This window comes from Microcaecilia unicolor, chromosome 8 (assembly GCF_901765095.1).
Source record: "Microcaecilia unicolor chromosome 8, aMicUni1.1, whole genome shotgun sequence".
NCBI lineage: Eukaryota > Metazoa > Chordata > Amphibia > Gymnophiona > Siphonopidae > Microcaecilia > Microcaecilia unicolor.
In genome coordinates, this window is record NC_044038.1 from 146155259 (window position 1) to 146299437 (window position 144179).

At 42.3% G+C, this 144179-nt stretch overlaps 1 protein-coding gene across 1 annotated transcript; it reads right to left on the reverse strand.

The window, feature by feature from the left end:
* Window positions 1-2118: 2118 nt before the first annotated feature.
* LOC115476345 (START domain-containing protein 10-like) lies at window positions 2119-76769 on the reverse strand. Its single transcript, XM_030212671.1, has 6 exons — window positions 76623-76769; window positions 20010-20157; window positions 19236-19339; window positions 16604-16721; window positions 8709-8761; window positions 2119-2349 (listed from the first exon to the last, which is right to left on the reverse strand). The coding sequence occupies exons 1-6, from the start codon at window positions 76767-76769 to the stop codon at window positions 2119-2121; spliced, it is 801 nt and encodes a 266-aa protein (XP_030068531.1).
* Between the last annotated feature and the right edge of the window lie 67410 nt (window positions 76770-144179).

Consider the following 144179-nt stretch of genomic DNA (forward strand, 5'->3'; position numbering starts at 1 on the left):
AACCGCGCTAGCGATTCCAGCCTGCAAATGCAACGAAGCCCATTCATTTCATATGGGCTTTGTCGCATTTGCTTTGCCAGAATCGCTAGCATGGTTTTGTAAAAGGAGCCCTTCATGTGTTAAAAAATGCCAAGAAACTGACAGGCAAGCAAAAACATCAAATGCCTGTGTTTTTGCAGTATTTAACATGAGGAACCCCATTTTGCAAAATGTTTCACTAAAGGAGCAGCATTGTAGCTTCATAGGAAAGATTTCTCATTAATGAGCTGTTTGTTGTGATGCAAATTAATGCAAAGCAGCTCATTAACGAAACTTTTTGTTGTGAAAAAAAAGGAAAGAAAATTACAGCCCAAGTGCTGTAGTTATACTTGTTGGACACCCCTACCCCCCCCCCCCCCTCAAAAGTCCTATTTGTATAACAGTGGCTTAAAATGAGAGGGCATGCTAACTCAAATCAAAGGTATCTTGGCCCTTCTAACCCCTGCCCTATCATCACTTAGGATAAAAGTGTACCAACCCAAGCCCCACCCCTTTCAAAAACAAAATCTGGGATCTCCCCACCTTCAACTTTTCCTGAAGCCCTGACTTATCAGAATCAGTGGCAGGGATCTCAGAGCAGCCCCACAACAATGCCAGAAGACATCATTGCTCAAGATGGCCATAAGGCAACACTTCTAACATCAGTTTGTTGAGTCGGCAGAGATGCCAAGTTACCCACATCCAGGCTAGAGATTTTTGGACAGTCCTGGATTTCTGACCATCACATCCTGGTGCATTATGGAATCTACGGCACTGATTTCAACGGGCAAGATCAGGCACTACAAATCCCACACTGCTTTGGGGTGTAAGTTCCAAACCAGGACTGGCCAAAAAGTCTCCAGCCTGGAACTGGGTAACTTGGCATCTATAGTCAGTGCCTCAGAGGAGGTCAGGGGAAGTGAGGATTCCAGAGATGCCAAGTGGCCCAGTTCCAAGACATTGAGACAGTCTTGGTTTTGAACTTACATCCCAAAGCAGTGTGGGATTTGTAGTGTTTAATTCTGCCCATTGAAATCAGTGCTGCAAGTCCCATAATGCACCAAGATGGGGGTGGTTAGAAATCCAGAACTATCTCAAAATCTCCAGCCTGGAACTGGATAACTTGGCATGTGTGGGATTCCCCAGATTTTTTAAAAGAGGGGTTAGGCATGAAAAGGTTGGGGGGGGGGGGGGTCTAGGTTTGGACATTTTTACTCTGCGTTGATGTTGGGCAGGGGTTAGAAGACTGCTAGCCCACAATGGTATGAGGTCCTGGGAGATGAGTATGGGTACCTTTGATTTGGTCCAATGTGCTATTTAAGTGATCTGTTTTGGTTGCACCACAGAAAGGCAGTGTATCAAATGTATTACAATCACCCTTACCTTTTATTTGTCTCACAAAAATAAGTAAAGCCCTTGAACTATAATTATAATTATATCATTTTCTAAAAATGAGCCTGTGAAGCTTTTTTTCATGCTCTTCCATTTGTAAAACATCTCATTAAAAAGGTTTTCTGCATGCATTTGCATAGCAACAGCTCATTAATAAGAAATTTAAATAAATTGTCATGTAAAGTGAGCTTTGCATGGAAGTTTAATACAAGGCAAAACTTTTCACAAAAGGGGTTTCCCGTATTGAATAGCATGACAGCACCGGCATCACTGATATTTTTGTGTGTCTGCGAGCATTTTGACACTGTTTAATGTACAAAGCCACTTTTGCAAAAGAAATGTTCTTTCATACATGAGGCCAGAAGTTCCCAGCCCTGGAAATGCAAGTAAACATTCTGTGATATTTATCAACGGAGTCGTGCAGATTAGGCAGGAGCTCACTTGCCTTCTGTAGCTAATAGATGCTAGCTTGTGAACAGTTTTACAGGTTAGTACATAAGACTCAAAAACATTGGACACCAAAGTAAGAGAAAGAATGCAAGATGAGGAAGGAAAACAGCTTGGACTGTGCATAACACCGAGGGGAGTGAATGAGTATAGAAACGTGACAAGGGCGGGCTGAAGATGACTGGCAAAGAGGTAATGATACTGAAAAGGAAATACAATTCGGATGCTTGTAGGAACAAAGGCAGTCAGAACTGGCTTCCATTATGCTTCCTTAGAGTATCCATCTTCCTCATCACTGATATGCATTTTTTCTTCAGACACACCACTTTCATCAATGTTCTCCAATTCATGTGCGTGCTGTATTGCTAGCTCAGCTAGATCAACGCTTGGCAGTGTATTTTGCTCTGGGTACAACCAGGGCTTGAACTCAGGGTTGTGCTTCCGCTTCCATTCTGTGTACTTCAAACCAGCTTTATATATTTTTTTCATAGCCTGAAAAATATGTAAGATAGGTTGAGCCACGTCTGTATCAGAACCAATTTTGCCTCAAATGTATTTTTTTTGCAAGTTCTTCATCTGCACTTCCCCAGTCAACAATTGACTACCCAAAGTGGTGCACAAGGCAGAACTGCTGATATCCACTCACCCTGTGCCACCCCATAGCCATACCTATGCCCCCTGCCACTCATCATCTGTTGGTCCACTCATTCATTCAGCACCCATCCATTCATTCACTCAGTCAATCCTGATTGTTTCCCCATCCACTCAGACACACACACCAACCATAAAGTCCTTCAGCACATCATACCTTTGTACCATGTTAACAAAATGCACTTTTCAACTTTTAAAGCAATGAAATACTTTCCAGATATAATAACATAAAGGGATCTTTCACTTGCTCATCTTCCAATGTGGTATACAGTGGGGGAAATAAGTATTTGATCCCTTGCTGATTTTGTAAGTTTGCCCACTGACAAAGACATGAGCAGCCCATAATTGAAGGGTAGGTTATTGGTAACAGTGAGAGATAGCACATCACAAATTAAATCCGGAAAATCACATTGTGGAAAGTATATGAATTTATTTGCATTCTGCAGAGGGAAATAAGTATTTAATCCCTCTGGCAAACAAGACCTAATACTTGGTGGCAAAACCCTTGTTGGCAAGCACAGTGGTCAGACGTCTTCTGTAGTTGATGATGAGGTTTGCACACATGTCAGGAGGAATTTTGGTCCACTCCTCTTTGCAGATCATCTCTAAATCATTAAGAGTTCTGGGCTGTCGCTTGGCAACTCGCAGCTTCAGCTCCCTCCATAAGTTTTCAATGGGATTAAGGTCTGGTGACTGGCTAGGCCACTCCATGACCCTAATGTGCTTCTTCCTGAGCCACTCCTTTGTTGCCTTGGCTGTATGTTTTGGGTCATTGTCGTGCTGGAAGACCCAGCCACGACCCATTTTTAAGGCCCTGGCGGAGGGAAGGAGGTTGTCACTCAGAATTGTACGGTACATGGCCCCATCCATTCTCCCATTGATGCGGTGAATAGTCCTGTGCCCTTAGCAGAGAAACACCCCCAAAACATAACATTTCCACCTCCATGCTTGACAGTGGGGACGGTGTTCTTTGGGTCATAGGCAGCATTTCTCTTCCTCCAAACACGGCGAGTTGAGTTCATGCCAAAGAGCTCAATTTTTGTCTCATCTGACCACAGCACCTTCTCCCAATCACTCTCGGCATCATCCAGGTGTTCACTGGCAAACTTCAGACGGGCCGTCACATGTGCCTTCCGGAGCAGGGGGACCTTGCGGGCACTGCAGGATTGCAATCCGTTATGTCGTAATGTGTTACCAATGGTTTTCGTGGTGACAGTGGTCCCAGCTGCCTTGAGATCATTGACAAGTTCCCCCCTTGTAGTTGAAAGGCTGATTTCTAACCTTCCTCATGATCAAGGATACCCCACGAGGTGAGATTTTGCGTGGAGCCCCAGATCTTTGTCGATTGACAGTCATTTTGTACTTCTTCCATTTTCTTACTATGGCACCAACAGTTGTCTCCTTCTCGCCCAGCGTCTTACTGATGGTTTTGTAGCCCATTCCAGCCTTGTGCAGGTGTATGATCTTGTCCCTGACATCCTTAGACAGCTCCTTGCTCTTGGCCATTTTGTAGAGGTTAGAGTCTGACTGATTCACTGAGTCTGTGGACAGGTGTCTTTCATACAGGTGACCATTGCCGACAGCTGTCTGTCATGCAGGTAACGAGTTGATTTGGAGCATCTACCTGGTCTGTAGGGGCCAGATCTCTTACTGGTTGGTGGGGGATCAAATACTTATTTCCCTCTGCAGAATGCAAATAAATTCATATACTTTCCACAATGTGATTTTCCGGATTTAATTTGTGATGTGCTATCTCTCACTGTTACCAATAACCTACCCTTCAATTATGGGCTGCTCATGTCTTTGTCAGTGGGCAAACTTACAAAATCAGCAAGGGATCAAATACTTATTTCCCCCACTGTATATCATTCAGTGTAAAAAATGTAACGAAGGATGCTATATTGGAGAAACAGGCCAGATGCTTAAGACAAGATTCAATTTACATAGACATCACATGAACAATACTGGTGCCAGTAGGGCTCCCACCCCTGTTGGTCAGCATATTACAGGACCAGGACACTGTACCAGTGACTTCACAGTGAGAATCCTGAAAGGTAACTTTAAAACCATACAAGAACGTAAGACATTTGAAGTCAGAATGATTGAATATTTTAACACCCAACAGAAAGGACTTAACAAGGATCTGGGGTTCCTAGCCCATTATAAACCATAAAGCTGTATTTCTCTGTTGATCACCCCACCCCTCACCTATCCACACCCATCCTGTTAGAATATCAATGATATGCTTTGATGTCCCCATGCATACCTCCAACCCACCCCCATCCTCTCACCCTGTCAGACTGTCATAGTAATGCTTGAAGGTTTTCACTTATATACACTGTCAGCTAGCACATTTGCTTATTTCGGATCTGACGAAGAAGGACAACCTTCGAAAGCTAATCAAGAAATGCATTATGTCCAATAAAAAAGGTATCATCTTATTTTCTTTTCCATGTTTTATTTTGTTTGATTTCTATTGATAACCTTAAGAGTGGACTAACACGGCTACCACACTCCTCTACTTCAGATATAATAATAAATCTTCACTCAAATATAGAGATCTAACTTGGCCTTTAAACCTTCGGGTGAAAGTGATCATAATCTTCAGACTTGTTCAACTCATATATTATATGTGAATCCTGTTCTGCCCCCATATTCACTGTAGCAGGGTACATTATTATGTATATTTAGTATGAGTATTATTTTTATTCAGTTGCATTGTCTGTGTATAAATAGCACTGTTTACTAGGGCTACTTTCCCTTTAGTTTTGCAACTTCCTGAGATTTACTCCTTGTGAGCTTTCCCTATTGGCTTTTAGTTCTGGGCCAGGGCCAGCCCTCCCCCTCTCTTTCTAGGGGCTGTGATAGAGTCCCAGTCTTGCTAGCATACCTTTGCGATCAGTAACTGTTCTAGGGGCTGATCCCTCCTTAATTAACTGTGATTCCATCAAAATTCTTTTCCATTTTCCCAAATGACTTTTCCACATTTTCTCCTTTGAGTACAAGTAGCATCAACTATTCCTTCCCAATACTCAGCGGGCAGCGTGCCAAACAAGGGCACTGCTGCGGCAAACCCTATACCAGCTTGGAGCTGACATTAGGGTTGGGGAGGAATGGGGAGTCCTGTATAGCATGCATCTGCATGCTTGAAGGCCCCCCATTCTACCCTGGATAGAAGCCTCCCAACCCCTCCTGGACAGAGAGGGCTAGAGGGCTGGAGGTCCAGTGGACCTCCAGCCCTCCAGCCACCCTGGTGGTCTAATGGCCCCCAAAATCCCCCCGTACCTTGAAGATGGAGGAGAGAGAAGTACTCCCTCCTCCTTCCACTGCTCCTTCCAAAATGACGCCGCCGTGCCCAGTGCATCCTGGGATACACTGTGCGAGGCTTTGTTACTATATAAGGGTATGCACTGGGCAGGGCAGGGCTCCACTATTTTGGAGGCAGCGCTTCAAGGTACAAGGGGTTGGGGGGGTACTAAATCACCAGGGGGCCAGAAGGGCTTCTTTCCGGAGGGTTGGGGAGCACTAGGTCTACCGGACCTCCAGCCCTCTAGCTGTCTGTGTCTGGGGGGAGGGGGTTTGTACCTTGGGCACATGTCCAGGCACAATCTTACCGCAGAACTACCCCCATGATCGATGCTAATAGTGTGCATACATTTGCACGCTATTAGCAACAATCATAGTGGCTTTATTTCCCTTCGCTGTTGTGGTACTAATTTTATAGCGCTGTTTGGAACAGCTTAGGGAAATTGATCATCGGGACCTCTGTTTTCAGAAAGCAACAATTATTTCCAAGCAACTGAATTGCTACATTAAAGAAGAGTTGGATTAAGAATTGAGAATCTACTGGTAAAGTATTTACTTGGGAATAGTTTATGCTGGCTGTTGAAGCTTTGTGACCATCACCTTACCTAGAACAGCATAAGTCCTGTATATTATGGCTTATTGCTGAAGTTGGTGTTAACATTTTGATACCAAATTTAGACTCAGATTGATTACATGGGAGGTGATTAGGCAGTGGTATCTCTTCCTCTAGCATCCCACTTCAAAATTCATTCTAGTGTGGAAGTGAGGCGATAATGGAAGTGGCCCATGGGTCCTTTACGACAGCTGTTCTCAACCAGTCCTTGGGGCACACTCAACCAGTTGGGCTTTCAGGATAATCCACATGAAGTAAATTTGCAAGAACTGTTTCCTCTGTATGCAAATCTGTCTCATGTTTATTGACTGTGGATATCCTGAACATCCGACTGGCTGTGTGTACCCTAAGGACTGTGTTGAGAGCCACTGCTTTATGATACTTGCCGGTGCCTAGGGTTTCTTGTTCTACTGGACTGCCACAATACAAACAATATCCACTCTACTTTACTGTTCTTTACTGAGGCAGCTTGGAGTTAGTTTAAATATCGCAAACCTAACCCTCATTCAGAAATTCAAGTTGCTTGTCAGTGTTTATTTTGCTAATCTCAGATTGGTATTTGCACCCTTTATGGCACAATGTTGTATTATTAAGGTGCAGATTCCTATTCTTAAACTAACAGAAGCCTTTGAAAGCTCTGCCAAGCATTCATTTAACGAGGCAGGAACTAACAACAATATTGATTTTCATAAAATAGTTCTACAACAATACATTATGTACAGGGGTTGTAAAGCAGATGTCTGACTCCAGTCATCTTCTGTTTGTTTATTTTACTGGCTTGGGATATTACTTCATAGAAATTTCAGCTCAATGGTTTTGGTCTGCAGAAAAGGAAATTCCAAAGAAGAAGAAAATACTTTTCTTTCACTCCTGTTTTACCTTGATGTTCTATATTTTTCTGCTTTAAAAGATTTCTATGCAAGGTTTTAGCAGTTTATCCCCCCCCCCCCCCACTCCTCTGTGTACAGTCAAAGGACGGCAGAACCTTAGAATGTTTCTTGATTTCCCATAATGAAAAAGTGGACATAGGAAGGGCTGTAAGGAACAAGGCTGGTCGAATTCTGGTGAGAGTAGAGTGGGAAGGGGGAAAGGGTTTCTTAAATTCTATAAAGCTGCAGTGAAACTGTTTTTGGAGACACACTTTAGCCAATTCGTGTTTTCTGAATTTACCTTCAAATTATTATGATACCCAGAGCAGGATTAAGTCATTATCATGTGCCTACACAGTCCAAATGTTCAGATGTGCTAATTTAATGTTTCCTTCGGCAGATGTTTGCCCTGGTAACTCCTCTGCTGCTAGAAAAAAAGAGTGAGCGAGGAGAGACCTTTAGTCACTGCTGCCCACAGAGGTCTCTCTATTTTCCTTACCCCCTGTGCCCTGTCTTCCAGTCAGTCTTAAATGGTGAAAATGGTCATATTGTTAGAACACTCTAAAAGACAAAAGATTAGCAGTTGAAAAAATATATAACCTGAAAAGTTTTTTTCTCCTTATCTAGCTTAGATATATTTTGGAAGCAAGATAGCATCAGAATAAATATATTAAAATAACAATATAAAGGCCAGCCAGTGTGTAAAGTTAAGTTTAACTTTATTCTTATATTCAATATTCACTGTCTTCCTGTCCTGCCCGCTTAAATTGCTTTGAGTATCAGGACATAGGCAACTTAAATTCTTATTCAGAGTTTTCTTATTTTGTATGTGGGACTTAATTTGTCATGAAAACCATTATGCTTTATGTAAATTCATAGTTGTTAATCATCTCTTTAAGAAACTTAGGGGTGCTTTTATTAAACTGTGGTAAAAAGTTACCTTAACACACCTTTATGCAGGTTTTTCCCACAGGCTATGGCCATTTTCACCACAGCCATAAAAATGACTTTTTTTTTTGTTATTAATGGTCATATGCTAATGTTTAATCCTGAGATCTGTGAATGATTAGCAGACTTCTGTGCTGGTCTAAATCAAATAGAACTATATAAAAAAAAATCAAAGACCAGGTGTTCACCAAATAAGAAGCCATACAACTATTATTATTATAGCAACACCAAACTAAACAAAGATTAGCTGTGTCTGGCTAAAGAGTACGTCAATTTGACTTGTGGTGATGCAGAATCTCAGTAGCTGTATCTCCATCACTTTCACATGCATCCCATTTGCCAAAGAAATGTGTAGAATAAATTGAGGATTTAGTTGCAGAGGTGTTTATACTTTTGTGTTTGTGCCCAAACATTTCTTCCATGATTTGATAAAAAATGGCAGAAGAACACAGAGGTTTTCTTACCTTTGGGGCCACAAACTGGGAGACTTTATTCACAACCCATTTTGGTAAAGAGCCTAGGAGCAAACACACATCTGTGATTAGTAACTGTCTCTGTATTCAAAACATGGTGACAGAAAAAGGACTTTATCCCACAAATACTTCCGAGCGCACCTCAGATATTTTTGTACATGTGGTTAAGTAAACCGTTTGGAGATAGTTTTGCTCTTGTATATAAGATTAACTAGTAACCACAATAGTGTCCCTATTTTTAACTTTTTTTTTTTTTTTTTTTAACTGTGCTTTAACTATGGAACCAGCTGCTGTAAGAAGTTTGCTACATCATATATGGGAATTTTCATTTTGTTCATGTTTTTCTTCAGTTTTTGTGTTATGGGAACAGCATCATTGCTAGTGTGCAGTTTTCACAAAGAATGTGCATTATTTCAAAGAGGACACCTTCTTTCAGATGGCATACACCTCCCCCTACCCAATTTCAGGTTTTTTCCTGTTAGATTGGGCAGAAAATGACTCAGAATATGGACGTCCAACTCTGTACGTCACATATAGATGTCCATTTCACATGTATTTTAGAACAGGATCTGCCTACATACCGCTTGTTTTAAATTACATGAGAAATGGATGCCCAAGTTCTGGCTACATTCCATGAACTAAGCTGTGTTAGGCACTAACGCACGCCTAACACAGCTAAAAAAGTGCGCCCTTTTGCAGGTCATCCCTGTGTTCTAAGGCCATTTTTACTGCGGCCATAAAAACCCTGCTTTTCTATTTTTCCCATTAATGGCCATGTGCCAATGTTGCCATTAGCACGTGTCACAGCCTCTGTCTTGCTCCGCACCGTGACTCACCTTCTGGCCTTGGGAGAGGGCATTGGAGTCGGTCCTCGGCTCCCCTGCGGGTCTCAGGCTGTCTCGCATGGGCTGCCGCATCTCTGCTATGCTGCCTGGTGTGGTGGGAACCTCACTGGGAGGCCACAGTACTACCATCCTGAGCTGGCTGGTGTTTCTGCTACTAGGTGCACACGTACTGAAGGCTGAACTTTTAAAGGGCAAGCAGTGGCAGAGCTGGGATGCCAAGGAGGAGACTTCATTTCTGGTCCCAGTAGTATTTTAGGAGGACTCTGCTTCCTATCTGGTGCCTTAACAGCAGGTCTCCCTGTCTTGTCGTGGAGAGTTGCTGATGCCTTGCTCCTGAGTCTCCACCACAGTTCCTGTGCTTCCAGCCTTGTTCCAACTTTTGCAGCCTTGCTCCCGAGTCTTCAGCACAGCTCCTGAGCTTCCAGCCTTGTTTCAGCTTCTTCAGCCTTGCTCCTGAGTCTCCAGCACAGCTCCTGAGCTTTCAGCCTTGTTCCAGCTTCCACAGCCTTGATCCTGAACTTCTAGTTGACTTCCACTGGGTCTCCATTGGGTTATTTTCATTTGTTCGTAACCTTTATCTTGTCTTCCTCTCTTCAATAGTCCCTTATGTGTCCTATCTGTTTGTCCTACCCTTATCCCTTATTTGTCCTGTCTGTCTGTCCTGAATTAGATTGTAAGCTCTCTTGAGCAGGGACTGTCTCTTCTTCATGTTCAATTGTGAAGCACTGCGTATGACTAGTAGCGCTATAGAAATGATGTGTAGTAGTAGTAGTTATTCCTTTCTTTCTACTTGGGCCAGTCTCAGGGCCTTTCTGGGATCTTGCGTTGGCCTTGCCTCAGTCAGGCAATACTCCTGCTGCCAGTTGGGACCTGCCATGCCTTTGGGCCTGGTGGGTAGCGTTAACCTGACTGTAGCCTAAGAGCTCACTAACCTTCAACGTGACAGCGTCCAGCCATGTTTAAAAATTACCGTGGCAAATTCCTATTTTTCATACGTCATCAATAGTGTGCACTCTTTTGAAAGAGGGTGTACTTTCTGCAAATACTGCACCCTCTTCTCAAAAAGCTCAGATTTGTGTGCACATGGATGAACCATGGCAGAGTGCAAATTGCTCCCATTACAAAAAATGCTCAAAAATCTCAAATATGAGCATTCCCATAAATGAGCCTGCAAATGATATAGAATGAAATGTTTCTGGCTGTACACTGTTATATTTTAGATGTCATCACCTCTGATCAGGAGAGACACCATTACAAGTAATTTTAAAATGTTAATATCATAGTAACGATAGTAACATAGTAAATGACGGCAGATAACCTGAACGGTCCATCCAGTCTGCCCAACAAGATAAACACATTTTACATGGTATGTAGTACCATGTAAAATGAGTGGTCCAGGCTGAAAGAAACTATAAATAGGGCCATAAACCTTTATGTAAGGAGAGTAAATAAAAGCAAGAGAAAAAGGAAACCAATATGGTTTTCCAAGGAAGTGGCTGAGAAAATAAAGGCTAAAGAGTTGGCGTTCCAGAAATATAGAAAATCTCAAGAAGAGGAACACGGAGAGGAATACTGGAAGAAACTGAAAGAAGCCTAGAGAGAGATACGTCTGGCGAAAGCGCAAGCGGAAGAACAAATGGCTAGAAATGTAAGGAGGGTGACAAAAGTTTCTTCAGGTATATTAGTGAAAGGAGAATGACTAAAAAGAGAATTGTGAGACTGAAAGATGCTGCGAACTGCTATGTAGATAATGATGAAGAAAAAGCAAATTTGCTAAATAGATACTTTTATTATGTTTTCACAGAAGAAAATCCTGGAGAAGGACGCGATTGACTGGCAAAAGTACATATGAGAATGGAGTGGATATAGCACCGTTCACGGAAGAAAGGGTGTATAAACAACTAGGAAATCTAAAGGTGGACAAAGCCATGGGACTGGATGGGATCCACCCCAGGATATTGAGGGAGCTCAGAGAGGTTCTGGCGGGTCCTCTTAAAGATTTGTTTAATAAATCCTTGGAGATGGGAGAGGTTCCGTGGGATTGGGGAATGGCAGAGGTGGTCCCTCTTCACAAAAGTGATGATAGGGAAGAAGCTGGAAACTACAGGCTGGTAAGCCTCACTTCGGTTATTGGAAAAGTAATGGAAACGATGCTGAAGGAAAGGATAGTGAATTTCCTGGAAGCCAATAAGTTGCAAGATCCGAGACAACATGATTTTACCAAAGGGAAATCGTGCCAAACGATTCTTGAATTCTTTGACTGGGTGACCGGAGAATTAAATCAGGGACGTGCTGTAGACGTAATCTACATAGATTTCAGCAAAGCTTATGCCTCGCATCACCTTATGCCTGGAACAGACTTCCCGAGCCCATACGCCATGCGCCCTCCCTGCCCATCTTCAAGTCCTTACTCAAAGCCCATCTCTTCTCCCTTGCTTTTGGCGCCTAACCACCTTCCCCATCCATGTCACCTCCACTGTCTACATAGTTTATAACCTTTAGATTGTAAGCTACCTACATTGACTACCTAAGTTGTAAGTTACCTACACTGACTACATAGTTTGTAACCTTTAGATTGTAAGCTCTCTTGAGCAGGGACTGTCCTTCCCCATGCTAAACTTGTACTGCGCTGCGTAACCCTAGCAGCGCTATAGAAATGCTAAGTAGTAGTAGTAATTTCAGCAAAGCTTTTGACACGGTTCCCCACAGGAGGCTCTTAAATAAACTGGACAGGCTGAAGATAGGATCTGACGTGGTGAACAGGATTAGGAACTGGTTGACGGACAGATGCCAGAGGGTGGTGGTTAATGGAATTTGCTCGGATGAGGGAAAGGTGAGTAGTGGAGTGCCTCAGGAATCGGTGCTGGGGCCGATTCTGTTCAATATATTTGTGAGTGATATTGCCGAAGGGTTAGAAGATAAAGTTTGCCTTTTTGCAGACGATACTAAGATTTGCAACAGAGTGGACACCTGGGAGGGAGTGGAAAACATGAAAAAGGATTTGTGGAAGCTAGAAGAATGGTCTAAGGTTTGGCAATTAAAATTCAATGTGAAGAAATGCAAAGTGATGCACTTAGGGAGTGGAAATCCACGGGAGACGTATGTGTTAGGCGGTGAGAGTCTGATATGTACGGACGGGGAGAGGCCCCTCTACTTTCAACCCCCTTGCCAACCCTCCCCCGTCACTTTCGATCCCTCCTCCTGCCACTGCTGACCCTCCTCCGCCACTTTTGATCCAGCATCCCTCCACCGCCAACCCTCCCCCACTGCCAGCTGAAGTCTTCTTCAGCGCCAGTCTCCGGTGCCTTCACTGATCTGTTCTGTCAGTTCTGACTCCTGACGTCCTGCATGCACGTCCTGCATGGGGCTACATACAGGACGTGCACGCAGGATGTCAAGAGTCAGGACTGACAGGAACAGATCAGCGAAGACTTTGGCTGGCGGGGGTTGGGGACCCCCGCCAGCAAAGGTACTTGGCAGTGACAGGGGAGGGTCGGCAGCGGCAGAGGGGTTGAAAGTGGGGGGGGGGGGGTCGACGGATGGGGGAGGCAGGGTAAACTGTGCCCCCCCAACCTCGGACTCTGGACCCCCTTCCTGCTGAGATCTGGCTAAGCCCCTGCTGTATACTATACTGTATGTCTAGCTGTCAATTCACAGCAAACAAACAAAAAAACAACTCTTTCACCGCATTGGTTAGAGGTAACAATTCTAGTTAACACCAGTTTTCTTCTAGCTGTTTTTACTAGTTGGCATACTGATCATTATATCTGCTTAACTGATCAATTAGTGATAAATGATTTACTAATGCAGAGTGAACATCTCTTATAGTTGTATACTTTGAGGTGCAAACACTTCATTAATTTCTTATAATAAATGTATCGTGGGATGTGATTAGCTTTTAGCTCTTTAAGAATGATGATTTATTTGTTGTTTTGAGTGACAGAAAGCTGCCTTTTGAAGCCTGACCTGGGGAAGGTGATTGGTGCACTCCTTGTTATTGATTTTAAATCAAAGAAGCAATTGTTTGTTCAGGCATGGAGTGTTCCACAGTACGTTCCACCGTCTAAATGAAATTAAACACTGTCTCCATGCAAATGTCAACATGAAAAAAAACCCATAATCAATAAAATTTGAATGCATCAGATGCACTTTAACATCAGAATAAATGGACCATAACTATTAAAATGTTAAAATAATTTGTAAAGGTGTCTCCCGATCAAAGGCGATGACATCTAAAATGTGAGACATTAGGGTTGTACTGCCAGAAAATCTCATTTTGTGTCATCGTTTCCCTGAGTATTAGATTTTGGTTAATTTTTTTAAATGATTTTTTGATGGAAGACTTATGGGCCATTTTGCTAAGCTGAATTAGGCACTAACGCAACACAGCTTAAAAAAGCTTGTCGTGGGCGGTGTTCAGGCATGCTGTGGTAAGTTTGACATTTGCGTGTGTAAACTGTGCACAAAAGAATATTTTTTAAATTTTTGCTGAGGAGGGGGCGTGCCAGCCCAGGGAGTAGGCATTTCAGTACTAATCAGTTAGCGCATCTATATTACCACGGACTGATTAGCCCAGAATTAGCATGTGAACTCTTACTGCCTACAAAATGGGTGGCGATAAGTGCTCATGCACTAATTTTTTTTTTTATGGCCACGTGCTAATGGTAACATTAGCATGAGTAGAGCACTAGCCTAATGGCTAGTGCAGCAGACTGAGATCCTGGGGAACTGGGTTCATTTCACACTACAGCTCCTTGTGACGCTGGGCAAGTCATTAACCCTCCATTGCTCCAGGTACCAAAACTTAGATTGTGACCATCACAGTCTCTTCAAAAATCAAAAACGCTCTCCAGTTGATAAGGTCGTAAATTTTTTTCAGGTCAAGTGGCAGTGATATTACTGTGATCTGTGCGAAGCACAGTGATTTAATGCAGATCTGAAAAAAAAAAGATCCACTAGGAACACCAGGTGTTGCTTGTATGCTATATTTCAATGCTGATAACAACCTTCGTGGATTCACCAAAGTGCTGTAACTGCCTTGGGTTATAACACTGCCAAGAAAAGCCTACTCGTAGTATACAAGCACAGCATTCAGTTAATGAAGATACATACTATTTACAGGTCTAGATGAATCTAAACAAATGTTTCCTTGAAATGGCATGCCTTTACCTTCCTGGTATTCTTACATGCTATATTTGAAGTGGGAACTGCAATCATCAGAGTCATTTTATCCTGTTCATTTAAACAAAGTAATCACTGTTTTTTTGGGTTTTTTTTGCAAAGGAGCTAGTAATGGATAAAATAACAAAGTGAAGCAGCAGGTGCACAGCATCAGTCTAGAACATCTCCATCTGTTAGTCGAATATTCCAAATACTACCCCTCATTTTTTTTAACGCACAGCTTCCTCCTGCTGTTTTGAACTTCTGGTTCAGTTGGAACTGGGACTATGGTGCCATAAACGTTTATTCACCACTAGGCTTGTTTTTCTCATTGTTAACCCTCTCCTCCCTTGCTTCTAGTCATTCATTACACAGTTAATTCTGGCCCAGTGTAGATCATGAATCTGATTGTTAGGTGCTGCTGTTGTGCGATGGATGGATCGGGGATCTGACTGCCGCCACTGCAGTATCACGCTATCCGTTGCTACTCTGAGTAGCAGAAGTTAGCCTCAGAAATCAAAACCAATTGTTCTTAGGGCTCCTTTTACTAAGCCGTGTAGCTGCCTATGCGTGCCCAACGCGTGCCAAATTGGTGTTACCGCCCGGTTACCGCAGTAATTTAAATTTTGGCGTGTGTCCACTACACACGTCTGAGGAATATTTTTTTATTTTCTGGTGCGGGTAGCAGACGCGAGCCAAGTGGCATCTGACATGTGTAGGTCATTACTGCCCAAATTCTTTACTGCTAGGTCTATGGCTGGCGGTAAGGTCTCAGACCCAAACTGGAAACATGGCAATTTTGATTTTGCCGCACATCCATTTTTGGCAAAAAAGGGCTTTTTTTACAGGTGCACTGAAAAATGATTCTGCGTGCGCCCAAAACCCGTGCCTTCACTACCGCAGGCCATTTTTCAGTGCGCCTTTGTAAAAGGACCTCTTAATCAGGTAATTCACTATTCCTCATGTTAATGCTTCTGGTATTAACTCATGCGGATTCAGCTGCCTCCCTATTTGTCTCTACTGGGATGATGCCTATCCCAAACAAATTTCTTCTCAAAACGTCCAAATCAGTATTTTTGAAACCTATTTTGCAGACGTTTATCTATTAATTTCAACCAATGGTACTTGCCACTAGAATTATCTGCAATCGTAACTATAGCAAGATCGATCTCTCCAAGTTTCTGGTTAAATGGAGGAAAGACTTCAGAAGCTCTGCTTTCACTATGGATGATTAGTTCTCGTGAATAACAGACTGCCTCATGTCACATATAAGTAGCTTTCTGCTACAAGAGAATATGGTGCAGGCTCCTCATTAGTCAGAAAACCTCCTTTGTTTTGTTATTATTATTTCTATCTACAGCGTTTATCCTTACTGTTTTTCATATAATCACATTTACCCAATTTGAACTTATCTGGGCTATGGCAGTTGTTGTTGTTGGTGGGTTTTTTTGTGGGTTTTGGAGGGCTCAGTAGACAAGATAAGGGGGTACTGGTGAGATATGTACCTGGGAGCTTTTATATGAAGTCCACAGAAGTGCCCCTAGGGTGCCCCATTGCTCTCCTGGGATGTCTGATTGCTGGCTCTACCTACGTCCCAATGGCTTGATTTTGTGTATTTTGCACTTGGACCTTTTTTTGAAAATGGTCTAAAAAGATAAATGCACAGAACACAAAACCATCTAGCATGTGGCCATTTTTGAAAAAAAAAAAAAAAAAAAAGCTAGATGTCTTGTTGTTTTGAAAATGGCTATATTTCCTATTCGGATTTGGGATGTTTAGCGCAAAACATCCAAAGTCCCACTTAGACGTCATATTAAAAATGCCCCTTTACATAACTTTGTAAGTCTAAGTGCTTTGACAATACATCTCTATATTACTTACCTCTGGGATCCACTTGAGTCAAATAATAGAGGATGCAACTACTGGGTCCACTAGCCTTGATTAGGTAGCCTGTCTGAAGAGATACAGCCCTTACAAAGTCTTTTCGAGGAGGATACTTCTGTAAAAAGATAAGGAAACGTATTTTATGAGGTCCAAAGACAATTATTAGAGAGAATGGGCCTGATATTCAAATCTACTTATCCAGGTAGCAACATCTGCTACCTGAATAAGCAGCATTAACTGAGGCCATACAAGAAATTTTAACAGCATTATCTTGATAACATTGCTGAAAATCCCCACAGACTGTCTCGGTACTGTCTGGATAGTGCCTCTGGATAGTGCCAAGATGGAGACTGTTGATAATCTGCACCAGTATCCAGCTAACATCAGGGTCCTTTTATTAAAGTGTGCTGAAAAATCACCTGCGCTAGTGTAGTGTTTTGGACGCACGCAGGTCCATTTTTCAGCATGCCTGCAAAGAAGGCCTATTTTTTTTTGGCCGAAAATGGATGTGTGGCAAAATAAAAATTATCATGCTTCCATTTTGGGTCTGAGACCTTACCAGCACCCATTGACTTGGCGGTAAGGTCTCATGCGATAACTGGGTGATAATCATCAGTGTACATACACTGCCAATTACCACCTGGTTAGCGCCACGCAGTAGAAAATACAAAATATTTTCCGATGTGCATATTGGACACGTGTAGGCACCTACGTGCCTTAATAAAAGGGCCCTTTAGGACAGTAAAACAGCTGTCAGTAGAACACTTCTTTGGTGGAAGGGCCAAACATCCCGATCTCCGGGGCTTCTTCCATGCTCTTTTGCTGCTGTGGTCCACCCCATTTGACTACCTTTGCTTTTATCTGGATATCAGGTGGCATTGAATATCCAGATATAACTTTACACACTGCAGCCAGAGTTTATGAAAAACACCAGCCCTGGCGCTTACATATTGCTCACGTATTTTTATTTCTTAGCCTAAGTCGAAACCCATATCCTAAAGTGGATGTCTTTCCATTAAGAAGGAAGTTTTATAAGAAAGTGTCTAATTTAAGAGGCAAGTACTATTTTAAAAAGTGGCATAGGTGCCTATTTGTCTTTAAAATAAGTGGCAGAAATTAAGCCTACTATGCAGGTGTAAATGTTGGTGACTAGATTATTCAAGTACCAGTAATTTGTAATCTATGCATGTGTAAGTGAACTCCACTCATGCAGGGAAACACATATGGGCTCATTTTCGAAAGAGAAGGACGTCCATCTTTCGACATAAAACGGAAGATGGATGTCTTTCTCCCAGGGACGTCCAAATCGGTATAATCGAAAGTCGATTTTGGACGTCCCCAACTGCACTCTGCCGCAGGGATGGCCAAAGTTCAAGGGGGCGTGTTGGAGGTGTAGCAAAGGCGGGACTTGGGTGTGCCTAACACTTGGACGTCCTTGACCCATAATAAAAAAAAAACAAGGACGTCCCTGACAAACACATGGACGTTTTCACCTGGTCCTGTTTTTATTACAACGAAGGCACAAAAAGGTGCCCTAAATGACCAGATGACAACTGGAGGAAATCAGGGGTGACCCCCCCTTACTCCCCCAGTGGTCACTAACCCCCTCCCACCCTCAAAAAACATATTTAAAAATATGTCGTGCCAGCCTCAGATGTCATACTCAGGTCCGTGACAGCAGTGTGCAGGTCTCTGGAGCAGTTTTAGTGGGTGAATGCACTTCAGACAGGCGGACCCAGCACCCCCCCCCCCCCACCTGTTACGTTGGTGGAGGAAACAGCGAGCCCTACAAAACCCACCAGAAACCCACTGTACCCAAATCTAGGTGCCTCCCTTCACTCGTAAGGGCTATGGTAGTGGTGTACAGTTGTGGGTAGTGGGTTTTGGGGGTGTTTGCGGGGGCTCAGCACACAAAGTAAGGGAGCTATGTACCGGGGAGCAATTTATGAAGTCCACTGCAGTGCCCCCAGGGTGCCTGGTTGGTGTCCTGGCATGTCAGGGGAACCAGTGCATTACAGATGCTGGCTCCTCCCACGACCAAATGGGTTGCATTTGGTCGTTTCTGACATGGACGTCCTTGGTTTTGAAAATCGCTGAAAATCAGAAACGTCTATGTCTAGAGACGTCCATCTCTAAGGACGACCAAATTTAAGGATTTGGACGTCCCTAATGGTATTTTCGAAATGAAAGATGGATGTCCATCTTGTTTCGAAAATACGGGTTTCCCTGCCCCTGGATCAGGATGATTTGCAAGGACATCCAAATCGAAAAGTGGACATCCCTTTCAAAAATGCCACTTTTAGTAGTGAACCTGATGTAACTCACTTTGAGCTTCTACTGAAAAAAAGGTGTACTAAATCCAAATAAAAGTTATAACATTACCCCCTAAAAGTGTGCAATGCAGAGATTATTGATGAAAAATGCATATGCTATTGTGCTGACTTCAGCAACAGCTATACTGAAATTGGAGTGAAATACTTGTGCTATCATGGCTTTGGAAAGAATGCCTTTGAGAGTTACTGAGGCCTCTGTAGTAGCAGAAAGGTTTCAATCTGGCATTCAAATAAAGATATCTGGGAACATGCTAATTTAAGTGAAACACCCTGTTGAAAGCAAGAGAGAAGCTTACCGGGTGCTTGACAGAATAATTGATTATCATGTAATCATTGCCAAGAGGTAACCAGGACCGCAGTGTCACAAAATCTCGGTTCTTCAATGGGCTCGGACACTTCCCTACAATGAAGATGTTTCCATTAGTTTATATATTATTCAATCTTCAGTTTACCTATTCATGGAAGAATTAGCTTACTGAAAAGAATAATTGTGGTAGACAGCTGAAAATACTATAATCAGTGACTAGTCATCATAAACACAAAGAGGTCAATATTGAAAGCGATACCCAGCCAGAAACAGCTCCTGGTCAGTTAAATCATTTGTTTGGAGATAACCACTCATTTTCAGTGGCTCTTAACTGGTTAGTGCCGCTTCAAATGCCCAGATAATGCTCAACTGCAAACTAGCTATGTTGGGGACATTCCGTGGATAGAGTCAGCACTTGGCCGATTAAGTGCCGATATTCAGCACTTAACCAGTCAAGGTAAATCACAGTTAACCGGCTATGGTTTTGCTTGCTCCATAAATCTGTACTAGCGAACTGATGTTCCTTAATCTCAACAGTCTGTTAAGATTATAACCACTGTATCTACTTCTCCCTACAACAGTCCCTATTGGGATAAATACTTCATAATCCATACAGCTGGAGCAAGTTACACTTTCCAATCTGGAAGATTGAATCAAAACATTTCCTAACTCAAATCCACCCTTTTTGCTAAAATGTATCAACACCTCATGATAGCCTGGATACCTCCTAATGCTCCTCACTGTTCAAGAGAAAAATCCTTACAGGAATAATAACCCACGTCTGCATTGACCGTGAGTCTCCCGATGTCATAGGTCTCAATCATGTTAGTGTCCCATTTCTTGCGGTAAGGGGTGTCATGGAGGACATCATAGATGGTCTCAGCAGAAACATCCTTGCATACAATTCGCATCTGAAAAAAAAAATAAAACTGATTTTTAGATTGAAAGATCAAGGTTTCCAATTAAGTAGAGTGCATTTTTGTGTACCTCAAATCTACTGCCTGATTATATCTCTATCTATCTATCTATCTATCTATCTATCTATCTATCTATCTATCTATCTATCTATCTATCTATCTATCTATCTATCTATCTATCTATCTATCTATCTATATATAATGCAGATGTGGGCAAACCATGACCATAGGGTACAACCATCTCATACACGTCTTTCTTCTGGCCTGTGGCAATCACATTTCCCATTCTGAAATGACTTCTGTGGTCAAAATGACTGACCAGGTGCCTCCACCTGCTCCTTCCCACTGTGGTCTGATAATTAGTTCTTCAATCTTACTTTTCTAAACTACTGTGGCCTGACTTTCAGGTTCATTAGCCTCCTGTAGGCAAAGAGTGATGGCAGCAAACATGGAAGTGAAGTCCACAGGGTTAAAAAAAAGAAAAGAAAAATTTCCTTCAAAATAAATCTCAGAAGCTTTAAGGGGGTAAAGCGCTTGCCTGGCCTTTCGTAGTTTTGACAGGAACACCCCCTGTTCTTTCACCAGAGCTCCAAGGAGGACCTCACTCAGCCCCTGGCGCAGGCAACAGTCACTCTGTGTAAAACCATTTTGCTTGCCTCTGATGTAATGTGTGCTTACAGTATCCCTCAGATTCTACAAAGGGTGCCCAGTTATTTGTGCCCAAATTTGGGTGCTATCCCAAGATACATGGACAACCTAAGTGATTAACCAGCCAATTAACATCAATAATTGGACATTAACAATCAATTGATGTTAATTGACAGTAATCACGGGTTGTGCACACATCTGGCTGTGTGCTATTCTATAAGCCAGGGTGCCCAAATGCCATAGCCCACAACCCAAAAGAGGTGGTGGCAATAGGACGGGCATGGGCAGGTTTGGAGCATTCTTAAAAGATGTGTGCAGTGTTATGAATTCTGGAGATATGCACCCGACTTGTACACCAGGAGTAACAGAAAAGAGTGGACATTTTTTTTCCCAGGATATCAGTCTAAAAACTGAAGTCCAAAGCTTCCTTTGAAGAGTTAACTTAAAATAAATATTTTTTATTTTAGGGCGTACGTAACGGACACGCACCAAGTGACATTTGGCGCGTGTAGGTCATTACCGCCAGGTTACCGCGTGAGTATTTATTACTAGGTCAGTGGCTGACGGTAAGGTATCAGACCCAAAATGGACATGCGGCAGTTTTCATTTTGCCGCATGTCCATTTTCGGCAAAATAAAAGGCATTTTTTATAGGCACGCTGAAAAATGGATCTGCATGCACCCAAAACCCATACCTATACTACCACAGGCCATTTTTCAGTGCACCTTAGTAAAAGGACACCTTAGAGCTGTTAGCCCAACTAAAGATAAGAGCCAAAGGTTTGAGTAAATAGCCAGGTTTTAACTGCTTTCTTTGGAATTTGGAATAGGAGGTCTTCTTGAGTGGAAGTGAGTACAAGAGATGGGGGCCTGTGTAGGCAAAAGCTTTGTCGTGTGTAATATCTAGGCGGAGAACTGAGGGCTGAAGTAGGTGCAATAAAGCCTGTTGAGAGGAACAGAGGGAAGGTAAGGGTATGTAGGGACCCAGTAAATTAGAAAAATACTCTGGGGCAGCATGTAATCTACCTTTGAATACGATATTGAGTGGTTTGAATTCTACCTGGTCTGACAAGGGGAGCCAATGTTCTTTGATAAGTAGGGGATGACATGTTCAAATGTACATGTTTCTAGCTCATACATCTTCTAGTGCAGGCCCCATACCATTTTGATCACTTTCCACTGAACCGATTCAAGTCTGTTTATATCCTTAGTGAGATACGGCCTCCAAAACTGAAGACAGGACTCCAAATTAAGGCCCACCAATGACCTGTACAGGGGAATAACCACCTCGTCCTTCTCCAAGTTGGGTCAGGCCTTATCAATGGGTATGCAGCTGGATGTTGACACTTGAGTCAGAAGCGTCTGAGATAGTCATTGTTTAGCAATGAATGACTAGGGCAGTATTCATGACTAGAAGACTTCTAGTTGTTGTGTTGGGATATAGTACCTCCTATGTGTGTGAATAAACAGCCAAAAGCAACACATATTCTATTTGCACAAATCATAAAACATTTTTGAAAAAAAATAATTGGACTTGTTGCCAAGAGTGACGATTGATATGTAAAAGACCCTGAAAGCCTTAAGGAGATTTGGCTTCTGAGAACTTGAGTATCGAATGGTCCCCTATTACCCATTTAGTTTGTAGCAGGATTGCGATTTGTGAAGCAATTTGGGGGTCTCCTACCTTTGGATCTTTTTGTATGTTCAAATAATGATGTCAACTAATGGCAGGGCAGTGTTAAACTGATGACATCACAATGTGTTTTGGCCTCTGTAAATTTTCAAATGAATTGAGCTGAACAGGTCTGTTTCTCTGCAGAAAATTAAAAAAAAAAGGGATAGAGCCAATGAGGGCACATGAAAAGTGTGATCTGAGGTACAATGGAAGCTCTATTATCTGAGGCACAAATTTGAAATAAACTAGATGAATGGCTCAAAAGTATTAGACAAGGAGAGACATGATCTTGTAAGGCCAGTTTATTTGTAGAAATGAGGCTAAAAAATAACAACTTTCAATTATTTTGGACAAAGAATGTATCTTTTCTCTGATGACAGCGACATAGACCAGCAACAGAACATTTTAGGCCTCAAGTAGTGTGAACGTTGACTACTCCATGCCACCATGGACAGGCAGGGCATGGGTGATTTAGAGTTTTATTTATGCAACATAAAACTTTGATGTCCTCATGCAAGTCAGTGACTAACTAGAGGCTAGGCATAATAAACAGTGGAGTGGAGAACAAAGTGTGACATACTGAATTGTGAGGGGAGCTAAGTACCATTCTCAGTCAATGAGCAGCTTTGTTTTATTAAGTCTGAGCCATAGTAATGTCCTGTAACTCCCACTTTCAGTGAACCCTGATGGAGATGGTGCCGAGAGGGCAAACCCATAAATTCCACACACTAGCTTGAACTTCCTGTCAAGTTCTCTGGGCAGAAATGGATGCCTCAGGGTTAGAGGTTTCTAAGGGCAAAGGACTTATTTAAGGGTTAATGTTTCACTGTCACAGCGCCACTTTGCTCAAGGTTTAGAAAGATGCTTTGATTCTCTGAGATGCAGCAGAAGGTGTCCTTGGTCATGTGGGCCAAGTCTTCTTGACAGTAAATTGTTCAGGGACTTTTTCAGCGCTTGTTTTCAACTCAGATCTAATGTACTGGACTGGACGGTAACTCAAAAATACAGTTTATTGATAAATACAAAATAGAAAAGATATATCCCTGCCTGGGAAGTTTATTGATAAATATATAATAGAACAAGATATAGCCCTGCCTGGGAAGACTTTAAGCAACGTCCATGGAAATTAAATCATTAAATATGCCATGTACAAAAGCAGAAGAAGGAGAGGCTCAGTGCAAAAGAGAAAGGGGACACACAGCATCTTTAGTCCAGAATCAATAATATACAATAGGGAATAAGTACAAGTGATGGATTTCTTCAGTGAAAGGGTTCAATTAAATTTTAACATCCTAAAGGCATGTAAGTGGGGAAAGCATACAGATCATGGTTGATAGATTCATTCCAACATCACTGCTATGCGGTTCATTCACTAGGTTTCACAGCAGAATGTTTTATTGTACTGCACCCAGGATTGTAGATGGTGCAGATTCCAGATATTTTTAAATTAAAATGAAATACAAAAAAAAGAAAGAAAATTAAATATACATTTGAATTACTAGGATCCAGCCAAACAGGGATAGGAATTTAGGGAGGGGGGGGGGGAGGAGAAGAATGATGGGGAAAACATGTCTCATGTTTGTGTGTGTGTTTGTGTATATATACTGTATCTGTGTATACCTGAGTAAGCATGTGCGTGCTTGTGTATAAATGTTTGTATGGATATGCATGTACATGTGGATGTCAGTCTGTATGTCTATGTTTGTGTTTGTATGTGTGGATATTAGTATGCACCTGTGTATGCCGGTATGTGTATATTTTATTATTTATTTGGGTTTATTAACCGCCTTTATGAAGAGATTCACCCAAGGTGGTGTACAGCAGGTACAATTTAACATAAAACTGTGTATATATTGTGTTCAATTCTGGTTGCCGCATCTCCAAAAAGATATAGTGGAATTAGAAAAGGTGCAGAGAAGGGCGACGAAAATGATAAAGGGGATGGGACGACTTCCCTATGAGGAAAGCCTAAAGTGTCTGGGGCTCTTCAGCTTGGAGAAAAGACAGCTGAGGGGAGATATGATAGAGATGTATAAAATAAAGCATACAGATCATGCTCCACAACCTCGGAGTCATCTTTGACTCCTCTCTCTCCTTCTCTGCGCATATCCAGCAGATAGCCAAGACCTGTCACTTCTTCCTCTTTAACATCAGCAAAATTCGCCCTTTCCTCTCTGAACACACCACCCGAACTCTCGTCCACGCTCTCATTACCTCTCGCCTGGACTACTGCAACTTACTCCTCACCGGCCATCTATCCCCCCTTCAATCTGTTCAGAACTCTGCTGCACGTCTCATATTCCGCCAGAACCGATATACTCATATCACCCCTCTCCTCAGGTCACTTCACTGGCTTCCGATCAGATACCGCATTCAATTCAAGCTTCTCCTTCTTACCTACAAATGCACTCAGTCTGCTGCCCCTCACTATCTTTCTACCCTCATCTCCCCTTACGTTCCCGCCCGTAACCTCCGTTCACAGGATAAATCCCTCCTCTCAGTACCCTTCTCCACCACCGCCAACTCCAGGCTCCGCTCATTCTGCCTCGCCTCACCCTATGCTTGGAACAACCTTCCTGAGCCCTTACGCCAAGCCCCCTCCCTGCACGTCTTCAAGTCTTTGCTTAAAGCCCACCTCTTCAATGCTGCGTTCGGCACCTAACCCTTACCGTTCAGTGAATCCAGACTGCCCCAATTTGACTGCCCCTATCGGACCGACCGTTCACTTGTCTATTAGATTGTAAGCTCTTAGAGCAGGGGACTGTCTCTCTTTGTTAAATTGTACAGCGCTGTGTAACCCTAGTAGCGCTCTAGAAATGTTAAGTAGTAGTAGTAGTAGTAGAGTTGAACGGGTAGACGTGAAGCGTCTGTTTACGCTTTCCAAAAATACTAGGACTAGGGGGCATGCGATGAAGCTACAAAGTAATAAATTTAAAATGAATTGGAGAAAATATTTCTTTACTCGACGTGTAATTCAACTCTGGAAATTGTTACCAGAAAATGTGGTAAAGGTGGTTAGCTTAGCAGAGTTTAAAAAAAGGTTTGGACGGCTTCCTAAAGGAAAAGTCCATAGACCATTATTAAATTGGACTTGGGGGAAAACCACTATTTCTGGAATAAGCAGCATAAAATGTTTTGTACTTTTTTGGGGGATCTTGCCAGGTATTTGTGACCTGGATTGGCCACTGTTGGAAACGGGATGCTGGGCTTGATGGACCTTTGGTCTGTCCCAGTATGGCAATACTTATGTACTTATATATATGTATATCTGTGTTCCCTCTGTGTGTGTGTGTGTCTGTGAATGGTAGAAGAGAGGAGAGGAGGGGCGGTTTAAAAGGAGCAGTTCCCTCATTTCCATGTGTCAGTATATCAGTGTTTCTATGCTGCAGCTACTGGAACTTCTTCTCTCATACAAATACTATGAACCATTATGCTGGGGACTAATGTTTTGGAATCTCTGGTCTGATCTGGCCCATTTTTAAACCTGATATGTCTTTTTCTCATCTATTTTCCCACACCAAATCTAGTCCAATTCCATTAAGTTCATGTTTAAGGATGTGTTAAACTGAAGCATATGGTGTGTAACATATCTTGTTGAGCAGACTGGATGGACAATGTGGGTCTTTATCTGCCATCATCTACTATGTTACTATGATTTATTTTGCCCTAGATAGATGGACAGACATTCTCAACCCCTTTTGTATAATTTCTGTCCAACATTCTGAGTTGGAACAGATAAAAACATTTTGAAAATTCAGCAGTCTTAGAAGGTTTTTGGAACTCAAATACAATCTTCCATTGTACAAAATTTCAGGAAACTCTTTGAAACCTCAGCTGTATGTGTAGGAGAAACCATAATAGCATGAGAGGAATGAGACACTGGATAGAAACTATGCTAGTGTGGGAAGCATTGCACAAAGAAGAGACAGAAAGAAAGAGAGAATGAAGGCTAAAATGGGCTGAAGATGGATACTGGGATGGAATAACTGCTGAACAAATACCTAGAAAAAAAAAAGCAGAAAGCTTTGAGGGGTCCTTTTACTAAGGTGTGCTGAAAAATGGCTTGCTGTAGTGTAGGTGCTGGTTTTGGGCGCGCACCAATCCATTTTTTAGCGTGCCTGTAAAAAAGGCCTTTTTAAAATTTTTGCTGAAAATGGACATGTGGCAAAATCAAAATTGCCGCTCATCTATTTTGGGTCTGTGACCTTATCGCCAGCCATTGACCTAGCGGTAAAGTCTCTTGCGGTAACCGGGCAGTAATGACCTATATGCACAGCAAAAATGAAATTACCGCAAGAGCCACATGGTAGCCGTGAGGTAACTCCATTTTGGTGCGCATTGGGCACACGTAGATGCTTATGCGGCTAAGTAAAAGGGCCCCTGAGTATGATTGAATATAAAGTCACTGTACAAATCCATTTCAACAGATGAGAAGCTGCCCCAGATTTTTTTCTGTTGAACACTTGATAAGGGAAAAAACTGATCTGTTCATCTCTGCGCAGAAAAGGACATATTTTTAATCAAACCAATAAGCAGGACAGTAATGTAATTGTTTTATGTTGCGGGTCTGTAAAGGGGCATCTCCAACCGTATTATCGAAACAAGATGGGTGTCCAACTTTCGTTTCTATAATACGGTTGGGGACGCCCAAATCGCAACATTTGGGTCGACCTTAGAGATAGCTGACCTTGGTTTTTGCAGATAATGGAATCCAAAGACGTCCATCTCAAAACGGCCAAATCCAAGCCATTTAGTCGTGGGAGAAGCCAGCATGAAGGAAGCCCGAACTAGTGTCTCTCTTCTCCTGGAACTGGTGCCCTGTGGAGTCAGTTGCTGAACAAGGAGTCAGGAGAGAATGACCCAACTTGGATCCCTTGTCTGAGGTGAGACAGAGTCTTAGGAGGAAGAGTATCCTGCTAGAGGTGCTAACTTCCAGTCTGGATAACCTGAAGTGTTTATGATCTAGTCATAAAGAAGGAGCACAGAGCAGCTATCCATTCAATGGTGACACAGGAGTCCAGAGAACTTCAAGGAGAAGTGGAGGAGAGAACCAATCTGAGATGTCCAGGTACCACAATGGGCCCTTGGAAGAGCACAGGGAGGAAAAAGGACCCATCTACCCAGAGTAGGGGAAGAGGATTTGGTCAAAGGAACGAAAGAAACAGAAATGGAATTGATCTACTTCTATTCTACTGCACTGCACAAATTCCAATCTTGCTGTGTTATCTGTGAGTAAGAGAATCGTTTCGCACTTAAAGAATTTTCTTCAGCAAAGTGCTTATTTTCTGGAATGCCACACCCATGTCTGAAGTGTTTGTATTGTCAGAATACTGCACATAAGGCCTTGGAGTCAAGTAATTCTCCTCATCAGAGAATCTATGCCAGGCTTTCTCAAGGTAGCTTTTGAAAGAAGGGACCTGAAACCTGGTCAGTTCTCCGAGTAATGCATATGCAGAAGAGGAGCAACAATATTATTTCCCATACACATATTTTTTGTCAAAAGCATGTCACAATGCTTCTATTCACTCTCTATGACATTTTCTTAGTAAACTGTAATATAGAAACCGTTTCCTTTTCAAATAACACCCAGATCTCAGTCAGATCAAGGTAGGGGCAAATTTCCATTCCAGCCAACCCTACTTTTTCTATCCAGGGCTGCATGGAAAAAGTAGTCAAGAGCTTGAAAACAGCAGTAACTGGAGCCAGTTACCTGGTAACTCAAGTTAAAGCAAGATACTGTGTCAGCAGTGATGTGGTGTATTATTCATGCTGCTCTCCCTTGCTGGGCTAAGGCTCTCCCTCTTTTCTGCTGTGCAGAAAGTGACAAGCTGTTACGAATGGGTTGTCACCAGTCCCCAATTAAGGCCCTTGAATTTTTGATGACTTCACAGACCTGATACCAAGTAATTAGAGCCATGCCCTTTGCTATGCCTCTGTTGTTTTTCCATACTTTCTAGTCTGTTCATTCTGTGGTTTAATCTCAGATGGAGGTCTGATTCCTAGCTTCTTATGAGAAATAAACTCTCTGCTTGTTTAAAGATCAAACGTCTGGAGATGGCTTTGAGGACACCTTTTGCACTCATCTTCCTGCCCAGTTTGGATTCTTTTTCTAGGTGGGATATTTCAGAGCTGTACCACTGGTTTGTAGGTGAGGGCTCTGATGTGAAACTCCATTGAAAACACTTAGGGCCAAATTCTATTTATGACTCCTATAAAATTGGTGCCGGAAATAAAAACCCGCACTTAGCACGATTCTATAATGGGTATGCGTCCTTTATAGAATTGCAATTAGCGCAAAGCTGTGCCTAAATGTAGGCATCTGGAATTAGGCCTGCTATGAGCAGATCTAAAAGCTGGTGCCTACATTTAAGTGTGATTCTAGAAATACCCCCAGAATGCCCCTAACCATGCCCCCACATAGTTATACATGACTGAAGTTAGATACACGTTGGATGTGCATATAACATCATAGGCAAATAGTCAGAGTATCCCTAACACCTAAACTTTAAGTCATCTTTTTCTAACTCAATCCTTTCACAGTGTACTCATTTATACAATCATCATTTTGGCTAATCGGGGATATTCAGAATCTTTAACAGCGCAACCATCCAGGTCATTCTTCAATGTAATGATGGTGCTGTTTAGCTCGTCATAATTCTACCCGTTTTCTTATTACTTTTTATTTAACCAATAATATAAAACTTTTCTTTCCAACTTCTCAAATAGTAAACTTCAAGGTAAATAATTAATTTGATTCATATCTTTGAGACTATATGATTTTCTCCACCCCCTTCTTTATGATTGGTGGGTTCGGATATGACGTGGTTGCATTGCAATTGGTGGACTTTATTCAGCTGTGGTTATTTAAATTGCTGAGGTAGAAGAGACGCCGCAGCCATTTTACCTTGATGTTGAAGCAATATCTAAGACGGTAATTTCACAGTGAGTGGGTATTAGGTAACTTTAAGTGTTTTGGGGACATTTTTTTGATAGATTGTGTTTCCTTCTTAGCAAACCTCTTCCCTGATGAAGAAATTCGAAACCTGGCCAAGTCGGCGGAGGTTTGAAGTTGGAGAATCAATGCTATATACAGCTGCTTGAAAGCTAAGTTATAATTATTTACCTTGAAGTTTACTATTTGAGAAGTTGGAAAGAAAAGTTTTATATTATTGGTTAAATAAAAAGTAATAAGAAAACGGGTAGAATTATGACGAGCTAAACAGCACCATCATTACATTGAAGAATGACCTGGATGGTTGCGCTGTTAAAGATTCTGAATATCCCCGATTAGCCAAAATGATGATTGTATAAATGAGTACACTGTGAAAGGATTGAGTTAGAAAAAGATGACTTAAAGTTTAGGTGTTAGGGATACTCTGACTATTTGATTATGTGGTAATCCCCACACAATTAAGTACGTGGTCCTCTTAAATTAGATGGTTATAACATCATAGGTGCATATCTGATGTGTGCTTAATCCCAATTAAGCCCATTTAATGCTGATTGGTTTCTACAATCCAATTATTATTTTTTTATTTTTTATTTTTTGTTACATTTGTACCCCGCGCTTTCCCACTCATGGCAGGCTCAATGCGGCTTACATGGGGCAATGGAAGGTTAAGTGATTATCAGTGCTAATTGACTTGTTATTCAATTAAGTTACATGTATAAATTGGGCACAAGCCCAGTTTTAACACGCATACCTCTAGGCACCATATATAGAATTTGTGGATTAGTCCATCAATGAAAAGGCAAGACAGGTAGCATTTAAGTAATTTTATATCAATTCACATTCTGTGGACATTTTTGACCAGGTCCTGCCAGGTCACAGACCTGAAACATTTGTCACTGGCCTGGAACCTTTTTGAACTTATTTTCTAAGGCAGCTGGACTGGAAAGCAGAACCCCCATCCCTCTTCCCACCCCCCACCCCCAATCTGGTAACCTGGTACTTATTTTTTTTTTAAAGTTACATTCCATGCATATTGATTATGGATATCCTGAAAACCAGACTAGCTGTGTACATCCTGCTCTAGTAGAGGTTTAGGCTACCCAGAACCTAGACATCACTCATGGAACTGCTAAACCATCACAAGACTGGAGATTTTTCTTAAAATCTACCAATCTCACTTCAATATTTTTTAAACTGAATTCACAGAGGATATTAAATTAAATTAAATTAATAATTAACAACACAAAAAGCAATCAGGTTAAGGTCTTCAAAAATCCATATACAAATGGGATATAAATGTCATAAATAAATAATACATGAATAATATTTAATCACATCCACTGGATACATGTACGACTGTAACCATTCATGTGTTTTTAGAATACAATTCTCCTTTCACCCAATCAAAGAACTCAATGAGATTCGTTTGGCAAGATTCAAAGGGAAATCGTGCCAAACGAATCTCATTGAGTTCTTTGATTGGGTGACAGGAGAATTGAATCAGGGACGAGCTATGGACGTAATCTACTTAGATTCCAGCAAAGCTTTTGACACGGTTCCCCACAGGAGGCTCTTAAATAAACTGGAGGGGCTGAAGATAGGACCTGAAGTGGTGAACTGGATTAGGAACTGGTTGACGGACAGACTCCAGAGGGTGGTGGTGAATGGAATTCGCTCGGAGGAAGGAAAGGTGAGTAGTGGAGTGCCTCAGGGATCGGTGCTGGGGCCAATTCTGTTCAATATATTTGTGAGTGACATTGCCGAAGGGTTAGAAGGTAAAGTTTGCCTATTTGCGGATGATACTAAGATCTGTAACAGAGTGGACACCACGGAGGGAGTGGAAAACATGAAAAAGGATCTGAGGAAGCTAGAAGAATGGTTTAAGGTTTGGCAATTAAAATTCAATGCGAAGAAATGCAAAGTGATGCACTTAGGGAATAGAAATCCACGGGAGACGTATGTGTTAGGCGGGGAGAGTCTGATAGGTACGGGCGGAGAAAGGGATCTTGGGGTGATAGTATCTGAGGATTTGAAGGCGACAAAACAGTGTGACAAGGCGGTGGCCGTAGATAGAAGGTTGTTAGGCTGTATAGAGAGAGGTGTGACCAGCAGAAGAAAGGGGGGTATTGATGCCCCTGTATAAGTCGTTGGTGAGGCCCCACCTGGAGTATTGTGTACAGTTTTGGAGGCCGTATCTTGTTAAGGATGTAAAAAGAATTGAAGCGGTGCAAAGAAAAGCTACGAGAATGGTATGGGATTTGCGTTACAAGACGTATGAGGAGAGACTTGCTGAACTAAACATGTATACTCTGGAGGAAAGGAGAAACAGGGGTGATATGATACAGACGTTCAAATATTTGAAAGGTATTAATCTACAAACGAACCTTTTCCGGAGATGGGAAGGTGGTAGAACGAGAGGACATGGAATGAGATTGAAGGGGGGCAGACTCAAGAAAAATGTCAGGAAGTATTTTTTCGCGGAGAGAGTAGTGGATGCTTGGAATGCCCTCCCGCGGGAGGTGGTGGAAATGAAAACGGTAACGGAATTCAAACATGCGTGGGATAAGCATAAAGGAATCCTGTGCCGAAGGAATGGATCCTCAGGAGCTTAGTCAAGATCGGGAGGCGGGGCTGGTGGTTGGGAGGCGGGGATGGTGCTGGGCAGACTTGTACGGTCTGTGCCAGAGCCGGTGGTGGGCGGCGGGACTGGTGGTTGGGAGGCGGGGATAGTGCTGGACAGACTTGTACGGTCTGTGCCAGAGCCGGTGGTTGGGAGGCAGGGCTGATGGTTGGGAGGTGAGGATAGTGCTGGGCAGACTTATACGGTCTGTGCCAGAGCCGGTGGTTGGGAGGAGGGGCAGGTGGTTGGGAGGCGGGGATAGTGCTGGGCAGACTTATACGGTCTGTGCCCTGAAGAGCACAGGTACAAATCAAAGTAGAGTATATACAAAAAGCAGCAAATATGAGTTATCTTGTTGGGCAGACTGGATGGACCGTGCAGGTCTTTTTCTGCCGTCATCTACTATGTTACTATGTTACTATGACAGAACATAAACAGTGTTAATAAAAACGCAATATCAATCCATTGTAATTGAAATTGCCAAGCGTTAAATGCCTGACATATTTTGGCTTTGCAATTTAAGTGGATGTGATTAAATATTATTATTGCATTAATCATTTGCATATGGGTCTTTGAAAACTTTTATCTGATTGATTTTTGTGTTATTAGTTTGTGATTTTACAATTGGGTATCCCTCCTTTTTTTATTATGTTGGTCCTTGGTAAATAAATAATTCATGTACTGTTAATTGGAAGCTGTAAAAAAAGCAAATCTGGGCTATAAAATACACTTCTTGTTAGCAGATATATGGTACTAAATGCTGCTACCATTTGAATTTTGGATATAAAATGGAGACAATTTTAGAAGGTTAGGAGTAGCCAAATGGATCAATCAATGGGCTGAGAGCCAAGGTTCAAATCCCACTGATGCTCCTTGTGATCTTCACCATTTGAATTTTTGATATAAAATGGAGCCGTTAAATTGTTACGATAAATTGGCTACAACCTTGTTTATGAAAAACTTCGAAATCTACTGAAGATAAGTTGCAATCTTTACCTTCTTATAATTTTTCATTTATCAATCCTTTATTTTGAGGAGGAAAAGGCTTCAGATGCTCAGCTAATTTGTTGCTTTTGCTGTTCGCAGTTTGCAATTTGCCGGGCGGGCTTCTTCATCAGCCTTAAATCCTCCTGAAAGAGGACCTTTTTGTTTTTTTTATTTTTATTTTCTGTTTGCTTAGTCATTTTTCACTGTATATATTTCTTTTTTTCAAATTTTTAACAGTAATTTTCTTAAGGGCATCACAGGTACTAATCTTTATAGGTGTGCTGTTTGCATAGGTTTGCTCAACAGAGCGCCTCTGTTTCGTTACTTCTTCAGGAGACAAACCGTACCGCACAATTTCTTCTGTGTCCCTCATTAATATCGCCCTGTGCGTCTTTATATAAAATGGAGACAATTTTAAAAGGTTAGGAGTAGCCAAATGGATCAATCAATGGGCTGAGAGCCAGGGTTCAAATCCCACTGATGGTCCTTGTGATCTTAGGCAAGTCACTTTGGTCTCAAGCACAATCTCAAAATTGTAAGTCTTCCTTCCCTCTTAGTTTCTTTTCTGCATATTTGCACATCAGACAACAAATTTTTTTATCTGTCTTGATCAGCCATGATGGCTTTAATCTCCCTGGTGGTTCCTCCATTGCATAGATCACTCTTGAGTGTGCATCTTCAGATCAGTTCAGTCTTTCCCTTCTTCTCAATCTGCAAGCCAGTGGAGTAGCCAAGGGTGGGCCCGGGTGGGCCCAGGCCCACCCACTTTGGGCTCAGGCCTACCCAGTAGCAGCACACCTATGAGGTGTCTGGCAGGGATCCCCACACCCCACCAGCTGAAAATTCCCAACAACTGTCCTTCCTGCATACCAGCCTTCCCTCTAATGTATTCCCACCTATGCAGAAACAGGAAGTTGCATCAGAGGGAAGGCTGTGGGGCCAACATAAGCAGTGTGTATTAGTTGCTGCTCTTTGCCAGTGAAAATCTGCTATTTAAAAGGTATGGGGGGAGGGGGATGTTTGAGAGACCATATGGCATGCAGGCGAGAGAGGGAGAGACTAAATCACTTGTAGGACAGGGCGGAGTTCTTCTGCCCACCCGTCTTGGGCCCAGGCCCACCCAAAATTGGGTGTCTGGCTACGCCCCTGCTGCAAGCTGTCTTCATTTTAGTGCCACTTTGGGATGATGATGATCTTGCATGTGTAAAATGTATCCTGCCAACTGGACTCTGCATTCAATTACAAGACCCTATAATCTGAAGTTGCTTTTGCTCAATATCTCATTGTTAGTGATATGATTTGGTAAGTCACACCTAAGATTGTACTCATACATCCAGTTTCCTATCTTGGTTGAGATCTTCCAAGTTTCACTGGCATGTAATGCAGTTGGGAAGAAAATGGAGTGATAAAGGCACAAGCTTTTTGATACTGATTGATTTTTCTGACTATATTGATGAAAAGCTGCCATTGCATTTCCAATTCAACAATTCATGCCTACCTTGATGTCATCATTATTTTGACAATATACTGCCGAGATATGAGAATGGTTCTAATCCTCAACTGGTTTTGTCCAATAATTATTTGTTTGTGGCTAATAGTTCCTATCAGCACAATCTTAGTTTTTTTTCATTATTTATTATTAACCCTACTATTCCAGCAGTCTTCTCTACTTGTTAAGTTTTGTAAACTCTCTCCTGTAAGCCCTCTAGGGACAAGAAAATACCTATAGTGTATAAATGTAATTCATCTTGAACCACTACTGCAAAGGTGTGAGCTAAATCCAAATACCTATATAAAAAGCAATCTACTTGTAGAAATTGATATAGAGATCTAAGTAACAATTTTAGAAAAGGCCATATGTATATGCAGATGGCATATACAGATTTGAAAGGGTTGTGTTCTAGGTGTGGTTAAAATAGAACTTTTGATTATTGTGACCAAGTCACACCTGTGGCTTCCTCAGAGTTGGGGAATCCTAGAGGATTCTCAGGATAGGCTTACATTGGTATGTATGTTATTATGGAAACCGCCTAGTTTATAGGCAGGTTAGAAGTGTTTAAAATAAATAAATAAATAAAATAAAATAAAATAAAATAAAATAAAATAAAATAAAATAACCCTTATTGAGACAGAAAGCTTGGTCTGGAATTCCCTAGAGAGAAAGGGACTTTGGAGCCAAGTTAAAACTTAGTCCATGAGGGAAAGCAGGATAAAGAGGGTTTATTTCCCTCATGATCTCTAGAAACCATACCTAAAACATGTGGAGGGGCATAATCGAACGCGAACGCCTATCTCCATGGGCGTTTATGTCCGAAAACGGATACGTGAAGAGGCGGGACAGACCGTATTTTAGAAAAAATGGACGGCTTTCAGCTGGGCGTTTGTTTTTTTTAGCGATAATGGAAACTAAAAACGCCCAGCTCAAAAACGTCCTAAGCCGAGCCATTTGGTAGTGGGAGGGGCCTCGATTTGTAGTGCACTCGCCCCCCTGACATACCAGGACACCAACTGGGCACCCTAGAGGTCAGTGCGGTGGACTTCAGACAACGCTCCCACATGCATAGCTCCCTTACCATGGGTGCTGAGCCCCCAACCCCCTCCCCCAAAACCCACTACCCACAAATGTACAACACTACCATAGCTCTTAGGGGTGAAGGGGGCACCTACATGTGGGTACAGTGGGTTTTGGAGGCCTCCCATTTACCAGCACAAGTGTTACAGGTAGGGGGGATGGGCCTGGGTCCACCTGGCTGAAGTGCACTGCGGTACCCACTAAAAGTGCTCCAGGGACCTGCATACACGCAGGCCTCTAGGAATTGTTGATGCTATATAACATTGGCACACTAGTTGACACCTGAAGACTAATCTCTCCAAAAACGTCCTTTATTGGAATAAGCACGCTTACTCACAGTTAACTGCAGATCAGAGGTTGTGCCCCACTGGCAACGAGTCTCCCTGGTACTGAGATGAGCAGTAGGTCCGAGCTGGCAGAATGCTGTACAATGCCCTCTTTCAGCCACATTCAAGGTAAGAACTAAGTTCTGTAACGTGGCTAACATGTGAAAGGGATCTAAAACTGGCTTACAAAAATGGCCACTACCTCATGGACTACCGGAAACAAAACAGGGCACACTCTGACCCAGTAAGCAGGGGGAAAAGCACCATGGGAGTAGAGCCTACCAACTACCAACATCGTGAGCATGTGGCACAAGCTAGTGGAATCACGAAGCCCAATACCCTACACCCACCACAATGCATTGCTGATGTGACTCTGCAGTGCCCTTAACAGAAAAGGTGTCACACTCACCCGAGAGCCACATCAGAACCAGGGAAAGGCTGTCAGAGGATAGAACACATTCTGCTGTCATGGAGGTGGGTACGGCATTTGAGGCTGGCATAGAGGCTGGAAAAAAAGTTTTTAAAGTGGGTTTTATTTTTGGTGGGAGGGGGTTAGTGACCACTGGGGGAGTCCGGGGAGGTCATCCCCGATTCCCTCCAGTGGTCATCTAGTCAGTTGGGGCACTTTTTTGGGACCTGTTCGTGGAAAAAAAGGGTCCAAAAAAAGTGACCCAAAATCGCGGTAAAAACGCCTTTTTTTCGATTATCAGCTAAAGACGCCCATCTCTCCTCGGCCGATAACCACGCCCCAGTTCCGCCTTCACCACGCCTCCAACATGCCCCCATTAACTTTACCCGTTTCTGCGACGGATTGCAGTTGGAAACGCCCAAAATCGGCTTTCGATTATACCGATTTGGGCGCCCACGGGAGAAAGACGCCCATCTCCCGATTTGGGTCGCAATATAGGCGTTTTTCTCTTTCGATTATAAGCTGGATAGTAACATAGTAAATGACGGCAGGTAAAGACCTGTACAGTCCATCCAGTCTGCCCAACAATGCAATGATTCTTGGGGGCAGAGTAACTGCAGAAAAGTTTAGGGTACAGATAGGTTCAGTTTGGTGCAGGAAGGAGGCCGTAGGGATTTTGGGAAAAGTAACTCTAAAGGAACAGGCAGCTACAGCCTGGTGCAGGAAGAAGGCCCTAAGAATTGGGGAGAATGTAGTATGATAATTTCCTCCAATGGGGTTGATAGGCAGCTCTGACTCTGACCTGATACCAGAAAAGGGGTGTGGCCAGGAACCTTCCTAAAGGCTGTAGGGGAATATATGGCTGAAGCAGTTTGGCAGAAGAGAATGAGTAGGGAAGAAGGAGAGAAAGGAGCTCCCTCAGTGCTGGTCAGCTGGAGTAAAATGGGCTAACTAACCCAGGGTAACAAGGTCCCTGAAGTGGATGCTGGGCGAGTAACAAGACATGAGTTATCCATTCCCAGGGATAAGGAGATCCCTGAACACTGTGTTTTGTGATGCCATCTGGGAGCAATTCTGCTGAGCCGAGCCAAAGGACAGGACTTGGAGCACTAGCCAGAACCAGGGCAAGATATGGGCTGAAAGCCATATTTGGTAAAACCATCTGAAAGGAATTATGCCAAGTCTAGGCAGAAGGCAAACCTTGCCCTCAGCTGTAGTTTAGTATTTTATTTATGATTTTACATTTATTAAACAATATAAATGTAATGAAAATATAAGAAATTATTTACAAAAAGAAAAAATAAACATTGGAAATATTACATCTATTACTTTGTCCACAAATAAGGATCCAGATACTAGGCAAACAGGAGGAAATTCCTCAGCTGTAGTTTAGTGCCAGCCTAGATAATAAAAGAGGCTGTTTATTATATTGAAGTTGCCCTGTAAACTGAAGGTGTAAACCCAATCCAGAGACTATGAAGAAAGCAAACTGTGAGAATTGCCAGGTTTTTCTTGTAGCCCTGGTTTGAGGATACAGACACTACAACCAGAGTTAGTTATACCGCTGTGTTCAAGAGGATGGGGAAGCTACAGAGGAACTGTGGAGCTTGTTTTCTTTGTGGGACTTGTGCTGCATTTTGAACTAAAGCTTATGTTTAAATCCTGAAATCTAGTAACTGCGGGAAAACCCAGAGTGGAAGTAAGATTCTTCTCCAGCTGGAGTGGTGATGTTATTTACAGTTTTTACCTAACAGACAGGTTTATTTTGAGAGCTCATTGGACTGCCCAAGGAGCTTAAATGTATACGAGTACAGATGTGGAATAAAAGCACCTAATTACAGTGCTGCTGCACAGCGTGGTTGCCCTTTTTGACTTCTTAGTACTCCTCCTCATAAAATCCAATCCAGCTCCTGGATTCCTGTTCACTAGAGCATGATCCCAGCATGCCACCAGCAGAGGGCGACACTATATGCATACTCCCTTTTTTGAAACAACAGTATACATGTACCTCAGAAAATTTCCTCATCTTCTCTGAATCACAAGTAACTAAAAGCTATCTGTTCGTTTGCACCTGGGATTTAGAAGGATGATTGGAGGGAACTGTGCTCACTTCTGTGGTGTTCAAAAAATTGGCTTTTTGAGGTAGTTTTGCGTTTTTGAGTTCAGCTTCTTATTTGGCTCCCCCTGGAGGTTCAGTTTTGCAAAATCTTTCACAAATATAAAGCCCACCCATCACAAATCTACATAGTATGTATATGTGGCAGTCCTTACACATGTAGGTGGGAAAATCCACATGCAAGCGTAGGGGTAAGACCCCGGACACTATAACTACGCATACAAAGTCCTGATGTATGCTACTTATTTGAATATGTTTTTTGGTAACATGGCTGTTCTCGTTGTTCATACCACTGAAATACATGTATTTTTCCACAGCTTTGTACATATTTTACATTTATTTTTTTTCAGTGTCAATTCAGGTTCAGAGTGAATCTATTGTGGGACCTAGGACTGTAAATGAAGGACAGACAGCCTTGCAATGATGGGGTGATTTGACAGGACAAGAACAGTTCTTTCTCTGCGTAAGAAAATGCCCTATATTCAAGCAGGATAGAAATTGAATCTTCCTGACTCATTATATTTTCATTCATAATTTATTGGAATTTGAGACAAGCCCTTTGAAAGCATGTGTTTAACTTAATTAGCCAGAACCAATAGGAACCAACAGCAACCCAGCTTCTGAAAAGTGAAGATGGAAGTGCTGATGCAGTTTTGCTTTGATGAGAAGGTTAAGGGTAAAAATCATACATTACAATTTTTTTCAATTTTAATTTTTTTTATTTATAAAATGTAATATATTACACATTCAATAATCCAAATTGAATGACTTAAAACAAACATGAAATATGTCTATGATTATCTATCTATGTATCTATCTAAATGTAAAGATGAAATAACAATCAAATATTAGTCCACAAGTAGGATCAAGAATAAGGTAAAGCAATATAGAAAAAGAAAAAAACTTAGGTCCACTTTTACAAAGCTATGCTAGCAGCTGCTGCACGGCAATGCCGACACACCCATTCAAAGTGTATGGGCTGTGTCAGCATTACCGCACCGACAGCTGCTAGCATGGCTTTGTAAAAGTGGGCCTTAATATTTATTTATTATTTATTTTAGTGCATTTCTATCCCACATTTTCCCAGAAGCACAGGCACAATGTGGCTTACAGTAGGTCAGGCAAAATTACAATAAAAGAAAGGTGTAAACATAGGATGACAGAGCTGAGATGAATTCACAGAAAAGACAAGGAAAGGAGAAACTGTCCAACAAGAGCAATTGGGTTAGAGTCCCACTTCAAACAGTGGGATTCAGTATGGAATAGGCTTTCGTAAATAGGAATGTCTTTAAGAACTTCTTAAATAATTGATGGTCTGATATGCCTTTTAATTGCTTCGGCAGGTCATTCCAAGACTTAGCACTGGTATATGGAAAAGACGAAGCAAACATACGCTTGTATCTGACTTTCCTACTGCTGGGATAGTATAGACAGAGAAAGTTGCGCGATGACGACGAAGCATTCCTTGGGGGCAGATCAATTAGGTCGAGCATGTATTTAGGGGCCTCTCTGAATATGACCTTGTGCATTAAAGAGCAGACTTTGAAGATGATGCGATCTTTGACTGGGAGCCAGTGCAGGTCAAAACGCAATGGCTGTGCATGGGCAAAGTGCGATTTGTCTAGTATTAATCTAGCAGCAGTGTTCTGGGCTGTCTGGAGTTTTCTTAGTAAATAGTCATAGAAATAGTCATATCATAGAAGCAATAGAGTAAATATAGCAAGCTTGTTAAGGATTAACTATGGGAACTGCCAAAACATTTAGGGGGTCTTTTACTAAGGTGCAGTACTGTTTTTACCTTGCACTAAAAATTATCTGGCACTAAATGCTGAGACTCCCATCGGAATTTGTTGGGCATCTTGGCATTTAGCGCAAGCAGATTTTTAATGTAAACTAAAAATGCTAGTGCACCTTAGTAAAAGACCCCCCTTAGTAAGCCTTCTCCATAATAAAAAATGGATCCTAAAGCTGTTTAGGGGTGAGGGAGAGAGATCATTATCCACCATATAGTACAAAACAGAAATAAGTCAATTGTCCCACCCAAAACCAGGACTTAGGGTTTTAAGGCTAATAAGTCCCTTCTTTTGAGTTGGGCCCAAACAAGGAATCAGGAAAAAGCATTGAACAACACTCCCATAAACAGATCCCTCATGTCCAAAGCATAATTCCACTATCATAATCCAATCAGGTTCCAGCAGAAAGGTTAGTGATAAAGTTCTTAAGGTCACTAACTCCATGGAATTCTTCAGAAGAATTGTCAAATCCAAACAGTCACTTTATGCTGACCGTCATACAGCACATAAACTCTGGATGCTCCCCTAAATCAAGATTGGCAATAATACCATAATTAAATAGTTAAAGATGTCACCTGTAAAAAAGAGTCCACTTTCTGAAAGGCATCTCATAGGCCGGTCCAACATGATCTCAGATCTTCTCGCATTTAGACTCAGCTAATCGGCAGAGGGAATAAGGTGATCCCAGATGAACGGCACTGTTAATTCTACTCAAGCACTCCTCCCATTCCCCTAAACTGGGGAAGAGGCCATCAGCAAGTTTCTCTCCATGGAAGCAGCAAACCATACTCCTTCTCAGACAATGAGTCCTCCCGAGCTCCTAGCCTAGTGATTCCGGATTGTAGAGGTGCACTTCACATGTCAGTTTAGCCAACGTATATTGCAACCTCTGCCTCAACCTCTCAGGACCGCCCTCAGCCACACTTCCTCTATTACTGGATAGACAATGCGATTCTCAAAGGCTGGCTGGACAGTGTGGGGAGGGTCCTCAAGCATGGAGGGGTAAGTCCAAGGTTTTCCCTTCTCTTTCCCATCTCAGATCCAGTAGATCTCTAATGATCATGAAGCTCTGCCCAGCACAATCCCTTCTGGCACTAACCTTGGTCCTCTAGCAGGTTTGGGACACACTTTGACTGGTTTCTCCTCAGAGGCCTGTCTGAAATAGATGGCCCTACAGTATAGCCCTCTGAGTCATGGAAACACACAAGCCTTTCCACCACAATAAGGTGGTGTCCCATCGGAGGGGTTACTATTATAATTAGAACAGTAATAAGAGGACACAGTGTATGACAGTGCTTCAGGCGGCATACTTCTCTGCCACTCAGGACCCAACTTGCACTTTTGGTGCTGAACTACAGTGTCCTGCACAGTTCAAAGTTCATTCAGGTCCTGAGATGGAAGGCAGGAGGACCAGGTCAATCCTTTGGTGAGCCCTAGACAAACAAGACCATTGAGCCCCCACCACAATATAAATACTTTTTAAACCCCCCCCCCCCCCAAAAAAAAAAAAAATAAATAATAATTTTTGAACACCTATTTCCATCTAGAGCCTGACTTAAATTAAAATTTTCAGTGTCTGCCAAAACCGAATCTGTGACTGAAACTGGTTGCTTGGTTTCAGTAGAAACCAAAGTTAAGAACCTGGACCTGGACCCATACCTGTACCTGGTGGCAGCTCCACCCTCCCAAGACTTCCACCACAGTGGCAGCCTTCCCTCCTGAGCCTCCCCGATTGTAGCAATAGACTAACATGATGTGTGTGTGTGTGTGTGTGTGTATATATATAACAGTACTTTAAAACAATCATACAAAAAATGTGATAAATATCTATAGAATGTGAATGTTACCATAATAGGCAGTATGTTTTTAATATTTGCCCCTTTCACTAACGCTTAGGGCTGAAAGGTAAGTTAAAGGAAATATGTACTTGCTATAATTATTCTCCAATCTACATTTATTTGTCTATATTATAGGTTTATTTTAAAGTTCTTACAAAAGAAGTATCAAACTACTTTTTATTGCATTCTATGATGGATGAAGTAAGTTCACTTTGTATTGAAAAACTAGTTTAAGATTCAAAGTTTTCTGTCTTTCCCTTCCAGCTTCCCCCTTTTGTCTCTTTTAAGGCTTCAAAAGACAAATGAGCTCTGTGTAGCTCCTTGTATTAGACCTCCCACTCAATTATGAGTGATGAAAAATATCTTTTCAGCAGTTATACAAAAAGGGTCCTATTGTCATCAGAATTGTATTGCAGACATGGATTGGAAGAAAACTGTTTGAGAGCAGGGCCTCATGTAAGCGTGGGAGTCATGACCCTTTAATAACCTGGCAAGTCTAGTTGAATTCAAATAAGGAACCAAAGTTAAACTATCAGTTGCCTAAAAATTCATAAACTGGTTCAAGTGGGCTCTGCTTGAACCTGAATCGTAGCAAATGATGTGGTCTCAGCCCCCTCATCTGACAAGATAGTGGGTTTTCAACCCAGTCCTTAGGACATATATAGCTAGTCAGATTTTCAGGATACCCACAATGAGTATGTTTGAGATAGTTTGCATAAAATGAAGGCGGTGCATGCAAATTTATCTCATGCATATTCATTATGGATATCTTGAAAACCAGACTGTGTCTCGAAGACTGGATTGAGAACACCTGGACTAGATTAAATGCATTAAGTGAAGAATGCATTAAATGTTTGAGTAATAATGAAAACAAAATGGGAGATGAAAATTAGAGGTGATTCATAAAGAAACTAAAAAAAACCAATGGGCACAATATTCAAAGCAATTTGACTGGCTGCTGACTGGTTAAATTGCTTTGTCGGGGTTAGCTGCTAATATTCAGCGGCATTTAACCGACTGAATATCGTGGTTAGTGCCGGCTGTGTTGGGGGTGCTCTGGGGGTGGAGTCTGCTGACTCCACCCCTGGAGCACCCCCAACACAGCCGGCACTAACCACGATATTCAATCAGTTAAATGCCATTGAATATTAACAGCTAACCCCGACAAAGCATTTGGCCACTTAAGTACTGATATTCAGCCCTTAAGCAGTCAGGTTTGTTGCTTAAATGGGACTGCATAAATGTCTGTCCTATTTTTATGTGGTAGGTCATGGCTGCTTAAGAGCTGAATATTGACGTAAGTGGCTATATTGCGGCTATGTTTTAACCGGCTTTAAAATAACTGGATATTCAAAACCAGAGTTTGCACAGGTCCCAGCTTTGAATATCCAGGAATAATGCCATCGGCAGTGAGCAAAAGCGCTCACTGCTGGTGGGTAAATATTGATCCCAATGCATATGAAAGAGAATCATGATCAATTAAGTTCAAATAATGAGAGACGTATGTTATGTTCGCCAGTGGCTGGTGAATGTATAACTCCACTATCCATAGATTTTAAGCCCCTATACAGATTATAGTGGATTGGAAATCTCTCTAATAATTCTGCCACTTTCGATATAGTGGATTTGGGAGTTAGGGTGGAGTTAGGGGAGTAACCTAAAATTATGCATGTTGCACTGATATTCAGCTGCTGAATAATAAGTTTATACTACATGGATAGTGGTAGTCTGTGGTGATTACATGGGCAGGTGGGGTCTGTCAGCCTCTGGAAGGAGGGAATAAAGTGAGAAGAAGGTCAGACAGGAAGGAGGGAAGGAGAAGGAATCAGAGATGAGGTAGGTAATGAGAAGGGGCTTAGACTGGAGGTAAGGACTAGGGAATGTGAGAAAGGGGTCAGAGTGAAAAGAATGAGGGGTGAAAATGGGGTCAGATTGGAAGAAGGAAATGAAAAGGTGCTAGGAATTATTAGGAAAGGGATGTGAAATAAGACCAAGAATATTATAATGCCTCTGTATCGCTCCATGGTGCGACCTCACCCTGAGTATTGCATTCTATTCTGGTCACCATATCTCAAAAAAAAAAAAAAATCCCGAATTAGAAATGGTTCAAAGAAGAGCAACCAAAAAATAAAGGGGATGGAACTCTTCCCATATGAGGAAAGGCTAAAGAGGTTAGGGCTCTTCAGCTTGGAAAAGAGACGGCAGAGGGGGGATTTGATTGAGGTCTAGAAAATACTGAGTGGTGTAGAACGGATAGAAGTGAATCGATTTTTCACTCTTTCAAAAAGTACAAAGATCAGGGGACACTCAATGAAATTACATGGAAATACTTTTAAAGCAAATAGGAGGAAATGTTTTTCACTCAACTAATAGTTAAGCTCTGTGACTTGCTGCCAGAGGATGTGGTAACAGCAGTTAGCATATCTGGGTTTAAAAAAAGGTTTGGACAAGTTCTTGGAGGAAAAGTCTATAGTCTGTTATTGAGATTGACATGGGGGAAGCCACTGCTTGCCCTGGGATTGGTAGCTTGGAATGTTGCTACTAATTGGGTTTCTGCTGGGTGCTAGTGACCTCGATTGGTCACTGTTGGAAGCAGAATACTGGGCTAGATGGACTATTGGTCTAATTTAGTATGGCTACTCTTATGTTCAAATGGGAAGAGAGATAAAGCTGTTCTTCAATCCCAGACCTTGAACCTAACTCTCAATATAATGGTACATGACTGAAGGCTGCCTTGAAAAAATAGGTTTTAGGGCTATTTTAAACTTTCAAGGCTCACAGGATAGGACTCCATCATTATTTGGCGACTCTCACCATACCATATGTGCCCACTCATCTTCTTTAGTCCCTAAATGATCAATTCTAAAACGTCACAGTTGGAATTCACCAGACACCATGCTTTCTACTTTATGCCCCCTTTTAGCTGGAACACCCTCCCTCTGCACATCCGTGCTGTCCTTTCTTTTAAAAATCTTAAAGCAGCAATAAAAACTTGGCTTTTCCACCAAGTATTTAACTCTACATAAGATTTTAACAATGTTCGCTTTGGCTGTTTTCCCCACCTGCCTGTTTTTCTTATTCCCACCTTTCCTGTTTGCCTTCCCTCCCTTTCCCATCCTCTCCTCTCTCTCTCTCTCTCTCTCTCTCTCCCTTCCCTTCTCCCCCTCCTCCCCTCCTCCCCCCCCCCCCATTCTAGCCTACATCACCTTCTAAGTATGAGTGTTTCTGGGATGTGTGCACTAGCCTTTCCTGTAACTTTTGTAGTTCCTTTTGAACTTTGAATTTATGTAATAGTCTGTACACCCCCTAGATCTGTTAGTTAGCCCAGGCAGTATAGCAAGTTCAAATAAACTATAAACTATAATTCACCCCAGAGATGAGTGGTAAGGTCATTCCACAAATGTGGGAGGACAAAAAAAGAAGAAAAAAAGAAAGAAAAGTTCTGGGTAGACTTGTAATGAGCCTGAGCTGGTGCTGGGAGCACCAGGTGATGTCAGTCAAATGACCTAAGAGACCTACTGGGAATCTAAGGGATGACCAACCTAGAAAGGTAAGAAGGATTTCCAAGATGGACAGCCTTGAGTCAAGCATAGGACCTTGAAAAGAATCCAATTATCAACCCGTAACTGATGCAAACATTGCAAAAGGGGTGGGTGGGTGCTTGGTCATACTTGTCATAAAAGTACCCCCTGTGCTATTGTTTTACTGCAGAAGGATTCCTCTCTTATCTTTTGGTTATTTTATTCTGAAATCCATGCACATGGTTTCATCCATGGAAAGCCTGCCGTTACTCTTGTACCTGTGGTGCAAATGTTCAAAGGGAAACTCTGCAAGGAGTTTCCTTTGAGAATGTTTCCCTTTGAGAATGTTGCCTGCTGTAACCATGTCTCTATAAAAGCAATTTCATTTTTAATTAAAATACTCATTGCATGTTACAGTTAACTAGCAATCTATCATGAAACATGAGTGTAATGGAGGAGAAGACTAATGGGTAGCACAATGGGCTTAGAATCAGGGAAGCCTGGTTTAAAAACTACTGCTGCTTCTTGTGATCTTGGGCGTCACATAACCCTCCACTGTCTCAGGTCCAACTTAGACAGTAAGCTCTCTAGGGAGAAGGAAATACTGTAACTCATATACCTGCTTGTAATTTGCCTTGAGCTCAGATTTGGAAAAGATGTGTAATTAAATTTAAAATCAAAAGTTTAATGACTTAATTAGCTGGTAACAGTTAACTACTAAATAATAAATAAGAACGGCTAAATAAAAGCTTAATTCAAGTAAACACAGTTTATGAAAATGAATAGCAATAGACTTCCATATTATAATGGATGTTGTTAATCGCGTGTTACTACTGAACAGCAATATCTGCATTAATTGCCAATTAAGTGCTTGTTAGAGATACTTATTTCTGCACACTGAGGGGGTAATTTTATAAGCGACTTGAACATGCAGAACAATGTTTTATGTGCTTAAGTAGGTGCTTAAAACTGCCCCAGTATATACTTGCATAAATTAGTGGCTCATAAAACATATAGGTCAATCAGCTGGCTGCCAAGGCTGACAAATGGGTCAATGAAACACTAGATGCCAAGGCTGAATTAAATCTAGATCTTTAGCATTGCTATCTGGAAGCACTAATTATCTGGGTAGCGTGGTGAATGTTGCTGCTATCTGGATAGTGATGATATTGAGACTTCTGTCCAGATAGCAAATTGGATAAAGTTAGGGAAACCTCTTTGCTGTACTAACTTTATATAATAGCTATCCAGTGAGTGGACTGAATATTGTTGCTAACTGAATAACTACTTATCCCACCCAAGGGCCACCCCAGACTTCCCTAGTCTTTAAGGATATTCAACGGCAGTATCTGGACAGTGCTTTTGAAAACCAAAGATAGGCTCAACCAAGACATTTATCTAGAAAACAGCAGTCATTATCTGGGTAATTGACTTTGAATATTACCCCATAGAATCTGCTTTTATATGATATACCAATGATGGCGAACCTTTCAGAGACTGAGTGCCCAAACAGCAACCCAAAATCTAATTATTTATCGCAAAGTGCCAACAGGGCAATTTAACCTGAATAACAGAACTTTAAAAGCATTTGGCATGCTTTTGAATAATTAATGTGATTTTTGCTGTTGCATGCATGCTGATAACTTGTCCAACCTTGGCTGCCTGCGGTCATAGGCAACTTTTCAAAATTATTGGGGGTGCTAAGCCCAGTGGGAATAACCCTTCCCTGGATACATACAAGGAATTTTAAAAATATTGGGTGTGCTCAAGCACCTACATAACCCACAGAATCAGCTCCTATGGATATTACCATACTGTGCACTAGCTTACATTTATTCGTTTACCCTCTAAAGTTCTACCGAGCTAAGCAAACCATCACACCACCTACATTTTGTCTTCTATTTGGTATCTCTATCTGCTCTTCTCATAACACTGTGTCTTAAACATGCTTAAATTGTCACAGTTTTGGTTTCATTTCCTATACCAGGATATTCTGAGCATCTACTACTGGCAGAGCCGTCTCCCAGAGACAACCTCTGTTCACCCTACCTTAAAGCCAGCCCTGGATACTGGTCATTTTATTGTCATTTACTACCATTTTCTGCATCCTGCCATTCAGATCATCTAGTTTACAACTTTGTTCTACATACTCATTAGCATCCACATTGTTCTTCAGCCACATCACTCTCTACCAACCAGCGGTTTTCATTACGATTCTTTCCTGCTGTTAGTCCCTGTGTCAATTTGCACTACTTTTTCTTTAAAATATCCCATGATAGCCAGGGAACATAGGAAAGTGTGTGTGTTGAATAAGGAGGGCCTCGACGAATCTTGGAGACCGGGTCTCCATGGCTTTCAAGTCCCACGAAGGTTACGTTTGCTGAACAGCTGCCTGCCTCACTTGAAAGCTTCTCGCTGAAACAGCGGAGGAGAAGGAAAAGTAGTTATGTCAGGTTTTTTACGTCGTCGAGCTCTGTTCTGGGCTGGCTTGCTTCCCTGTACCTCTCTGACTCGCTTCTTCAATGTTCCGGGCTGTCGGCAGTGTCAGTGCAGTAAGCACACTGCCTTCGGCGGCTCCGGAAGCTCTCCCTCTGTTTCAGCATCCCACCTATGCGGGACAGGAAACTGTAACAGAGGGAAAGCTTCCGGGCCGCCGAAGGCAGTGTGCTTACTGCACTGACACTGCCGGCAGCCCGGAACATTGAAGAAGCGAGCCAGAGAGGTACAGGGAAGCAAGCCAGCCCAGAACAGAGCCAGACAATGTAAAAAACCTGAGGTAACTACTTTTCTCTCTCCTCTGCTGGGAAAGTGGCTGGGCGCGCGTGCCAACAGAGAGGGCTCTGCGTGCCCTCTCTGGCATGCATGCCATAGGTTCGCCATCACTGTGATATACACATAGGCATTCCTAGGGGTGAAGAATGGGTGGGATTGGAAATTATAGATGTGTTTTATAAAATACATATATGGGGAGTGGAGAGGTGACTCGCCTGGGTGGAAGAGCTCCGATTCATTTGTGTACTGTGTTTGCTGGGGGAACGAGGCAGTTGAGTGACTTGCTTCACAAGTAGTTCAGAGGTGTCCCAATTGATGTCATTAACATTGCACAAGGGACTTTAAAAGTTTGGTTCCACTGCAGAAAGTGGTGATGGGTGCATGGTTGCATGGCTGCAGGAGCATGCCTGAAAGGGCGCTCCATAAGGGAACACCTTTTTGAAGTGCCTTCAGAGCTTTTCAGATGTGGAGCATGGAAGATTTTCTACCTTGTTCTAGACATGGGGAAGAGGAAATCTAAGGGGAGCAGTGCTGGAAGAGTAGGTTTAAGCACTGTGGGGGTATTTTACAAAGGTGCTGTAGCAATTTTAGTGCTTGCTAATGATTAGCACGTGCTAAACCCTAGAGATGCCCATAGAAATATATGGGCGTCTCTAATATTTAGCACGTGCTTATTTTTAGCACAGACTAAAAATGCTAACAATCTTTTGTAAAAGGACCTCTGTGTGACACCCTGTGGATCAACATGCCAGACCTGTGGAAAGGAATGAAGGTCTTCTTCACTCCATGAGTACTTTCTGTCCTATTGAAGTGTCTATGAGTTTGACTGGAAGGATCTTACCACCAGTAAGATCCTGATGTTATTAGAAAAGTTGGTAAATTATCTCTTGGAAGGGAGGATCAACTTGATGTTTTTATTCTTCACCTTACTGAGAGTTCTCTTCAACATATCTCCTTTGACAGTACCAGTTTAGGTCGTGTCCCCTTATCCTTTGTCATGCCACCCCCTCTCACATTGGAAGCTTCTTTTCACGCCATGGTTGAGTCCCAGGGGTAGGATGTTTCTTTAAGAATATTTGGCTTGTTTCTAAGGAGACTCTATTAAAATTGACTAAACAGGATGGGAAGTTGACCCAGATATAAGCCCGACTTGTTAAGGTAGGAGGACAGGTGTATTTTATGCAAGCAGTGGAGGTCACCTATATGAAGGACAGTTTAATGGTACATGGCAAATTGGAATTGACGGAGAACTAGATTAGAGCTAGGGATTTCAGATTGTTGAATTTCCCCATGATGCCTTTTTTGCTCCCTTTATCTGTTGGAAATATCTATTATTTGGTTATTGGGATTTATTAACTGCCTTGATTAAGAGATTCACCCAAGGAAGTATGCAGCAGGTACTGTTTAACATAAAACTTACAATTTTGTTAACAGCATAACAGTAATAAAATGACCAAATATAAACATAAATACAATAATGAGGTAAACTTGAAAACAGCAAATTGAAACCTAATAATAGGAGTACCATGAAACAGTATAAAAATATACACATTTAACGGCACTGAAATAAAATAACAGACGTATAAAACGATGTCAGTATAATACATCTTCCTAAGGACATTACATCTGAACTGGACAATGAAGGAGTATTAGATCACATTGCATTGGTGGACAATTTGGAAATGTCAGCTTTCCTTGAGTCCTCCAAAGATAATAGTCCAACTTATATCATAGTCTTAGGGCCCTGTTTACAAAGCTGCTGTAGGTGTAATAGCGTTTTTAGCACATGCTAAATTTAGAACGTGCTAAAAACGCTAGCGTACCCTAGTAAACAGGGCCCTTAGTCACATTTCATTCTGAGTTAGAAAGATATCTACTTTGAAGTTGTATTTTGCTAAGAAACGTATACCTTTTTGTGGTAATAAGATTAACCGTTCCCCTGATGTTGCTGGACCTACTCAGTTACACAGAAAGGCATTCCTAAGCTTTGGATGCTTCCTTTTGATTAATCTTGGACCACTGGGTATGAAGGGACTGCTTTGATAATCAGTTCTACAGTTAGCTTGCTGACCCGCAAAGTCATGAAAAGTCAAGGGAGAAGACATTTTTGAAAGGGACTACCCCAAATACTGATGCTGTGACTACTGGGAATATAAGTATTGCCATACTGGGACAGACGTAAGGTCCATCAAGCCCAGCATCCTGTTTCCAACAGTGGCCATTCCAGGTCACAAGTACCTGGCAAGATCCCAAAACAATACAATGCATTTTATACTGCTTATCCTAGAAATAAGCAGTGGATTTTCCCCAAGTCATTTTAATAATGGCTTATGGACTTTTCTTTTAGGATGCTAGCCAAACCTTTTTAATATTCTGCTCAGTTAACTGCTTTTACTACATTCTCTGGCAACAAATTCCAGAATTTAATTACACATCGAGTGAAGAAATATTTTCTCTGATTTGTTTTAAATTTACTACTTTGTAAATTCATTGCATGCCCCTTAGTCCTAGTATTTTTGGAATGAGTAAACAAGCAATTCACATCTACCCGTTCTATTTCACTCATTATTTTATAGACCTCTATCATATCTCCCCTCAGCCGTCTCTTCTCCATGCTTCTCTGAGCCTTTCCTTTAGGGAACATAAGAGTAGCCATACTGACTAATGATCCATCTAGCTCAGTATCCTGTTTTCCAAACAGTGGCCAAGCCAGGTCACAGGTACCTAGCAGAAACCCAAATCATGGCAACACTCCATACACAAATCCCGGGGAAAGCAGTTGCTTCCCATGTCTGTCTCAATAGCAGACCATGGACCTTTCTTCCAGGAACTTGTTCAAACCTTTTTTAAACCCAGATACACTAACCACTGTTAGTACATCCTCCAGCAAAGAGTTCCAGAACTCGTCTTTCCACCTAAACCCACTTCTCCTCTTCCTCCACTCTCTATCTCAGTTGATAACACCCTCATCCACCCCGTCACATCTGCCCGCAACCTCGGAGTCATCTTCGATTCCTCCCTCTCCTTCTCTGCGCATATCCAACAGACTGCCAAGACCTGTCGCTTCTTCCTCTTCAACATCAGCAAAATTCGCCCTTTCCTGTCTGAGCACACCACACAAACTCTCGTCCACGCTCTCATTACCTCTCACCTTGACTACTGCAACTTACTTCTCAACGGCCTCCCACTTAGCCATCTATCTCCCCTTCAATCCGTTCAGAATGCTGCCGCACGTCTTATATTCCGCCAGAACCGATATACTCACATCACCCCTCTCCTCAAGTCACTTCACTGGCTTCCGATCAGATACCGCATACAATTCAAGATTCTCCTCCTCACCTACAAATGCACCCGGTCTGCGGCTCCTCACTACCTCTCTACCCTCATCTCCCCCTATGTTCCCGCCCGTAACCTCCGCTCACAGGACAAATCCCTCCTTTCAGTTCCCTTCTCCACCACTGCCAACTCCAGGCTCCGCTCATTCTGCCTTGCCTCACCCTATGCTTGGAACAATCTTCCTCAACCCCTACGCCAAGCCCCCTCCCTACCCATCTTCAAATCTCTGCTTAAAACTCACCTCTTCAATGCTGCTTTCGGCACCTACCCTTTTGTGAAATATAGTATGCCCTATCAGATGGACTCTAAACTTGTCTTTAGATTGTTTAGATCGTCTTTAGATTGTACACCTGTCTTTTAGATTGTAAGCTCCTTGAGCAGGGACTGTCCTTCCATGTTAAATTGTACAGCGCTGCATAACCCTAGTAGCGCTTTAGAAATGTTAAGTAGTAGAAGTAGTAACTATTCGTTGAGTGAAAAAATATTTTCTCCTATTTATTTTAAAAGTATTTCCATGTAACTTCCTCGAATGTCCCCTAGTCTTTGTACTTTTGGAACAAATAAAAATGAATTTACTTCTACTCATTCTACACCACTCAAGATTGTGTAGACCTCAATCCATCTCCCCTCATCCATCTCTTTTCCAAGCTGAAGAACCCTAACCTCTTTAGCATTTCCTCATATGAGATGAATTCCATCCCCTTTATCATTTTGGTCACTCCTCAAGAGTAGACTCAACATGGACTGTGTTTCGGCAACAACACTGACTGCCTCAGGAGCCATGCCCCTGCCATTCAACCACCAATAAAACTGGTGGACCCAAGGGTTCACTGGCAAATAAAACAGTTGTCCCATCCCCTCTATCACTTTTGTCGCTCTTCTCTGTACCTTTTCTAACTCCACTATATCTTTTTTGAGATGCAGTGACCAGAATTGAACACAATATTCGAGGTGTGGTCGCACCATGGAGTGATACAAAGACATTATAACTTCCTCATTTTTGTTTTCCATTCCTTTCCTAATAATACCTAACATTCTATTTGCTTTCTTAGCCACTGCTGCACACTGAACAGAGGGTTTCAATGTATCATCGATGATGACACCTAGATCCCTTTCGTGGTCGGAGACTCCTAATGTGGAACCTTGCATTATGTAGCTATAGTTCAGGTTCCTCTTTCCTACATGCATCACTTTGCACTTGCTCACATTCAACGTCATCTGCCATTTGGATACCCAGTCTCCCAGTCTCGTAAGATACTCTTGTAATTTTTCACAATCCTCTTGCGATTTAACAACTTTGAATAAATTTGTGTTGTCAGCAAATTTATTTATTTATTTGTTACATTTGTACCCCATATTTTCCCACCTATTTGCAGGCTCAATGTGGCTTACACAGTACCATAAAGGCATACGCCATGTCCGGTTGAGAACAAATACAAGGTTATGTTGTAGTCTGTTGGAGAAGGCACAGAGAAGGCCTCCAGTATTCAATGCACAGAATTAATTTTTCATTTTTAGACAGGGAGAGATGGAGATTGCTCCCCTTCTGATCATGAGAACAGTTATTGCTGGAAGCAATTCACTCTACCCCCCCTCTTGACCAGCCAGGTAATTGTAAACCTGTCTGCCCATGATCTCTCCCATAAGTGTGGACAGGCCTCAGGGAATTTGGGCAATAGAGTTATTTTCCATGTCTATTGTAGGGGGCCACTTCAAGGCAAGAGAGAATGACTTTTCTGTAACCGTGAGAGGAAATAACACCTGCAGAGACTTCTTTTTCTGTCTAGATCAAATATTGTATCTCACAAAAGGGGAGGCAATAGACCCCCCCTTTGAGAAACAGACCTCTGGAGCCAGGTAGCAATAGCTTTTATTATGTATTCCTTTGAACACAAGAGAATCTATGTTCTGACATGTCTCCAAACACAGGATCTGGGCTGTCAGGAGAGAAATGTAACACCTCTAAAAGGGAGCAGTTAAACTCTTGCCTTCTCTCTTTAGAATAAGGATAAGGAAAATACTGAGACAAAAGACCAAAAGTTCTGACAAATATATATTTTTTGGGAAAACTGTAAATAGAAGAGAGATAATAATCCAAAACATTTTGTCACTTTTTGACAACAAATGCATCTTGTAAGGAAATGCAAACATATGCTATGTACTTCTTTGTTGATACTATAAACACAGAGATCCTGACTGTACCTGCAAGATGGTAACTGGGGGGGGGGGGGGGGGGGGGAGAGAAACCTCCCCTCCCTCTTACTCCTTTGTACTGTAAGGAAAAAAAACCCTATATAAACTTTTCTGTAAGACAGGAAAGAGGTCAGCATACATCTCTTTTGGCCCCACGCCAGGAAGACTGAAAGAATGTCCTGACCTTTTCCACTGAATTTCCATTTCTGTACATGTTCTTCTTTCTGTCCTGTTCTGTATACTGTATCTATACTATTTCTTATTTTTTTTTCCTAATTTTTGGATAAACAATAAACCTGTATTAACCCCAAGAAGCTTCTTTTGGTTCTTTTTTTTTGTTTCTAGTTGTTATTGTTTTAGTAGACTTTACCAGCTGTCCGGGGTTCTAAGAAGATACCAGTTGGAGAATTTGTCTGTGTAAGTAGTGCTGGTTTTGTTGTGTTCTGTGACGCAGCACGAAAAGGCACAAACAAGTCGAATAAGGTAGGTGCGTTTCAGGCACCATGAAGGTTGAAGAGAGGGAAGATTGTAAATTGTCCAGTACGGTCATTGGTTGTATTGTGTTGCCAGGTGTGGGGATTTTATGCTGGATCGGCGGGGAAAGTCTTTTTGAAGAGGTGGGGTTTTAATGATTTCCTGAAGTTTAGGTGGTCATGGATTGTTTTCGCAGCTCTTGGAAGTGCATTCCATAGTTGTGCACTTAGGTATGAGAAGCTAGAAGCATGGGTTGTTTTATATTTAAGTCCTTTGCAATTTGGGTAGTGGAGGTTTAGGTATGTTCGTGATGATCCGGTTCTGTTCCTGGTTGGTAGATCTATTAGGTCTATCATGTATCCTGGGACAATGCCGTAGATAATTTTATGGACCATGGTGCAGATTTTGAAGATATCCGTTCTTTGATTGGGAGCCAGTGCAACTTTTCTTGGAGGGGTTTAGCATTATCGAATTGTGTTTTACCAAATATCAGTCTGGCTGCTGTGTTTTGGGCGGTCTGGAGTTTTTTTTGTGAGTTGTTCTTTGCATCCCTCGTAGATTCTGTTGCAGTAACCTGCATGGCTCAGGACCATTGATTGAATTTAATTACCTCACTAGTTATACCCATCTTTAGATCATTTATAAATGTGTTAAAAAGCAACGGTCCCAGCACAGACCCCTGGGGAACCCCACTATCTACCCTTCTCCATTGAAAATATTGGCCATTTATCTCTACTCTCTGTTTTCTTTCTTTTAACCAGTTTTTGATCCACAATAGAACACTACCTCCTATCCCATGACTCTCCAATTTCCTTTGGAGTCTTTCATGAGGTACTTTGTCAAATGCCTTTTGAAAATCTAGATACACAATATCGACCAGCTCACCTTTATCCACATGTTTGTTCACCCCTTCCAAGAAATGTAATAGATTGGTGAGGCAAGATTTTCATTCACTAAATCCATGTTGGCTTTGTCTCATTAGTCCATGCTTTTGAATATGCTCTGTAATTTTGTTCTTTATAATAGTCTCTACCATTTTGCCTGGCAGCGACATCAGGCTCACCGGTCTATAATTTCCTGGATCAACCCTGGAACCTTTTAAAAAAATTGCCGTCACATTGCCACCCTCCAATCTTGATTTTGTCAAGGAGTTTTACCTCCATAGCATGCCCTGATGTTATATTTACCCAGTCAATACTGGGGTAATTGAAATCAACAATACAACGTTAATTCTACAATTGTGTACCCAGTATTTGAAGGTGTATCTTGTGAGTTTCAATGAAGAATTAGTGGAGACAAAAAGACTTCAGTATTCTCGGAGACACCTCAATTAGTTAGACTAGTTCAGGAATCATTATGGCACAAAATTGGAATTGAATTCTACAGATTCCACTGCTGTTTAGGTAATTGAAACCACCCATTATTATTGTGTTTCCCAGTTTGTTAGCCTGTCTAATTTCTGATAACATTTCTACATTTATCTCTTCATCCTGGCCATGTGAACTGTACTACACTCCTGTCACTGTCCTTTTCCCCTTTACACATGGAATCTCAATCCATAGGGATTCCAAGATGTGTTTTATTTCCTGCAGAATTTTCAATTGATTCAAGCCCTCTTTAACATACCATTCTACCCCTTCACCAATTCGATCCACCCTATCACTACGATATAATTTGTACCCTTGTATGACAGTGTCCCACAGGTTATCCTCCTTCCACCAGGCCTCAGAGATACCTATTATATCTAATTTTTCATTTAGTGCAATATATTCTAACTCTCCCGTCTTATTTCTTAGACTTCTGGCATTCGTATATAGACATTTCAAACTATGTTTGTTGTTCCTATTTACATCTTGCTCAGCAGTTGACAGTGTTAATTTGCAATATGTATTTCTTAGTGTGCATACCACTTGTTGGGTGTCTACACGTTAGCCAATGCTAATTTTTAGCACTGGCTAAAAATGCTAGCGCATCATAGTAAACAGGGCCCTCTCTTTGGAACATAGTAGATGATGGCAGATAAAGACCTGTACAGTCCATCCAGTCTGCCCTACAAGATAAACTCATTGTATGAGCTACTTTATATGTATACCTGACCTTGATTTGTCCTTGCAATTTTCAGGGCACAGACCGTAGAAGTCTGCCCAGCATTAGCTTTGTTTCCCAATTACTGGTGTTGCCACCCAATTTCCGCTAAGCTTCTGTGGATCCATTCCTTTTGAACAGGATTCCTTTGTGTTTATCCCACACATTTTTTAATTCTGTTACCATTTTCATCTCCATCATGTCCATTATTCCTCAGTCTGCCCCCCTTCAACCGCAATTCATGTCATCTAGTTCTACTGCCTTCCCGTCTCTGGAAAAGGTTTGTTTGCAGATTAATACCTTTCAAATGTTTGAATGTCTGTATCAGATCACCCCGTTTTCTCCTTTCCACCAGGCTATACATGTTCAGGTCAGTAAGTCTCTCCTCGTACGTCTTGTAACGCAAATCTCATACCATTTTTGTAGCTTTTCTTTGCACTGCTTCCAGCCTGTTTACATCCTTAGGAAGATACGGCCTCCAAAACTGAACACACTTCTCCAAGTGGGGCCTCACCAATGATTTGTAGATGGGCATCAACACCTCCTTTCTTCTGCTGGTTACACCTCTCTCTATACAGCCTAGCATCCTTCTGGCTACGGCTACCGCTCTATCACACTGTTTCGTCACCTTCAGATCCTCAGATACTATCACCCTAATTTGTATCTGCAAATTGGCATAACTGGGCCAATCTATATTTTGTGTCTATATTCAGCCCATAACAATTTTTATTTTTTAAGCTACTGACAGCCATGGACAGATTTAACTGTGGATATTCAATGCTGGGTCACGTCTGGGCACTGACATTGAATATCCAGGTTATACAAGTACTGGTTGATACTAGCTAAGCGGATAATGATAGGACCGTCTTTTGTGAAGTCCTATCTGTCCACTTAGCTATGCAGACACCAACACTGAATATGGACGGTGCCCATGTAACTGCTAGCTCCTCCTCACTCCACTCTCGGATCCTTCCAGCACTACCTGAGCAATGCTACGGCAGTAAGAGCCAACATTCAGTTGCACTGCCCAGCTAAATGAGACACTAAAATTCCTTTTAGAGTTAGATGGATGAAGAGATTGTCAAAACATTCCCAACTGCATAGATACAACACATTTATATCAAGGAGCAAATATGTAACAATAACATTAGTACTGTAATGCAAGATAAGCATTTAAAAAGTAATTAGACATCAATGCTCACATATTAGTGTTTACATTCTGAAACAAGCTCCCATCTTAATGTGCATTTATCCAGCATAGGAAATTTGATAAGATCATTATCCAAATGGGTCCACGTTGAGAGAGCAGTGAAAGCAAATGTTGTTTGACCATATTAGTTTTCATTGTGGGAGCTATAAAATGCAAATAATTAGAGGGATGCAATGTAATTAAGAAATTTCATTTGGTACAGCAATTATAAGCCATGGATAATGGAAAGGTAATTAGTGCAATATTTGTGGACTTAGCAAAATTAGTTGACCTTGTAAAGACATTTCAAAATACCATTGAGTAAAATGAATGTCTCTGGCATGAATATTTCACATTCTGTAGTGCAGAATTCTTGTAGTTGTACTGATGCTAGGGAAAGCTAAATTCAGGTTGTGACATCTTTTATTGTATCAACATGAACATTTTCCAGTGATATTTTATATGGGCTTTCATGATAAGAACATAAGAATTGAAATACTCGGTCAGACCAATGGTCCATCTAGTCCAGTATCCTGTTTTCAACTGTGGACAATCCAGGTCACAAGTACCTGGCAGAAACCCAATTAGTAGAAACATTCCATGTAGAACCCCAAATAATAGCAACATTCCATTCAGAATAATAGCAACATTCCATTCAATGCGAAGAAATGCAAAGTGATGCACTTAGGGAGTAGAAATCCACGGGAGACGTATGTGTTAGGCGGGGAGAGTCTGATAGGTACGGATGGGGAGAGGGATCTTGGGGTGATAGTATCTGAGGATTTGAAGGCGACGAAACAGTGTGACAAGGCGGTGGCCCTAGCTAGAAGGTTGTTAGACTGTATAGAGAGAGGTGTGACCAGCAGAAGAAAAGGGGTGTTGATGCCCCTGTATAAGTCATTGGTGAGGCCCCACCTGGAGTATTGTGTTCAATTCTGGAGGCCGTATCTTGTTAAGGATGTAAAAAGAATTGAAGCGGTGCAAAGAAAAGCTACGAGAATGGTATGGGATTTGCGTTACAAGACGTATGAGGAGAGACTTGCGGACCTGAACATGTACACTCTGGAGGAAAGGAGAAACAGGGGTGATATGATACAGACGTTCAAATATTTGAAAGGTATTAATCTGCAAACGAACCTTTTCCGGAGATGCGAAGGCAGTAGAACGAGAGGACATGAAATTAGATTGAAGGGGGGCAGACTCAAGAAAAATGTCAGGAAGTATTTTTTCACGGAGAGAGTAGTGGATGCTTGGAATGCCCTCCTGCGGGAGGTGGTGGAAATGAAAACGGTAACGGAATTCAAACATGCGTGGGATAAACATAAAGGAATTCTGCTCAGAAGGAATAGATCCTAAGGAGCTTAGAAGATGTTGGGTGGCAAAGCCGGTGGCGGGAGACGGAGATGGTGCTGGGCAGACTTATACGGTTTGTGCCAGAGCTGATGGTGGGAGGCGGGACTGGTGGTTGGGAGGCGGGGATAGTGCTGGGCAGACTTATATGGTCTGTGCCAGAACCGGTGGTGGGAGGCGGGGCTGGTGGTTGGGAGGCGGGGATAGTGCTGGGTACAAATCAAGGTAAAGTATACACAAAAAGTAGCACATGTGAGTTTATCTTGTTGGGCAGACTGGATGGACCGCGCAGGTCTTTTTCTGCCGTCATCTACTATGTTACTATGTTACTATGTTACTATGAATCTCAAATAGTAGCAACATTCCATGCTACCAATCTTGGGGCAAGCAGTTGCTTCTCCATGTCTGTCTTGTGACAAGGCTAACATTCTGTATTCCCCAAAGAAGCAGTCAGGTCCTGAACTACAGGTCCCAGAAGCCCTTGTAAGAGGAGGAGAGGAGGGGAGTCTGGAAAATAGGGAATGGAACTCCCTTCCCACTAGGGGGAGCCTGGGCTCGAGGCGGGGTGAGCGGTACTCCTTTCTCCACTAGGGGGAGATGGAAGGATGAAGCTCAGTTTCCCTGACTTCACCGTTAATATATAATTCCCCCCAGCTGTGAGAAGGGGAGGGCAGATTTCCTGGAGGCTTTGGATCACCAGGGGAGAGAGGAGACGAATGGAGGGAGAGAGGCCATGGAGTATGTGGAGGAAGGAAGGAGCCTGGCCCTAGAGCAGCCTAAGAAGGAAGAGCTGGCTTCCATGGAATGGGAGTCTGCCAAGGTTGCTCTGCGTAGTCCCTGAAGGTACTGAAGAAGGCCCTGAGCGTTGGAAGGGGGAGATTGTAAGCTCTTTGAGCAGGGACTGTCCTTCTATGTTAAATTGTACAGCGCTGCGTAACCCTAGTAGTGCTTTAGAAATGTTAAGTAGTAGTAGAAACTGCCAGCCCTGCCCCCACCTAGAGTTATACCAATTGGGAGAGGAGAAGGCAGGTAGCTGGCTATTACTGACCAGGGCAGAGCCATTGGAAAATGATGTATTGCTTTGAGTTATGGGGCGGTAGGAGAGACCTGCTAGGCCCTGTGGGATGGTGACTTACCCTTTTTGAATAGGGAAGAATTAAAACCCCCATAGGGAGCCTGAACACTAGTGGAACTGAAGGTGGCTGAAGGATTCCTTTGGGCCTGGTAAATCCTGAGTGAGTAGAAAGACTGTGTTCCAAGGACTGTGTTTATTTTGGAGGAGAAGATATCCTGAGGATTGTTGTTCTATGTTTTGTTTTGTATTTTTTTTTCTCTGAACAAGGGGGGTAAGGCCTGGGGGCCTTATCCGGGTGGACAATGTAACAGGGTTTATGGATTTGCAAACCCCCTGCTAATAAAACTTTCTTGATCCTGAGTTCCGATGTCCGCAGTGTTGTTCCAGAAATCTGGGAGCAGTGAGCCTGCGGGCTCCCTCTCCCTTCCCACACGTGGTAGAAGAGCGCCCCCTTCACAGTCTCAATAACAGACTATGGAATTTTCCTCAAGGAATCTGTCCAAACCTTTTTTTAAACCCAAATACGCTAACCGCTGTTACCACATCCTCCGGCAAAGAGTTCCAGAGCTTAACTATTCTTTGAGTGAAAAAATATTTCCTCCTGTTTGTTTTAGAAGTATTTCCATGTAACTTCCTTGAGTGTCCCCTAGTCTTTGTACTTTTGGAATGAGTAAAAAATCGATTTACTTCTACTCGTTCTACACCACTCAGGATTTTATAGATCTCAATCATATCTCCCCTCATCCATCTCTTTTTCAAAGCTGAAGACCTTTATCATTTTGGTCACTCTTCTTTGAACCTTTCCTAATTTTGCTTACCGCTCGCTCTTTTGGGACTGCCGCTCGCCCAACGCGGCTACCGGCAGTAGTCCTGCCCCGAGCACACACCATTTCCGGGGGAAAAAGAAAACCCCCAGAAATGGCTTGCATGGCGGTAACCCGGCAGTAATCGGGCATTGCCGCGTGCTTCCCGGTTATTGCTGGATTAGCGCGGGAGCCCTGATCATCACCTCAATGGTGGATGGTAAGGGCTCTCCATCGTGGAAAAAGTTCTCTTACCACATGGCCATGTGTGCTGGGGGCTTCTTTTCCTGCTGGAGTAAAAAGGGCCGTAGTGAGCTGCCTGCCTCCAGCTGAATATCAGGGGGCTTGTTTATTGAAAACTCATCTAATTGAACATTGGAGCTGCTTAAGGACTCATAAAGTGGGAGCTCTTATGTTATCCCGCAGTATCCCACACAGACATGTTTTTGAAGACCTGCTATTCACTGTTTTAGGCCATCATCAGATGTCTTGTTGTGGCGGTGATTTTAACACTTGTTATAAACTGTGCAAAAACAATCTTTTGCCTTCATACTATGTTCTCTAATGGTCTAAGGAAAGTGGGAAATGGGCCAATGACTCTAGGACAACAGACTATTATTCACAGTGGTTTGTTGTAGATTCGACACAGATCTGTGTTTCGGCCACAGGCCTGCCTCAGGAGTCTTCGTTGGCTGCGTGAAGAAGTAAAACTCCAGAAGGGAGTTTGGTAATGCACTGGTGGTCTTGAAAAAAAACCTTTTGTCGAGAGTCAGCTAAAACAGCTGAAAAAGTATATCCTGCTCAAAGAGCTAATTAAAGAGCCTCCGGAGTTTTACTTCCTCACGCAGCCAACAAAAACTCCTGAGGCATGCCTGTGGCTGAAACACAGATCTGTGTCGAGTCTACAATAAACCATTGTGAATAATAGTCTGTTGTCCTGGACTCGAGTCATTGGCCCATTTCCCACTTTCCTTCCACTGTTGACTTCATGTGGGATTTTGGCGTTCGTCCACTTCGGTGGACCTTTTCATCTTATCCTCTAATGGTCTAAATAATGATATTGACTGGACCATTTTTTTAAAAGATTTACAAATATTTGTTTCTTTTTCAGGACCTATTTTTTCATTGGCTGCAAACTCCTCTTATACTGCACATGTGTGGGTATGCAGCAGTAATTCAGCTATGTTTGGTGCTAGTTACACAATGTAAGACTTTTCGCTTTTGTTGTTCATCATTTCTGTTTTGGTTATATACTTTTTGGTTATATACTGATGAGATGATCCCTTGATATAGGCAATTTTGCTGAAATGCCCAGGTCAGGATTGCTTTAACTAGTGAGGCCATCTTTGGACAAGGACTGCTTTACAATTAGAAGGAAATTCAATAAATGGTTCCCAATGTTAGGTGCCAGGATGATCCACGCTACACTAGTATTCTGTAAAGGGTGCAGAATGACCTTTAAAGAATATTAGCTTAGGGGCCCTTTTGCTAAGCAGCAGTAGGACTAATGCACGGGTAGTATGTGCCAAATTGGCACTAAAGCTGGGATAGCGTGGGCACCTGGTGATAATTTTGAAGTTGGCGCATGCTATTTCCCACAGTAGAAAATAGTTCCCAGCATAATCAGCAGTGTAGCCACATTGGCACGCACGGCATAATTACCACACGAGTAGTGCGTGAGCCCTTACCACTAGGTCAATGGGTGGTGGTAAGGGCTCAGGCAGTAAATAGCTGCGTATTACTTTTAATTTTACCTTCCATTTACTGCCCCATTAAAAAAGCGCCTTTTTTCCCCGCTGCAGACGCCGTGGCCATTTTTTGCATTTGCAAGAGCAGACTATGAGGTGGTAAAGTCACAGTTCGTATATGAAATAGTAAGAGTTTTTTTAAGGGGAAGATAGCAGCAAGTTACTAATTATATATCTTGTTACAGCAAACCTCTACCCTGATGAAGAACTACGAAACCTGGTCATGTCGGCAGAGGTTTGATCCGTTGTAAAAGTGCTGCCAAAGTTAAGTACTTTACTATTTGTTATTTTAAAAGCTAAAAATCAATGCTTGTGGAATATGACTGCTGAAGATTAGAGATATATAAAAAGAAAAAAAGAAAAAAATGAATTTGAAAAATTGGGTTGATCATTGAAGATGTACACAGCGCCATACGTATATGGGACGCTGTGCCCAGATGGGAACTGCTGTTGAATATTCGAAGATCCCCGTTTTATTAAAAAAGTATAGACTATGTATTACTAAAGATATGTTGAACATGGGTGATTGAACTGTGAAATACGTAGAATTGTGGATGATTGGGACATAATTAAATCATATTTAAAGTAAGTCCCCACATCAATACTATCAGGTCCATTCAAGGTAAAAAATGGCCCAGCATGTGCCAATTTCACTTATCTGCACTTTATACCTCAGCTTAGTAAAAGGGCCCCTTAGTGCGCATTTCACATCTAATTTTGGATGTGAGCAATTACGCCTGCCAAACACTGGTGTAAATGCTCACGTGATAGCAGTTAGGTGCAAATGCAGGTATTCTATAACGTACATAATTTCTGGGAACATCCCTGAGCTACCCATGCCCCTCCCACGGCTATGTCTCTTTTGGAGTTGTACACTATGAAATTTAGGCGCTCATGTTATAGAATAGGACATAGGACAGATCCTCACATATGTCCTAATTATTGACAATTAAGTGCTTGTTAACACCAATAATTGATTGTTATCACCTAATTGGCTAATTTGTTTATGTGTGGATCTGTGATTCATAGCCAAAAGTGCACACCCAACTTTGGGCAACATATACAGAATCCAGCAGTTAGTGAATTTCTCTTTGCATAGCCATCCACTTTTGTGGGATTTTATCATTTGAAGTAAAGCAGATTGCTTAAGCAAGCTGTATGTAATCTCCCAGATTCTATATAGTGCACCTAGAGATCCACACCAGAATCCAAGTGTATTCTGTAACAATGCGTGTAAGTTAATTGGCTTAACAAGTCAATCAGCATTGTTAGCAGCACTTAACAAGCAATAATGAGCATTAATTGATAATAATTAGAATTTACTTGCACAACTCCCTAAGCGTATGGATATGGGTGGGGAAATGGGCATTCCAAAATTTACGCATGCAGTTATAGAATATGGCACTCTGCATCTAAATCTACGTGCCGGGATTTACACCACATTTTCATTGGTGTAAATGGAGACGCATAGATTTAGGCACTGAGATATCAACTAAGCATATTCTATATACTACACCTATATCTAGGCACTGCTTATAGAATACGCTTAGGCAGAAATGTTTTCCACACGGATTTTCTAGGCGCTATACATAAAATATGACCCAATAGGTATATAATATTTCCTGTATGTAATATAAAATTTGCTTTGTTTGTACCACAGAAAGATGGTTTCATTAAAAATTTGATATACCGCCCATAGGAATGACCTTCTGACCAGTTTACAATGTAATAATAGTAAAAAAAAAAAAAAAAAGAAAGAAAGAAAAGAATGCCAAATTCAAATTAAGAAAGAGTAAAAGATCATAGATATAAAAATAAACATGAACATAAACCAATTATATCATAACATAACATATCATCTCATCTCATATCGTATCATATCATATCATATATCATATCATATCCATCCCCAACTGATGGGCCAATGAGCATTAAGTATGAATAAAAAATAACATACATGAATTATAACAAAATTATGCCCCAAATGTATCTTGAAATAACTAAGATGTAAGTAATCTCGTAAATACAACAAGAGCCCTCCAATAGCAAATATAAAGGCATCGCATTCCAGTAGAGACCAGCAATGCTGAACATCTTGGTACATAGTTTCAAGACTCAAGGTTTGAAAAGATGGAACTACCAGTTGATTTTGAGAGTTAGACCATAATGACTGTGACGGTGTGTAGAAGGTCAGCAGAATCCAGTTAGGCAAAGAATCAAAGAGTTTTATATCAAGCCCTATGAGAGATTAGAAGCCAATGTTCATTTCTCAGAAGCAGAGTGACATGATCATATTTCTCATAATTGGTCAACAGCCTAATTGCCGTATTTTGAACTATTTGTAACCGTTTAATATCTACTTGATGGATACCATTATAAAGTGCATTGCAATAGTCAAGATACATAATAACCATAGAGTTTATCAGCACTCAAAGAGCAGAAGTCAGAAAAGATTCCAAACAAAATATATTATATATAATTTATAATTTATAGAAACTGCACTGAACAACCTAAGAAATCTGAGTATGAAAGGTCAAGTTTTGGTTTATCAAGAATCTAAAGAAAAACATAAACATAAGTGACAGCTTTATGACATGATTTGTTTTTCAGTGCTTAAAGTTTATTTAAATTGAGAACTTAAGATTATATTGTCACTATTGGCTTCATGACTGAGTGAAATTCACATTTGCTGATTGAGCTTTGTATGATACATTGCATTTACTCATGCATTTTGATACACTTGTTTAAATAATTTAAAATTTATGATGAAAAGTTTTGGATAATTTATAGTCTGCTGATATTTATCATATTTCTGTTATATGAATGTTCTGCTATGCTGTTTTAAAGTGCATATTTCTTACACTCTATCATTTTATTAATATTACTAGGACTATCTCGACAGTAACACAGTAAATGTTGGCAGATAAAGACCAGGTGGACAGGGTTGTATCTGGCACTCTGCACAGGTTTCACTTAGAAACATAGAAACATGATGGCAGATAAAGTTCAAATGGTCCATCCAGTCTGCCCATCCTCCATAATCACTAACTCTTCCTTTTCCTATGGGATCCCACATGCTTGTCCCACGCTTTCTTAATTTCTGACACAGTTCTTGTCTCCACGACCTCTACTGGGAGGCCATTCCACCCTTCCACCATCCTTTCCTTGAACGAATACTTTCTTTGATTCCTCCTAAGCCTATACTTCATCATATGCTCCCTCATTCCAGGTTTTTCTTCATTTGAAAAAGGCTCACTTCCTGTATAATGCCCCTGAGATATTTAAACATCTTTATTATATCTCCTCTCTTCCTCCTCTCTTCCAGCGTATACATGTTGAGGTTCCTGAGCCTGTCCCTATATGTTTTATGTCCAAGACTGCTTACCAATTTTGTAGCCGCCCTGTGGACTGACTCCATCCTGTTTATATCCTTCCAAAGGTGCAGTCTCCAGAATTGCACACAGTACTCTAAATGGGGCCTCAGCAGAGACTTATACAAGGGCACTATCACCTCTTTGTTCCTGTTGGTCATCCCTCTCCTTATGCACCCAAGCATCCTTCTGGCTGTGACCGTCGCTTTTTCCACCTGCTTGGAAACTTTAAGGTCATCAGACACAATCACCCCCAAGTCCTCCTCTTCCTTTGTAAACAGAGGCACTTCACCCCCTATATTGTACTGTTCCCTCGGATTCTTGTGACCCAAGTGCATGACCCTGCATTTTTTAGCATTAAATCTCAGTTGCCAAATATTGGACCATTCCTTAAGTTTCGCTAGGTCCTTCCTCATATCATCCACCCCTTCAAGGGTGTTCACCTGTTGCAGAGTTTGGTATCATCTGCAAAGAGACAAACTTTACCAGACAGCCCTTCACAATATCACTCACAAAGATGTTAAAAAGGACCGATCCCTGTGGCACTCCACTGATAACATCCCTATCTTCAGAGCAAGCTCCATTTACTACTACCCTCTGTCTCCTTCCATTCAATTAATTTTTAACCCAGTCAGTTATTCTAGGTCCCATACCAAGGGTACTCAGTTTATTTATGAGTTGCCTGTGCGGAACCGTGGCAAAGGCTTTGCTGAAATCTAAGTACTCCGCATCTAGCGCCCCTCCCACATCCAACTGTTTGGTCACCCAGTCAAAGAAATCAATCAGATTTGTCTGACACAACCTGCCTCTAGTGAAGCCATGCTGCCTTTGGTCCTGCATTCCATTCAATTTGAGAAACCTCACAATCCTCCGCTTTAGAAGTGTTTCCATTAGTTTGCTTACTACTGAGGTCAGACTGACAGGCCTGTAATTCCTCCTTACTTCCATTCTTGTGCAAAGGGACCACATCTGCCCTTCTCTAGTCCTCCGGGACCACTCCAGATTCTAAGGAAGCATTGAAGAGGTCTGTCAGCGGAGCCGCAAGAACTTCTCTGAGTTCCTTGAGCACCCTTGGATGTATCCCATCAGGCCCCATCGCTTTGTCTACTTTTAGTTTAGCTAGCTCCTCACGAACACAGTCCTCTGAGAACGGGTCTTGGTCTTCCATACATCCACCCCATTTGCACTTGTTTTCTGCGATCCTACCCTCGACCTTTCATCCGTGAACGCAGAACAGAAATAGTTGTTAAGCAGTTCAGCTTTATCCTTATCAGCTTCCACATATCAATGGTACTAAGCCACTTAGATTAATGCAATGGAATTTATGCGGGATGTAAAGAACAAACCTTAAAGAAACTTCAGACCACTCAAAACACAGCAGCTAGGCTTATATTTGGTAAAACGCGATTTGAAAGCGCAAAACCCCTCCGCGAAAAACTACACTGGCTTCTAATCAAAGAACGCATTGCCTTCAAAATCTGCACCTTGGCTCACAAACCACCTTATAATTGAAAGAGAAAAACGCCTAGATTTCGACCCAAATCGGGAGATAGACGTTTATCTCACAAAAACGAATAAATCGGTATAATGGAAAGTCGATTTTGGACGTTTTCAACTGCACTCCATCGCGGAAGCGTACAAAGTTGACGGGGGCGTGTTGGAGGCGTGGCGAAGGTGGAACTGGGGCGTGGTTATCGGCCGAGGAGAGATGGGCGCTTTTCGCCGATAATGGAAAAAAAGTATGCGTTTGTAGCTAGAATTTAGGGCACTTTTCCTGGACCCTGTTTTTTCACGAATAAGGCCCCAAAAAGTGCCCTAAATGACCAGATAACCCCCAGAGGGAATCAGGGATGACCTCCCCTGACTCCCCCAGTGGTCACTAACCCCCTCCCACCACAAAAAATGATGTTTCACAACTTTTTATTTTCACCCTCAAATGTCATACCTACCTCCCTGGCAGCAGTATGCAGGTCCCTGGAGCAGTTGTTAGGGGGTGCAATGGACTTCAGGCAGGTGGACCCAGGCCCATCCCCCCCCTACCTGTTACAATTGTGCTGCTTAATGCTTAGACGTCCAACCCCCCCCCCCCCCCAAACCCACTGTACCCACATCTAGGTGCCCTCCTTCACCCCTTAGGGCTATAGTAATGGTGTAGACTTGTGGGCAGTGGGTTTTGAGGGGGATTTGGGGGGCTCAACACACAAGGGAAGGGTGCTATGCACCTGGGAGCTCTTTTACCTTTTTTTTGTTTTTGTAAAAGTGCCCCCTAGGGTGCCCGGTTGGTGTCCTGGCATGTGAGGGGGACCAGTGCACTACGAATCCTGGCCCCTCCCACGAACAAATGCCTTGGATTTATTCGTTTTTGAGCTGGGCGCTTTCATTTTCCATTATCACTGAAAAACAAAAACGCCCAGCTCACAAATTGTCGAATAAAACATGGACGTCTATTTTTTTTTAAAATACGGTTCGGTCCGCCCCTTCACGGACCCGTTCTCGGAGATAAACGCCCATGAAGATAGACATTTTCGTTCAATTATGCCCCTCAAAATCATCTACGGAGAAGCTCCGAGTTACATGACAGACTTGATCGACTTACCAATTAGAAATACATCCGAATCAACACGATCCTATCTAAATCTGCACTACCCAAGTTGCAAAGGACTTAAATACAAAACAACTTACGCATCTAGTTTTTCCTACATAAGCACACAACTGTGGAACACACTACCAAAAGCCTTGAAAACGATGTACGACCACCTAAACTTCCGGAAATCACTAACATAGTAACATAGTAAATGACGGCAGAAAAAGACCTGCATGGTCCATCCAGTCTGCCCTACAAGATAAACTCATATGTGCTACTTTTTGTGTATACCTTACCTTGATTTGTACCTGTCCTTTTCAGGGCACAGACCGTGTAAATCTGCCAAGCACTATCCCCGCCTCCCAACCACCAGCCCCGCCTCCCACCACCGGCTCTGGCACAGACCGTATAAGTCTGCCCAGCACTATCCCCGCCTCCCGCCACCGGCTCTGCCACCCAATCTCGGTTAAGCTCCTTAGGATCCATTCCTTCTGAACAGGATTCCTTTATGTTTATCCCACGCGTGTTTGAATTCTGTTACCGTTTTCATTTCCACCACCTCCCGCGGGAGGGCATTCCAAGCATCCACTACTCTCTCCATGAAAAAATACTTCCTGACATTTTTCTTGAGTCTGCTCCCCTTCAATCTCATTTCATGTCCTCTCGTTCTACCGCCTTCGCACCTCCGGAAAAGGTTCGTTTGCGGATTAATACTTTTCAAATATTTGAACGTCTGTATCATATTACCCCTGCTTCTCCTTTCTTCCAGAGTATACATGTTCAGGTCATCAAGTCTCTGCTCATACATCTTGTAACGCAAATCCCTTACCATTCTCGTAGCTTTTCTTTGCACCGTTTCAATTCTTTTTACATCCTTCGCAAGGTACGGCTTCCAAAACTGAACACAATACTCTAGGTGGGGCCTCACCAACGACTTATACAGGGGCATCAACACCTCCTTTCTTCTGCTGGTCACACCTCTCTCTATACAGCCTAACAACCTTCTAGCTACGGCCAGTGTTGCCAGGTGGGCGGTTTTACTGCCCAATTGGGCGGTTTTCCGCGACCCGCCGCGGGAAATTTTTGCCCGCGGCGGGTCGCGGTTTTTTGGGCTTCTTTTATTTCTTTTCCGCGGTTTTCAGGCGGTTTTTTCGGCCGCGGGGGGCGGGGTTAGTGACATTTTGGGTGGGGTTAGTGACGTTCTGGGCGGGGGCCGATGACGGGGGAGGCGGGGCCGATGACGGGGGAGGCGGGGCCGGTGATGGTGGAGGCGGGGTTGATGACGGCGGGGGCGGGGGTGATGACGCGGGGGTGGGGGTGTCAGGGGCGGGGTTTGAGTTTGGGCGGGTTTTGGGCTGTTTTTAGGCTGGATTGGGTGGGAAAAAAATTTTCCACCTGGCAACCCTGGCTACAGCCACTGCCTTGTCTCACTGTTTCATTGCCTTCAGATCCTCAGATACCATCACCTCAAGATCCCTCTCCCCGTCCGTACCTATCAGATTCTCCCCGCCTAACACATACGTCTCCCGAGGATTTCTATTCCCTAAGTGCATCACTTTGCATTTCTTCGCATTGAATTTTAATTGCCAAACCTTAGACCATTCTTCTAGCTTCCTCAGATCCTTTTTCATGTTTTCCACTCCCTCCCGGGTGTCCACTCTGTTACAGATCTTAGTATCATCCGCAAATAGGCAAACTTTACCTTCTAACCCTTCGGCAATGTCACTCACAAATATATTGAACAGAATCGGTCCCAGCACTGATCCTTGAGGCACAACACTACTCACCTTTCCCTCCTCCGAGCGAATTCCATTCACCACCACCCTCTGGCTTCTGTCCGTCAACCAGTTCCTAATCCAGTTCACCACTTCGGGTCCTATCTTCAGCCCATCCAGTTTATTTAAGAGCCTCCTGTGGGGAACCGTGTCAAAAGCTTTGCTGAAATCTAAGTAGATTACGTCCATAGCTCGTCCCTGATTCAATTCTCCTGTCACCCAATCAAAGAACTCAAACCTGTTTAAAAAAGCATACCCTACCGATCCAACTTAAATGCCTAATCTCTGCAACACAACCAAACTAAAGCACATAATGGACTCTTCCGTTCTCCGATTCCCTAATGTGGCTGTGCCACATGAACTTGATCTTACCACAACATCACCCTGTATTTGTTCACACCAGAGCCTGCAAAGCCCTCTCCGGTACTATGTAAGCCACATTGAGCCTACAAATAGGTGGGAAAATGTGGGATACAAATGTAACAAATAAAATAAATAAAATATTCCTCACCCTCAGCTTTGGACCTCACATTGCTATTATGGCACTTCCTCCTGTCCCTTACATATCTGAAAAACGTCTTATTTCCCAATTTTACTGTATTAGGTATCTTTCTTCCATTTCCCTCTTTGCTTTTCTGACAACTTTTCCAGCTTCTCTTAGCTTATCCAGGAAAAGTTTCTTCATGATTAAACATTGGTATAGTGAAGGGGCATTTTTGTTATGATGTCTAAGTCCAATTTTGGACGTTTTGCTGAAAACATCCAAATATCAAGTGTTGAACATAATGATTTTTGAAACAGAAATATGTGTATCTTTTTGTTTTGAAAATGGCCATTTCCTAGATATTTTGTGCTCAGTGCATTTTTCTTTTGTGACCATTAAAAAAAAAAAAAGGTCCAATGGAAAACCCGACAACAACAAGCCATTGGGATAGGGGGGAGCCCGCATTCTTAGTAGACTGGCTAGACAGACATCCTAGCAGAGCAGTGAGGACCCCAGGTGGTGCTGCAGTGGACTTCACAATGAAAGGTCCCAGGTACACATCTCACCATTACCCCCTTATATTGTATGGGGAGCCCTCCAAGACCCACCAAAAAACTACTGTACCCAACTGTACACCACTACAATAGCCCTTATAGCTGCAGGTATCACCTATATCTGGCTACAGTAGGTTTTTGGTGGGCTTTAGAGGGTTCACACTTTCCACCACAAGTGTAACAGTTAGAGTGAGATATGAGCATGAGCCCCGTTCTCTACAGTGCATTGCACTGACCACCAGGTTACTGATTATAACTGTCATAGAGGCTGGTATGTACTGTTTCTTTCACATCTTTGGGGGTGGGAGGGGGTCATTGACCACTGCGGGAATAAGGAGGATCATGCCTTAATCCCTCCAGTGGTTATCTGGACATTGAGGGCACCTTCTTGTGACTTAGTTGTAACTGAAACGGGTCTAGACCAAAACATTTAACTTTTAGCCCTGGATGTTTTTGCTTTGTTCCATTATGACAGAAAAATGTCCAAGTTTTGAAAATGCCCAAATCCTGCCCCAACATGACCCCTTGTGATTTGGACACACTGCAGATGAACTACATTGAATACGTCTTAAAAATGTGTTTCAAAAATAGTGACTTGGACGTTTTGGACAAAAAATTCCATCTGCTGCTTTGTGCCGCTTTTTGGACATTTTTCTGTTTCAAAAATGAGTCCCTTAATCTCTATCTCTCTCTTCCAATTCTGGACCGTAGAAGTCTGCCTGACACCAGTCCTACTTCCCAACTACTAGAATTGCTATCGAAGCCTACTCTAACTTTGATCCTGATCTGGCTTTTTGCCATTTACAGAACTCAGACCATAGAAGTCTGCTCGGCATTGGTCTTACTCATCAACCTCTGAAGCTGCCATCAAAATTCACTCCAGCAATGCTAGTGGTCTTCCTTAATTATTTAAACTGAGGCCACTTTAGATTCTAATGAGCTGAAGGAGAGTCACCAAATATCTTCTCATGTGGGGCCACGACACTGCTGACCAGTGTATGTCAATGACATCCAACCCCCGTCAGCCCACCTTCACTAGGGGGTATTTCCAAATGTCTTTTATTTTGTCTATTGAGAAATGCCTCATCCTTCAAGCATGTGGCTCATTCCCCCACTTTCCCCTTTCTGTCCTGAGCCTGGGTAGAGAGGCAGAGTAGCAAAAAAAATCAAAACCCAGAAAGACAATAGGGGTCACCTCAGAGGTTTCCAGGGGCCACCATTGGCCCCTGGGCCTTGCCGCTGAAGAACACTGAGCTATGAGGTCATTTGAGTTTTGTTTTTATTACATTCCATCGTTTTTGTACATAAACATCCTTCTCATTATTTTAGCTGTGCTTTATGCTGACATTTGAGCCTTTTTAAAATTTTTGTTTAATTGAATCATTTTATTTTAAAGATGTTTGATCCTTTTATTACTGTTGCGCTGTTAACACAATGGAAAGTCTTTTTATTAAGCTCTACCTGTTGTATGTTGCCTTGGGTGAATCTCTTCATAAAGACAGTTAATAAATCCCAATAAATAAATGCACAAACACATAGAAAAGAAAGATCCTGAACCTTATTCATTTTGTTTATGTAAGAACATAGGGGTCAGTATTCAACAGTATCTTAGTGGGCAAGAGGACTGATGATCAACAAATCATGAGAACTTAAGAAACACAATTTATGAGGGTTAAAGATGCTGGCTAATACTTTGCTATATGCTCTTATTTATTAGAGCTACTCTTCCAGGCACAGAACAATAGCTACAGATGATGTTACTGAGAGAAGTCATCCCATACAGTCTGTCTCTGAAGAATCCCTGGGGGATAGCTCTTCAGTCTATCTACAAATTATAAAACCACTGACTTCAAATACTGTAAGAATAAAATATGGGTCCTTGTACTGTAATCTGAGAAGTCTCTTATCAAAGAAACACTAATTGGATCATGTTGAATCCTGATTATTAGATTTAGTTTTCCCACTGAACCAGAAACCAATCAGTCAGCAGAGTAGAATGTCATCAGAGGTTGTATATCAACAGTGAGAGACACAGCAATAATACAAGATTGAAGAGAGCAGTAATGGTACTGAGAAGTTGTTTTACAGCACGGCCACATACACAACCAAAACATAAAGGAGACCTTTTACCAAACTTAGCGTGCCTTTACGCTAGTCTTTCCCATGCGCTAAGGCCATTTTTACCACAGCTGGAAAATGGCCACATTCTATTTTTTGTATTGATGGCCACACGCTAATTTTACCGTTAGCACTTGGCCATCGAAAAAGATTAGGGGGGTCTTTCACTAAGCAGTGGTAGCATTTTTAGCTCATTTTAGAATCCGTTGCCAAGATGCTCATAGGAATATAATGGGCGCCTCGGCTTTTACCACCACCTGATTTCTACTGTGAGCTAAAAGCACTACCACGGCTTAGTAAAAGACCCCCCCCCCCTCCCCTTTTAGTGCATGAGCGCTTACAGTCACCTATTTTGTAGGCAGTAAGGATTCATGCGCTAATCACATGCTAATCAGTTAGCGAGCGGCAATGTAGTTGTGCTCATCAGCACAGACATAACCACTCTCTACCCCAGACATGTCCCCCCCACAAAAATATTTTTAAAAATTTTGCACACAGTTTGAGAGCACATATTCAAAATTATTGCAGTGCCTCAATGCACCCTGCGATATGCCATTCTAAGCTGCAGTAAGCATACAATAGTTCTTACTGCAGCTTAGTAAAAGGATCCCAAAAGCAGGCCGAAATAGGAGTCCACCGAAAAAATGTAGATACAACAGACAACAAAATGCCACATGGGCTGTCCACACACCATTGGGACCAGGTGTACTAAAGGATTTCCCTTATTTTGTGTCTATGGGAAAAATGCTTAGAACATTTTAGTCCATGAATGACAGAAATAAATGTTTGTTCTCAGGATATCCATGGTATTTAATTTTATTGAATTTAATATGAGTACTTATTTTTTGCTTAACCAAAAATAGTTCAAGGTAGATTGCAAGTAGAAACATAATACATAACAATATACAGTATGGGAGCAATTCTATGAAGAGGCCCCTAAACATAGGCAAGACAAAGCGTGCTTACCCCTGGATTTTATAAAGATCACCCCAAATTGGGTGTCGAATCCCAGATCCATGCACAAAATAATCAGTTAATGGGCTCCAATGATTTAATTACTGGAGTTAACAAGCACTTAATTTGGCACTATTTATGATTTGCACATGGATCTACCTGCACACTATTCTATAACAATGGGCACCTAAATTGGACTCCAAACCAAAAGAAGAAAACCAAATACTTCAACAAACAATCCAAACGAAACAGTCACAGGAGTGGAAGAAACTAAAGCATCAAGATGATACTGTCTTGTAAAACACATTGTTTTTATTGTATATTCAGCACACAGAAGTCCCAGCCAAGTAAACTCAACACAGGCTGTGTTTCGGCTAACCAGCCTTCATCAGGAGTCAACTGCTGAGTTTTCTCTGAATATAAATCTTCAGGGTAAGTGTTGTGCACCAAATTGAACCTTGTGTTCAGCGTCCGGTTAGCAGCTGAGAAACAATTCAATGAACTCGAAGTATAGAAATCGCCAGTGCGGTTTCTATACTGTGAACATACATAAGCGCACCTAGTCTAAAAATCAGTGTATGCAATTGCCCCCAGATTCTATTTAGCGCAACTTAAGGCAATCAGCACTGATAATTGCCACTCAACAAGCAATTATTGATACTAATTGGCATTACATTTGAATTTATGCAACAAATGTCTAAGTGTATTCTGCAACGTGATGCGGTAAGTTCTTACTCGTATAGTTGAAAAGGGGGCATGGCCATGGATGTGGAATGGGCGGATTGTGGATGCTTCTCAAAACTATGTGCATTGCTATAGAATATACCCAGTCCATGCCTAATTTAGGTATCAGGATTTATACCAAGTTTTACTTGGTGCAACTGCCTGCGACTAAATTTAGTCATGCAGATGGGCGCTCGGCATATTCTATAATCCACACAGAAATTTAGCCTTATTCTATAAAGTATGCCTAAATGTAGGCATAATTTATATAATACTTCTAGGCATATTTTATTTCAGTGTGGATTTTCAAATGCCATATATAGAATTTAGCCCTTGATGTCTAAATTTAGCTGTCCTTTACAGAATTGTCCTTTATGGACCTAATTCTAAATATATTACCTAAAAAAATCAGTGCCGAAGGTACACACACTTAGTCCTATTCTGTAAACTGTGTCTAAAGTTAGGCATGATTTATAGAATATGCCTAAATCCATCCACTTGACTAGAATTTAGATGCAGCCAATTACGCCAATGAAAACCTGGTATAAATGCCCACACATGACTTTAGTCATAGAGCAGGTTATTCTATAACACTGCGCATAAATTTTTGGAACACCCATGACCCACCAATGCTCCTCCTATAGCTCCACCCCCTTTTTGGGATCTGTACAGTAGAATTTATGTGGACTATGTTATAGAACATGCTTAGCGAGTAGTGCATGTAAATTCTAATTAGTGTTGATAATTGCTTGTTAACATCCAACTATCAGCGCTGATTGGCTTGTTAACCAGTTCAGTTGCACACACAAATCAGAATACACCTAGATTTTCATGCACAACTCTAGTCACACTATATAGAATTTGCAGATATATGTTTGAGATTTGTTGACAAAGAGTTGATCTAGTTGCTAATTTGTTTGTCCTGGAAACCAGACCAACTTGTAACATTGCATGACTGAAGTTCACCATCCCGGCTCTGTGAACCCAGGATGAGGGACCGGCTCTTTAACAGAAGATAAGTCAACAGACCTCCTGCCTGCAATGCAGCTGAAGGGTCTAATAACAACTATGAATCCAAATGGTAATTAAACATTTTTGTATTTTCTGGAGAGGAACTGAAAGAACACACAGCTGCTGTGGAGCATGATGCAGTGCTATGGCCCCAGGCACAGATGAGATTTTGTATAGACTGGCTGATTGCAGTAGGAAGGGGAAGAAGGAAAGCATCGATAAACAGTGGCATGTCCCACTGTATAATAAAGTGACCTCTTCAAGCAAAACAGCTGCTATATAATGAAGCTGATAAAAGCACAAAAAATTACATGTTATGACACCTATTTCTGTCAGTATTGTAAGTGTCCCAGAGAAGCAGCAATTGTCGATCAGACATCTGCACCTGCTTTTCTGCTTCTTACCTTCAGTTTCTGCACAGTTTTACTGTCCTCTTGCTCATGGTTCCATACTGTTACTCCCCCCTTGTTATACTGGACATGCCAGCCCACCAGACTCTCACATTGTTCTCTGAATGAGTTGAAGTCAGCATCATCTGGGATGTACACCATGTCTCCTTCCTGTTCCAAATATGGTAACCGCTTTCACAAAATCCACTGAGAAACTAGATGGTAAAGTTGAGAATCTGGGGAGGGAGTATAACAGTTTTAAAATGAATGTATAGCTCTTTTCCCCTGTCTGTCTCTCTCAGTTCTCTTTCAGAACTCAAAACTGCTCTCCTAGATTCTTACTTTTCTTATACTATAAATACACTTTTTTTTCTTCTGCTACAATTTGTTTCTAAAACAGATGATCCCTGACCACTTGTACTGATAAACACAGATCTCAGCTCGTTTCTTATTTTCTGCAGTCCATTTCTTTATATTCGTTCAGCTATTTTGCAATTTTCCACTGCTCTTCTTCTCTTTGGTGCCTCCTGAAAGAAACCCACAGCAGCTGGTGCACTGTGTCTGATATTTCACCACAGGCTTCTGGAGGCAGAAGACCTGTCTGCTCCTCCTGTTCTCGTCCTTCCATGTACCGTACTGAGCACTGTAATGATATGTAAAGCTTTTTCCCTGTAATTGTTAAGGTAGCTGCTGTGCACTCAGATGTATTCTTGGTCTTTGTTGGCTTGTATCTCATTCCTCTTATTATTGGAACCTCTAGTCTTATATTATTCAGTAGGTAACATCACACAGGTGTCTAGCGTTTCTCTCCCAGCCCGTTTCCTCTACTTCCCCTCCCATCCTCTATGCCTCTTTTGCTTTCTTACCTTCCTTTCCCTTTTTCTTTCTCTTTCCTCTGACTTCTTTGAAAATTTTTTGACTGATTGAGCAGCATAGAGTTACTGAATCAGTTCTCCAAGAACACCAGCAAGTTCTTGAAATTGTACCATGTGATAAATCTAAGGTGGGAGGACAGAGGCAGCCTTATCACTGCTAGACATGGAGAATCTTGTTCTATCCAGACACGTGTTCTATTACTGCTGGTTCATTTGATTTCTTTTCTGGCACACACAACACACACTACTCAGCAAACATTTTAAGGGCATTTTTGTAACAGGGCACTTGGTTTGAGTCTAACTCATCATAATTAAGAAATCTTCAAAACTGAATTTAATAAGTCCAGTAGCATACCTCAGTGCATGCATTAACAAACTGAAGTGGCTAATATGATCACTTTGTTGCTTTTCATAGCACTTTTGTAGCTTTTGATGACTTGTTTTCATTGATTGTGTACAACTTGCACTTTGTACTTGGACCTATTGATTGATTTTTTCTGCTTTGCCCACTAGACCAAATGGTATTTGATTCCTGACGCAGGCATCGAAACACAGGACTGTGTTGAGTCAATTCCAGTTATTGTCAACAATAGCGTCTTATTGCACATTTGTTTTTATTATTATAAAATTTGTATACTCTTAGTATACCCTTGTGTTTGGAGTTTCACTGGTCACCCCCCATTAGTTTTTCTTTTACCCTTTGGCTTGTGCACCTGGGGGTGGTTCTTCTTTTTATGCCACTTTTAACAAATGCCAGCACACTTCCATGATGCTGAAGGAGCAACAAATGTGCCCAGTGTTTTTCTTCACAACCCAGCCCAGCCACATGCCAAAATGCTTTGCAAATGCATATAAGCACTGACACGAGACTTGCACCAATTTTTCCTAAAACCTACAGCAGACTAATCTCCTGTATGAGCAAAATGTTTGTAAACTGCTTTTTGCTGCCAATACTGGTGAGTTACCAAGGGCAGTGTCTCTGGGGAGTCCTTTTACAAAGCCGCGGCAAACGTGGCCTGTAGTAGTGTGGGCATGTGTTTTGGGTGCATGCTGGGCTATTTTTTTACCACATCTGGGAAAAAGGGCTTTTATAATGGGCCGGAAAATGAGCGTGCGCTGAAATGAAAACTAGAGTGCGCTTATTTATAGCCTGATCCCTTACTGCCACCTATTGACCTAGCGGTGAGGGCTCATGTGCTACCCGAGTGGTATCCATGCAGCATGTGCCAACTGCTTACTGCTGGGAACACCCCCTGCGGTAGAAAATAGAAAATTATTTTCTACCGTGGGATTCGGTATGTGCCAAACTCAGAATTATCGCTGGGCACACGTGCTAGCCTGGCGGTATTACCAATTTGGCACATGCTACCCAAGTGTTAGCCCTCCTGTGCCTTAGTAAAAGGGCCCCTGGATGAGACTGCACAATACCTGGATTAGTTTGATGGGTATTCTGTTACCTAACAGCTTTCAAACCCTGTCACTTCTCTATTTCAGGTCAGTTATTTACCTTTTCTTTGGCTCATGGGTTATTCCTAGCCTCACCTTGTTTCTGTTTGAGAAAATACTGGTTTGCACTTCATAACAAGCACAATATTCAGTGCAGTTTGAGCATTACTTTTCCTCAGATGAGGTGCCAATTAATTTTCAAATACATTTCAGGTAAAGCTATATGGGGGAGGAATGCATTTTGCCTGTTTCTCCATTTCGCTTCAAAGGCTTGGGAGCCTTATTAGAGTTTAAGATAAATGAGGACTGTGTTTTAATAATGCAAAACTACTTGGAACATTCTCTGAGGAGAAAAAAAAAGTCAATGTTATTTCTTTAACATTTCTTTTATTGTACTTTAATCCCTCTAACACACACAGAACTTGTCAAACTAATTTAATTCTCTCAGAATGTGCTTATAATACCTTTAGAATCTTTAGGGCCTCTTTCAGAACAGAAAGCGCAATGTTCTGAAGTCCATTTGTCTGCACAGTTAATATGGTGCAACTTTGCTCACAAGGGCAGGAAAAAGTTTTCATTGGGAGGAAAATGTCTAAGCCAAATTAATGGGAACAGCAACATAGAACTTTGGCCTGCTTTTTCAAAAGTTGGCATCTCCTATTACAGATACCTGCAGCACGTTGCAAGCAAATATAGAGGAGATACTTGTAGGGCCTGAAGCAATTCAGAGAAACAGTGAAAATGATGCCATTTAAGGAGAGCAGGGCCTAATGTGCTTCTCGCTGCAGTACAGCCTAGACCAAAGTTGATCTCTGGCTTTGCTCCATTTCCTTGAGTTTTGTTAAGGGTAAAAATTCAAAAGCACTTATTTGGATTCCAGCACCTGGTATCCAGGTAACTGCTGCTGACCAGTATATTCAGAGGTACTATCTGGACAGTGTCTTTGACTATCCTTACTGATCACTTCTGCACTATCCCCCCGGATTCTATATAGCACGCCTAGAGATCCGCTCCGAAATCCACGTGGATTCTATAACAGCTCGCATAACTTAATTGACTTAACAAGCTAATTAGTGTTGATAACACTTAACAATCAATTATGAGCACTAATTGGCAATAATTAGAAATTATGCACAAAACTTAATAAGTATTCCCCCAGATTCTATATAGTATGCTTAGATTTAGGCACCAAAATCGGCAGTGATTCTATAATACTGCGCGTATCTTAATTGGCTTAACAAGCTGAGTACAGATAACAGCACTTAACAAGCAATAATGAGCACTAATTGGCACTGATTAGAATTTAGGCACACAGCTCGCTAAGCGTATTCTGTAATGATATGCTATCCAGGTAAATTATCCAGATAACATGGCACAGATAGAATGCTGGCCTAAGTTATCTGGATAAATTATCTTGATAGCAGATTGAATATTGCCAATGCTTGTATTTTTAGGTCTGGTCACTATCTGGATAGGGGTATGAATATCCAAATATTTTTTGGAGTCACAGTTGGCATTTTAAAAAACACTGAACATAGTGGTTGGATATTAGTTTTTATTCTACAACCTCCACTGAGAGATTGGTCCAAGCACTCACCAAGCTTTCTTTGATTAAATATTGCTTTGCTTCCATTCCAATGACCTTATGGTCCCAAAATCCAGCCCTTTACTATCTACTGATAGGAACCAGAAGAGTGTGTGTGTGTGTGTATATATATATATATATATATATATATATATATATATATATATATATATATATATATATATATATATATATATAACATAGATAAAGTGCAAAATAAAGATTTATAGGACAGTTCTAAGAACCCTAATATTATTTACTAAAATAGATATGGTTATAACACACACTCCTACTGGCAAAAGCTACTTGACAGTCTCAGCTATAATAGTGATCACAGAACTTAAAACATACGATCTTCAACTTCATAGAAGCAGTTGGACCAGCAGGATGCTGCAATGCAGGAGGTGGTGTTCTCATGATTGTTCTTCTGTTGTTGATGTTCTTGTCTTTGATGATGATGATGATGATACTGATGATGATATTAATTAAAATTCTGAACTTCTACCTTGGCATGTGTAGCTTTATATAGGTTGTTATCAGTATTGTCCTTCACATCTTGATAGCATCAGGTGATTGGCTGGGATCCTTTTATTGTGGGTAGGCCCAACTACAAGGATGTCTCACATATCATCTCCAGGTATTCCCCAAAACTTGGGACTCCAAGTAATCTGGGGCTGTGTAATTGATAGCCCTTATCCCAGGTTGTCTGCATTCTTCTAGATTGAGACAGATTAATTACTGGACATCAGGGTCATAGCCATTACCCTTATCAGATGTAAGTTAGGGCAAAAGTCTTTTAGCATACAGCATCTATGTAACATCATAAGCCAGCATCATATAGGCTTGGTCAGATTAAGTTCTGTGATACACAGGGTATATTGAGGTGGGAGACTTCATCCCTTACATTTTAATTAGAGGTCAAGGTTATTGTAAAGGGGTTAAAAAAGTTTCTATGAAGGATTGCCCTTCCTGGGGGGCTTACCTGGACTCCGGAGGTGGTCCATGCATTTTTGGCTCATTTGTGGCCCAGTTTGGAGTTTCCAGTGCTGCTGGACTGATCTTGGGGGGGGGGGGGGGGGGGGGCTTCAATTGGGTCCGGGGTGTTCCCTGATCTTTTTGGTGCTGGCCTGGGCTGGCAACCATGTAATTGGGACCCATTTTGGGTCCGGAGAGAGTCTTGGGACTGGAGGCATCAAAAACACAGCAGGCACGATGAGGCGCACTGCCGCGAATGAGGAAGTCGCAGGGGAGACCGGTGGGAAAATGCCCAGGTTTTGGCCTGGTCCACTGGAGCTCCCTGAGCATGTGTGATGGGTCCAGAAGATCTGGTGCATGCTCAGTAGAGCTCCGGAGCTTGCGGTAGGCCACATTTGAAGCTGGGTCCTAGATTTTTGGGCTGTGTGGCTGGAGAACCACGCCATTTGTGGTTTTATACTGCTGGCATCGGGGGGGGGGGGGGGGGGGGGGTCACTGGGGGCCAACCAAAACCCTGAAGGTGGATATGAACCACCAGATGTACATTAGAGGAGTAAGGTAGGAGGCCTTTGGGGACCTGGTTTAATTTAATTTAATTTTATTTCACCCATTTTTGGTAGTTTATTTTTTGGGCCTTTCGGGATTGTTTTAAAATTTTCCTTTTTATGGTTGGGGGGTCCTGGAGTTCCCTTTTGGTGGCCTATGGTATTTAAAATTTTCAAAATGTACTTTTAATGGCTACTTTGGTCTGTTTTATTGCCGAGCTCCTAATACCACATCTCGTCTGAATTTTTTAAATCGGATTGTGGTGTCCGCAAGCGTAAATTTATTCTGGCATATGTTGAAAGTTTTGTGAAGTTTTGTTAAATTTTACGGTTGATATTGAGTAAAATTGTATAATATGGTAGCCAAAAGTGGATTTTAAATTTAAAAATATAGAGTGGATTGTGCTTGGTGTGACATGGATGATGGCTTTTATTTAAATTCTGTGTAACTTAGACTGTGTTTAATGGAGAAAAACATTTTTCCCATTAAAATCAATGGGAAAAATGGGTTTCAGAATGGAGATTTCCACTACATTTCAAACAGTAAAAAAAAAAATTAAACATGCCATGTACATGTGCCTGATTGGCTGCGGAGGGTCAAGTGACCCAAGCCAAAGGCCTGGCGTCTGGGTAACGACAGTTTCAGCTGTTGTCAGAGGAGCTCTGGATACCAGCATGGCTGGAAGTGCGTTGACATGTCTGTGACACCTGAGAGAACAAAAGTGGCACATTTGCTTGCAAAATTGGTGTTGTTGTAAATTCAATAGCCTGAATGTGAAAGGAGAAACCAGTTTCTTAGAAATAGCTGTTAGTGATTTGATTGTGTTAAAGCTATGTGTTAGCTGATCTGGGGCTGACACCTGTTTTTAATTAATCAGACCCAAAATTAATGCCCAGCCAACAAGGTGGCCAGACTTCCAGAGGACAGCCGAGGCAGCAGGCTTCCTTGTTGAGACTGAGGAGAGTGGGAGCTCATCAGAGGAGGACTCTGAACAGAGTCCCCCAGCAAGAACTGGACTGCCACCAGCTGCTGAGAAACAGGGTGAGAGGGGTAGGAGGCAAAGGGGCCAGGGCTGGGGCCAGGGGAGGGGGAGGGGAAAGTAGGCAATAGTTTATCTGATGGGACATGCTAGGGGGTGGGGAGTGTGGACGTGGTATGAGTGGGGGTGTGCTGGGAGGTAAGTGGAAGGAGTGTGAGGGTTGGAGGGAGGGGAATAAGCACAGAGCGGGTGATGGTGATGGGAGGGTGTGGTGGTGGTAGTGTGTAACTGGTGTATCATTAGAATAAATGTTCACTTACTGTCACTAAAAATTTGTCTCATTGAGTCTTTGCCTGGCTTGGACCCCCAGCTGGTGGGCACTCTTCTCTGCTCTGTGGCTGGGAGATGGAGATTTCTCATCATTTTGATCTGGGACTTGCTGCTGTGGTTGCTGTGGATCCTCTGGGAGGGCCTGTCCTCTTTGGAGGGCCAGATTATGTAGCATGCAGCAGGCCATAAAGATCTTAGCAACCTTTTGGGGGCTGTACAGGAGCTCTTCTCCAGAACGATTTACACATCGGAACCTGTTTTTCAGTTGTCCAAAAGTGTGCTCTATGATGCCACATGTGGCCCAATGTCTTCTGTTGTAGTCCTCCTCTGGCTCTGTTTGTGGGTGCACTATGGGGGTCATGAGCCAGGTCCGCTGTGGGTAGCCTCTGTCACCTTTGGGGAGAAACAGAATGAGAAACATGAGTGTATATTGTTTGGAGTGGGTACCTTGTGGAGGTGGGGTGGGAATTGTGGGTTGTGGAGTGACCTGGAGGAAGACAGTGCTCAGGGTTGCCCGGTGGAGGAAGTATAGGTTTGGCTGATCCATGTTGCACTTATTTAACAGCCATCTGCTGGTGATCTCCCCTCAGTCAAACCTGCAGAAGATTCCAGAGTGCTGTGATATGTAGGCGTCATGGGTTGAAACTGGATACTAAGCACACATGTCTACAATCTGCCCCTGGGCGTCACACACAACTTGCATATTCATGGAGTGGAATGCTTTCCTGTTCCTATAGGTGGCCTCTCGTGCCCAGGGGGGTCTGAGTGCCGATATGTGTGCAGTCAATGATGCCTATGACTGAGGGGAAGCGAGCTGTGGCATAGAAGTGAGCCATGTTGTTCTGCAGGGCCTGGGGAGTGGTGGGGAAGGTGATGTACTCTGAGATGTGGGTAAGAAAGGCATCAAGGAACTGGGTGAGGCAGTTTGAAATGGCAAGCTGGGTGAGGCCCCTGTTGACAGCTAGCACAGTCTGGAAGCTCCCAGTGGCCAAAAGAGAGAGAGAGAGAGAGAGAGAGAGACGATGATCTTGATGTGCACAGGAATGGGATTGTTCCTGGCCTGCAGGAGGGGTTGGAGTTGGTCACAAAGGTGCTGAATTGCAGCCCTTTCAAAGAGGTACCTATTGACACACCGCTGGTCAGTAAGGTCTAGGAAACTGGTACGGGGCCTGATAACTCTGGGATGTGAGTATCTCCTGCGGCGCCTCCCCTCCAAACTCTCCTCTTCCTCTAACATGTGAGCCACATGTGCATTCAGTGCATCCATTGCCCAACACTACAGGTGCAACCCAATGACCCCAGTGCTTACCTCTCCCTACCAACCTGGTGAAACCCACCACCAACAAACACAAGCTGACACCGACAAACAATGCAGTCACACACAGCACTACCACACAGCAATCACTCTCTCTGCCACTACAAGCACTCCTGCCACACCCTCTAGCCACTCACTCTCCAAGCAGCAGCAGCAACAGCAACAGCAGCACACAGGACAAAGAGAGAAACACAGACACCAAATAGGTAAGGGGATGTAATGAATGGAATGATGATGGAATGTGGGCTTGGGGATGGGGGGGGGGGGGGGGGGGGGGGCTAGCAGGGATGGGAAAGCTGAAAAGATGAAATAGAAAGGAGGCAAGTCAGGGTGAAAACGTTCAGACTAGGGCACACAGACAAACGGTAACACGGCACTGAACAACTCTCAACTTTCTCTCAAACCAACTATTCCTCCACTCTCCAACTCCACAAAATCGCTATTGGGTCTAAAGACAACTTAACTTTTACCCTAGACGCTTTTATATCAGGTCTAACTCTGTACGTCTAAATTCCCGCCAATGTGAAATCATTTTGCTATCCGTTATGTGCTGTAGACGTTAATTTCGTAAGACCGCCCAAGACACGCCTTTAACACGCCCCCTCTGGAGACGTTTGAACTGTACGCACTAGTGATTAGAATGTTTTTTTTTCTTTCTTTTCGATTTTTTGCTTTGGACAATATGAAAGTGTGAAACCCCTACGAGAGAAACTACACTGGCTCCCACTCAAAGAATGAATCACGTTCAAAGTATGTACCCTAGTTCATAAAATCATCCATGGAACTGCCCCAGCCTACATGTCAGACCTAATAGACCTGCCACCCAGGAATGCAAAAAAATCTTCTCGAACATTCCTTAATCTTCATTTTCCCAACTGCAAAGGTCTGAAATACAAATTAATACACGCCTCTACCTTCTCCTATATGAGCACGCAACTCTGGAACGCGCTACCACGCTATTTGAAAGCGACCTATGAATTGGCCAACTTCCGTAAACTACTAAAGACTCATCTCTTTGAAAAGATATACCACAAATATCAAAACATGTAAAAATCTCCAAATATACCCAGAAACGTAGTAACGCGTCTAATCTACTATAATAAAACTCACCCTCAATGTTCTGAAGACAACGTTCTGAAGTCACTCAGTCACTCACTAAAGGGTTCATGGATTCATGGTGGTGAAGCCACAACACTGACCATGTCTCTCTGCCCCGCCCTCGCATGACGGACCAATCAGAAAAAGCACCCTCAACATTCTGAAACACAAAGGACCATCACAACACTGTTCCCAGGCAACACTAGGCAACGTAAGACGGACCAATCAGAGGAAACTACGTGACAATAAGGGAGGAGCATTCCCCAGCAGAATGGCTCATTATCTGTGTAGCATGGAGATCACAGAACCACCGCTGGAACGAGAGAAGAATATTCCTGCTGTGGGTATATGCAAAAATAGACCGGGGGAGGGGGGGGGGAGAAATTTTTAAATGCCTAATGCCAGTACTGAAGAGTGCCAGAGGGCCTATAGCACAGACTATATTTGGGATCGCTTGACATGGAGTCAGAGGAGCCGGAAAACAACGTGCCCGTCACCATCTGGGACGTGGGTGGACAGGACAAGCTGCGGCCCAGCTGGAAGGATTACCCGCGACCCAGCCAGCAGCAAACAGCGACCAAGGAAGGGGGAGGAGTACTCCTTCCCTGACTAGGAATTGCTGGAGACTGGCTGCCAAACTAACGAAACAACCGCACACCGACGCACCACCTCCATCATTCGAAAGGCATCCACTCTTTCTTCAACAGAAATGCAAACTAATAATACAAAACAAACAAAGAATACATGGTTTCTCAGGCGGCTGCAGGTAACTCCCCACCCCCTTCCTCTTCTCCTTTTGCCGAAGCGGCCAAGGACGTGCCCAACCATACCCGCCTCAGGCAAGCTGTTTCCCACCTCGGGGATTCCCCGAGCACCCGGAAAAAGACGGCACTGATTCCTGCAGCGCATAAATGTTCCAGCATTCCCCTGCAGCCGGCCTGAAATGGACCAAACATACCGTATCACCCCCCCGACGGCCCAAGACCATGCTCTTCTCCCTTCCGCCAACTTAAAACAACCATCCCCGTCCTCAGGCAAGCCGTCACCCACCTCCAGGATGCCCAGAACCCCAGTCCAATGGAAAAAGATGGCACTGCTTCCAACAGCACATTTCTCTTCCAGCATTCCCCTACAGCAGCCCTGAAACGGCCAAAAAATACCGACAGACAACGTGCTCCTCTACCTTCCGCCCATCTAAAACAACACTGCTGCCTCAGCACAACACAAAAAAAAAACATGGAAAAAAAACACTCAACAAAGGCTGACCCCCCCTACAACCACATTTACATTTCACCAACAGAAAGACCCCCCTCCACAAACCTCCTTGACAGACAAAACCACACACACACAATACAACAGAAACACACCCTCAAAGCCACACACCAATCCAACCCACTTTGCCAGCACAGTACATCCCCCAACCCCCAATCAAAAAACAAAACAAAACAAAAAAAGACACACATCAACAACCTGCACACACACCGCACCCTCACACACTCACACACACACACACACACACACACAAAATAACTCTGTGACACATACACACACACACAGAAAAAACCACATGCTAGCGCCCGTTTCATTGGTTTCGGAAACGGGCCTTTTTTACTAGTGTCTTATAATGTTTCTGCTACACCACTATCTTGTATTTCTAATGTCTGATTATTATAATGTCTTCTTTAATACCACTATCTTGTATTTCATGACCATGTAACCCAAAATCCTTCTGTAAAACCAAATGTATATCCTCTTCTTATTTCCAGTATCCATGATGTATTGTAAGCCACATTGAGCCTGCAAAGAGGTGGGAAAACGTGGGATACAAATGCAATAAATAAATAAATAAATAAATAAATAAATAAAATCTTTGTGAAAGATGTCTATCTGCCTTTTAGGACACTGGTGGATGTTTTTCTGTTTCGAAAATGAGCCCATTAGTGATTCCAGCTGCCAGAGTAAGACCTGATTATTGCCATTTCCATGCATGGAGATTTCATGTTGTTTTCCTTAAGAACAGAACTATATCCTTCATTCACAATGTGCTCAGCCCAGGAGCCAGATGCTGAGTTGGGGACTCTCCTGCTATTTATTAACTTGTATTCCCTATAAGAGTGTGTCTAAATCTGAACAGAAATCTGTAGCCTCACCGGTTAGTGTTGCAGTAGTCTGGAACTTGAGTGTCCAACCTTGGCCCTTGCCAGGTCGGGTTTTCAGAATGTCCCCAATGAATAAGCATCCTTATAATACTGGGCTATACCCTACTTACTAACTGAACCAACAATACTACTAGTATAAATCTCTCTGCCAGTGAATTCATTTTTAGAAAATACCTTTATTATTTATTTGCTTACAGAACCTAATACCTTAACATATCATTCCTTCATACACACTCATGCACACTCACTTACAAATGTACTCTCATACACATTTCACAATAAAACCTTAATGGAGCAAACCCACTAATACATGTTATATCCTAACTGTTCAAAATGCCCAGTAACCTCAGCAGGATATTTGTTCAAAAAGTTCCTCTGATGCTAGTGTTGCACTACCCCCACAGGGTGTCCCTGTTGCTTTAATCTTCCATACTGGTCACAGCACTGCACTGCAAGTTCAAAAAGTTCATCTAATTTTAGTGCAGCACTACCTCCTAGGGTGTGCTTGTTGCTTTAAACTCCCATCATAGCCACAGCACTACACAAAATCCAATCCTTTTCATATGTGCTGGATCCCAGGAATTCCAAACGAAAATGCAAACATTTGCTTAGAGTTCTCCACTCCTGTGGTCAATCCTCTTCCACTCATGCGATGTGCTTGAAACTCTTACAGTCATCCGATATACCCCAGACTCTACACAGCCTGTGTTTCGCTACATCCGCGTCATCAGGAGTCGGGTCTGTGTAAATTTGTAAATCCCTTATGGCTGCGTTTGGTAGGCAGATGTGAGGTGGAAGTAGAATCCCCACCGTCTTGCAGCCATAAGGGATTTACAAATTTACACAGACCCGACTCCTGATGACGCGGATGTAGCGAAACACAGGCTGTGTAGAGTCTGGGGTATATCGGATGACTGTAAGAGTTTCAAGCACATCGCATGAGTGGAAGTGGATTGACCACAGGAGTGGAGAACTCTAAGCAAATGTTTGCATTTTCATTTGGAATTCCTGGGACCCAGCACACATGAAAAGGATTGGATTTTGTGTAGTGCTGTGACTATGATAGGAGTTTAAAGCAACAAGCACACCCTAGGGGGTAGTGCAGCACTGAAATTAGATGAACTTTTTGAACTTGCAGTGCAGTGCTGTGACCAGTATGGAAGGGTAGTGCAGCACTAAAATTAGATGAACTTTTTGAACTTACAGTGCAGTGCTGTGACCAGTATGGAAGATTGAAGCAACAGGCACACCCCATGGGGGCAGTGCTGTACTAGCATCAGAGGAACTTTTTGAACAAATATCCTGCTGAGGTTACTGGGCATTTTGAACAGTTAGGATATAACATGTATTAGTGGGTTTGCTCCATTAAGGTTTTATTGTGAAATGTGTATGAGAGTACATTTGTAAGTGAGTGTGCATGAGTGTGTATGAAGGAATGATATGTTAAGGTATTAGGTTCTGTAAGCAAATAAATAATAAAGGTATTTTCTAAAAATGAATTACTACTACTACACAATTAACTGGCAGAGAGATTTACAATGAATAAGCATGAGATCTATTTGCATACAAAGGAGGCAGTGCATGCAAATAGATCTTATGAATATTCATTGTGGAAATCCTGTAAAAACCCGACCTGGCAAGGGCTAAGTTTGGACATCCAAGTTGCAGACTACTGCGTGCACTAATCATTAGCGCAAGCTAAAAACACTACTGTGCCTTTGTAAAAGACCCCCTAAATTTGTGTAAGTTGATCTGAACAAATAGCTGGCCAAAAGTTATATAGACAGCTTTAACTGGATAGTCAACAGAAAACCTGTTCAGATAACTGTATCCATATATTCAGTCCAACTTATCTAAAACCCACTTTTTAAATATGAAGTTCACAGTAAAATAGTACATAAGAACATAAGAATAGCCATACTGGGAGAGGCCGATTGTCCATCTAGCCCAGTATCCTGTTTCCAGCAGTGGTCAATCTAGGTCACAAGTGCCTGGCAGAATCCCAAATAATGGCAAGATTCTGGAATCCCAAGGAATAACAAGATTCCATGCTACTAATCCCAAAGACAGCAGAGGTTTCCCCCATTTCTATGTAAATAGCATATTATGGGGCTCATTTTCAAAACAACAACAAAAAAAAAGTCATAAGGTGGCAGAAGGATGTTTTCTCTCAAAAATGTCCAAATTGTGATTTTTGGTACTCCAATTTTAGACGTTTTGCTCCATAGTCTGTTCAAAATTCAAAGGGTCTGCTAGGGGCATGTGTTGCACAGGACATGAGCTGCACTAAAAGACAAGCATTTATCTGCAGTAATGAAACAAAATGAAAATGCCTAGGGCCAAAATTAAGATGTTTTTAGCTAGACCTGTTTCAATCATGACTGATACCTGTGTTTACAAAGGTGCACTATAGGCACATTAGCGGTTTTAGCTTGCGTTAATGGTTGACATACATCAAACACTAACACGCCTAGAGGAATATATTGGCACGTTAGCATTTAACACGCCTTAACTTTAAAGGCAAATTAAAATGCTAACACGCCTTAGTAAACATACCCCTAAGTGATTAAAGATGCCCAAAATGACCAAATGACCACTTCAGGAATTAAGGCATAACCACCCCTTACTCCCCCAGTAGTCACTGACCTCCTCCCAGCCCCCTAAGATGTGCCAGAGACAGTACATACCAGCCTCTATGACAGCTTCAGATGTTAAGCCAGTCCTCATACGAGAGGAGATCTATCCTCTTTATCATTTTGGTCACCCTTCTTTGAACCTTTTCTAATTCCATTATATCTTTTTGGAGATACGTTGACCAGAATATAAGGTTGCACAGAGAATATAAGCGTAAAAGAGTATGCTAATTTGTGAAAGCATCCTTGCTCCTTACAGTGATGTATTTGGAAGATGGGGAAGGCAGAACACATTTTTTTGCTCATCGAAATGGGCTATTTGAAAATAGCCTATTCTGTATGTGGATAAAGGTATGCACATCGTTCCATATCATGCCGTCTTCTACTCACATTCAACACACCTGTTTCTGGGGATGCAGTTAGGATGGATTTTAAAGCAACATATACCATTTTGCTTGGAAAAGTTGCCTCTCCTCCCTGTAAAAAAAGAAGCAAGTATTTTTGCTTCCTTTTCCTTAGACAGATTTTCAAAGTGAAAGTACATGCATGCTTTCAATATTAAAATTAGTTCAAAATCCACAGGTAAAAAGTACTCATAGACTTTGCAACAATGCGGGCAATGTGAAAATTGCCTCATAACACTTAGCCAGTTGGAGTCATGTTATAACTTAGAACTACTTCTGTGCCTGAGTTGCAAACTCTCTTACAAGGTGACAGGGTGACATTTATATATTGTTTCATATGACTGATGCATTTTCCCATTTTCCCTTATTTCAACGCATATGAATAGGAGTGTAGGAAGTTAGTCTCTGTCCTCTTCTCTGTTAGCTTTGTGATGTTTATATTTCAAACTGGACATGTCAGGGTTATGAAGGGTCAGATGCTTTCCTCTGAGAATATGTCAATTGAATACATGAGTTAGTCTATATAGAATGAGACTGTCACCTAGTGGCCTCAGCAGGAATAATGTTCTCCAGAACAAATCAAAGGTTTCTTGAAATTTTATATAATGGTCATTAAGATATGGTGGAAAGAATAGTTATTTTACTTTCCTTGGGAATGTGACATTTTAGTGTCCATGCTTCAGATTATGCTGTGCAATACCTCTTGGCTTTCTGGCTTATTGATATCTTAATGATGGTGAATCTTTTTATTTGAAATATTAATATTTTAATGAAATAGTATTAATATTTGTGAGATGATGAGAAGATGGTTAAATCTATGGAGTCAAATGATATAAGGAAGAGGGTGAATTTCTTAAAATGAGTGCATCCCCTTCCAACTGAGGTGGAAGGTTCTGGAACCAAGCTTTTGCTGTACAGTCTTTGTCCTCTTCCTAGGGGTATTCAAAACGTTGGTTTCTCATTTCACAAACATGACAAGAAATTGAATATGTTAACTTTCTTATGAAGCGAAGGTGACACAAAAATGGAAACTAGATATTCTCAGGAGTAAAAGCTTTATTCGAATGCATCAAAGACTTGACACGAGTTGTGTTTCAGCCAATGTGTCCTGCATCAGGCCTAATAAAGATAACATATAAAATAAAATAAAATGACACAGAAAAACAAGAAATGAACATGCATTACAATAAAAATTGTCAGAGGAAAATCATAAATAAAAAGGATTTGATAAAAAGGATATATAGAATCATTAAAAAATACAATTATACTGTTTAAAAATAATAATAACATAAGCTTATATAAAAATGATAATCAGAACAAAAAAACCAATAACTTAAAAAAAAAGTTAAATCAAACCTAAATACAATCTATATTGATATCTACACAGTAAGCATTGGCTAATACAAATAATAAGAATACCTGCTGTGGGATGCTTTAAAATTTCTAGCGTCCAAATTTAGCCAATAAAGTCTATAATATATAAGAAGGAATGAGGCAACTAAACCAAAAAGAAATATTAAAAAAGCTACACCTGTGATATAAAAACAGTGAAAAGGGACAATGAAAAAGTGCTATATATCATAACACTATTGTGTTATACCCCAACAAAGTATAATATTTGGATAAAACACATACACACCTGTTTACAAAGCCAGTGGCAATGCCAACACAGCATATTCAAAGTGAATGGGCTGTGTTGGCATTACCGCACTGGCAGCTGCTAGTGTGGCTTCGTAAACAGGGGGGGGGGGGGGGTATTTAATTAAACAGTGGTGGGTGCACAGAAGTATAGAAGTGAAGATCAATTGAAATGAACATATGCAATGAATAGTTCTGAAGAAACCATATTTGAGATGAAAAGGCAGTTAAACAAAATGAATTTATTGTGAGAACCATGAAAAAAGTGCTGTGTATTAAGATACTGTAGTGTTCAATCCTGATTCAGTGCAAAGACTGGAAAAAACACAAAGCAAATGAATAGTGATAAGTATAAAGCGGTACAAAAGTCAAAACAACTTAATATAGGGGCCCTTTTACAAAGGCATGTTGAAAAATGGTCTGCGGTAGTGTAAAAAATGCCTTTTTTAAAATTTTTGCCAAAAATGGACGTGCGGCAAAATGAAAATTGCCACGCGTCCATTTTGGGTCTGAGACCTTACCACCAGCCATTGACCTAGCGGTAAGGTCTCACGCGGTAACTGGGAGGTAATTGTCTATGCACGTAAAATGCTGATTACCACCCGATTACTGCCCGTGTGCCAGAATATAAAAATATTTTCCAGCGCACGTAGCGGATGTATGGAGAAAATTAAATTACTGCAAGGTTCACGTGGTAGCCAGGCAGTAACTCAAAATTGATGCGTGTTGGGCACACGTAGGTGCCTATCCTGCTTATTTTCGAAGGAGAAGGGCAGCCATCTTCCTACACAAATCGGGAGATGGCCGGCCTTCTCCTAAGGCTGGCCAAATCGGTATAATTGAAAGCCGATTTTGGCCGGCTTCAACTGCTTTCTGTCGCAGGGATGGTCAAAGTTGAAGGGGGCGTGTTGGCAGTGTTCCAAGGGCGGGGCGGGGGCACGGTTAAGAGATGGCCGTCCTCGGATGATAATGGAAAAAGAAGGGCGGACCTGACGAGCATTTGGCCGACTTTACTTGGTCCCTTTTTGTTCACGACCAAGCCTTGAAAAGGTGCCCGGACCAGGTGACCACTGGAGGGAATCGGGGATGACCTCCCCTTACTCCCCCAGTGGTCAGCAACCACCTCCCACCCAAAAAAACAAACAAACATTTTATTGCCAGCCTCTATGTCAGCCTCAAATGTCATACCCAGCTCCATCACAGTACTATGCAGGTCCCTGGAGCAGTTTTTAGTGGGTACTGCAGTGCACTTCAGGCAGGCAGACCCGGGCCCATCCCCCCTACCTGTTACATTTGTGGTGGTAAATGGGAGCCCTCCAAAACCCACCCGAAACCCACTGTACCCACATCTAGGTGCCCCCCGTTACCCTTTATGGGCTATGGTAGTGGGGTACAGTTGTGGGGAGTGGGTTTTTTTTTGGGCGGGGTTGGGGGGCTCAGCACACAAGGTAAGGGAGCTATGCACCTGGGAGCAATTTGTGAAGTTCACTGTGGTGCCCCCTAGGGTAGCCGGTTGGTGTCCTGGCATGTGAGGGGGACTAGTGCACTAGAAATGCTGGCTCCTCCCACGACCAAATGGCTTGGATTTGGCCGGTTTTGAGATGGCCGCCATTAGTTTCCATTTTCGGTGAAAACCAATGTCGGCCATCTCTAAGGGCGGCCCAAATGTTGAGACTTGGCCAGTGCTGACCGTATTATCGAAACGAAAGATGGCCGCCCATCTTGTTTCGATAATACAGTTGGGTACACCGCTTTAAGGGGACGTCATTAGAGATGGGTGCCCCCGTTCGATTATGCCCCTCTACACGGCTTAGTAAAAGGACCCCATATACATATTCTGGCAAATGATAAGTGCACAGTGGTACAGAAGTAAAAACCATTAATTGCAGGCACCGCATAATGTAGACATATTCTGGCATGTGCATGCAAATGATGTGGAGAGACATTTTCGATATGATGACTAAGTCCAACGTTGGATGTTTTGCTAAAAACATCCAAAATTCAAGTGGGGAATATAGCCATTTTCAAAACATTTTTTTTTTTTTTTTTGAAAATGGCTATTTGCTAGATATTTTTGTGCATAAGTACATAAGTACATAAGTAGTGCCATACTGGGAAAGACCAAAGGTCCATCTAGCCCAGCATCCTGTCACCGACAGTGGCCAATCCAGGTCAAGGGCACCTGGCACGCTCCCCAAACGTAAAAACATTCCAGACAAGTTATACCTAAAAATGAGGAATTTTTCCAGTCCATTTAATAGCGGTCTATGGACTTGTCCTTTAGGAATCTATCTAACCCCTTTTTAAACTCCGTCAAGCTAACCGCCCGTACCACGTTCTCCGGCAATGAATTCCAGAGTCTAATTACACGTTGGGTGAAGAAAAATTTTCTCCGATTCGTTTTAAATTTACCACACTGTAGCTTCAACTCATGCCCTCTAGTCCTAGTATTTTTGGATAGCGTGAACAGTCGCTTCACATCCACCCGATCCATTCCACTCATTATTTTATACACTTCTATCATATCTCCCCTCAGCCGTCTCTTCTCCAAGCTGAAAAGCCCTAGCCTTCTCAGCCTCTCTTCATAGGAAAGTCGTCCCATCCCCACTATCATTTTCGTCGCCCTTCGCTGTACCTTTTCCAATTCTACTATATCTTTTTTGAGATACGGAGACCAGTACTGAACACAATACTCCAGGTGCGGTCGCACCATGGAGCGATACAACGGCATTATAACATCCGCACACCTGGACTCCATACCCTTCCTAATAACACCCAACATTCTATTCGCTTTCCTAGCCGCAGCAGCACACTGAGCAGAAGGTTTCAGCGTATCATCGACGACGACACCCAGATCCCTTTCTTGATCCGTAACTCCTAACGCGGAACCTTGCAAGACGTAGCTATAATTCGGGTTCCTCTTACCCACATGTGCTCAGTGCTTTTATCTTTTTGGTCCATTTTCGAAAACAAAGGTCCAAGTGGAAAACACACAAAATCAAGCTATTGGGATGTAGGAGGAGGAGCCAGTATTCTTAGTTGATTGGCCACTTACACAACCCACGAGAGCAATGGGGCACCCTAAGGGGCACTACAGTGGACTTCAAATAAATGGTCCCAGGTACTCATCTCACCACTGTTTCCTTATCTTATCTAAGTACATAAGTAATGCCTCACTGGGAAAAGACCAAGGGTCCATCGAGCCCAGCATCCTGTCCACGACAGCAGCCAATCCAGGCCAAGGGCACCTGGCAAGCTTCCCAAACGTACAAACATTCTATACATGTTATTCCCGGAATTGTGGATTTTTCCTAAGTCCGTTTAGTAGCGGCTTATGGACTTGTCCTTTAGGAAACCGTCTAACCCTTTTTTAAACTCTGCCAAGCTAACCGCCTTCACCACGTTCTCCGGCAACGAATTCCAGAGTTTAATTACGCGTTGGGTGAAGAAAATTTTTTTCCAATTTGTCTTAAATTTACTACACTGTAGTTTCATCGCATGCCTCCTATTCCTAGTATTTTTGGAAAGCGTGAACAGACGCTTCACATCCACCTGTTCCACGCCACTCATTATTTTATATACCTCTATCATGTCTCCCCTCAGCCGTCTCTTCTCCAAGCTGAAAAGCCCTAGCCTCCTTAGTCTTTCTTCATAGGGAAGTCGTCCCATCCCCGCTATCATTTTAGTCGCCCTTCGCTGCACCTTTTCCAATTCCACTATAACTTTCTTGAGGTGCGGCGACCAGAACTGCACACAATACTCAAGGTGCGGTCGCACCATGGAGCGATATAACAGCATTATAACATCCTCACACCTGTTTTCCATACCTTTCCTAATAATACCCAACATTGTATTCGCTTTCCGAGCCGCAGCAGTACACTGAGCAGAAGGTTTCAGCGTATTATCGACGACAACACTCAGATCCCTTTCTTGGTCCGTAACTCCTAACGTGGAACCTTGCATGACGTAGCTATAATTTGGGTTCTTTTTTCCCACATGCATCACCTTGCATTTGCTCACATTAAACGTCATCTGCCATTTAGCCGCCCAGTCTCCCAGTCTCGTAAGGTCCTTCTGTAATTGTTCACAATCCTGTCGCGAGTTAACGACTTTGAATAACTTTGTGTCATCAGCAAATTTAATTACCTCGCTAGTTACTCCCATCTCTAAATCATTTATAAATATATTAAAAAGCAGCGGTCCTAGCACAGACCCCTGAGGAACCCCACTAACTACCCTTCTCCATTCTGAATACTGCCCATTTAACCCCACTCTCTGTTTCCTATCCTTCAACCAGTTTTTAATCCACAATAGGACTTTTCCTCCTATCCCATGACCCTCCAATTTCCTCTGTAGCCTTTCATGAGGTACCTTGTCAAACGCCTTTTGAAAATCCAGATACACAATATCAACTGGCTCCCCTTTGTCCACATGTTCGTTTACTCCTTCAAAGAATTGAATTAAATTGGTCAGGCAAGATTTTCCCACACAAAAGTAGTGGAGGAGTGGCCTAGTGGTTAGGGTGGTAGACTCTGGTCCTGAGGAACTGAGTTCAATTCCCGGCATAGGCAGCTCCTTGTAACTCTGGGCAAGTCACTTAACTCTCCATTGCCTGCCGCATTGAGCCTGCCATGAGTGGGAAACCACAGGGTACAAATGTAACAAAAAAAAAGCTGTGCTGACTTGGTCTCAGTAGTCCATGCCCTCGGATGTGCTCTGTAATTTTGTTTTTAATAATAGCCTCTACCATTTTCCCTGGCACCGATGTCAGACTCACCGGTCTATAATTTCCCGGATCTCCCCTGGAACCTTTTTTAAAAATGGGCATTACATTGGCCACCCTCCAATCTTCCGGTACCACGCTCGATTTTAAGGATAAATTGCATATCACTAGCAGTAGCTCCGCAAGCTCATTTTTCAGTTCTATCAGTACTCTAGGATGAATACCATCCGGTCCAGGAGATTTGCTACTCTTCAGTTTGCCGAACTGCCCCATTACGTCCTCCAGGTTTACCGTGAAGTCAGTAAGTTTCTCGGACTCGTCCGCTTGAAATATCATTTCCGACACCGGTATCCCACCCAAATCTTCCTCAGTGAAGACCGAAGCAAAGAATTAATTCAATCTCTCCGCTACATCTTTGTCTTCCTTGATCGCCCCTTTTACCCCTCGGTCATCCAGCGGCCCAACCGATTCTTTTGCCGGCTTCCTGCTTTTAATATACTGAAAGAAATTTTTACTATCCTTTTTTGCCTCTAATGCTATCTTTTTTTTGTAATCCCTCTTGGCCTTCTTTATCTGCGCCTTACATTTGCTTTGGAACTCCTTATGCTGCTTCTTGTTATTTTCAGATGGTTCCTTCTTCCATTTTCTGAAGGCATTTCTTTAACCCTAATAGCTTCCTTCACATGTACCAAGACAGCGGACTCCTCCCCAGCACTATCTAGAATCCTATCTAGGTGACGCGTGAGGTCCACCACCTTCGCACCAGGCAGGCAAGTCACCAGGCGATCCTCACGTCCACCAGCCACCCAGCTATCTATATGCCCAATGATCGAATCACCAACTACAACAGCTGTCCTAACCTTTCCCTCCCGGGCAGCACTTGCAGACATAACCTCGGTGCGAGAGGATAGTACATCCCCTGTTGGGCAGGTCCTGGCTACAGGAGTACTTCCTACTTCGCCAGGGTGATGCTCTCCTTCTAGGAGACCTCCCCCCAAACCCCCTCAAACCCCACTACCTCCAACTGTACACCACTACAGTAGCCCTTATGGGTGAAGAAGGCACCTATATGTGGGTACAGTGGGTTTCAGGTGAGTTTTGGAGGGCTCATAGTTTCCAACACAAGTATAACAGGTAGGATAAGATATGGGCCTGGGTCTACCTGTCTGTAGTGCACTGTATCTACCATTAGGCTACTCCAGAGACCTGCATGCTGCTGTAACAGACCTGAGTATAACCTCTGAGGCTGGCATATAGGCTGGTAAATAATGCTTTTAATCACATTTTTAGGGGGTGATATGGAGTCAGTGACAACTGGGGGAGTAAGGGGAAATCATCCCTGATTCTCTCCAGTGGTCATTTAGGGTACCATATTGTGTCTTAATTGTTATAAAAACAGGTCTAGCTCTAAAAGTCTTAGTTTTAGTCTTGGGTGGTTTTGTTTTGTTCCATTATGGCTGAAAAACGCCTAAGTGTTCAGAACGACCAGATCCCACCCTTAACCTACCCCTGACACACCTCCTTGTAGTTTGAATGCACTACTGATGGACTTCATAGAAAAACATCTAAAAATTGGTTTCGAAAATGTCAATTTGGAGATTTCTGTGAGAAAAACATCCCGATGAGGATTTATGACACTTTTTGAATGTTTTTCTATTTTGAAAATGAGCCTCATAGTGAACTTCTGAAAGAAATCAATCAAAAACTCACTGGTAAAGTAAATCCAACTTAGTCAAACCAAAACAAAAAATGGCTCAAAATTCAGCTAAACATCTGTTGACTGCAAACAAACCCACATAGAAATCAGGAGAAGAAATGGAGACCTTCAACAGTGATTGCAAACAAGACCGCTTAGAAAAATACTGCAAGAATGGAATAAAATCTTTAAAAACAAGAACAGAATAGCAAATATTCTATGATGCAGTATACAATGGTAGTCACTGGCAGAAAAAAAGACCTGGAAACCGGACTTTAAAGACGTGATAGGAGCATAAACAGAAGACCTCAGAACAAAGTTGTTGTCATGGAGACAAAGAAAGCTTCAGACCTACATGCTATAATGCTGTACTGAAAAAAGGAAAAAAAGAAAGGAAAAACTGTACCTCTAGTTGCAGTAATTAAATGTTTTGCTAAAATTAGTCACCGCTATTGCGATTTTGCGAAGATCAGCTGTCCTACAATGATCAGCTGTCTTAAAGTATCTAAAGCACTGTGACCCCTATGCCATAGCTCTAAAAGAATGGTTAAAAAACAATTGTAAAGTCACCGTATTCAAAAATGAAAAAGGATTTAAAACACGAATGCTTCCTAAAAAAATATGCACCCCTTCTACAAAGCAGTGGTAAGCCCAATGTGGGTTTACCGCTCACTAAAAAGGAAGTACCACCGGGCTACCGCAGCAGCCTGGTGGTACTTCCCACCCCCAGTGCGCCGTCATATTTGGAGGTACAAAAATACATTTATTTTTGTAGCACCGGTGTGTATCCAGCAGTAATCGGGCAGTGCCGCACACTGTCTGGTTACAGCCAGGATAGCACAGCAGCCCTTACTTCCCCCTCGATGTGTGGAGGTAAGGGCTCCCCTTGAAATGGCTGTACAGCAAGTGCCTCTTGATCTTAACGATCTAGCAGGCTACTGGCGATCAATACGAGCTAACAAACGGGGGTGCTCCGCAGCGAAACTGATTCAGCACACTGAAAGACTGCAGCAGCGCGTACCGTAGATTTATGCAGAGATGGATATCCATGCGAACACAAGTTAAGTACTAGCCTGAATTTTGAATAGAAACCTATCAGGCTTATTTTCGAAAGAGAAGGGCGCCCATCTTTTGACAGAAATCGGGAGATGGGCGTTCTTCTCCCAAGGTCGCCCAAATCGGCATAATCGAAAGCCGATTTTGGGCATCCTCAACTGCTTTCCGTCGCGGGGACGACCAAAGTTCATAAGGGCGTGTCAGAAGCATAGCAAAGGTGGCACTGGGGCGTGCCTAACACATGGGCGTCCTCGACTGATAATGGAAAAAAGAAGGGCATCCTTGACGAGCACTTGGGCGACTTTACTTGGCCCATTTTTTGTTATGACCAAGCCTCAAAAAGGTGCCCAAACTGACCAGATGACCACTGGAGGGAATCGGGGATGACCTGCCCTTACTCCCCCAGTGGTCACCAACCCCCTCCCACCCTAAACAAATTTGTGAAATATTTTTTACCAGCCTCTATGCCAGCCCCAAATGTCATACCCAGCTCCACGACAGCAGTATGCAGGTCCCTGGAGCAGTTTTAGTGGGTGCAGTGCACTTCAGGCAGGTGGACCCAGGCCCATCCCCCCCTACCTGTTACACTTGTGGTGGTAAATGTGAGCCCTTCAAAACCCATTACAAACCCACTGTACCCACATGTAGGTGCCCCCTTTCACCCCTTAGGGCTATGGTAGTGGTGTATAGTTGTGGGGAGTGGGTTTTGGGGGGTTGGGGGCTCAGCAGTGGCGTTCCTAGGGGGGCTGACACCCGGGGCAGATCGCTGATGCGCCCAGCCCCCATGGTGCAGCAACCCCCCTGGATGCAGCGCGACCCCCCCCCCCCGGCGAAAGGACACCCCCCCGCGAAAGAACCCCCCCGCCCGGGTGTACGCCGCTGGGGGGGTGTCGCGCGCACCTGTCCGTCATTCGTTCCATGCTCCCTCTGCCCCGGAACAGGAAGTAACCTGTTCCGGGGCAGAGGGAGCATGGAATGAATGACGGAGAGGCGTGCGCGACACCCCCCAGCGGCATGCACCTGGGGCAGACCGCCCCCACTGCCTCCCCCCCTAGGAACGCCACTGGGGCTCAGCACACAAGGTAAGGGAGCTATGCACCTGGGAGCAATTTCTGAAGTCCACTGCAGTGCCCCCTATGGTGCCTGGTTGGTGTCCTGGCATGTCAGGGGGACCAGTGCACTACGAATGCTGGCTCCTCCCACGACCAAATAGCTTGGATTTGGTCGTTTCTGAGATGGGCATCCTCAGTTTCCATTATTGGTGAAAATTGGGGACGACCATCTCTAAGGTCGACCTAAATTTCACGATTTGGGCGTCCCCAACCATATTATCAAAATGAAAGATGGACGCCCATCTTGTTTCGATAATATGGGTTTCCCCGCCCCTTCGCCGGGACATCCTGCGAGGACGTCCTCAGCAAAACTTGGGCGCCCCTTTCGATTATGTCTCGCCATATGATTTAATTTGAAGGCGCTTAACAGAATGGCTTTTGAACTTGTTTTTAAGTCTTTATAAGAAGGTTTTTTAAATCTATGATGAGGACTGATCAAAATTGACCATTTGTTAGGTTGTATTGATCACCAGTAGCCTGCTAGACCTTTAAGGTCAGGAGGTCCTTGAGGTTTTTTCCTTCTTTTGAAACAAGATCAGGGCTTTTTTTGAGGGAATACTTGGGGGTTCTGAATACCAGCACCTTTTCTGTTGTCTGCTAAAATTGACCTGTGGTCCCCAAGTTTTAATGAAAGAGCTCAGGTTATGCACACCAATTCTGCCTTGTCATAGATTCTGTGACTGGTTGTAGGGGGCCTGGATATTGTGGGGTAGGTCCCTCAGTGATCATTCCACCCCTGAAGGATGGCCTGGCATTTGAGTACCGGCACCTTCTTTGCTAGAAAAAATGCACTGAACAAGATACATAGCGAGTGTTTTCACAAACACTCATTTCGTGAACTGAGTGGGTCATTTGTAAGAGTTACTCAGGTTTTGAGTTTTACGATTCCACTTTTTTGAAGTATGTACAGCAAGTGCTTCACTTGCCGCACAGCCATTTCTTTAAAAAAGAAAGACATGCCTTTTACCCGCTGTGGTAAAGGGGGGGCCACAACGCGCATCAAAAAGATGCGCTGAAGCCAGCATAGGCCCCCTTTTGCTACATCTTGATAAAAGGTGCCCTATATAAAATGGACTGAAAAAATTGTGTGTGAACAAGTTCAACAAATTGTGACTTTATATAGTGAAATGGTATGGTAAATAGTATAAGGATGTAAAAACTGGGAGGAGGAAGTGACGTCACTAGCGGAGATGGCAGCCTAAGCCAAGAGCTCCGACGAGCCCCGAGCAGAAATAATAAAACCACCTCGCGAAAACAGCGGGTTTTGAGAAGTTGAGAGAGATAAACAATAATAAACAACAGGCAAGCAAGGACTGATGTTATCACAAGCCTCCGTGGTTGATTTGTCGGCATTCGCGTACGCGAACGCAACCGGGCATAAACATGGCGACGCCTCGGCAGATCGACCGCCCGACTCCCCAAATGAACAACAAGAGCATGATTCTCCACCTCTATTTGAGTCGGGAGACGGCCCGGGACAGGAGGAGACCACCTTGCGGGATATTGGCGCGTGGGTGAAAGAAATTCAATCAGACCTGAAGGCCATGCGCTCGGACCTCGCGGCGCTGGGGGCGGACCTGAGAGGAGAGATAGGGGCACTCGGCGTCCGCGTGGCAGAGAATGAAGACAGGTTGGAGGAGCAGGCTGAAGCAATACAGAGCTTAAACCGCCACACAGCCGAGTCTAAACAAGAGACCCAACAGATTTGGGACAAGTTGGAGGATTTGGAGAACCGCAGCAGAAGGAACAATGTAAGATTCAGAGGACTCCCAGAGGTTCCAACATATGCTGACTGTGAGGGGGTGGCGCAGAAGATCGCAAGTGCATTGCTAGCCACGATACAAAGCAACAAGGAACCAGCAGAGATTCAGATTGTGCGCGCCCATCGAGCGCTGGGACCACCAAGAGCAAACAAGCCGCGAGACCTCATTGCGTGTTTTGCGGACTTTAAGCTAAAAGAAAAGATCATGCAGGCTTCCCGAGCGGCACCAGACTTTCAGTGGGATTCGCATGTGATACACTGCTACCAAGACTTAGCGGCTTGCACCTTAAAGAGGCGAGCAGAATTGAAACCCTTCACACAATTGCTACAAACTGAAGGGATCCGATACCGTTGGAGCTGTCCCTTTGCCTTGCGCTTCTACAAAGACGGCAAGCTTCATCAAATACGAAGCCTGGAGGAAGCAAGAGAGATATTGCCTGACGGCCCTGGCGCAAGGGAAGGGAGTACAATTCATCCACCCGCCACGGCTAAACCGACTAGACCGCGCTGGCAAAGAGTGACAAAGGGCAGGGGACGCCTTCAGCGACAATACTCGGACCCCCGATTAAGATCTGTATTGGAAACCAGTGGACAATGAGCAACAGAAAGTGGAAGAAAAGCAGGAACATAAGAAGCAACTAAAACAGAAGCACAGAATAACAGCTGAAGTGGGAAGATTATTTGCAGAATGAGACTTACAGATATGGTATCAATAGATAAATCTAATATGCTATAAGAGATACATTTGATTTATGAAGAGTGGTAGGATTGTTATATTTTACAGCTCACTGGTTTGATACTGTTATGCGGGTGGTTTATGCTAAATATCAGTATGTGTAAAGAGGGGAGTGAGGTCTCTTTCCCAAAGGCACACCTATGTACGGGGTACAGTTGTGCCAATTAGGAGGGAAGAGGGAAAATGGGACGGGCGGGGGGAAGGGAGATAGAAAAGATAAGCGAGGAAATTTAATGACCATGTCCAACATAATAAGGGAGTTAAGGGTGAGATACCAGTCAAAGGGTATGAACTATAGGATTTGTGCAAGATCTGGGGATGAGTAGAATAACCTGTATGACCCTCAATGTTAAGGGACTAAATTCCCCGACAAAACGCCAGCTGCTATTTAAAGAGACGCAGCGCTTAAAGGCAGATGTGTCCTTTATACAAGAGACGCACTTGCTACCAGATAAGGAGCATCTTTGTCAAGGGGGCAAAGGTCGGCATATATATTTTGCATCAAATCACAAAGAAAAAAAGAAAAAAGGAGTCCTCATCATATTGACTAACAAGTACCCTTGGCAAGTGCAGAATATAATAAGGGACAAGGAGGGTAGATACCTACTTTTGATAGTGAGACTGGGGAAGGAGACGCTTTCCTTGCTAAACATATATGCCCCTAACGAACGCCAGGGTGCCTTTTATAAGGAAGTATCCAGGATACTGAGTAAGAATATCGAAGGCACGTTATTAGTGGGCGGTGACTTTAACCTGACGTTGTGCCCAAAGCTAGATAATTCAACAGAGGGAGTGAGATATGCTCAATCAGAGAGGGCCCAGCTACACAAATTCCTGGAGACTTGGCGCCTAATAGATCTATGGCGCCACAGACACCCACAATCCAGGGGGTACACATATTACTCAGGGGTCCATAACTCACACTCACGCATAGATATGTGGTTAGGGCCTCCCAACATATTCTCCAGAGTAGAAGAAATATCAATACTCCCAAGAACGTGGTCGGACCATGCACCGGTTACTTTAGAATTAGAGTGGGAGGTGAGATCCCCGGAGACCCCAACGTGGCGCCTTAGAGATGAGCTGCTAGCAAACACTACAGTGATTACCCGCTTAGAAGCAGAGATAAAGGAGTATTTAGCTATTAACGACAATGGGGAGGTCACATCGCAGATATTATGGGAGGGCCTAAAAGCAGTAATCAGGGGGAAAATAATAGCGATTCAAGCACACATCAAGAAGCAAACGAGCGCTCATACACAAGCTTTACACGCGGAATTGCTGGGCTTGACTCTACAAGCTCAACAGCAACCTTTATCAAAATACGATCAAAATCGCATACACGCTATTCAGCTAGCTCTAAGGGAACTACAGTTAGCAAACGTAGCTGAACGGCTACAACAGGTTAGGCAAACACATTTCGAATTTGGCAATAGAACATCGAGATTATTAGCACATAAATTGAAGAAATGTGCTTTAAACTCCTATATACATACAATCAACACAGACGAGGGGAAAACATGCACTAAACTTGAGGACATTAAGGATGTCTTTTATAAATTCTACCAGGGGTTATACCAGGCTGAGGAATTAGCGACACCGCAAGAGGCCCAGAGCTATCTGAACCAGGCAAGGCTACCAAAACTGACAGCAGGGGAGGCAGAGTCATTGTCCAACCCAATTACGCTGGAGGAGGTGCAATGGGCCATCCGGGACCTTCCGAATGGGAAGGCCCCGGGCCCCGACGGGTACACAAATAAATATTACAAAAAGTACAGTAATCTGTTGGCCCCGATACTGGTCCGAGTATTTAACGAAATGGACCCTCAAACAGAGCTACCGTACTCGTGGCGACTGGCAACTATAACACTCTTATTGAAGCCTGGAAAAGAGCCCCAAAGATGTGGATCTTACCGCCCAATTTCTTTGCTAGGCTCAGACTATAAAATCTTCACTAAAATTTTAGCCCACCGCTTACAACAGGTGATGCCGAAACTGGTCCATGCTGACCAAACGGGGTTTATAGGAGGGAGACAGACATTTGACAATATTCGGAGAGCGATCCATCTCATTCATGAAGCGGGGGACACGAAACAGCCAACACTACTATTATCATTAGACGCCGAAAAGGCGTTTGATCGGGTCCGCTGGGCATTCATGTTCCTAGTATTGGAGCAAATGGGCATTTCGGGACAGTTCACCTCATGGCTTGCATTGCTGTATGTAAATCCCATTGCTTCACTGCGGATTAACGGATCAAGCTCTGAGCTAATACATCTAGGGAGGGGAACCCGCCAGGGTTGCGCGCTATCTCCACTGTTGTTTGCGCTTACAATGGAGCCGCTAGCTCAATGCATTAGACAACACCCTGATATACATGGTTTGACCCTGGGGGCGGAGACCTATAAGATAATGTTGTTTGCAGACGACATCCTGCTTACATTAACCCGCTCTCAGGAATCACTTCCAGGTGTAATGAAAAGTTTAGAGGAGTATGGGAGGCTATCGGGATTCCGGGTGAACATGGACAAATCAGAGATAATGGGGGTGGGCCTACCCGAGGAATTGGAGCAGTCTTTGCGACAGAGATATTCGTTCCGCTGGGTTACTCGATCGCTGCGATATTTGGGGATCAATCTTACAGCAAAAATAGCAGATCTCTATGAGGCAAATTTTCCTTACAAAATTCGAGAATTGTTCCAGGAATTAGAGAGGTGGGAAGGGCTGGAGCTATCATGGCTGGGACGGATATCAGCGGTAAAGATGATGGTCCTGCCAAAGATTCTATATTTATTCTTGGCACTGCCCCTGCCGATTCCCAGACAATTCTTTCGCCGCTTACATCGCAAAGTATTTGCTTACATATGGCAACACAAACCACCTAGAGTAAGGGCAGCTATCATGTTCCAACCTAAAGACAAGGGGGGCATGGGGGTGCCCAACTTCCTCCAATATTATCAAGCTGCACAATTACGTCTGCTGGTGGCATGGGGTTCCCACAGTGTAAAGCCCTGGATACAAATTGAGAAGCATTGGTTGGGTATGGAGAACTTAGACGCTATATTATGGGCCCCGCAGAGACAATTACTAACATGTATAGGAGGGGCGCCCCCCGCAGTACGTTTTCCCCTACAAACTTGGAGTACCCTGCGACAGAAGTTCCTTCCAGGTAGGAAACACTTTAGGCGCATGAAGATACAGACAGCAATGGGATGTCCTATAGGGGCAGCAGACAATGTGTTTCGAATATGGAAACAAAAGGGGCTGGTAGCTTTAAACCAACTATGGGCAGAAGGGAATATGATACCATTTGCAGAATTGCAAGAAGAATTTGATTTACCAGGGTCACACCTTTATCACTATACTAGAATTTGGGATTATGTAAATAGGAGGGCCAAAAGGGAGTTGACCATGGAGGATACGGCCTTAGAGATGGCTTTGGGAGGAGGATGTCAAAGAGGGTGCATATCTCGACTATATAAAGCGTTGGGATCATATTATAACCCACTAGCATATTACACCCAAAGGTGGGAAAAAGCTTTAAAGATAAGCTATGATACCAAAAAGTGGGATAAGGCACTGATGCATATGCTAAGAGTTTCTATCTCTAGTTCCCTAGTGGAAAATGGATATAAAATGTTATATCAATGGTATATGACTCCCCACAAAATAACGAAAATGTATAAGAAAGGAAACGGGTGGTGCTGGAGGGGGTGCAAGGAGAAGGGTGACATGATTCACATATGGTGGACATGCCCCAAGGCACAAGAATATTGGTTGGAGCTAATTCAGACGCTAGGTAAAATCATAGGGAAACCATATGACTTTAAGGCTGAGACGTGCCTATTGCATTTTCAACCAGCAGCCATTCCATCGACAACACATCGGCTGGCCTCGGTGTGGCTGGTCGCTGGAAAGATTACATTGGCGTCGGCATGGAAGCAACCCACGATGCCACCAGTGATAAAGGTGATACATAAGATGGATTATCTCTATCAAATGTCTAAAATGACTGCAATAAAGGCAGGACGGATTATACAATTCTATAAACAGTGGGACCAGTATACAGCATGGAGACTGGCAGCTGGCGTGGACTTGGACGCACCCAAACTTATAGTAACTCCTTAATATGGAATCAGGACAAGCAGTACCATGGACACACAATGGTCATTATCAATATTATGTGTTAGGGGGGGGGGGAGGGGGAAGGGGTAGAAGATTGAACACGCAAGAGGTTGTTACAAGTGTTGGTATTAACATCTGTTTTTTGTATGTTAAAAAAAGTAATAAAAATACTTTAAAAAAAAAAAGGATGTAAAAACTGAAGACATATAAACCTTAAGTAAAAACTGATAAGCACGAAAATGTAAAACCATGTGAGCTTGAGCATGTATTCATGATGATAAAACCAGGTTAAATGTGAGCTAGTATTGTAATTAATTAGGTCAACAAAGTGTAGACAAAAGTGCTAAAGGCATATAACTCCAAAATGTTGTTAGTATTAATAATAAAATTAATATTAGACAAAGCATGTAAAAAGAGGGAGGGGCGGTCTATTATTTCCAAAATCCAATTTAAGAAACCCACTACTACATAGTTTTCATACTAAAACAGTTAAAAAATAGCAGTTACAAAGCATGTATCCACCAAATAGAAAATAAGCATAAAAGCTATCACCTCAAAAACCATGAAAAGGTGTATCTATTAGACATGTATGAACAAAACACAAAACATTTATCTGTGCTGTCTTCCATTTTTATATGTAAGCTTCCAGAACCTTAAAAAGAAATAAGGTTAAAGGAGCAGTGTCAAATCTAATTCTGCATTTAAGCAATAAGGAATAACTCTATTAAGGTTATAAATGAAATGTTGCTCTTCCTGTGGCAATGTGAGCAACATTGGATCTTTAAATTAAAATCTTTGGAACCAGTAGGTTTGAATGCCATGATTGAATGGGCAGCGTTTCTATAAGAACTTTCACAGTATAAGCCTGTACATTCTCCATAATTAAGTGTAACACCGAATTGAAGGATATGATGAATAAAATAGAATATTTTTGGACTCATGTGACTATTGTGCACCAGAACACAGTCTATTTTTTGTTTTTAGTTATTAGCGGAGCTTTGCTCTATATAAACAGATTAATCACTCTATTGGTACTTGCTAGTAGAAATCCCTTCAATTTATTCTTAATGCAAGTAAGATTCTCTCTTCATTTGTCGGAGGAAAGACTTCAGATTCTCTGCATTTTGCCCTGGATTATATCATACGGATTATATCATACGGATTGCAAATCATTATCTGCTATAATTGGGATAAGTTGCAGAATCATCATGAGTCTGAAAATCTCCGTTTACTGACTTTAATTGTTTTATAAATGTTTTATATTTAATTTGTAATATACATCAGTTCACTTATCTGGGTTTTAGTTTGCTTGATTGGGAACGCTCGACAGAGAGCCTCTGTTTTTCAAGTGCTTCCTCAGGAGCCGTACCCTCAGCTACTATATTTGCCCTACAACCAAAGTGTAGATATAGTTCAACTCCTTAGATATCGCAGAATTTGTAGCAAAAAAAAGGAAGTTTAAGGATCAAGCTAAAACCTTTTTACAGACGTTTAACACAAGGCAGTGTCCGGCAGAAGTACTGAGAACGGCGTACAGTAGAGCCAAATAAAATGACAGGGAGATTCTTTTACAACCTAGCACAAAACAACCAGAAGGGCAGCAACAAACATGTGTATTGCAATACAAACATGGAATACAAAGAGCAGTGCAAATATTAAAACGCCATTGAAGGGTAATGCAGGTACATCCTGCATTTCATGACCACCAATTACGTATTGCCTTTCTAGAGGACAAAATCTGAGAGAAATGATGCAACCTAAGTTAGGAGAGATAGATCTACAGAAATAGAGGGACACAAGAACTGTGGTAATTGCATATATTGTCCAAACATGACAATTGCTAAAGACTTTGTAAACCCCGGAGATAAAAAAACTATACATGCTGAGACACAACACGGATTGCGATAGCAACCATGTGGTTTATATATTAAAGTGCAGATGTTCAAAGTTATATGTAAGAAAGACAACACGGGCGCTAAAACAGCGCTTGAGTGATCATAAATTTAATATCATACACCAACGTAGAGAAGCCCCATTAGTGACCCACTGCATGGAGCAGCAACATACGTTTGCGGATTTCAGCTGCATAGTAATAGATCAGATGAGGGAGTCTATAAGAGGAGGAAATAGAGATAGGGTGCTGATACAAGTGGAACAACGCTGGATACCAAATGGTCTGAATGTACGCAAAAAGTGGAAAGCATTGCTATAAGTGATGTGGGAAAGCTAGACGATTAAAGTTAGTGGGTTGGGGGTCCCTTTAAGAATCAGGTCGGTAGTGATTGGTCAGGTGAATGAATTGAAGGCATAAATACCCTGACACCGTTTTAGGGAGCAGGAGTCCCGCGGAAGGAATAAGCAGGACCCTTACAAGATAGGCTTCTTTGAGCATATTTCACTATAAGATAGCTCCAATGTGGTCCACTCTCTGAAAAACTATATCTACACTTTGGTTGTAGGGTAAATATAGTAGCCGAGGGCATGGCTCCTGAGGAAGCACTTGAGAAACAGAGGCTCTCTGTCGAGCGTTCCCAATCGAGCAAACTACATCCCAGATAAGTGTACTGATGTATATTACAAATTAAATATAAAATGTTTATAAAACAATTAAAGTCAGTAAGCGGAGGTTTTCAGACTTATGACGATTCTGCAACATCTCAATTATAGCAGATAATGATCTGCATAGGATAGGAGGCAGTCTGCAATCCGTGTGATATAATCCAGGGTGAAATGCAGAGAATCTGAAGTCTTTCCTCCGACAAATGAAGAGAGAATCTTACTTGCATTAAGAACAAATTGAAGGGATTCCTATATAAACAGAGCAAGATGTATAGAAGATGGTGAATGGATAACAACTGAGTGATGAAGTACTGCTATATATCCCTTGAAAAAGCGACGGGTGAAATGGGACCCCATCGGGATATTTAACTTAAGTGTGCTTCATTTTTATTGCTTCTGTTTGTTATGATTTTGATGAAGAAAGTTTTTGAAAGAGTAAATATGTACAATGGTGGCTAGTATATATCAGAAAGTGTCTGTGAAGTACCACATTGGGGTTTTTTTTTAGAATCTTTTCCTCCATTATAAAAAGGTGTTTAGCACTATAGGCAGTGCATTGTTTCTAGCAAAAAAGGTGCCGGTACTCAAATGCAAGCTCGGAAGAAAGGGAGGCCACAGGTCTTGACTCGGCGGTCGGGCAACCTTGAGACTTCACCTGCAGTGACCACCGTTCCCCAGAGGTTGAGCCCCTAGGTGCAGGTGGCTGGCAGGACTTATGGGAGCAGGGACCAAGGTGGAACAAGAGTCGAGAGGAGGAGATGGTTAGGATCAGGAGCCAGGTAGAAGCCCAAAAGGCAAGAGGCAGGCGGCAGGCACAGAGAGTAGGTAAGGAACACGCTGGGTCAGTAGGCAGGCAGCAGGCACAGAGACTAGTCAAAGTCCACGCTGGGTCAGTAGGCAGGCAGCAGGCACAGAGAGTAGTCAAAGTCCACGCTGGGTCAACAGGCAGAGTTCAGAGACAAGGGTAAATAGATAAGAGCACACAACAACGCTTAGAGCAACCTACTGGAGCAGAAGCCGAAACAGAGAAAGGAGAAAGGAGAAAAGAAGCTCAGCTGTTATTGTGCTGATGTCTGATGTCAGCAGGAGCCAGCTGAGAGAAGGAAAGCAGCCATAGGACAGGGAGGACAATGAGAGAACAACAAGCTGCCCAATGGGAGCGTAGCAATAGGAAAGGAAGCGGCCAATAGGGTAGGAGAGAGGAAGAGCCAAGGAGGCAGGCCGCAGGGACACCCAATCCTAGCGGGACAGGGAGGTGGAATGGAGCATCCAGGGTTGAATCAAGCGCCCCGGGCATGCGAAGAGAAGCACAGCGAGGAAGTGCTGAAAAACATACCCAAGGGAACCTGACGTGCAGCACCACACCAGCTTTGGCGGTGGGAAACCCCAAGGAAAACCCGAGGCGCAGCGCAGCGCCGACTCAGGAGGTGTAAAACACAATCCCACCCATGGAACCGCCAGAGACCAGGTAGGGGACGTGACAAAAGCCCATGTACAATGAAGGTCATCCAAAACAGAGTACACCAAGAAATACAAAGGAAAAAGCACAAGAAAGACCTTCAGGGGCAGGACAATGGAAAATACTTTATTGTAAAGACCTGACACAGGCCATGTTTTGGAGACAATTCATTTGCCTCAGGAGTCACAGAAGTCTACAAAGTTCTGTGTCAAACAGTGACAAGTGTGCCACTAACAGGGATAATGGCTGCTGTAAATGTGAAATATACATGTTTATAACAAACAAAATGAATGTCTGAGTCCTAAAGACACAGAGAACACTAATGGAAAGACCGCCAGGTCGTCACAAGGTTGTTTTTTTTTTAATGAATGGTACTGTACTTAGACCAATCAGCATCAAATGATTTGCCTTTTGAATGAATCATCATTGGATGACTTGACCCATGTACTATGAATATAGGTCAACTGTGAGCAGTCTGTGACACTGTGTAAAGATTTCAGGGTCTATATTGAGTAACATTTATCTGGATAATGGCTGCTAGTATTTCTGTAAATGCCTTAGGCAGGTTATTCACAGATATCTTTACAGACTACCTTGGCACTATCCAGATAGGAATCAATTCTAGAAATTGAGCCCAAATTTGTGTTTAAGCCCTATTCTATAAACAGAGCTAAACGTTGGGCACCATTTAAAGACTAGCATTAGTGCTAGGATCAACATCCAATTTTGGGTGGAAGGATTTATACCAGCTTGGAGAAAAGACAGCTGAGGGGAGATATGATAGAGGTCTATAAAATAATGAGTGGAGTGGAATGGGTAGACATGAATCATTTGTTTACTCTTTCCAAAAATACTAGGACTAGGCGCATGCGATGAAGCTACAAAGTAGTAAATTTAAAACGAATCAGAGAAACATTTTCTTCACTCAACGTGTAATTAAACTATGGAATTTGTTGCCAGAGAATGTGGTAAAGGTGGTTTACCAAAAAGGTTTGGCTGGCTTCCTAAAGGAAAAGTCCATAGACCATTATTAAAATGTCTTGGGGAAAATCCACTGCTTATTTCTGGGATTAGCAGCATAAGATGTATTGAACTTTTTGGGGATCTTACCAGGTATTTGTGACCTAGATTAGACACTGTTGGAAACAGGATGCTTATGTACTTATGCACTTATGAACCCTGGTGTAAATCCTTGTGCCTAAATTAAGTGCAGATCCCTCAAATTCTATAACACTGCATGCCAATCCTAGAAATGACCCTGACTGCCCATGTCCGTCCCATGGCCATATCTCCTTTTTGGAACAACACGGAAACATTTACACATATCTTTATAGAATAGCGGCCATAAAGATGTGACTATAAATTCTAATTATTGTAAATTAGGGCTGATAATTGAGTGCTAGCACCCAATTATTGGTGCTAATTGGCTTGTTAAACAATTAAATTGCACGTGCGCAATTTTGAGTGTTATATATAGAATTAGGAGGATAATGCCAAGGCTGTTCAGGGACAGAGCTGGGGCTGAATATTTCTGTTATCTGGGTAGCACTGATAGCAATGAATCCAAATTCAGCCATGACTTCTGGCATTTAATAAAATGTACTGACTGCTCTAGCTAAGTATTGACCCAACCATATTTCTGTATTACAAGTGTTATGCTATATATACGTGTACTAGTAAGGATAATGTGATGTGGATCAGAATTGGAGAAAGAAACAAGAACAAAAATGGAGAAGAAGATAAGAAAGAAAGCTGGGGGTGGCAGAAACTTTTAGAGTTTAATGATGGCAATTATCCTTGCTATAAGAGAGCAGAGTTAGTGAGGAGAAGGTAATTAAAATAATTCCAACAATTAAAATAATAGGTGGATGTTAAGATTCTTTTTAATTATGAAGTTATAGTTAATTGTTATAGTTAATTTCATACATGCCTACATCCCATTAACTATAACAAGTTGATTCCATTTTGGGGGTTTGCTCAATAATATCAGCCACGTTCACTATTGTTAAAAAATAAAACTTCCCTCTGATTTAATAATGTTGCTGGTGCTTAACTAAAAATATTTTAGGGTTTGGGATAGTAGGCATGAGATAAGCCATATTCATGTTTTGAAATCCAGCGTATTCCTGAAGTCTACTATTATACAGAGCTGGTGAAAGAGAATTAGACAGCCTAGGGGAACCTTTAGCCTTCTATCTTCCTTAATTATCTTTCAGACCCCCTGACATTTGATAATAAACACAACATTCATATGCCCACAACACTAACCCTCTCAGAACAATCCTGTAAAAATGCATAATTGAATATCATACTTTAAAAAATTAAACTTTGTTAAATGTATGTATGTATGTATGTCTCTTGCTCTGTCTCACCTCCTAGTGTTGGTATACTGGGATCAAATTCTGGAGGGCAGGGATACAAGTGGAGCTGTACTGGACATTTATGAGGTGGAGTAACAAAAGGTGAAAAGGGAAACCACATTGCATAGCTGCACTATAATTAATTTTATTCCACATCTGTGCTCATGATCTCCCAAAATAACCAGATCAGTTAAGTAAAACTGTAAATAACATCACCATTCCATCTGGAGAACAATCTTCCTTCCACTCCTGCTTTTTGCAGCTATCACTGGATTGCAGGCATCAAACATAAACTGTAGTTCAAAATGCAGCACAAGTCTCACACAGAGAACAAACTACATGCTCCTTAGCAGCTTCACCAGACCCTTGTACATAGCTGATGTAATTAGCTCTGGCTGCAGTGTCCATAGCTCCTGAACAGGGCTACCAGAAAAACCTAGCAATTCTCATGGTTTGCTTTCTTCATAATCTCTGGTTTAGATTCAAACCTCAATGTACAGGGCAACATAAGAATAGCCATACTGGCTTAGACCAATGGTCTAGCCCATTATCCTGCTTCCAACAGTGGCCAATCCAGGTCACAACTGTCTGGCAAAACCTGAAATAATAGCAGAATTTCATGCTACCAATCCCAGGGCAGGCAGTGGCTTCCCTCAGGTCCATCTCAATAACAGACTATGGACTTTTCCTCCAGGAACTTGTGAAAACCTTTTTTAAAAACTCAGATATGCTAACTGCAGTTACCACATCATCTGGCAATGAGTTCCACAGCATAACTATTCTTTGAGTGAAAAAAAATATTTCCTCCTATTTGCTTTAAAAGTATTTCCATGTAATTTCATTGAGTGTCCCCTGATCTTTGTACTTTTTGAAAGAGTGAAAAATCGATTCAATTCTACCCGTTCTACACTACTCAGGATTTTGTAGACCTCAATAATATTCCCCCTCAGCTGTCTCTTTTCTAAGCTGAAAAGCCCTAACCTCTTTAGCCTTTCCTTGTATGAGAGGAGTTCCATCCCCTTTATCATTTTGGTCATTCTTCTTTGAACCTTTTCTAATTCCGTTATATCATTTTTGAGATACAATGACCAGAACTGAACACAATACTCAAGGTGAAGTTGTACCATGTAGTGATGCAGAGGCATTATAATGTTCTTGGTCTTATTTTTCACCCCATTTACTTTCTAGAATCCTGTTTGCTTTTTTGGCCGCCGCCACACACTAGGCAAAAGATTTCAGCGTAGTGTCTACAATGCCACCTATATTTTTTTCTTGAGTGCTGACTCCTAATGTGGACCCTTGCATCAAGTAACATGGGGATTATAAGCAAAGAGCTCCTAGCTCTCAAGGAACGAGACTGTTCTTTTGAGGCTAGAGTAGCAGACTTGGAGGAGCTGAGGGAGACAGAAAGGTACATAGAGGAGTTACAGGGATGTTATAGAGAAGTCCCACTTCCAGTCTGGCAACTCCTGTGCTGCCTAGGAGGAGGGAGGTCTCCTAGAAAGAGTGCATCACCCTGGTGAAGTAGGAAGTATTCCTGTAGAAAGGACTTGCTCACCAGGGGATGCAATATCCTCTCACACTGAGGATGTGACTCCAGAAGCTTCTACCAAGGAAAGAAGGGTTAGAACAGCTGTTGTAGTTGGTGATTCGATCTTTAGGCATGTATATAGTTGGGTAGCTGGTAGGTGTGAAGGTTGCCTGGCACTTGCCTGTCTGGTGCAAAGCTGGCGGGCCTCACGCATCACCTAGATAAGATCGTTGATAGTTCTGGGGAGGAGCCTGCTGTTTTGTACAGGTGGGTACCAATGACATAGGAAAATGTGGGAAGGAGGTTCTGGAAGCCAAATTTAGGCTCTTAGGTAGAAAGCTAATCAATAGAAATCAAACAAAATTCAAACATGGAAAAGAAAATAAGATGATACCTTTTTTATTGGACATAACTTAATACATTTCTTGATTAGCTTTCGAAGGTTGCCCTTCTTCATCAGATCTGAAATAAGCAAATGTGTTAGCTGACAGTGTATATACCAGTCCCTCATAGATGGTCTAGCAGGGTGGGTAGGAGATGTGTATGGGGACTTCAAAGCATTCCATAGTCTAGCAGGATAGTTGTGGGGTGGGGGGGGGGGGGGGGGGGGGGAGGGGAGGGTGATAAGCAGTGAAATACAACTTATAGTTTATAGTGGGCTAGAAAACCCAGATCCTTGTTAAGTCCTGTCCGTTGGGTGTCAAAATATTCAATCATTCTGATTTCAAAGGTTTTACGTTCCTGAATTGTTTTAAAGTTACCTTTCAGTATTCTCACTGTGAAATCACTGGTACAGTGTCCTGGTTCTGTAAAGTGCTGTCCCACCGGGGTTGGGGCCCTACTGGCAGTATTGTTCATGTGATGTCTATGTAAATTGAATCTTGTCTTAAGCATCTGGCCTGTTTCTCTAATATAACAACCTTCGTTGCATTTTTTACACTGAATGATATATACCACATTGGAAGATGAGCATGTGAAAGATTCCTTTATGTTGAATATCTTTCCTTTGTGCATGACTGTGGGGTCCTGTGAAATGTTTTGGCATAGTTTGCAGTTAGATATTTTACAAGGACGTGTGCCTTTCTGTTCACTTTCAGTCTGTGTTGACAGTTTACTTCTGATAAGCTTGTGTTTTAAGTTGGGTGGCTGTCGGAAGGCCAGTACTGGTGGGGATGGGAATATTTCCTTCAGTAATTCATCCTCCTGGAGCAAAGGTTGTAGATCTCTTATGATTTTCCTCAGTTTTTCCAGCTCTGGTATATACACTGTCAGCTAACACATTTGCTTATTTCAGATCTGATGAAGAAGGGCAACCTTCGAAAGCTAATCAAGAAATGTATTAAGTTATGTCCAATAAAAAAAGTATCATCTTATTTTCTTTTCCATGTTTTAATTTTGTTTGATTTCTGTTGATTACTTTTAAGAGTGGACTAACACGGCTAACACACCTCTTTACTTAAGGTAGAAAGCTGAAATCTATATTCTCCAGTATAGCATATTTGGAAATGCTCCCCGTTCCACACGCAGGACCCAAGAGGCAGGTAAGAAAAGAGATCTAGGTGTCATTGTCGACAATATGCTGAAATCTTCTGCCCAGTGTGCAGCGGTGGCCAAAAAAGCAAACAGGACACTAGGAATTGTTAGGAAACGGATCCAAAATAATGCCTCTGTATCACTACATGATATAGCGGAATTAGAAAAGGTTCAAAGATTAGCAACCAAAATGATAAAGGGGATAGAATTCCTCTGATATGAGGAAAGGCTAAAGAAGTTAGGACTCTTCAGCTTGGAAAAGAGTTGGCTGAGGGGGAATATGGCTGAGGTCTATATAATCCTGAGTGGTGTAGAACGAGTAGAAGTGAATCAATTTTTCACTCTTTCAAAAAGTATAAAAGGAATTTTGAAATGTAATCCGGACCCCCTACTCTGAAGAGCCTGATCTAAAGCTTACAGGTGACTGAGCTCTCCCTTCACCTGTAGTCGAGCCAGGGAAACAAGTCACCCACTTCAGAGCAGAGAGGGTCAGGATACAGTTCAGTAACCACGTCCCAAATCTGTACCAGAGATGGGAGGAAAGAAACTATTGTGTTGGATTCAGTCAGACTTGAAAGAAGCAAACTTTAATCTTTATAATAAATTTGATTTATTTCGATATTAATTAAACAATACAGGAAAATGTAATTTGTAAAAATCCTGGGTAAAAGTTTTGTATTAATATTACAATATCAGATTTGTATCACTTAGCAAATTCAGATTCATTCAATTTAAACTTTCGTTTTGTTTTAACAGGTTAACCCTTTACCTCTTAACTGGAAAATATCAGATAAGTATTGAAATCAATTCTATTCCTCCTAACTTAATTGTGTAGTAATGTTTCTCTCAATTTCTCAAAGTTTTCAAGAATTGATACATTGTGTCAACTTCCTTTTGTTTTTCAGAATTACACTCAACCCTCCCGAAGGATCCAGGTAAGTACCCCTCTTTTCTACCCTCTTTCTTTCTTTTTGAAAGTCACTTCCCTTTCAGTGCGTAGCTCAGTCCCACTTCTTGCTTCACACCAAAGGTCTTTCTTACATGGGGGCCCGTTGTTTTTAGATGATGCAGCGTCTTCTGTGTCTTCTTCCTAAACCTATCTTAAATAACTTAAACGGGAGCAAAACCCTAGCTCCTTATCTATATTCCAGATTTCCTTCTCCTGGTGACCTTAAACACTTTCTTTATTAAGGAATACTGGGACTCAAACTAGCTTAAAAAACAAAATAATCAAACTTCCCTATTTTAGATCCCCTAATCTATGTACTTCTCGTGCCCTATTCTATTAAAGGAGTATCGTGGATCTTTCAGGTCTTTACTCAATCACACGCTTGTACTAACCTAACTCCTACTCAGTCAAACAACTTTCAATTCACATCTTATCACTCAATAGATATATTTTCAACAATCATTTAAAAACATTTAATACGCGAACTTCAAAGCATAAAATCACACACTCAAACAAATTCTAGTAAGCCTTACCCCAACAATCCTATTCCCAATCTACCCCCCTAAACCTTTAAATTTCCTAAAAATCCCTAAACCTCAAAACAGTAACACAATCACCCCTTCTCCTTTTATATTCCTTCACTGAACTCCCTTTTAATCAAACACCCCTTCCCAATCCTATCCTAACCTAACTATCCTCCTCTACCTCAATCAATATCCACTCTCATAACATGCATCCGCTCTCTTCGCTGTCCCAACTCCTTCTGCCAACTGCCAGAGACTCCGTCTCCTAGGATACGGTACCTCCTGCAGCATTCCGGCCACCCCCCAGCCAATCAGTTACTTCCCTCAAAATTCTAAGCTTCACTGCTGACCAACGGAATGTTGGCCAGCAGTGCTAAATCTCCATTTTAAACAATGATTTTCCTTAGGAAATAATAGGAAAATCATATAATTAAATAAAAACCTTACTAAACATTATGCAAACTACCCCAAAATTCCCATACACAATAAACCTTTTATCCCCTACCTGGCTATATTTTTAAAATTTAAATTTAACCCTTTAAAATACATGCCCCAACATCTTCCCCCAAAAACCCCTTTTAAAATGCCCCAAAAATTTCAAAACTCACCTCAAAAATTCAATCACGCCCCCCTCTACCTACTACGTCAAAATTAAAAATTTAAATCGCAATTAACCCCTTAAAACCAGCACCCCTCCAAAACACCCCCTAAAAATATTAAAATTTAAAATGTAACCCCTCACAAAAATAGACAAAAATACCCCGATCACAAATATACAAAAATAATTTAAATCCAACAAACCCCTGATTTTTAAAAAATAAAAAACGCATTTTCACAATTTAAAAATACATAAATTAAAATTCTGGGTCAAAAAACCCCTTACCTTGTCGCTGATTTTCTCCTCACTCGACGACTATCATTGGTTCCAGTCCCGGACGTCCCGACGCAAAAACGGAGCTCAAAATCAAAAAAACAAAAGAAACCCCGGAGCTCCGGCCGAAAATTTAGGCCCCGGCTTGGGCCTAAACGGAGCTCCGGTCCAGCGCGTGCCTGTGGCGCGCACCCCGAAGGGAGCGCGCCCGCACATTTTCCACAGCGCCGGCCATCTTCTTTTCATCTTCGGGCCTTGGAACAGGCCTCCCTCGCTCTTCAGCACTCCCGGGCATGCAGAACAATGGCGCCCCCGGGAGAAGGAAAGCCCGCTCACCCCATCTGACCCGGGGACGTGCCCAAACGTCCCCGGGAACTCAAAAGTGACGGCGCCCTCCCTGCAGCGCTCCTATAGCGCTGCACTTCTGCATTCGGCCCCAACCAGCCCCAAATTCCTCTCACCCGGGGATGTTTGAACTCTCCCCAGGTTTAAAAAAACTCAACACCGCTCCCTGCAGTGCTCCTCCTTACTTTCCTGCCCCCGAACAGCCCCAGCAAATCCCGGAGCCCAAGGTGAGTAAAATAATATATATATTATTTTTTTTTCTATTTTTAACCCCATATTACAGAAATTAAATGGAAATAGTTTTAAAATAAATAGGAGGAAATATTTTTTTGTTCAACTAATAGTTAAGCTCTGGAACTCGCTGCTGGAGGATGTGGTAACAGCAGTTAGCATATCTGGTTTTAAAAAAGGTTTTGACAAGTTCCTGGAGGAAAAGTCCATAGTCTGTTATTGAGATGGACCTGAGGGAAGCCACTTCTTGCCCTGGGATTGTTAGGATGGAATGTTGCCACTAGTAGGGTTTCTGCCAGGTACATGCGACCTGGATTGGCCACTGAAGCAGGATACTGGGCTAGATGGACCCTTGGTCTAACCCAGTATGGCTATTCTCATGTTCTTATGTTCTTAATAAACAGCCTCTTCCATTATGAGGGCTGGTACGAAGCCCTTAGTTACCTGGGCCTTCCATTATCTCTAGCTTCGGCGTAGGGCAAAGACTCCCTTATTTATTTATTTATTTATCAAATTTCTATCCCACTACCCTTTACTTCTAAGCAGTTTACAACATACCCTTCTTACCAGGTTTGGAAAAATTCCTTTCTAGTTTCACTTTCAGGGGCGATGGAGGGGGACAGCAACTACTGGGGTATTACAGAGGGGTCATGTTGTTTTAGGGACCCTGGAGGGGACCCGGAAGAGCTAGATAGTTGGGGTCTAGCAGGAGATAAAGGAGAAATGAGAAGTCTGTGTTAGTCATATAATGAAGGAAGTTTAAGTTTTTCTGAGACTGAAAACAATGGCCTTGAAGACTATGAACTGCGAATGCTTGACTTAGCCTAATTGTCTGTTGAACTGAATATACTAGTAAAAGGCCTTGAAACGTAGGCCAGAAAAAAAACAGAGAAAAATTGTCTGTAGCATAGACAAAGAAGGATGTGCGTGGGCCAATATGATATGGTGTACCTATTGATGGAATAGACGGGGCTTGAGAAAGGGAATAGTGTGTTGCTTGCCAATTATGTTATCATGCCAAAAAATGAATTTATATTCTGAAATTTGGCAAATAAAATCAGCTCACCTAAAGGAGAGCTCAGAGGCTTATCTAGCAAAGCTGCTGGATTTTGCATCTGCGTGATAATCTCTCCTGAAGCATAGCTGTAACCTGTGTTGTGTGTTTATTTCCTCAAACACATCTTGGGTTCAGAAATCTAAGAGCCGAGGTAAGGGCACGGAGTCCCCAAGGATCCAACAGGCATCAATGCCTTAATCCCTGCAGTGGTCAGCTGCTCCATCAGAGCATCATTTTTTTATTTTTTTTTTTTAACCCTGGATGTGATTGAAGCAAGTCTATCTTATGACATCCTAAATCTAAGACTTGGACATTTCTTCATGGTCAATTACAGCTGTTGGAAGTCCTGTTTTTGGTCCCTCCCTAGTTCTGCCCAAAACACACCTCCTACCTGCCCCCAACATGCCCCCTTTTTATTTGGACAAACTGCGGTGGTGGACATTTTCCTGTCTTTCCAAAATTGCTATTTAGATGTTTTTGGCAGATGGACAGTTTTTTGGCCATTTTGAGACATCCATCTGCTTTGAAAATGAGCACCATAGCAGAGTTTGGACAGAGCATGGGTGGGACTCACATTTACCTGCTATACTATAAGCTTTGGGCATATTTCTGGCATTTAGGTGTATGTATTTATACCATCTCTGTGAGCAGCGTAAGTGCTTGCACCAAGATTATAGGTGTGTATTCCACCTGTTACAGTAGTATTCTAGAAAGGAAAGTAGGTACCTACTCTCCTTAATCGAATAGATGCCACACAAGTGCCAATGCACTGTTATATAGAATTATTCCTCTTTCTCTCTTGACTTAATCCTGCTCTGGAAAGCCGCCTAAAATACCTTGGTAAAATAATATGTGTTGGTGACTTTTACTTATGCATCGAGTAGGCAGCATGCCAAAAACCCATTTCTCCCACTACATCAGCATTCCCAGCTGCAAAAAGGGCTTGGATTATTGCCCTTTAAATATAGATGAGCAAACTAGAAAACCTCTCAAAGGTCAAACATACTAAGAAGACTAAACTCATCTGCAAATCAGATATCTTTCATAACACTGGGCAAATGTCACAATACAAAACAAACAGACAAATTCCAGGTTATGGAACAAATATTGTATTTAATGAATACATCTGCCTTACATACCAAAAATTGGGTGCATATCCTAACTTTTTTTTTTGTTGATCCTGTTAGTTTCCATCTGCCTTTTGGGCTTCTAGCTCTATCTGCATCTGCCATGAGTTTATATTTGCAACTGCTTGAGCTCATCTTCCCGTAGCCCTCAATTTTTAACCCTTCCCATTCTTCCTAGTTCATCCACTGCAGTCACAGCGTGCATGCCTTAACATGCTGCATTTTAGCATTGGATGAATCATTAAAAGTGGGTACTGGACCATTGACAAATAGCAAAAATGTGATTGTTAGCTTGACATAATCATTCTGTCTTGCATTATCAAACTGTGGATGAATCATGCTTCCTGAATAGGTCAATTCCTCACTGCCAAGGAATTAGGCAAAAAGCGTGGTCTATGCTTACTGTAGCACAAAGTAGACACCCAACAGAAGATAAAAAAAAGACTAGTACTTTGCCATATAAAGGAATCCTATAAAGGATATAAAGGATTCCAATAAAGGAATCCTATTCAGAAGGAATGGATCCTAAGGAGCTTAGCCGAGATTGGGTGGCAGAGCCAGCCGGTGGTGGGAGGCGAGGATAGTGCTGGGCAGACTTATACGGTCTGTGCCAGAGCCAGAGGTGGGAGGCGGGGCTGGTGGTTGGGAGGCGGGGATAGTGCTGGACAGACTTATACGGTCTGTGCCCTGAAGAGGACAGGTACAAATCAAAGTAGGGTATACACAAAAAGTAGCACATATGAGTTTGTCTTGCTGGGCAGACTGGATGGACCATGCAGGTCTTTTTCTGTTGTCATTTACTATGTTACTATAAATGAGTGCCCGGGTTAGGTTATACTAGAAAGTTTCGTTTTTTTAGACATATTTCATAAGAGCACCTATTCCAGAGGCATATGTCTATCTGTATCTCTGTCTGTATGCTAGTTTAACTATGTATGCATGACCCTGGTGCCAGTTGATTGAGGAGCTAAGATTGCAATGGGAGAAGCTGTCATTGCTACTGTTTCAAGACAATGGGAACTCTGATACCACTTTCTCCACTGTCCTCAGAGCTGAAGGAATTTTGGCACAGACACTACTGAGCTGGCAATGGGATGTAGGTAAAAGACATACCAAAACAAAACACTATGGGCCCTGTTATTAAGGTGCGCTAGCATTTTTAGCATGTCAAAAAAATTTGCACGCTCTAACCATGTAGACGCCCATATGAATATTATGAGCATCTACATGGTTAGTGTGCACTAAAAACGCTAATGCACCTCTAGCGTGACTTAGTAAAAAGGACCCGACATTTGTTTTCATTGTTAATGAAAATACCACATAGTGATACTCTTTAAAAAGATAATATTATTTAAAAAAGTGAAGTATTTATAGCAATGGATATGGTACACAACCTGTTTAAAATCAATATAATCATTATCAAGACCTTACTAAAAAAAATCATAAAAATAATTGTAATGGTAGGGGCATTGGAGAATGTTGCATTTAAATAGAAAGATCATTCGACTTTTCAGGAAGAACATTCCAAACTCCTTTGAGGCTTCTACATAAATAAATTCTCTATCATTTGCCCACTATCATGTGGAGGGGCATTTTCAATATGACATCTAAATCTGACTTTGAACGTTTTGCTGAAAATGTCCAAAAATCAAGTAGTGAAAATGACCATTTTTCAAAAGTCTTATCTTTTTTTTAATGGAAAATTTCCATTTCCTAGATGTTATTGTGCATAGTGCGTCTATATTTTTGGACCACTAAAAACAAAAAAGTCCAAGTGAAAAACACACAAAATTGATTGAGACGTAGGAGGAGCCAACTTTCCTAGTACACTAGCCACACAGGCATCCCAGCAGAGTAGTGGGACAGCCTAGGGGGCATTGCAGTGGACTTCACATAAAAGGTCCTAGATACACATCTCATCATTACCCCCTTATATTGCATGGTGAGCCCTTCAAAACCCACAAAACCCTACTGTATCCAGCTATACACCACTACGATAGCCCTTATGGCTGCAGGTGTCACCTATATGTGGGGACAGCAGGATTTGGGTTTTTTGGGGGGAGGGCTAACACTTTCCATCACAAGTGCAATAGTTAGAGTGGATTATGGGCCTGGGTCACCTGCCCTACAGTGCACTGCACTGACCATTATGCTATTCCAGCAACCTTCTTGCTGCTCTAATAGGTCTGGCCATAATATCTGAAGCTGTCATAGAGGCTGGTATGTTCATTTACATCTTCACAGGGTGGGAGGGGGTCAGTGACCACTGAAGGAGTAAAGGGTTGTCATTCCTTTATTCTTGCAGTGGTCACCTGCAGGTGAATTTTCGAAAGAGAAGGGCACCCATCTTCCGACACAAATCGGGAGATGGGCGTCCTTCTCTCAGGGTCGCCCAAATCGGCATAATCAAAAGCTGATTTTGGGTGTCCTCAACTGCTTTCCATCATGAGGACGACCAAAGTTCATGGGGGCGTGTCGGCAGCGTAGCGAAGGTGAGATGGGGGCGTGGTTAAGAGATGGGCGTCCTTGGCCGATAATGGAAAAAAGAAGGGTATCCATGACGAGCATTTGGCTGACTTTACCTGGTCCCTTTTTTTCACAACCAAGTCTCGAAAAGGTGCCTGAACTGACCAGATGACCATCGGAGGGAATCGGGGATGACCTCCCCTTACTCCCCCAGTGGTCAACAACCCCCTCCCACCCCCAAAAGAAATTAAAAAACATTTTTTCCAGCCTCTATGCCAGCCTCAAATGTCATATCCAGCTCCATGACAGCAGTATGCAGGTCCCTGGAGCAGTTTTTAGTGGGTGCAGTGCACTTCAGGCAGGCGGACCCAGGCCCATCCCCCCCCCACCTGTTACACTTGTGGTGGTAAATGTGAGCCCTCTAAGACCCACCCGAAACCCACTGTACCTACATGTAGGCGCCCCCCTTCATCCCTAAGGGCAATGGTAGTGGTGTACAGTTGTGGGGAGTGGGTTTTGGGGGGCTCAGCACCGAAGGTAAGGGAGCTATGCACCTGGGAGCAATTTGTGAAGTTCACTGCAGTGCCCCCTAGGGTGCCTCGTTGGTGTCCTGGCATGTGAGGGGGATCAGTGCACTATGAATACTGACTCCTCCCACGACTAAATGACTTGGATTTGGTCGTTTTTGAGATGGGCATCCTCGGTTTCCATTGTCGGCAAAAACTGAGGTCACCCATCTCTAAGGTCGACCATCTCAACATTTAGGTCGACCATCTCTAAGGTCGACCTAAATGTTGAGATTTGGGCTTCCCCAACCGTACTATCGAAACAAAAGATGGACGCCCATCTTGTTTTGATAATACGGGATGCCCCGCCCCTTTGCGGGGACATCCTCAGAGATGGGCGCCCTTAGAGATGGTCGTCCCCGTTCGATTATGTCCCTCCTGGTCATTTAGGCCACTTTTTTGTGGCTTATTCATTAATAAAACAGGTTTAGACCAAAATGTCCAACTTATAGCCCTGGATGTTTTTGTTCTGGCAGAACAAAGTGTTAGGAGCACCCAGATCCCACCCTTGGCATAACCCTGACATGCCCCCCTTGTGATTTGAATGCACCTCTGATAGACTTCATAGAGAAATATCTATAAATTGGTTTCAAAAATATCAATTTGGATGTTTTTGAGAGAAAAATGTCCAAATGCAGATTTATGCCATTTTTTTTGGATGTTTTTCTCTTTTGAAAATGAGCCCATAGTGTGTGTCAAAACATACACCTCTTAGTGTCACACCTTAATATTTAATAACTTCTTTTGTGTTTATTCTACCTGTTGTGTCCATGTGGTATTTTAAAAATCAAAGCAATTCAAAGGTAGCATTTTTCTGGCAACAATGCTGTGTACAAGAATTCTGTTACCAGCCCAACACCAACATACAGGGCTTGAATGCTTGGACTACACCTGCACGGGTGTTTTGGCAAACTATTGCCTCCTTTTGGGGCATTAATTGAAGAAATTAATGACCTGGTGGTGTCCGTTGCTGCTTTGTAATTAGTTCACAAACTCTATTGCCTTTGCAGTTTCAAATAGTAAACATCAGAAAGAACAATTGTATGATAATGGTGCTAGAATGTTTTAGAAGAGTTCCAGTACTAATATATCAGAATGACTTATGCATTAATCTATCAAGTGGAAGAATTACAACTGGGTAGATTGGATAGGTCAACCCATTTCTTTCTGAAACCATTTACTGTGTTGGTAACCCAGTTCCTGCTAAAGAAAAAGTTGTGGGTTTGCTGCTGGAATGAGGAATTGGTTCTTGATGATGTGCTCTGTTTGACAGCTGTATCTCTCATCATACACAGTAACATGGATGGCCATTTTCAAAATGATGAGTAAGTCTGATTTTGGATGTTTTGAATATTTTAACACCCAACAGAAAGGACAACAAGGATCTGGGGTTCTTAGCCCATTATAAACCATAAAGCTGTATGACTCTGTTGATCACACCACCCCTCACCTATCCACACCCATCCTGTTAGAATATCAATGATATGCTTTAATGTCCCCATGAATAACTCCTACCCACCCCCATCCTCCCACCCTGTCAGACTGTCATAGTAATGCTTGAATGTTTTCACTTATATACACTGTCAGCTAGCACATTTGCTTATTTCCGATCTGACGAAGAAGGGCAACCTTCGAAAGCTAATCAAGAAATGTATTAAGTTATGTCCAATAAAAAAGGTATCATCTTATTTTCTTTTCCATGTTTTATTTTGTTTGATTTCTATTGATAACTAAAAGGTCCAAAAATCAAGTGGTAAACTTTGTGATTTTTGAACTAGAATCAATGTCTATCTTTTTATTTCAAAAATCTCTGTTTTCTATACATTTTGTTTCAGTACATCTATCTTTTGGTATTATTTAGAAAAAAAAAGTCCTAGGGAAAAGCTCCAGAATTCTTAGTAGATTGGCCACACAGACATCCCAGAAGAGCAGTGGGGCAGCCTAGGGAGCACTGCAGTGAACGTCAGATAAAAGGTCCCAGGTAAACATCTCACTATAACCTCCTTATATTGTATGGTGAGCCCTTCAGAAATAGCAAAAAATATACTGTACCCAACTGCAATAGCTCTTAAGCCTGAAGGTGTCACTTTTATATAGGTGTAATACAGTGGTGTGCTGGTAAATTTTTAACAACAGGCTCTCTCCCCGGTCCACCTCGGCGCCCCCCGTCCACCTCGGCGCCCCCCGTCCACCTCTGCACCCCCCTCCCATCCACCTCTGCGCCCCCAAAATTGCAGAGCTGGCTATAGCCGGGGGGGGGGGGGGGGGGGGGGGGGGGAATGCATTACTCTCTCCAGGAAAAAAAAATTAAATGATCCCAGGTTCCAATCTAATCCATGTTTAATGTGGGATAAAATGCCATATATAAGTAAATAAATATAAACTTTTAATGTTGAGCACCTGATTCTCAAAGTGAACATATTCCAAACACTATAATGGAAATAAAATGATTTTTTTCTACCTTTGTTGTCTGGTGACTGCTTTTCTGATCATGCTGGCCCAGTATCCGATTCTGCTGCTATCTGGCCTCTTAACTCCTTTTCCAAGGCTTCCTTTCCATTTATTTCTTTCCTTTCCTCCTTTCTTCTTCATTTCTGGTCCTCAGCTTCTGCCTATTCATCCATGTGCAGTTTTTCTCCTCTCTTCCTTTTCCCTTATCTCATCTCCTTTCTCACTCTTCCCTCCCCTCCATCCATGTCTAGCATTTCTTCTCTCTCCCCTCCTCTCCCCCTGTCCTCCATCCACCCATGTCCAGCGACCCTTCTCTCCCCCTGCCCTCCATCTACCCATGTCCAGCAGTGACCCTCCTCTCCCCTGCCCAGCATGCACCCATACCCAGCGACCCTTCTCTCCCCTGCCCTCTATCCACCCATGTCCAGCAGTGACCCTCCTCTCCCCTGCCCTGCATGCACCCATGTCCAGCGACCCTTCTCTCCCCTGCCCTCCATCCACCCATGTCCAGCAGTGACCCTCCTCTCCCCTGCCCTGCCCTCCATGCACCCATACCCAGAGACCCTCCTCTCCCCTGCCCTCCATCCACCCATGTCCAGCAGTGACCCTCTCCTGCCCTCCATGATCCACCCATGTCCAGCAGTGACCCTCCCCTCCTCTCCCCTGCCCTGTATGCACCAGCAACTCCCTTCTCTCCCCTGCCACCCCCTCCCGACTTGTTCTGCAAATTCCCCTGCTTCCTCCCTCCCTCCCTCCCTCCGGATCCGGTCCCTCACTGACCCTACCTTGGCCATCAAATTCTTCGGGCAGGCAGTGTTGCCTGCCCGCTGCCATCGCTGACTCTCCTCTGCCGCCCGATCGCACTTCAAAATGGCTGCCAAGACTTACAGAAGTCTCGCGCAAACAAGCAGCGGGGGAGAGTCAGCGATAGCAGCGGGCAGGCAACACTGCCTGCCCCGAAGAATTCGATGGTCAAGGTAGGATCGGTGAGGGACTGGATCCGGAGGGAGGAGGGAGGGAGAGCCGGCTCGCCCTTTCCAACAACCGGCTCGCAAGTCCGGGCAAAATTTAACAACCAGATCTTGCGAGCCGGAGCGAGCCGGCTCCAGCACACCACTGGTGCAATAGGTATTTTGTGGTTCTTGGGGCACTCATACTATCCACTAGAAGTGTACCAGTTAGACTGGGATGTGGGCCTGGATCCCCTTCTGTACAGTCCACTGCACTGACCACTAGACTACTCCAGGGACCTGCTTACTGCTCTAAGAGGAATGCCCATTATATCTGCTGCTGTCATAGAACCTGGTATGTACTGTCACTTTCACCTTATAGGGGGGTTGGAGGGGGTCAGTGACCACTGGATGATTAAGGGGGATCATGCCTTCATCCCTCCAGTGGTCATCTGTCAGTTTGGACACTTTTTTTAGTCATTATTAAAGTAGATCTAGAGAAAATGTCATATTTATTTTGACATGGACATTTTGTTTATTTTCCCTTATCACAGAAAAACATCCAAATTATAAGCCTGCCCTAGTCCCGCTCAAAACACACCTCCAACATGCCTCTTGCAATTTAGACAAACTGTAGAGAAAAACATCCCAAATATGAGTTTGGAAATTGCTATATGTATGTTTTCCCAAAAAAACATCCATCTGCCACTTTATGCCATCCTTTGGATGTTTTTCTGTTTTGAAAATGAGCTGCATAGTAACATAGTAGATGATGGCAGATCTAGCCCAGTATCCTGTTTTCCAAACAGTGGCCAAGCCAGGTCACAAGTACCTAGCAGAAACCCAAATCGTGGCAACACTCCATACTACAAATCCCAGGGCAAGCAGTTGCTTGCCATGTCTGTCTCAGTAGCAGACTATGGACTTTTCCTCCAGGAATTTGTCCAAACCTTTTTAAAACCCAAATACGCTAACCGCTGTTACCACATCCTCTGGCAAAGAGTTCCAGAGCTTAACTATTCATTGAGTGAAAAAATATTTCCTCCTATTTGTATTTCCATGTTAGTCCTCAAGTGTCCCCTAGTCTTTGTACTTTTGGAACGAGTAAAAAATCAATTTAATTCTACTCGTTCTACACCACTCAGAATTTTGTAGACCTCAATCATATCTCCCCTCATCCATCTCTTTTCCAGGCTGAAGAGCCCTAACCTCTTTAACCTTTCCTCATCCAAAACATTCTCAGTAAATATTTTTCCATAGGTACAGAATAGGAGAAAGGTACTTACAATCAATTAAAAAATATAACAAAGACAGGTTAAAATATTGTGTAATAAAATAAATTACTCATTAAACAGACAATACTAATATACTTATGAAGGGTGTATAAATTGGGATATCTCATCACTCAGCAGCACCTATTCCATAGTTTACTTCACAGTAAGCAGTGAATAAATAAGAAAACCTGTTTTAAAAGGTATGATTTGAGATGATTTCAGAAAATGAAAACGCAGCTGAATAGGTAATGTGCCCCCCAATTCCATAATATGGGTGCTGCAACTGAAAATACTCACTCCCGAATCTCACATTGTCTCACCAACCAAAATGATGGAACATTTAACATCACAGGAGCCAACTTCTCAAAATGATTGGGAGTGCTAAACCTCACCCCTCCCTGAACACAATCAAAGAATGCTCAATATTGGGGGTGCTCAAGCACCCACAGAGCTGGTGCCTATGTTTGACATACATTTGCTCTCAGATAGCAAAGCTCTGGGAGGACACTACAATTTCAATAGTCCAGCATCTGAGAGTAATGATGCATGGGAAGGAGAAAAATAAACTGCTGTACCTAGAAATTTCACTAGGTGGTACTTTTGGACCGAACAAGTCATCACTGCTAATCCCCTTCGTTTTGTTACAAACAGAGCCAAGCTGAAGGTTTTATATTATTTCTTCTGTTATAATGGATACATGAAAGCACTTCTTGGAAAAACACAAGTGATGAGCACTGATTTCATTGCCTATACAATAAACCTCCTCATTACTGCATGCGGTTCAGTCTCATGATTACAGCATATTCCTGCTGCTCTCCCCTGCTTAGCAGCATTCTGGGTAGTATTTAGGAATGATGTTGTCAAACACACATATATAGATCACATGCTTTAATAAAGAACAATTATCATGACAAAACAACAGAAAGCTTTATTGTTCAGTCAGGTTAAAAGAAAAGAACAGCTGCATGAGGTGTGCAACCTTACCTATCTAATGTTTAAAATTACTAAGGTGCCCTTCATGCTTTTATACCATATATTTTGTATTGCTGTTTGCACCCGTATTTAGAGTGCTGCACTGGGTCTGATGCAAGGTTTGCATGCCATTTATCTTTTTTTTTTTCCCTTTCAGAACAGCCCTATTAAATGCTTTCGTAGCTGATTCCCTATGATCCAGCCTCTTGCAGCTCTTCAGCCATCTTACTTTGAATGTGAGGCTTGTGGTGGTGCTGCTGGGAGCTTTTTCATTACAGCATCAGCAACAGCTTCAATGATGTCAGCTTATCCTCTCTCAACCTGACAACTTGTACAATAGATGGACAGACTGATATCACTGACTGATTGCCAACCTCAGGCAGAAAAACAGGCATGTCCTGGCAGGTGTGGAAGTCAGGAAAATTGTCCTTTGATAAACACATGACATAAACAGTATCTATGACAGGGAATATAAGCACAGCACACACATGCAGACACATGTGGCTTCAGAGCTGGGCAGGTTAAAAGAAGACTAGTGCTCCATCAAACCCAGACATACATGAAACATTTCTCTGCATGTTGTATTAGCAGAAGGTGAAAAGGAAAACACAATCTGGGGCACAAAATAGAGTCCAGCATGGACCCGAGAGGAGATTGAAAGTTTCTGGTACGTGCTAGTATGGAAAGAGGCCTCTGTGAAGCATCTCCCCTACCCTCAACTCTTCTCTGTAAGTACAGATGGCTGCTTCCTATGGGGGAAACGTCTCCAAATTTAGGACATGGCCACGATTGATAAATATTGTATGAATGTTTAAAGTGGCATGCTATGAATTCTATAAATGATGCCTAAAAAAATGGAAGCAAAAAAATAGCACTTGGTGCTTATTCTATAAACAGTGCTTAAAGGTAGGTGCTGTTTATAGAATACAGTTTAGCACCAGGAACTAAAAATACATTTAGGTGTGACCATTTACACCAACAAAAACTTGGTGTGAATTCCCATGCCTAAATTAGGGGCAGATCCAGGGGCGTAGCCAGACACCCAATTTTGGGTGGGTCTGGGCCCAAGATGGGTGGGCAGAAGAACCCCACCCCATCCCATAGGTGATTTGGTCTCTCCTCTCGCTTGCATGCCATATGGTCTCTCAAATATCCTTCCTCTCCTGCACACCTTTTAAATTTCAGATTTTCACCGGCAGTGAGGAGCATCTAATACACACTACTCATGTAGGCCCCACATCCTTCCCACTGATGCAGCTTCTTGTTTCCGCATAGGTGGGAATACGTCAGAGGGAAGGCTGTGGGGTTGATGTAAGCAGTATGTATCAGTCGTTGCTTCCTGCAGGAAAAGATCTGCTATTTATAAGGCGTGCAGGAGGGACAGTTGTTGGGAGTTTTCAGCTTGGGAATCTCTGCCAGCCACATCATAGGTGTGCTGCTACTGGTGGGCCTGAGCTCAAAGTGGGTGGGCCACCCTTGGCTATGCCACTGGGCAGATCACCTTTATTCTATAACAACGCATGTAAATTAAAGGAACACCCCCGATTTACCCATGATCTGCCCATGGGCACACCCCCTTTTTGGACCCACATGTTTAATTTACACATGGGTCCTGTACCTAAATTTACATGTGTACGTTTTAAATAAATCCAAGTAGCACCAGTAATTGCTTGTTAAGATATCAATAGTGGCGTACTAACTTGTTCACCACCCAAAGCGTGTCACCCCCCCAAAGCGCTTCACCCAACCACCTATCACCTAACAACAAACTTTTCATGAGAAACTGGGGTGAACTAAGTGACAACATACTGAACAAAATAGCATCAATTAAAATAAAAACAAGAAGTGAAAACCAACGAACTACTTGAGATGAAAAAAAGATGCAGGAAACTGGAAAGAAAATGGTCCAAAAACAAATCAGACACGAACAAAAACACAAGCCATAAGAATGTACAAACACAGTATAAAAAGAGCCAAAGCAGAATACTACAGAACATATGTAAACACAGAACAGGTTAACATGAAAAAATATGTGAACTAATGAGAAAAGTATTAAACACCTAAGCTATACTAACATCAAACGAAACACCACTGACAGCAAATGAGCTCGCATAACGTTTTGAACAAAAAATAATAAAAACAAGATCAAACCTTGCAGCAACATATACATCCCTTACTGATTTTTTAAATGAATGTGAAACCAACACCAATTTTATCAAGGCAGACAGAATATGGACATCATTTACGATACCCCAACCAATACCGCTAAAACACTGCTGTCAAAATACACACATCAAAATGCCACCTAGATAGCTGCCCCAACTATTTGATGAAAAATCCACCTGATTGGTTTATCGAATGCCTCATCAAACACATAAAATATGTGTTTTTGAATGGTCACTTCCCTTCTGATAAGGGCAACATTATACTTACACCAGTCCCCAAAGATGCCAATGGCAAGATCAGTGAAATCACAAGCTACAGACCAGTGGGTTTACTGACAAAAACTATTGAGAACCTTGCAGCACAGCAACTAATGGAATACTTGACACATTTTTCAGTTCTACATAACTCTCAATCTGGCTTCAGACCACTTTACAGCACCAAGACAATTATAACACCACCTACCAAACCTTCACAACTGACCAACAAGCATATCCAATTGAAACAGAACTAAAAATATTAGGAATCATCCTTGATAAGCACTTATCTCTTGAAACCCAGGTCTCTGCAGGCACATCAAAGAGTTTCATAGTAACATAGTAAATGATGGCAGATAAAGACCTGTACAGTCCATCCAGTCTGCCCAACAAGTTAAACTCATTATATATGGTATGCGATACTTTCAAAACCCTATGGAAATTGAGAAGGATCAGAGATTACTTTCCCAGACAATCATTTCGTCTGATAGTACAATCACTGATATTACCTCAACTAGACTATTGCAACGCTGCATATGTAGGATGCAAAGAGAATATACTGAAATCACTACAAACTGTCCAAAACACAGCAGCAAGACTGATATTTAGGAAATCTAAATACGAAAGAGTGACCCCAATTACTTACAATGCTACACTGGCTCCCGATAAACTCCAGACCATTTTTTCAAATCAAGCACTCTCATCTTCAGAATACAGTTTGGCATGTCTCCTGACTACATGCTAGACCTGATCAAATTGTGCCCAAGAAATACAAGCCCAGAAACCGGAAGCTACCTACTCCTTCATCTACCCAACTGAAAAACCTAACCTACAAATCCATATACACAGTCGGATTTAGTTATCTGGGATCCAAGTGGTGGAACTCAATTCCCAAAGTGATAAAAAGAATCACAGACTACCTTCAGTTCAGAAAAGAACTAAAAACCTATCTTTTCAAAAAATCCTATGGTTAACCAAATGAGACAATGTCAATCCATACTATTCTGTAATGCATCATTGTAACCTCTCACAAATGTGAATTGTAAGCCACATTGAACCGAAACTTGTTTTTGGATAATTGTGGGGTGTAAAAACAAACAAATAAATAAATAAAATATATGTGCATATTTACAGAATAGTGTGTAGCCAAATTTTTGGCATTTATGCATATGCTGATATTCTTGTTATTTATGTGTTTAAGTTACATGATAAATGTTTAACCCTTCATTACAGAATTACCCTCAACAAGGGTTATTCATGGGCCCTTTTACTAATCCGCCTAACGGCCTATGTGCGTCAATTTGGAATTACTGCATTACTACCATATGGCCCATGCAGTAATTTTATCTTTGATGCGCGTCCGCTATGCGCACCAGAAATTTTATTTTATTTTCTGGTGCACGGCAAAAATCAGGCGGTAACTGTGACTCAATGCGCATAGGCGATTACTGCACGGTTAATGTGAGAGACCTTACCGCTAAGTCAATAGCTGGTGTTGAGGTCTCAGACCCAAAATGGACGTGCGCCAATTTTTATTTTGCTGCACATCCATTTTTGGCCCCCCAAAAGAGGCCTTTTCTTGCAGGTGCGCTGAAAAATGGATCTGTATGCGTCCAATACACGTGTCTACACCAGCGCAGGCCATTTTTCAGCACACCTTAGTAAAAGGACCCCTTAATAACAGTGAACCTATTTATAGACACCAAAAAGTGCATATATGCAGGCTATTCTATAAAGACAAGTATGCACTTACTTTTCTTTATAGAATGCTCAAATGCATAAGAACAGAAGAATAGTCATATTGGGTCAAACCAATGGTCCATCTAGCACAGAATCCTGCTTCCAGCAGTGGCCAACCCAAGTCACAAGTACGTGACAGAAACCCAGTTAGTAGTGACATTCCATGCTTCTAATCCCAGGGCAAGCAATGGCTTCCCCCATGACCATCTCAATAACAGACTATGGACTTTTCCTCCAGGAACTTATCCAAACCTTTTTTTAACCCAGATATGCTAACCACTGTTACCACATCCTCCAGCAATGAATTCCAGAGCTTAACTATTCTTTGAGTGAAAAAATATTTCCTCCTATTTGTTTAAAAAGTATTTCATCGAGTGTCTCCTGGTCTTTTTGAAAGAGTGAAAAATTGATTCAATTTTACCTGTTCTACACCATTCAGGATTGTGTAGACTTCAATCATATCCATCCTCAGCCGTTTCTTTTCCAAACTAGATTTTAGGCAAGACCTCTGACACCCGCCTTAGAGCTAGTGTAAGTGGTTGCACCTGGATTGCCAAGAAAAGTGCATAAATTAAACTATTCTGTAATTAATGTGTGTAACTGTTTGCCCCACCCACCCTCCATCCAGACTCCACCCATTTGCATGCCCACCTTCATCACATTTAGGTGCCAGTTTATGGAACAGTACGTAGCCAGAATGTTGGCATTTATCCATGTTTATATGTACATAGCAGGTCCAAGTTAACTGGATTAAGATATTTGGTTCAACTTTAACCTGCGATTTCCAGCAGTGTCCCACTTAACTGAATATCTGGGTGAAGGTAACTGGCTATTATTAGTCCTTCTGATGACTTTAGTGCCCACATAGAACTGGCATTTTATAAGAAGTAGGGATGTGCACTCGTTAAGAATGACAGAGAATGTCAATGACATTTCCTGTGTTGTTCGCAACATGAGCAAGGTTTAATTTGCTAATGAAAGGTTTGGCAAATGACAGAATCCCCCCCTACACACACTTTTTGGCCCCTTTTCCACAGTTCCTCCCACTCCTAGTAAGCCCTCCAGTGCCTACCCTCATGCCTGATGATCTAGTGGGAGTCTGTTAGGGTAGCAGCAAAGCTGGTTCACTCCTACTCGTGACTACAGCTGCATCCAATATGGTGGCCACAATCTTTCACCTAAGGCATCTTGCCCCAACAGACCTCTGCTAGACCACCATGGATGCAGGTGGGAACTGGGTGGACCTATAGGGAGTGGGAAGAGCCAGGGGAAGAGGGCCCAGGACAATAGGGGGAGACTACAGCGTGGGTGCAGTGAGTCTGCTCTTGGTAGTGGTAGGGGAGAGGCCACAGGAAGTGGGCCCAGGACATTTTCATTTTGTGTTGTGTTGCCTGATGACAAAAGGGGAGGGGACCCATGAATAAAAATAAATTTCCATAAATGACACTGGAAATTACACAAAACAAACATTTTCAGGCTACCCATCCATAATAAGATGTGATACACAAGAATCAAATCTGAATTTTTGTCCCTGAAAGAACTACTGACCTGGAATGAACTTAGTACAGACCCTGAAAAATGTTGATATAACCTGAGTTGCTTGAGGATAGGCTTTTGTTATCGTTATGTCATTAGCAAATGGATGGGAACTCTTTTTTTGTAGTATTAGTAACATCTCTGCACTACATTTAGCACTTCATAGCTAGAAACTGCAGTCAGTGACTGCCACTGAGTCTAGATAACCAAGGGACATCTTAGAGGAAAGTAGGCTCACTGAGCCCATCTGTGGCTGTGCAAATTTATCACACATCCTCCTTATTTTTCAGAACAAACATTGAGCTGAGCACCAAGAACAAATGATTATGAGGCTGTGAGAAAGTTAACAAATGGCAGGCAAGGATAAAAAGAAACCCTTATCCAAGGAGCTGAAATGATTTATAGGGACTGTGAAAAATGTACTTATTTTTTCCTTCAGTTCAGTTTGAAGTCAATACTCCTGGAAGGGAAGTTTAATTATCTCACTCACACCCCTAAATCTCTTTATGAGAGTGTTTGGCTGCAGATCTCAACATAATTTCAAAGATATTGGCTAGTGTAACGCGTGCCAGCCAAAGTAAATTAGCAACTTAAATGCTGCCCATTTTCTCACTACAGTTGCAGCCTTTGCTTTCTCTAGTGCTGAGCAGATTTTGGCTGGTCCCTAATCAACTGTTTAATAACAAGAGAAGGGAAGGGATTTGGTCTTGATGAAGTCTGAAACACATATTAGAGTACATGTACATTGGAAGTGTGTGTTTCTACTGATAGCCTATATTAATGTCACTTAACTTGCAAATAATATCTATTTATTATTTAGGTTTTGCTCACACCTTTTTCAGTAGTAGCTTAAGGTGAGTTACATTCAGGTACACTGGATATTTCTCTGTCCCAGGAGGGCTCACAATCTAAGTTTGTATCTGAGAAAATGGGGGGGTTAAGTGATCTTGCCCAAGACCACAAGGAGCAGCAGTGGGGTATGAACTGGGCACCTCTGGATTGCGAGACCAGTGCTGTAACCACTAGGCCACTCCTCCACACCTACAAGAAGCCTCTTCCTAGTCAATCAATGCAACCGGGATGTTGTAATATAGTAACATAGAGGGGAATAATCGAACGTCACCGGCCAAATAGGTCGCTGGCGATGTATTGTGGCGGCGGCGCTACAGCTGGTCGGAACCGTATTATCGAAAAAGATGGCCGGCCATTTTTTTTTCGATAATACGGTTTAGCCCGGCCAAATGGCTTGGATTTCACCGGGTTTTAGATGGCCGGGTTTGTTTTTCAGAGATAATGGAATAATATACCGGCGATCTCCAACCTGGCGAACTCCAAGCCATTTGGTCATGGGAGGAGCCAGCATTTGTAGCGCACTGGTTCCCCTGACATGCCAGGACACCAAGTGAGCACCCTAGACATGTGGGTACAGTGGGTTTTGGAGGGCTCCCATTACCAGCACAAGTGTTACAGGTAAGGGGGGGGATGGGTCTGGGTCCGCCTGCCTTAAGTGCACTGTGGTACCCACTAAAAGTGTTCCAGGAACAGGACTTGTTGCTGCTGTATAAGCTTGACACTCCAGTTGATACCTGAAGACTAATCTCTTTGAAAAAGTCCTTTAATTGAATAAGCACGTTTACTCACAGTTAGCTGCAGATCAGAGGTTGTGCCCCACTGGCAAAGAGTCTTCCTGGTTCTGAGATTAGCAGTAGGTCAGAGCTGGCAGAATGCTGTACAATGCCCTCTTTCAGCCACAGTCAAGGTAAGAACTAAGTTCTCTAATGTGGCTAACACATGAAAGGGATCTAAAAGTGGCTTACACACATGAAGTATGCAACACATGCAACTGACAGTATTCTATAAGCTATGTGCATGACATGGTGACACGCCCATGCCCCACCCAATTGTGCACTGACACCCTTTTTTTCTAAGCTGTGTTACTCGCTAACATGTGCCTAATGCATCAAAAATGGAGCACCATTGGATGCACTACAGTGTCACGTTGTAGTTTTGGAATGTGTGTACACTAACCACGTGCTAAAAATGTTGCTTTTTCTGACAGGGGCATGTCAGGGGTAGAGAGTAGGTGTTCCTGCACTAACCAGTTAGCACACCTACATTACTGCATGATAACTGGTTAGCGCACAGATAATGCAAGAGCTTTTACCTCCATAGGTGGCATTAAGTGCTTATGTGATAATTTTTTTTAAATGGCTGTGCGCTAATGGCAACATTAGCACATGGCCATTAATGTAAAAGATAGAAAAATGGGGTTTTTATGGCCACAGTAAAAAAGACTTTAGAGCATTGGAAAGACCCATGTAAGGGCATGCTAAGGGCTATGTTTACTGCAGCTTAGTAAAAGGACCCCTACGCAACTCACGTGTGCTGGTTACAGAATAGCACTTAGCAGCACGTAACTTTCAAATATTGATGCCAACTGCACACACAAGTGCCAGTATTCTGTAACATATGTGCACCATTGGCACGTAAATTTAGAACTGGCGTTTTACTGTCCTGTGAGGAGCTAGACAACGTACCAGCTGTCCCGAATGCCATCAAGATATTGCTCATTCCTGACAGTAGCTTTCTTTCCCTCCAAAACGGGAAAGTATTGTATTTGAGATTTCTCTGGCAGATAGAGTGATGATGGCATCTCATGGATAGAAAAATTCCACTGAGTTTTCAGCCCTGTCCCTGATTTATCCTGTTGCACTCTTTTTTTTTAAAGTTCCAATAATCTTTATTAAGTTTCCCAAATAACCAATATGCTAACAAAAAGAAAACAACACACCCAGCAATTTCAACACCCTTTGTATAGGTGAACTGACCCCATTCAACATCAAAGAAAAGGGCCAGAAATCTTCTACACTTCGTCCCCAAATCATTAACTCAGATTTTTCAACAATCAGTCGTAAACCATGTGCACACATCCAAGCATTGATTTCATTCATATAGAACTGTACTTGTACCTCTAAACAGTCACCCCACACAGTAATAGGAACCCCCCCCCCCAATATCATCAGCATATATACAGTAACTAACCTGTAACTTGTGAAATATTTTCCTTAGAGAAGCCATGTATACATTAAACAATAAGGCTGAAAGAGCAGAACCCCGTGGCATCCCCTTTTCTAATACAACATCCCGGTTGCATTGATTGACTAGGAAGAGGCTTCTTGTGGGTGTGAGAGTTCATCAACTTAAAAAACTTAGGAGCACAGTGACCTATAAAGGCTCCCAAGTTGTAAAGTTTCTGGTGCATCTGTCTGTAGGGTAGCATAGGAATATTGGAATGAGTTATTCAAATAATATCAGAATTGAATATAGCTATAATGCTGAGATTGAGACAGGCTATATTTCACCTGTAGCTCCTGAAAGGATACAAGTCTGAAGGAGATTATGATAATATCAAGAGTTTAAATACCTTCCGTTTCCCAGGAATTCCAGTAAATAGGCTGGCGATTTATCTACAGTTTATTATTGCCCCATAAAGGCATAGCAGTGGTGTCATAATATGAGAGGCAAGTCATTTTGTCTAAGGACAAGACAGCTGTCATTGTTGCTTGAATAGTAGGCCAATCTTAGATGGGCGGAATGGACTTCATGTCCAGTAGCAATGACAATGGCAATGGAGATAAGATACTTCTCTAGCCGCAACCATACCGGGACATCTACCTCCAGGTGAAAATTCTGATAAAAACTCCACGGTTAACACAACACATACTTCTTGATGGAACATATAAATCAGATTACACACTCTTCCACATTAGAAGGATTATTAGCAGCCAAATCAGTTACATTTCTGTAAAAAAGAGTCTGAAAAACCAGAAGATGTCAAACTATCAATACAAGAATTTGGACTATGACTGGACACCAGATCATAAAACAATTTTGAAAAGTTGATACCAATCCACATTCCGTTTAAGAAAGACCTAAACGAAATAACCAGCAAAATCAACCAGAGCTTCCAGATCATGCACTCATGGGCGGACTCATTCCGGCTAAAGCTTAACGCTGAAAAAACCCAATGCCTAGTCCTCACATCCCAATACAATACAAACATATACTCCACTATAACCACACCTTACTGCACACTACCTATAGCAGAAAACTTGAAAATTCTGGGAGTTACCATTGATCGAAACCTCACACTCGACACCCATGTGAAGAATACAACGAAAAAAATGTTCCAAAAAGGTGGGATAATGTGGGGTACAAATGCAATAAATAATAATAATGTGGATTATTGTCAGCAGCATCCAGCTTCTTGTTGTTATAATCCTTCTTACTACGTGTAATTTTGAGTAATAAAATTTTGCTCATCTCCTTACATTTTGTTTTTAATTCCCGAGATAGTTTCTTTCATCACTTCCTTTCCAATGGACGCAATTGGCGTCTCAAGAAAAACAAATCAAGAGGATACCATTTATTTCTAGCTACAACATTACTTTTAACATTCTGGACTTCCAGTAACTCATTTACTGCCTTTTCCAAAGTAAAACCACTTATCCACACCTTCATCTAATTCAAAATCAAAAACTGATGGCAAATAAGGAACTACAACATCATTTAAATTAACATCCATTAAATGTTCACGTAAACCTATCTCCCTGACCTTCTGCAAATTGTCTGCCCAACTAAAAGAAAAAGACAGTTCAATCTTAAAAGAACAAGAACATAACAACATAAGAGTAGCCATACTGGGCCAGATCAATGGTCCATCTAACCCAGTATCCTGTTTTCCAAACAGTGGCCAAGCCAAGTCACAAGTACCTGGCAGAAACCCAAAATGTGGTAACACTCCATACTACAAATTCCAAGTCAAGCAGTTGCTTCTCATGTCTATCTCAATAGCAGACTATGGACTTTTCCTCCAGGAATTTGTCCAAACCTTTTTTAAACCCAAATATGCTAACCACTGTTACAACCTCCTCCAGCAAAGAGTTCCAGAGCTTAACTGTTCTTCGCGTGAAAAACTATTTCCTCCTATTTGTTTTAAAAGTATTTCCATGTAACTTCCTCGAGTGTCCCCTAGGAATGAGTAAAAAATTGATTTACTTCTACTCGTTCTACACCACTCAGGATTTTGTAGAGCTCAATCATATCTCCCCACATCAGTTTCTTTTTCAAGCTGAAGAGCCCTAACCTCTTTAGCCTTTCCTCATACAACAGCAGTTCCACCCCCTTTATCATTTTTGTTGCTCTTCTTTGAACCTTTTCTAATTCCGCTATATTTTTTTGAGATACAGTGACCAGAACTGAACATAATACTCAAGGTGTGGATGCACCATGGAGCGATACAAAGGTATTACAGTATTTTCAGTCTTATTCCCCATCCCTTTCCTAATAATTCCTAGCATCCTGTTTGCTTTTTTGGCCGCCGCTGCACACTGAGCAAAAGATTTCAATGTATTATCTACAACGACACCCAAATCAGCGCTGACCCCACAAGGTGGACCCTAGCATTAGATAACTGTGATTTGGCTTATTCTTTCCAATGTGCATCACCTTGCATTTGTTCACATTAAATTTAATCTGCTATTTGGATGCCCAGTCTTCCAATTTCCTAAAAATATATATTTTCTATTGACTCTGAGACACTCCATTTCTCCAGGAGTCACTGTGCAAATTAAAATCCAACAGTTTTATCATAACTCTAAGATAAATCAGAAAATAACTTCAATCAATAATGTCACACAATCAACAGAAATATCTGGAGGACAGTAAACAATAAGAACACCTAATCCAGAATGTTCTTTAGATCTAACTAGTAAACGTCCATTAGGCAAGAGATCTTTAATCTGAATTTCAGAGAAATGAAAACAAGAATGACAGACAGTCCTCTCCCTCTATGAAAATTACAGGACTTATTAATGCAAACATATCCCTACAGACATAATTGAGTATATGATAAAGTATCTCCTTTGACCATCCAAGTTTGTGTTACAGAAATAATCCAGTTTATGCAGTTCTATCCAGGCAGCCAAACCAAATTTCCTTCTACTAACTGTTCTAGTATTAATAAATCCAATCCTTAAACACCAGGATTTATTAGGTCTAATAAGAGTAATAAGAACTAAGACATGTAACCTAGGTCCAAATGACCCCTTAACAACATCCTTTCTGGCATAAACAATAATAGGAATAGAATAGTTCTCAAGCATTGCAGAAAATCACATGATTACAACTAATAATATTTTGAAAGAAATCCAAAAACTTGTAGTAATGATAGTAGAGCTGGATGAGTCTGATGCAGGTTAGAAATATATAATAGCATGTCATTAGCAAAGGCCAGCATTCATTTATTTAGATTTTGCTCACACCTTTTTCAGTAGTAGCTCAAGGTGAGTTACATTCAGATACTCTGGATATTTCTCTGTCCCAGGAGGGCTCACAATTTAAGTTTGTACCTGAGGCAATGAAAGGTTAAGTGAGTTGCTCAAGGTCACAAGGAGAAGCAGTGGGATTTGAACTGGCTACCTCTGGATTGCAAGACTGGTGCTCTAATCACTAGGCCACCACTCCACTCCATGTATTGCAGATGTCTAAGATTCATCTCTCAGATGTAATGAAAGATTTTCCACACATAGGTTAAAAAGCTGTGGGAACAGGGGGCACTTCTGTCTGGTCCCATGATATATAGTAAAAGACAGTGTCTGTTGACCCTCTTTTAAGCAATAGCCCATAACAAGCTTCCAGCACCTTCAGATGTGGTCTCAATGACAGAAATCTGCAACATTTATCTGCCGCAGGTTTTGTGCAATCTGCTGTAATCCAAAGAGAATGACCAGCTAAGTAATCTTTTTAATATTTCTCATTATCACATGTGGGAAGCAAAGAATTATAAAGATCATAGGTCACTGCCTCAGCTGACCAGAAGTTGCAGGGATAGGTACATGGTGTACATGTTTTATTTTGAATGGTCTTTCCAGTTGTAAATTTAGTAGTGATGGTAGTAGTTTCTTGAGAAATTGTACCAGCTGGATTTGTTTTGCGCCCTTTGGTAATCCCAGAAGCTGCAAATTGTTTCTTCTGTTATGAATTCCCATATCCTCCACAGCTGACTCCAAGGCCTGGATAGCTTTGCGATCCACTCGTTGCTGAGAAGCCAGTTCATCAAGCTGTGAGAATTTCTTCCCCATTATCTCAAGATGAGTTTCCAGCACTAAAACTTTACTGCTGAGCTGAGTGGTTTCAATTTTAATATTCTTCACATCTGTTTTTGTTTCAGAAAACATAAATGGAATCTGCTTAAGTTGTTTAACTATGTTGGCCATATTGGAAGTATCCAGTTTCACTCTATCAGGCTTCTTGGGAGAAGGAGGATCCATTTTAGAGTGTTTTACCCCCCAAATTAATAGAAAATGCTGCTTCAAGTTTGCCCTTTTTAGTCTGTGGCATCTTAGACATTCAACACAGTGAGAATGAGAAAAAATTGGATGATGAAAAATGAGATTT

Bases quoted from the DNA above. Each gene is read 5' to 3' on its own strand.
- LOC115476345 (XM_030212671.1), bottom strand. From the start codon at position 76,769: ATGGTGTACATCCCAGATGATGCTGACTTCAACTCATTCAGAGAACAA. The intron at 20,158-76,622 runs GTAAGAAGCAGA...TTTTTTTTTCAG, and splicing joins AAACTGTGCAGAAACTGAAG to ATGCGAATTGTATGCAAGGA. The intron at 19,340-20,009 runs GTAAGGATTTTT...TCTTCATTGTAG, and splicing joins AGACGTGGGTTATTATTCCT to GGAAGTGTCCGAGCCCATTG.